General features: G+C 34.1%; 14 protein-coding genes and 1 pseudogene across 19 annotated transcripts; 7 read left to right on the top strand and 8 right to left on the bottom strand.

Moving 5' to 3' along the window:
* Positions 1-2,224: 2,224 nt before the first annotated feature.
* LOC108226440 (RING-H2 finger protein ATL46) lies at positions 2,225-8,336 on the top strand. Of its 2 annotated transcripts, none has more exons than XR_010284635.1 (2): positions 2,225-7,115; positions 8,198-8,336. XR_010284635.1 is itself a non-coding variant. In XM_017401402.2 (2 exons), the coding sequence occupies exon 2, from the start codon at positions 2,797-2,799 to the stop codon at positions 3,943-3,945; it is 1,149 nt and encodes a 382-aa protein (XP_017256891.2). In that variant the 5' UTR covers positions 2,225-2,559; positions 2,712-2,796; the 3' UTR covers positions 3,946-4,175. The 2 variants fall into 2 exon arrangements, 1 of the variants encoding a protein (XP_017256891.2); XM_017401402.2 differs by lacking the exon at positions 8,198-8,336 and having other exon boundaries at positions 2,225-2,559; positions 2,712-4,175.
* Positions 8,337-18,244: 9,908 nt separating this feature from the next.
* Positions 18,245-22,278, bottom strand: LOC108226437 (uncharacterized). 2 transcript variants are annotated; one of them, XM_064080352.1, is made up of 8 exons: positions 21,935-22,277; positions 21,741-21,821; positions 21,473-21,617; positions 21,189-21,220; positions 19,918-20,088; positions 19,550-19,762; positions 19,354-19,451; positions 18,245-19,076 (listed from the first exon to the last, which is right to left on the bottom strand). In XM_064080352.1, the coding sequence occupies exons 1-8, from the start codon at positions 22,017-22,019 to the stop codon at positions 18,354-18,356; spliced, it is 1,548 nt and encodes a 515-aa protein (XP_063936422.1). In that variant the 5' UTR covers positions 22,020-22,277; the 3' UTR covers positions 18,245-18,353. The 2 variants fall into 2 exon arrangements, with proteins under 2 accessions (XP_063936422.1, XP_017256888.1); XM_017401399.2 differs by lacking the exon at positions 21,189-21,220 and having other exon boundaries at positions 21,477-21,617; positions 21,935-22,278.
* A 3,519-nt stretch (positions 22,279-25,797) lies between these two features.
* LOC108226435 (cyclic nucleotide-gated ion channel 18) lies at positions 25,798-28,630 on the top strand. The gene is made up of 6 exons (XM_017401395.2): positions 25,798-26,464; positions 26,542-26,754; positions 26,877-27,184; positions 27,321-27,432; positions 27,540-27,776; positions 27,863-28,630. Exons 1-6 carry the CDS (start codon positions 25,997-25,999, stop codon positions 28,628-28,630), a joined length of 2,106 nt encoding a protein of 701 aa, XP_017256884.1. The 5' UTR covers positions 25,798-25,996.
* Positions 28,631-29,253: 623 nt separating this feature from the next.
* LOC108226444 (protein DSS1 HOMOLOG ON CHROMOSOME V) lies at positions 29,254-32,292 on the top strand. 2 transcript variants are annotated; one of them, XM_017401407.2, is made up of 3 exons: positions 29,254-29,381; positions 29,548-29,644; positions 31,983-32,292. In XM_017401407.2, the coding sequence occupies exons 2-3, from the start codon at positions 29,554-29,556 to the stop codon at positions 32,108-32,110; spliced, it is 219 nt and encodes a 72-aa protein (XP_017256896.1). In that variant the 5' UTR covers positions 29,254-29,381; positions 29,548-29,553; the 3' UTR covers positions 32,111-32,292. The 2 variants fall into 2 exon arrangements, with proteins under 2 accessions (XP_017256896.1, XP_063936358.1); XM_064080288.1 differs by having other exon boundaries at positions 29,323-29,381; positions 29,554-29,644.
* An 878-nt stretch (positions 32,293-33,170) lies between these two features.
* Positions 33,171-33,847, bottom strand: LOC108226445 (UDP-glycosyltransferase 90A1-like; annotated as a pseudogene).
* Positions 33,848-37,310: 3,463 nt separating this feature from the next.
* LOC108192720 (UDP-glycosyltransferase 90A1) lies at positions 37,311-39,350 on the bottom strand. Its single transcript, XM_017372684.2, has one exon. It carries the CDS (start codon positions 38,980-38,982, stop codon positions 37,558-37,560), a length of 1,425 nt encoding a protein of 474 aa, XP_017228173.1. The 5' UTR covers positions 38,983-39,350; the 3' UTR covers positions 37,311-37,557.
* A 1,257-nt stretch (positions 39,351-40,607) lies between these two features.
* On the top strand, positions 40,608-54,896 carry LOC108227337 (methyl-CpG-binding domain-containing protein 9). Its single transcript, XM_017402425.2, has 10 exons — positions 40,608-41,095; positions 43,153-43,864; positions 44,007-45,131; positions 45,236-45,886; positions 47,227-47,529; positions 49,600-49,929; positions 50,747-50,845; positions 51,162-51,563; positions 51,846-53,606; positions 54,193-54,896. The coding sequence occupies exons 1-10, from the start codon at positions 40,623-40,625 to the stop codon at positions 54,436-54,438; spliced, it is 6,102 nt and encodes a 2,033-aa protein (XP_017257914.2). The 5' UTR covers positions 40,608-40,622; the 3' UTR covers positions 54,439-54,896.
* A 721-nt stretch (positions 54,897-55,617) lies between these two features.
* Positions 55,618-59,978, bottom strand: LOC108224352 (serine/threonine-protein kinase STY13). The gene is made up of 6 exons (XM_017398930.2): positions 59,429-59,978; positions 58,433-58,554; positions 57,479-57,675; positions 57,155-57,329; positions 56,110-56,244; positions 55,618-56,027 (listed from the first exon to the last, which is right to left on the bottom strand). The coding sequence occupies exons 1-6, from the start codon at positions 59,754-59,756 to the stop codon at positions 55,821-55,823; spliced, it is 1,164 nt and encodes a 387-aa protein (XP_017254419.1). The 5' UTR covers positions 59,757-59,978; the 3' UTR covers positions 55,618-55,820.
* A 3,025-nt stretch (positions 59,979-63,003) lies between these two features.
* On the top strand, positions 63,004-68,708 carry LOC108227361 (photosystem I assembly factor PSA3, chloroplastic). The gene is made up of 3 exons (XM_017402463.2): positions 63,004-63,546; positions 64,386-64,550; positions 68,263-68,708. The coding sequence occupies exons 1-3, from the start codon at positions 63,118-63,120 to the stop codon at positions 68,578-68,580; spliced, it is 912 nt and encodes a 303-aa protein (XP_017257952.1). The 5' UTR covers positions 63,004-63,117; the 3' UTR covers positions 68,581-68,708.
* A 195-nt stretch (positions 68,709-68,903) lies between these two features.
* LOC108227360 (formate dehydrogenase, mitochondrial) lies at positions 68,904-72,145 on the bottom strand. Its single transcript, XM_017402462.2, has 6 exons — positions 71,798-72,145; positions 70,880-71,051; positions 69,804-70,344; positions 69,576-69,700; positions 69,288-69,400; positions 68,904-69,192 (listed from the first exon to the last, which is right to left on the bottom strand). Exons 1-6 carry the CDS (start codon positions 71,888-71,890, stop codon positions 69,079-69,081), a joined length of 1,158 nt encoding a protein of 385 aa, XP_017257951.1. The 5' UTR covers positions 71,891-72,145; the 3' UTR covers positions 68,904-69,078.
* Positions 72,146-73,147: 1,002 nt separating this feature from the next.
* Positions 73,148-80,183, bottom strand: LOC108224957 (uncharacterized). 2 transcript variants are annotated; one of them, XM_064080486.1, is made up of 10 exons: positions 79,969-80,183; positions 79,769-79,871; positions 77,920-78,009; positions 77,137-77,266; positions 75,967-76,083; positions 75,817-75,867; positions 74,926-74,972; positions 74,653-74,757; positions 73,753-73,807; positions 73,148-73,548 (listed from the first exon to the last, which is right to left on the bottom strand). In XM_064080486.1, exons 3-10 carry the CDS (start codon positions 78,007-78,009, stop codon positions 73,532-73,534), a joined length of 612 nt encoding a protein of 203 aa, XP_063936556.1. In that variant the 5' UTR covers positions 79,769-79,871; positions 79,969-80,183; the 3' UTR covers positions 73,148-73,531. The 2 variants fall into 2 exon arrangements, with proteins under 2 accessions (XP_063936556.1, XP_063936557.1); XM_064080487.1 differs by having other exon boundaries at positions 73,396-73,548; positions 79,769-79,864; positions 79,969-80,108.
* An 848-nt stretch (positions 80,184-81,031) lies between these two features.
* Positions 81,032-84,293, top strand: LOC108226428 (protein KINESIN LIGHT CHAIN-RELATED 2). Its single transcript, XM_017401385.2, has 3 exons — positions 81,032-81,351; positions 81,783-83,700; positions 83,818-84,293. Exons 2-3 carry the CDS (start codon positions 81,794-81,796, stop codon positions 84,023-84,025), a joined length of 2,115 nt encoding a protein of 704 aa, XP_017256874.1. The 5' UTR covers positions 81,032-81,351; positions 81,783-81,793; the 3' UTR covers positions 84,026-84,293.
* A 14,933-nt stretch (positions 84,294-99,226) lies between these two features.
* Positions 99,227-105,258, bottom strand: LOC108224835 (L-aspartate oxidase 2-a, chloroplastic). 2 transcript variants are annotated; one of them, XM_017399566.2, is made up of 8 exons: positions 105,093-105,258; positions 104,152-104,301; positions 103,359-103,713; positions 102,264-102,506; positions 102,094-102,150; positions 101,902-101,982; positions 100,965-101,026; positions 99,227-100,510 (listed from the first exon to the last, which is right to left on the bottom strand). In XM_017399566.2, the coding sequence occupies exons 2-8, from the start codon at positions 104,289-104,291 to the stop codon at positions 99,499-99,501; spliced, it is 1,950 nt and encodes a 649-aa protein (XP_017255055.1). In that variant the 5' UTR covers positions 104,292-104,301; positions 105,093-105,258; the 3' UTR covers positions 99,227-99,498. The 2 variants fall into 2 exon arrangements, with proteins under 2 accessions (XP_017255055.1, XP_063936495.1); XM_064080425.1 differs by lacking the exon at positions 105,093-105,258 and having other exon boundaries at positions 104,152-104,365.
* A 6,784-nt stretch (positions 105,259-112,042) lies between these two features.
* LOC108224251 (protease Do-like 1, chloroplastic) lies at positions 112,043-118,805 on the top strand. The gene is made up of 8 exons (XM_017398770.2): positions 112,043-112,512; positions 112,594-112,716; positions 115,144-115,315; positions 115,537-115,574; positions 116,985-117,183; positions 117,283-117,435; positions 117,599-117,733; positions 118,556-118,805. Exons 1-8 carry the CDS (start codon positions 112,136-112,138, stop codon positions 118,631-118,633), a joined length of 1,275 nt encoding a protein of 424 aa, XP_017254259.1. The 5' UTR covers positions 112,043-112,135; the 3' UTR covers positions 118,634-118,805.
* A 1,331-nt stretch (positions 118,806-120,136) lies between these two features.
* On the bottom strand, positions 120,137-122,842 carry LOC108192923 (carbonic anhydrase, chloroplastic). The gene is made up of 9 exons (XM_017359462.2): positions 122,595-122,842; positions 121,856-121,914; positions 121,605-121,748; positions 121,452-121,500; positions 121,259-121,375; positions 120,999-121,138; positions 120,800-120,905; positions 120,538-120,696; positions 120,137-120,332 (listed from the first exon to the last, which is right to left on the bottom strand). Exons 1-9 carry the CDS (start codon positions 122,799-122,801, stop codon positions 120,294-120,296), a joined length of 1,020 nt encoding a protein of 339 aa, XP_017214951.1. The 5' UTR covers positions 122,802-122,842; the 3' UTR covers positions 120,137-120,293.
* Between the last annotated feature and the right edge of the window lie 227 nt (positions 122,843-123,069).

Below are 123,069 nucleotides of genomic sequence, written 5' to 3'. Positions count from 1 at the left end.
AACTTAATAGTTTAAACGAGCATCGATACAATATTATAGAAATTTTAAGTCATGAATGTGAGAAATAAGCACAAAAACTGAGGTTTAAGCGAGCATCTTTGAAAGGAAAATTGATAGGCTTTCGAAATGGACTGTGTCATATTAATTTCTTTTTTTTATAAAAGGCGATTTATAAATAGATTACAATATTTTGGAGAACACGAAATAAGGGAACTAAAAGAATATTCCTATTTAGAATATTTTTTTTATTTAAAACTATGAATTCAGAATTTGATGTGTAAATCTTTTTAAAAAAAATTATAGATATAAGAATAGTGACAATACTTCAAATTTTGTGTCAGAAAATATATCTAAACGATGTCATTTTGATGATATATGTATTTGAAATACTGTAACTTGTGATATGAAGGTGAATTTAAAGAAATTCTATATTGTTAATCAAAAGTCAACAGAAAAATAAAAGGATAAGACACGTCAAAGGTGTCAGAAATTTTTGGGGTGCAATTATACGGTTAGTAGTTCAATTGATACTTTTATAATAAAATAAGGTATATGTTTTTTTACATACAACATATGTTATAATTTCTATTTATACAAAATGTGTGCAACATATGCTAAAAAGAATGTGTTGATGATTTGCTCCATCATGTATCACTTTAACAATTATGCAAACGTGCTCTCAAAAAAGAAGAAATAAATGTAAGGCAACGCGAACCACACATCTTCATTTAATCATGATTTAGGTTATCTTAATTCACATATGAAGAACAGGTTTTCATCAAAATCATGGTATATTAGTTGAAATAATTTAATAATTTCAACAATAAATTACAGATACTTTTAATGAGGTATAATATATTTAAAATCCAAAAGTTTCAGTATTAATTTCGAATATAATTTTGACCATATATAATTTGATAATGGTCTCTATATCCTAACGAATTTGAATATAGAAATATCAGTTCAAATGTAGTTTTTGATCCATATTTTTTTAAAAAAATATACTCCCTTCATCTCATTTTAAGTGACCTTATTTGACTTTCACGGAGATTAAGAAAAATGTAATAAAAAAAGAGTAAATTTAGTTGGAAAGTGGGTAAAGTGGTGGAACATATCAAAATTTAATAATAGATTTGAGATAGTGGAGGTAAGTCGTGAGTGTAATAGTGTTTATTAAATAAAAAAAGTATAAAATAGAAAAGTATTTGGTGTAATAGTGAAAAGTAATGTTTAAAAATAGTAAGTACAATAAGTTCATTATTTTAGAGATATCCCAAAAAGGAATAAGGGTCATATAAATTGGGGCAGATGGAATAGTACTTATTATTACTATTACTGCTATTAGGTTGCAAATATTACATTTTTCATATTTACATATTTTGTCAAAAAATAAAATGTAATAGTTACGCTCGAAACAATATGACGACACACGGATATTATTTAAAACATAATACAAACTCAAGTCTCTTAAGAGAACAATATGATGACACATGAATATTATTTAAAACATAATAAAAACTAGAGGTCCGTGCCTCGCACGGGCTTTTATGCTAGTTAAAAAAGATAGGTTAAGTGATGTTGCAAATATGTAAATGGGTAAGTATTTTAAATGCTAGTATGTAAATTTTGTCCATGATCGCGAAGAACCAACCAGATTGGCCCAGTGAAATAAATCAGAAAAAAAACAATTTAGACTAAAACAAATTAGAAATCAAAATTAATCAGTTGATTAATCAGAATTTTATCGGAGACTTTTTCGATAAATTAATTTTTTTAATTAAATTTGAATGAAATCAGTAAACAAATAATTAAGAATTAATCCGAAATATGTCAATAAAATTGAGATGTCCAGAATACTATGCAAAATGCATATAGGTCGTTAGGCCTTTTAACCCACATTTCTGAGTCTTTGATCGTATAGCTAAAATCATTATTTTCAAAATTTTGTTTTTCTAAATTATAATATTAATTATATAACTTTATCTGATTATTTTAAAATATAATATTTTCAATTATTAATCTAAAAATTTAAAATATCATGTCAATAAATCGAAGGAGTGATGCTTTTCTTATTGGGTTCTCCATTTAAAACCTTAATTAATTAAAGTGTGATAAAAAGAAAAAGAAAGAGTAAAGTTGCATGGTTAAACCGTGGAATCTCGCGGAGGCCCAAAGCTGAGAACCACACTCCACAGAGGGCGCGTCTAATAAAAATCATTGGCTCACTCATACTCATGGGTGAATACTTGGTTTGGCTTTTCATCACTAGAAAACAACAAAACGGGTGTCACTGCCCAGTCTTTGCCTTGCCCTTCTTCTTCAGACACAACACAAACACAAACATTTCTATCTCATCATATAATACCACCTGCAATACATATATGTAACTATATCTGTGTGTCACAATTGAAAGAGACACACAAAGTCTCAAAGTCAATATACTCAAGGCCAGTTTCTTGGGATTTTCAATCTTCATTTTTTCTTATAAGGCCTTGTGTTTAAGGGGTTTGCTGATGCAGCAAAGGTGTAACAGATCAAGAATCTATTGTTTCAAGACAGGTGAGTGAAAAAATCATTCCTTTTTATAAGTTCTTTCATTCATTCTTGCACAATCAGTGACTTGGGTCTTTGACTTGTCATAAAGATTCAGTTTAGACTACTCTTTTAATGGCTACATATATGATACTAGCAAATTTTGTGGCATGACTTAGGGCTATAATCAATGGAATATGCAAGTGTTTGTTGTTGGTAATCTTGATATATAAAGATTTGACCTTTGGGATTTCAAGCTGTGCAATGTCAGAGGTCAGATACCAAAGATGGCTTTTTGAGCATACCCACATGAAAGTTTCTTGGATTAAGTATTCAATTAAGCAGAAAGATGAAATCTTGACATACCCACCTCCAGTTTATCCTCTACCTTCATCTCCTTATGGTACTTCTATTGCTTTCCATAAACAACCACCTGCTTCACCTTCATCTTCCCCTAAAATTAATCCTGCTGTTCTTTTCATTATTGTGATTTTAGCTGTCTTGTTTTTTATATCTGGGCTTCTGCATTTGCTAGTTAGATTTTTGACAAAACACCAATCTTCGACATCGTCGCAGTCGGATAGAGTTGAGGTGTCTTCTAGATCAGATGCTCTTGAAAGACAGCTACAACAATTGTTCCATTTACATGACTCGGGTTTGGATCAAGCTTTTATTGATGCTTTGCCTGTGTTTATGTACAAGGAGGTTGTGGGTTCGAAAGAACCGTTTGATTGTGCTGTTTGTTTGTGTGAGTTTACTGATAAGGATAAATTGAGATTGCTTCCGACTTGTAGTCATGCGTTTCATATTAGTTGTATTGATACATGGCTGCTTTCAAACTCGACATGCCCTCTTTGTCGAGGGACACTTTTCAGTCCTGGATTCTCAGTTGAAAATCCAATGTTTGATTTTGATGATCCAAACGATGATGAGTGTCATGGTAATAGAAGATATGCATTATCTTCCAATCAGAAAACTGTTGAAATTGAGGAAATTGCAGTCGAATCTGGCGTTCTACCTGTTAGACTTGGTAAGTTTAGAAAGTTGGATGGGTCGGACAGCGCGGGAGGGGAGACTAGTAGTAGCAATTTAGATGCAAGAAGGTGCTACTCAATGGGTTCATATCAGTATGTGGTTGCTGATACAAGTCTTGAGGTAGCATTGAACAATGTAAGAGATGGTAGTGATGCGAAACTTGTAAAAAGTAAGGAATGCAGCCATAGTTCTTTTCCTGATGGGGACAACAACGGGAAAAAGATTAGTATTGGGACAAAAACCGACAGCTATTCTGTTTCAAAGATATGGCAATGGTCTAAGAAAGGCCAATTTTCAGGTTCTTCAAACACTCAATTGGATTATCCTTCCTCTCTTGATCACGAACTTCCATGGATGAGGAAAACTGAAGGTATATGAAAATTATAATATTTACTTTTTACTGATTAATGATCAGACAGATTATTTAACCAACTGAGCTTCCTGACATTTAAATTTAAATCGTATTTGTGTGTAGCTCACCGCTAGGTCAAACCTTTTATCCATAGTTTAAATAGAACTTACCAACCGGTCTGATTTGTAAAGGTACTTTCAAGTTTAAGTTTTGATATGGTTACATGACAAATATATAGAATGCAATCTTCTTGTTGAGAGAACCTTTAAATCATCATATTGGCTGGTTATATGTGTTAGGGTCCCCCAGATAACTTGAATAATGTGTTTGGGACATAGTCTTGTAGCTTCTGCTGTTGTTAAGTTACACCAACTGCAGAACATGACCTACCAAGAGAGAGCCGCAAGGCTTATATATAAGTGAGCTCAAGTAACAAAAAAAAATAAAACTGTCTCATAGTAGCTGACCAAAGATTCCAAATGTTGTTCTTCAACCGCAATTAGTTAGAGATATTTTTGGCAACAGTTTCTGATCAAACCTAAATAGACATCAAATTTTGAAAATCAAATTCCTCTCATAGATCTGAACCAAGAAATTCTCTTATGTTGTAAAACAAGATTCTTATCATGCGTAGTATTGGCATTAAATTCTTTTTTTGTATGATGGTCGATTGTAAAAAAATATGATATTCGCACTTGATCCGCTTGGGCGTCGAGGCCCTCGACCCTTGTTCCGAGAAGTGTATCCACTGTTTATGATGCTAAATTATATCACGTTAAGAATTCCATGTTGTTAAGTAGGATTAAAAGCTTTCGCAAATCTTGATCTCAAATGTCTAAATAAGCTTTAGGATGGTCAACAACTTCTTTTGCTTGCACATTTCTCCTCAATCTTAGCTTTGCTTTTCATTGTTGATCTCCTTTTTATCTTATTGTTGTTTGTGACCATGCCTTTTGTTATAGTCATATAGTGGGAGCCAAGCACCATGTTTGGCATCTTTTTTTATTGTGGGATCCATGATGACAGTGAGGAAATTTGACCATTTCTACTAATTTTAAATAGTTAGTGTTAGCTTTGATGTGCTCATGATGCCCTCTATCCCTTTTTTTTGACTATATATATACTGTCATGTGTAAATTCCAAGTTCATATAATGATTTTCAAGTTTAATGTGTGGATTTATACCTAGATCTCCACATTGGTTTCAACTTTTAGTAGGGTCAAGATTTACTTACCTAAAAAATATTAAATGATTTGAGATACAATATGTAAAGAATAAAAAAAGGGAAGTATAATAAACCAATTGGTTCCCTATTTCTGCAAGTACACATATGTAAAGCTTTGGGCTTCTGCTAGAACATCTCTGTCATGGCTATGGCTTATTTAAGCAACAGTTTCAATTATTAGTTGTTGGGGAGTTTATGTTATTTGTTTAATAATGTTTTTCTAAACTCAGAAAGATATTAGATTATGAGATGGTTAAATCAGTCTCATAAACATTTCCACAAAAAATGACTAATTGTTTGTTGATATTAGTTTTAGAACCTTAATGAAATTTGTGGTCTTGCTGCTTATGAGTTATATTTTACATTGGTACTTTGACATGCAACCAAGCAATTTAATAATAAAATATTATCAATCAAACACGACTACAATATACGGTTTCTGTATATTTGTATAAAAGTATTGTTTTGGTTCAGCTGAGTATTTTAAAACAGAGTACTAATCAGAGTTCAGCGATATATTCCCAGTTACTCGGATTTAGCTAGAATGGTCTGATATGGATATGTGTGTGGACTCAGTTAGAAATGTCTAAGTATCTATGTATCAGGCTCGGTAGTATTTTGAAAATTTTTATATATTTTTGGTCTAAAATAAATGTATATGTCCGACACAGATACTTTGAAGTAAAATTAAATGTATGAGTAACATAAATTCTAATTATAAAATATTATACGAGTAATAATCTAAAATAAGTGTATATGTCTGATACGGATACTTTGAGATAAAATTAAGAGTACGAGTAACATAGATTTCAATTATGAAATATTATACTGTATTAATAATCTGAATATATAATTTTCAATTAATACTTCATTTAAATAATGTCACTGAATATATGCCTAAAAATATAATTTCTATTCAAAGGGTCCACTATCAAACATGTAAAGGTGATCATCAAAAAAAAATGTTACGTTGGTATTAAAGATATCGGATTCGATGGAGCAGAAAATATTCGAAACTGTAGGTGATACTCGCAAATTTATAACAGAGAGTTCGCTCCCGTAAAATTAACGAACGTTACAAACTTATTCAAAAATATTGACGACTTGCCAGATGAACAAGGGGTACAAATGCTATAAGAGATCTTAAAGACACCTAATTAAACCGCCTCAAATAAAATTACACCTAATTAAAACAGGATCGAATAAAAACTGCGTAGATATTTTGAATTTGGTTTTGATTTCCGAAAATTTTAAAACAGGATACAAATCGAACCGACTGCAATAATATTTTTATTTATTTATTTTATATATTTAAATTATATCTATTATATATTATAATTATGTATATGACTATATATGCGTTCTGTCATTTTCTTATCATCAGTGTCACGTTTTTGAGGCAATAAAGACCGTAAATCTTGATTTTCAAGCATGGATATAGGAATACTGTAAATCATACTGTACAAAAGATGTTGCAAGAATCTGATGAAATTTTAAGTAAGCAATTTAGAACCGCAAGCATCATATTTTCATTAGTGATAACATATTTAGATCATGTTTGATGGGCTTAAAATAAATTACTTATGCTTTAAAGTTGGTTTATGTGGTTTTAAGTTAAATGTGAAAGTTTAGACTTTAAGTTACATGTGAGTGTTTGGGTATTTAAACTTAAAATTAATCATCCTCTCCCTCTCCCCCCTCTCTCCCTCTCCTCTCTCTCTCTCTCTCCCCAGTACAATTACCTCAGCACAAATCAATATCCGATTTTCAACCTATTGTTCTAAAACCCCGCAAGTGAGAAATCCTCTCTCCCTCCCTCCTCTCTCAATTTCTCTGATGAAAACTATGATATGTATAGTCATCAACGCATCACTAGAAATGGTGTCCGAGTCAACGGAGGTTATGAGTCCGAATGCTCACAGCTGTCAAAGCTCATATCTACAGAAATACAATTAAAAACAAGAAAAACAGGTGCGATCTTTCCAATATATAAAATTTCATGATTATGGTTGTGTGATTATTTATGAATTCACGGTATATATTATTATAGTTTGGCTCATCACTCATTTTTCATGATTAAGTATATTGATGTAATGTGCTTGAATCTTTTAGTGTATGTGTTGTTTTGTATCCTCTTTTGTCATTTTTTATTCTGTTTTGTCTGAATTGGAGGAGATTGGGTATATGTAACCATTTTTATATTATATGATTAGTTACTTTTTGATTCTCGATTCTTTTCGATTCTTAGTTTTCGCTAGTGTCCATGATGAATGTTTGTAGTTTTCCGGTTCTTGCACGGTGACGACGGAGGTGGTGTAGTGGCGACCTAATTAGCGGGTGTTTTGATATTAGATTATTCTGATTGACTTAGTTTGTTGCATTATTTTAGTTTAGATTTGAAAATTTGGCTTTATTTGATTTTAATAGTAGTAAATGTTAATCTTAATTTCAGTTTTGTAAATGGCAAGTTGACTCTTTTAATTTATTTGGTTTTGAAATTTGAATTTTCTCTTCATGCTTTAATTTCAACTTTTATGTATTCATTAGAAGATTAATTAAAATATTCGGATTTTGAATCTGGTAAATGAATGCATTTAAATCTATTTGCACCATTTATGGGTGATTTGAATTTTGAATCTTGTAAATGAATGCATTTAAATTTATGTACCATATATGGGTGGCCATGATTGATGGCGTAAATTCTTGGCCTAGTAGGGGCAATTTGGTGCCACTTTGTTGGCTTATTTATTATATTTAACTTGTTATCTAAAATTTAAATATCATTTTGAATATCAAAGTTATATTTTTATATTTATATTTTAGTTCTTATTAATTATTTAATTATATTCTTAGTAATTATTCAGCTTGTTATATATCTAGCCAAAGGGTCTCCCTTTGGTTAGATATATTTTGTTTTTATATTTATCTTCTATTTTTGACAGATTATTTTATATTTATTATTTCATCCAACTACTTTTTTTGACGAACTATACTATTTTAATAATTAATTTATAATTACTTTTCATGTTATTAATGGATTGTTTTTGTCTCAGGTAGCATGATCATACAAGATGGGACGTTTCTCTTTTCGGACATTAAGTATTATTGTCTAAACTTCCGGAGACATTTTCATGTCTTTCGGTTAGATAATAAGCTTTTTGAATGAAAGAAACTCCTCGGAGTATTGTTGTATCTCGTTGCGGGCAAGTGCATTTCAGTCAAAAAAAAAAAAAAAAAAAAACTTAAAATTAATCATAATTTACGGAAAGAATGAAAAAACAAAAAGCTAAAAAAAAGTAATACTTGTGGTTTTTGGGCCGTTTTGGACTTTACGTTAGGTTGTGTGCATAGCAACTTAAAACTCTCATAAGGTGGTTTTTGTTTTGGAAAATGTTAAGGACCCCAAATATTTATCCCAAATTTTTTTTCCAAATGACGTGGCGAAATTTCATTGGTTGCATTCATTCTCATAATAATGAGGCCCCCCTGCAGATTCATCAATCACCCAATCAAATTTCGCCACTTATTATCCACGTCATTTGGTAACAAATTTCGGGAAAAAAATTTGGGGTCTCTAGCATTGTCCTTTTGTTTTTGCCAAACATGCTCTTAGTTAGGCCCGTTCTGGCTAGCTTCCACAGTCCCAAGTATTTATAATATGTTTCTACTTATATTTCTTTTTGTAATAGTGGTAACTGGCTTATATATTTTGAAGTAATTTGTAGTTTACTCGCACAAAGTGTATCCACTGTCCACCACTGGTGTACCACGTCGCAGATATACATCGTAAACTTACCCTGACATTCGAGAGTTTATCGGACGTTTCACGGTTTGAAAACTGAACCGCACCACATCGAATTTTAAAATATTTTTTTTCATTCATGAAATCCGAAGGTATTTGATTGGGATGGTTTGAAATCTATTAAAATCTTGAGGTATTCAATTGAGATATTAAATTATGCTACAAAATCTGGTGGTATTCAATTGAGAATTTAAATTATGCTTTAAAATCTGATGGTATTCAATTGGGATTGTTTAAAATCCATTAAAATCTGATGGTATTCAAATGCTGATGTCAAATGCTGATGGATTTTTTGGATTTCATAAAATGATGGATTTTGTGGCATTTTTCAGTGTATTTTAAGTTTTTTGAAATCCCACCAAAATCAATGTGATTTTGAAGCATTGTGCTTAAATCTTATAAACTCTGCGACATTTTATCAAGAATCCTCACAAAATCAAAATCACATGCAATCCATTAAAATCCACAGACTAAAAACAATCCATTAAAATCCCAATCGAATACACCCCCGATAGTTATATCTATTTTTTTGTTTTAAAAATTCTTGTTTATAACACATATGAAATATTTCTAAATTGAAATGATATAATCTTCAAAATTGGCCTTTAAATAATGAATAGTAAATCACAGGGCCGACCTTAGAAATATGGGTGCCCTAGACGAATTTTGAAAATGATGCCCATATATTTCAAGATCGTAAATGAAAATTTTACGTACATTCAAATCAATATACAATGATATAATAAGAATATATTTTAAGATTAACAACACAATCAATTCAAATACATGTAAATATATAAATGCATCAACTTATCATTATATATTACATGTGTATGGATTTTTTTGGTGTCTCTAGGATAGCGGTGACCTAGACGTTCGCCTTGGTCGCTACCCAAGGATCGATCCTGGTAAATCACCTCGCGTGAAGCCCGCGAGAGTTGGATCAGCTGGTTAAAGAGGGGGCTTGTATCCTCTTGGTCACATGTTTGAATCCCGAAGAGAGGAGAATTTGTGGTTATGCTTCCTGAGAGCTTGTCGCTTAAGAGTAGTTTAATTGGTTCATGTAGTTTACAGACTATTGCGTGAGCTCGTGAGTTTATTTGGTGCGCTCCCGAAAGGTAGCGGCTAGGAGTCCTACGTTAATTAAAAAAAATCACCTTGTGTGAAATGTCGAACTGTATATTTAGTTCAGATTTTAATACCTATAAAGTAATACTAATATATAAATTTAATAGGTTGTAAATTATTTTGATTCTACGAAGAGTCTATTCAAATAAAATTTTGTAGAATTGACATAGAATATGTTGGATTTACACATAATTTCATTTAAATTTTATAAATTTTAAAGAGATTCTCAAAATCACAAAATACATTAGCAAATTCATTATAATCAATCATTTTATGAACTACAAACAAAAATCCGTCATAAAATTAGGTGGTTGTTTGGAATGAAGAAGCAACCACTTCTTTTAAGGATAAATGTGCTTCTGAAGTCTGAGGTTGGTTTGGCTAGAAAAGTTGGAGCGCTTTTTTCTCAATTCCAAAGCCAGAAGTGAGAAGCTTCAATTCTTTACTTCTCTGCTGTGCTTCTCACTTTTTTTCGTCAGAAAATCCGGACTCTCTCTCTCGTGGTTGTCTTCCTCCCCTTATACTGCCTCACTACATTATTTTAAATTCTGAAATAAATGAAAAAAATACTTTTCAATTTCATTTAGCTTGTTACCAAATTATTTTAATTACTTTGTATTTCGATTATTTTGCGTCAAAGTTTAATTATTTTGTATCAAGTTTTATTACTTTTAAAATATATTTCAATTATTTTGTATTTTAATTTGTAACCAAGTTTTATTTATTATCAATAACAATTTTTTAAAAAAATATATCTTATAATACCAAACACCGCACAAACTTATAAGTCAGATTATCCAAACACTCAAAAAACTTATAAGTTAAAGTTACCAAACACTTTAAAAACTTAAAAGTTTTACTCCTACTTCTCACTTCTACTCCACTTTTTTATTTTAAGCAAGAAGTCACTTCTTTTAAGCTTGTCCAAACAGACCCTAGATTTCAAAATATTTTATAAAATCCTAACTAAATACCCGGAGGATAATTCAAAATTTAGGCGATATATCTCAAAAGTTTAAAATATCTACAAGATTTCAGTGAATCTTTTAAAACCCAACACATCAATAACCAAGAAAAATAATGGGACTGTGTATTTAATTGTACCAATGACCATTATATATACATACACTAATTGTTACTATTATCACCCATATCTCCCCCAAGATTATTTGAAAAACCCATATCATTTATCTTTAATCCTAATGGCTTCCAGAAGCAATTTTTTTGCTATTGTAATATTGTTGTTGTTGAGTTTAAACTTGTTTTTTACCTTGTTGCAGGCAGACCCATAATGGATCAATTTTATAACAAATACTCCCCTTCCAGCAGCACTACTTTTGAGAAAATTAATACTTTGTGGACTAGAATTAAAAAATTTTCTCCAAGTCCGGGCATAGGACATCCTTATATGTGGGCTGGTAGTAAAAATTCTTCGTCAAGTACGGGGATTGGACATCCTTATTTGTGGGCTAGTATTAAAAATTCTTCACCAAATTCGGGGATTTGACATCCTTGTGGATCATTGACATCACTGATACATCATTTATACGAAATCGAGGAATACTTATTTACTTCATGAGTTTATGGATTTTAGACTTTTCATTGTTATGATCCTTTGTTTTCGAAATCTGTATCTTTTCTTATTACGTCATTAAATATAATAAGAAATTATGCACTTTTATTGTTCTAACAATTTTTTGTTGAATTTTTAATTTAATTAGCATAATTTTTGCCAGTTTTACATGAGATGAGGTTTGATGTATAATGAAACATGAAATAGATACACGAAAGTCTATATAAATTATACTAAGTAAGTGTAACAAAAATACAAAAACAATGTTATTCATATTCAATGGTTTTCTCCACTTTGTAGCCAGTACTCTATCAATTAAACCGACAAAACTAACCACCCATTTTGAGTTTTGACAAATCTTTCAAAAATTCATGCTAGCGAATACGGGAAAAACCAAAATTTTATAATAATTCAATTATGTTCGTCCTTAGCAATGACGAATAGTTTGAAAATTTTATTTTACGGTTCATTTGCCGTTCTCCCAACTGAAAATACTTATTAAAAAGTAATCATATTGTTCGCCTGTGACAAGGGCGTACACAATACATATACTTTTTCTTAAGAAATCTTTATATTTAAAAATTACATGTACAATTCAACGCTTATATTTTTTTTATATCGAATATAATTTCAACAGTTGTATATTTTTTATTTATACCACTATAATCATTTCATTTCTTCTTATGATTCGGAAAATAGAATAGTGCATTCTTTATACTTATATTTTGGACTTCACAACACTTGTGTACTTTAAAAATCTACGATTATAATAATGCTCTTCAAGATTCCCCTAATTTTGTATATTTCTATCAAATGTTGTTAACGGCTTTAGGTTTAAATACGAATAAACGATATCAATAATAGCATTATTGAAAGTACAATAGTGTAGTCTTGTAAAGTCCAAAGTGCAGTTACACAACGTGCACTTCAAATGTTATCTGTTTACATTTTAACCCAACGCTAGTGCTGAGCATTCGGTCGGTTCGGTTCAAAACCAAACCGAACCGAAAAAACCGAAAACCGAATTGAGTTTTTTCCTGAAACCGAACTGAACCGAATTACCATTCTAAACCGAACCGAACCAACCGAATTATTTCGGTTCGGTTTCGGTTTAGAAAACCGAAATTTCTAAACACCTTGTAAATGGCAATTTGTAATCAAAAATCACAATCAACCAAACTACACTTCATTCATACACCACTAAAAATAGCAAATTAAAGTCTAGACGTTTAAAGTTTATATTGAAACACACAAGACAAGTAGTTTCAATCTGCGGCTGCACCGAGAAATTTCTCCGGCCTTTGCACTTCTGCAGATGTGTGAACCAAATATTGGTTAGATGACATAGCATACCAAGATCAGATACGAAAACAAACACTTCTGTGGTAGCGTTGCTTGGTGGTGTTAGATTCGTGGTATTGGACTTCTGGTCAGGAGAGGCGCTGTGCGGCTTAAAAGAGTTCGGGTTACTCGGCAGGACACCTAAACGTAATGTATGTATATGAAATATATGTATTTTTTTATATTTAACAAAAGTTCGGTTATTTCGGTTTGAACCGATATTTAATATCAAAAACCGAATCGAACCGAAATTATTTTCGGTTTAAACCGAAAAACCGAATTAACCGAAATTTTGAAAAAAAATAAAATCGAACCGAACCGAAATTATACGGTTCGGTTTTTCGGGTTCGGTTCGGTTTTGCTCACCCCTACCCAACGCCATCACCAATACTTATGTAAACTAGATAAAATCTTGAAAAGAAGTATTGCAAGTGTAGATTTTTGAATTTCAATATTACAAGTGATGTAAAACCCCAAATATATGTACACAAAGTGTATTTTTCTCTTTGAAAAAATAAAATAATTATTGTCATCATCTGTCAATACAATTGGCGGTATATGGATATGAGGAGCAGGCTTGCAAATGATGTAGAGTCTGAAAACTTCTTAATGAGGAACCGGATGAGGGTGTATGAAAATGGAGTGGAGGTGTATAAAAAGAAAGAAAGTTCTGGAACTGGCAGCAAAAAAGGAGGATAAGAAGTTGAAGTTCGCGGCAAAGCTGCTACTGCTAAAGAACCGAGAAACAGGAAAGGATAAAGATTGGGTACTAACTAGAGATGGGTATCACACTGAACGTGATTATGGAGTGAATCAGCCTTTAAAAAGGTATTATTATGAGAAAGATATGAACATAAATCATGCTTATATTCAAAGAAAGATTATGGAAAAGCAGTGGTTGGTCATGTTGCTAGAAATTTTTTTACAATACGAGATGAAAGTGAAAAGTATTCAGAACCAGGATGATGTTGAATATGAAAAGCATCTCCAATGATTACATGCAAAAGAACTATGCATTGAAATGGAGGAAAATGCTAGTAAAGACCACAAAAATTAAAACACTGTTACAAAGAGGATGAAGAGTGAGACAAGGAGTCTCGAGCCGTCGACCTTACTCAGTTTCAATATGTTTGTTTATGTGTTTTAAGTAATATTATTTTTGCATTTATTTTGAACTTATTGTAACCTTTTATGTTGTATTTAAATAAAAGTATGTTTTATTTGGTTTATGATGCAACTGGCAATGAACCTATAATTAGAGCTGAACAAACAATAAAGTAAAAAAAGCTAGACAAATAGTATCCTTGCAATAATTCAAAGTTTGTAGTGTCACAACACTCATGAAAAAAAAATTCTCTCTTTCTCTTCCTCTCGTTTATAACAAAAAAAGTCTCATTTCTCTCTTTCATTTCAAAAGTATCCAGGAAGGGACTCTCTGAGAACATGTGAAATATGAAAAGTGGAAACTCATGGTTGTCTGTTTCCTATCTAACAGTAATAAAGTAGTGGTACGGTTATCATTTTCCATTTCATCTACCCGTTGTTGCATGCATTGTTATAATCAAGGATCATTTATTTTTGATGATCTGCAATACCAAAATACTATTACTGTCAATATTAGGATATAATATTTCCTGGATACAGTAAAAAAATTATCCACTGCTCACTCGGTTCCTCCACTTTCTCAAGGTTACTTTCACTTGTAAAATATTTATACTGAATTTCAATGAATGAGAGTAACTGCCAACACAATTCACCTCAGTAAAGAAGATGAGATGATACAACTTGACATTCCTGAAGACTTATAAACAAATATCGGGGGTTTCTAACTTCTTGTTATAATAGTAGTAGTCATTTGAGCGTCTCCAAAAACCTCCTATTAATTCTTAAATATAATATAAAATATATGACTCTTAAGAAGTTAGTACACATTTAAGAGAGATTAATAACAATATGAGTAACCCATATAATTTTACCGCGATCAGATATTCTGATTACTGCTCTTAGGATCTGCATGGTTGAGAGCCTTGATGATAATAGCTTCACGCCTCCCGTCGAGTTCTTGATGACATTTGGTTTCTTACATGGTGGGAGTCGGGGAACGAAAACATGGCTATAAGCCCATGTTTTAACCAAACCAAACCAAACCAAATATACCCAGTATATCCCGCTTAGAGCATGGTCTAGTGAGGGTAAAATGTCTGCAGACGATGCCCTTATTCTCAAAGAGTAAGGAGGCTATTTCCGTGAAGACCCCCGACTTAGTGCAAGATAAAATATTGTGTGACATCCGTGAAAATAGTACCTTCGCCCATGATTTTATTACATGAGACTTACATGTGTCGCGAAATCCTCCGCCAATTGAATGATTTGAACCCTTTTCCTCAAATCCAAAATTGACGTTAGCGCAGATCCTATTTTCTGGAGGATCGAAACAAGAATTTCAATTCACAAGATACCCACAATCATTATACAAAATCTTGGTCATCTTTCTCTGAATTTTACAGCATAACGAATGGAAATTAGTAGGGGTGTAGGTTTGACCGTGTCTCTAAAAATTCGACAAATGTAATCAAAGAGAATATCGATTTCATTGGAGCTGAGATTTTTATAAATGTCTATAATTTTTATTTTTATAGATTTTTATATATTTTGATTAAAAATTGTGTATGCTTTAAAATAGTCTCATTTATTCCTTTTTTTTAAGTGACAAAAATAAGCACGAAGAAAATCGACAAATTTTTGGAAAAATAGTTGCCCAATGGGCTTGGATTAAGGATTCTAGGGATTGGACATGCCAATGTTGATCACCAACAGGACGAAACATATGTGCATCCTTAACATAGAGTTGAGGGATACTTCGTTTATCTTTCATTATTCGATTACTGAATGTAATAAGAAACTTATATGCACTTCAGTTATTCTGATAAATTTTATCTGAATTTTTAATTTGCCTAGTAGTTTTATTTTACCAATATTGCATCAGACAAGTTTCGATACGAAAATGGACAATAGAAAACACAAGAATCAGATGTTGCTAGTATATGAAATTTGACACTCCAACTCTCTGAGAACATGGGGGACTATCAACAGATATGAAGCTGCTTCCTATTTGGCTCATGTCTGTCGACAGTAGTATAACACTCCCTCCGTTCAATTTATTTTTATATAATTATTTTCATTAGGGGTCATTTGACAGATCTGAATCTAAAATATCTTAATGGTTAATATATCTGAAACATATGAAAGAATAAGTTATCTGAAAGATGAATGAATAATATCATCTGATATATGCATATTTCGGAAATCTGAACAAATTTATATTTTATCCTCATAAATAAATAATAATTATAAAATATTAATATGTTTTATTTTAAATTTATGCAATAAAATAAAAAGTATTACCAAATAATGTGATTTTTATTTTTGTTTATGCAAAATCTTATTTAATTATTTGAATTAAAATTTTATGCAAAATAAAATTGAATAGAACACATGCTCAATCTAGCTATTTAAATATAAAAAAAATAATATAATGAAAATAAAAGGGATCTTTTCAAAAATACGCATCTGTAAAATTATTTTTTTAAAAATACTACCATCTTTTTCATTGTTTTTAAAAATACCTTTTCATAATTTTTTTTTTTCAAAAATACGATTTGCAACTTTTGCAACCTCATTTGCAACCTTGGGCGGCACAGCCGTAAAAGTTGCAAATGAGGTTGCAAATGAGTTTGCAAAAGTTGCAAATGAGGTTGCAAAAGTTGCAAATAAAAATGGAAAGTTGCAACTGTTGCAACTGCAATTGCAACTAGTTCAACTGAAAACTGTAAGTTGCAAAAGTTGCAAATGAGGTTGCAAAAGTTGCAAATGAGGTTGCAACTAAATGCAACTGAAAACTATATATAGTTGTAAATGAGGTTGCAAAAGTTGCAAATGAGGTTGCAACTGCAGTTGCAACTTTTGCAACTTCATTTGCAACCTCAGTTGCAACTAAATGCAACTGAAAACTGTAAGTAACAACAGATGTATGGTGTGCCCCTGGCGGGGCCATTAGATTACAATAGAATCAACTGAATGCAACCATATGCAACTGAATACAACCATATATGCAATTACAAATCCTGATTTCAAGTTCCAGTTTTCAAATGTCATTTTCGACCTCATTTTCGGAATCGATATATATATATATATATATGAAGTTGCATATGAAGTTGTAAAAGAGGTTGCAACACGGCTGGCGCCGCCTGCAGTTGCAAATGAGGTTGCAAAAGTTGCAAACAGTATTTTTGAAAAAAAATTTTATGAAAAAGTATTTTTAAAAATAATTCTGGAAGGTAGTATTTTTGAAAAACAATAAAAGAAAAGGTAGGTAGTTTTGTAGATTTCCCAAAATAAAAGTATTATAAATAGAGGCAAGACTGTGTAAAGTGGTAAAGGAAAGACAAGATACCTGCTCGCGTCTTTCCTAAATGGCTCAGCCAGAATTTTGAGCTGACCGATTCCGGTCGCGTATGAATCATTCTTAGAATTTAAAATATTTGTCAAACAGTCTGAAAGATCTGATACATTAAGATTACAGTCATTCAGCTTCATTAAGAAGTAAACAAATGACCCCTCGGACTTATATAAAATATAACATTATAACTTACTTTAAAAAGATTTTGTTTTATTAAAAAAAAAAAAGATTTTGTTTCCGAAGAAGAACGGGACATGGGTAATGGGATATCGTTTTTATCTCATCTGCGGCTCTGCCCATTGTTACCTGCATTGTTGTGACCAAGACCATTTATTCTCGATGACCGTGCCGCCCCAAATACTGAAAATATCAGGACAAAATTATCTGGCTTGAATACAGTACTAGGATAAGAGATTATCCATTGGCCATTCGGCCATTCCCTGTCGAGGCAACTTTCACTTGTAAAATGTTGACATTTCCAATGAGATGAGATTAACTGACAACATAATTTAATTCTGTGAAGACTGAAGATGAAATCATACAGCTTGACATTTTGTGAAGACTTTTTAAAAAGATCAACTCTAACAAGCAGCAGTAGTAGCCATTACTGTGATAAACATAAAGCAACTCTAACAAGCAGCAGTTGTTTTTTTATTATTTTTTATTTAGTATCTAGATTGGTTACAACTTCTTGAAGCCACTGGTTTTTTCTCAGGGGATTCCTCAGTCTGTGTTTATTATTTTATTTTATTTTTACATTCATTACTCAGCGAAAACTGCTTTGCTGAAGAAATATATAGGAGACTCTGCAAGGAGATAATTTTGCTACTAACTTAATGTTCTAAATTGGTTTCTTTATACCTAGTACAAGTTCATACTACATTTTGAAAGTAGATTCAAGAAAGATCAATAACCATACGAGTAACCCGTATAATTATACCGGGATCGAATATTACTGCTCTTAGGATCTGCATAGTCGAGAGCCTTGATGACAACAGCTTCATGCCTCCCATCATGTTCTTGGACTGCTCCAAATACGATCTCATTTGTCTCGCAGTTTTGCTCATAGTATGTCTGAGGACTAGATGACTGGTGTCTCTGATGGTGCTGTTGAATCTGTTTATGTTGCTGTTGCTGCAAATGTTGGTATAGCTGCTGCTGCTGCTGTTGCATATGCTGCTGGAACTGTTGTTGCTGACGAAAATCTCCATTCCACCCACCATAAAAAGACTGGTTTTGCTTATATTGCCGACTTTTCTCCATGTCCTTTGTAGTAGATTGGTAGGTTTTTCGTGGAGTTGGGTCTCTTCTTTCTAATGGAGGTGGTGCATCTCCATTTGGAATGACAAAGCTTTCTTGCACGGGCCAAGTGTTAGCATGTCTGCTCAATTGCTGGTAATATTGTTGTTGGACAGGATGCACTGGTTTTCTAAACCCTGAGAATAATCCTCCAAAGAGTTCAACTACAGACGAGCTGGTGTTTATTAAAAGCTTATGTAATGAACCAAAAAAGCCTTCTTCTCTCTCGGGTTCATGTTCATGTTCAGCTGGAATTAAGGGACGCCTAACTGATACAGGAGGCTTCTGATATGGTGCAGGAGGGAAACCCTTTAATGAATCTCTATGTTCCTGCAGGAAGAAATAAAGAAGAAGTTTAAGTGGGAATATGTATAAGCTCAACGTGTTACAAAGCATAGATACATAATAAAGGAAGCTAAATAAACTTATATCGATCCTAGATTTTGGAGTAGATGCGCTACTGGGATATCCTAATCCTCCTAACACCTCTCCTTTACACTTACAGATTTAACATCTAAATGGGATGGATGTAGAAATAAGCACATTGCCTAGCTAATGAAGTGTAGAAAACAGAACAGACAAGTACACCATGGCATTGGTTTCTTACATGGTAGGAGTCGGGGGACGAAAACATGGCTATAAGCCTACGTTGTAACAGAGCCATCATGTATCCGAAAAATCCTGCTGCAGCAAGAACTGCTATGCCTACAATCATCAATTTCATATATACATTATTCGAAATTTTACATTCAGTTTCATGTGAATGTTGTATAAAAGTATGTGAATATTTTTTTTATGTGTACCTAAATTAAGATCTCCATCATACTTTTGGGAACACTCATCATCATTGAGTTGAATCTCACGAATTGCTTGATTTCCCCTGTCAACAACCAAAAGAGAACAAGTGCTTCCAACATAAACCACATCAAAATCATTTGAGAATTTTGCATCTTCACTTGGACCATCAACATGACCTCCCCCTCGAGACAATGTCCCTCCTGCAATCGTCACAACCCCTGGATACATAGAAAAAAGACATCTGTTTTTAAATATAAACTTGCTTTGCTGATCTCCATATGATTGTATTTGTTTTGGCTGTATCATGGTAAGAAGACTTATAATGCAGGTGTTTCCAATCAGTAAATAAGTAAATTCTTAGTACTCAAGTCACCTGCATCACTGATCTTCCTAATTGCCATATTAGTGGTGTCTGCAACATAAATATTTCCTCTCTCATCAATGGTATGCCCTTTTGGGTGGTTCAATCTTGCTTCTCTTGGCTTTCCATCCACATGGCCAGAGTAACCTTCAGATGAGCCAGCTACAAGCTTTGGTCTGCTATCTGCAGAAAATTTATAGAAAATTTGAGTGGTGACGTAGCTCTGAAAAGAAAATGATTTTTCACAAAAACAACTTGCTCCTGTTAAAATAAATATTTCTGCAGCTACATAATGCAAATCAATAAGCGTTTCTTATACATTACAAAATCAAATTATCCGCCGGAGCAAAAGAAAGAGATCACAGACTGAAAATCAACAGTGTAAAAAGCTTAAGTATAATTATCCTCATATTAAGTACAAGTGATAGTTTTCATGGCAAGTGCAAACTAGCTTTCTGTGTTCACTAAAATCAACAAAGTTTAAAAAACCACATAGTTTCAAAGTTAACTAATTATGAAAAGCTGGCGGTAGTCGTTAACTAAAAGAGTTCTAAAATGAAAGTGATTAATGACTTTCATGTAGTATACCATTTGTTAGAATATAAGATCCTGGAAAGGGCCATTCTCTAAGACCTTGAGGTTTTAGAGTAACTGGTTCCTTAACATGGTATCAGAGCCAGGTTGGCAGAGGACTCGGGTTCGATCCCTGCCACCCCCAATATTCTCACAATTTATAGTGGCACGAATGGCAAATTAATGCTCCAAAGATGAGCGCCCGTGATCCACTCTTCGACCCATAAATGGGCTCTCGAGTGAGGGGGAATGTTAGAATATAAGATCCTGGAAAGGGCCATTCTCTAAGACCTTACGGAAAGGGCCACTTAATAATTAGCAACGTAATGTGGACTTGGTTTAATATCAATGAGCTGATTGAAGGTCGGGATGCAATCTTAACTAGAGCCTTAGAATAGAAAAACAACGGATGGACTTACTTTCCCCATAAACAAAAAGAGAGTAAAAGAAAAAATTGTAATGTTGTTATGAAATTTAATGTGCATAAACAGTCACCAACTTGCGACTGTAGCCCTAGTTCTTTCACATGGTCAATTCATCTAAACAATTACACACTACAGCTCAAACCAGAATTACTGAACACAATTACAATAGAATAAAAATAACAGACTTTCTCTTTAAAGAGTAATTGCTTTGCAAGCATATTATATGATCAATGGTTTTCATTGATAATCTAGTATACAACAAAGGGAATCAGCATATTAACTTACATCGGGACAACGGTGTTGAGATTTTATAGATACTCCCTCCGTTTCAATTTACATGTCCACTTTCAAGAAAATTTTTTGTTTCAAATTACTTGTCCACTTCAACTTTCAATGCAAAATCATATTTTCAAAGTCAATTCTACTCCACATATCTCTTATTCCTATTTCCTAGATCAATCTCACTCCACATATTTTGATCATTTAATGCAATTAATATGTGAATAACCACTTTTCTTAAACTGTGTGATTTTTTTAAAGTGGACATCTAATTTGAAACAGAGGGAGTATTACTATTTGCAGAATCCAACACCAGAAGGTCCCCTGATGGGGAAACCTCTACACTGTAAGGCTCAATTCCAAGTTTGCTTCCATCGAAAACAGTCTCTACAGTGTAACCACCTTCAAATTTCATCTTCGAGCGGCCAGAAAGAGCTGCAATTCTCACAACCCCATTAGTCACTTAACTCACCCCCAAACATATATACACATAAAAATTTCCAACATCAAGAAAAACAAAAACAGAGAAAACTTGAAACTGGAGTTTGTACAATGCACCTGTTGGTTTGTTAGATGTTAGTGACCAGAGCCATCTAAGTAGAAGTGAAACAACTTTTGAGACAACCCCACTAACAATTTCTACAAAACAGCAACAATCAAAACACAGATGTGAAATATGAATGAAATAATTAAAACAAAAAAATACACACATTTAGTACTAAAAAACAGTATGAAATTGATTATTTACTCACTTGCAGGAGGAGAGGATGAAGCTGAGGAGCACCCAACAAAGAAAACAACTAAAATCAGGAGTAAAATTAACCAATTTCTCCTCATTGTTGTTTCTTCTTCTCAGAGTACATCCAAAAAACGAGAATATTTATATATAAAGATGCAAACTTTGGCTTTAATTTAGAAAAGAAGAGTGACCCACAATCAATTTATTCTCACTTTGTGCAAATTAATTACAAGACCCAAATCTTGTTTGTGTTTCTTGCTTTTCTTGGAAGAGAGAGTGCAATTAAAAGGAAAAGAAGTGGGCTGTTGAGAGGGTTGTAGTGGTAGATAAAAGCAATGAAAGCTCTCTGCTCAATGCAAGAAGGTAAAGTTAATATTTATATGTGTTAAATAATGGAGCTGTCAGTTAGATGAAAAAAACTTAAGGTTCGAATCTAATAGTAAAAAAATTAGCATAAAATTATTTATTAATTAAACAGATTGTTATATTTAAAATTATATATTTTTAATAAATAAAAAAACAAATTCACTTGAACGAGCCGAGCACTTTATTTATGAACTACAATCTTCACTTAGTACTACGGCTGTAATTCGAGTCGGGTTGCTCGCCAGCTCGTCCGGCTCAAACTCGTTTAACTGGGTTCGGCTCGGCTCGACTCGTTAAACGAGCCGAATTCGGACAAAAATTCCGGCTCGTTTAATTTAACGAAGCGGCTCGATTTGACTCGTGAAAATAAACGAGCCGAGTTCAGGTAGAGGTTTAGGTTCGATTTAGTATAAAATTATGCGAGTTGGCTCACTTGACTCGTTAAAACCAGCTTGTTTAGCTAAACGATCCGGCTCGAGTTCGGGCAGAGATTTAAACTCGATTAGTTAAATAAGTCGGCTCGGCTCAGCTCGACTCGATTAAACTTGGCTCGAATTAAGTTCGGCTCGAAATTCGACTGACTCGACTCGAATTACAGCCCTGCTTGGTAACGAGACAAAGGTAGTTCACACTTATTACTAGAGTATAGGGGTGTGAACAGACAAAACGTCTGTAGTTTCTACTTTCTGGTTTTGAAAAAGGGCAAATTGTGAGTAGTATTAACTATTAACATAAATATGTTGAATATTAAATTAGGATAATATAATTTTAAGTGAAATTTCCTAATCCACTATCAAGATCAAACATAAGAGAAATTGGAAATTTATTCCAAATTTTCCACAATTTATCGTCAACAATCTTTGTATTTATACTTATATTTTGGATGCGTTTGGTGTGTTTATTTGCAGGCGCATGCGTCATGCATGTGTTTTCATTGTGAAACAGATCATAGATCTCTCCACCCGAATGTTTTCTTTTTTCTTGATGTTCCTCTTTATTTTAAACCGTTTTCTGACAAAAAGGTTTGTACTGTAAAAGGCTGTTTTTAATACTGTAGTAAAACAGGACATCTTGTGCAAAACTACCGTATCATTTTCTATAAACGAAACAGATAAGTACTCCCTCCGTCCCCCTGAGTTATATACATTGGGGGACGAGGACGCGGCACGGACTTTAATGCTCCCGTAAAATATAGTTCTATAACTTGTTTTTAAGATTTTTCTTCTCTGTATAAAAATTTGAATGTTATATTTTTATTCAGAAAAAGAAAATTTTAAAAATAAGTTGTAGAACTATGTTTTATAAGAGCATTGAAGTGCGTGTCGAGTAGTGAAAAAGAAACGTATAGAATTAAATGGGACGGAGGGAGTATCAATCAAGTACGATAAAATATGCAGGGACAGTTTGGCTTAAGACTTATAAATGATTGAAGTGTTTGAAAAAAATAGACGTCCAGAGACAAAAGTTAGCATTCTAAGTTTTTTATAAGTGTTTTTTCACTTTTTACATAAACGATACGAATAAATTTTTCTAACTTACAAACGCAGAAGTCAGGCTTTTAACAGTCACCAATAAATTGAAGAAAGGAACTCGCAAATTACAAGTGTTTACGGGTGAGTGGAGGATATTTATCATAATTGTTTAATTCTTAAAGAAAAGTTGAGAAGTTAGTTTTCAAAAACGACTTCCCTGAAATGTATTTCATAAGAATCGAATTTATAGCATATCAGTATGATTGTAAAAGTCGGAAATCAAAACTAATCTGGTGACTTGTCGATTCAGAATTTATGAGGGTTTTTTTGTACTAAGTTATTGGCCTCCTCTTTTTACTTTTGTCCTAGGATAATTACTGAATTGAAAAAATATATTTTTTAAACGAAAGATATTTAGAACACTACATATCGATTATGAATTTTTTAACAACCTAAGTCAACTAATATCCAACTATTGTAATCGAAATTATTGATTATGATTATTTCAAACTTTTATACAATGATCTTCGAAATTCGAAAAAAGGCCCTGAATAACCAGATTAACCAAGCTAATGCTCAAAATAACCATTTTTAAAAAGTTGGCCCTGAATAACAAGTAAAGACGTATGTGAAGTAGCGTTTTTAACTTGTAATAAAACGCTACTTCGTGTAACGTTTTATAATTTTGTAAAAGATGTAAACGCTACACGAAGTAGCGTTTTACATTTTTTAGGCCCAAGCCCAAGACTAGCTACTTTTGTTTCTTTTTGTTTTTTTAAAAATAATTTTGATCACCTTAGATAAAATAATAATTGGAACGTAAATTAACAGTTGTTAATATTTGAGGGTTCAGATTAGATTTTAGAATAATTTATTTATATTTAAAATTAAATTGACCGATAATTGGGGTTTATATTTGGGTTTTAGAATGATTAATTCATACTGTTTATTAAATTGACCGACGGTTAGGGTTTAGGATTGAGGGTGTAGGGCCGGTAGGCCCTACTCCCTCGAGCCTAAACCCTAATTAAGCGAGGCTGAAGGGCCGAAGGCCCTGAAGCCGAGACGCCGGCGGAATAAATAAATTTACAACCGTTAACATTTAGGGTTTAGGTTTGGCTTGCAGAATGATTAATTCATACTGTATATTAAATTGGCCGACGGATAGGGTTTAGGATTGAGGGTGTAGGGCCGGTAGGCCCTACTCCCTCGAGCCTAAACCCTAATTAAACGAGGTTGAAGGGCCGAAGGCCCTGAAGCCGAGACGTCGGTGTAATAAATTAATTTACAATCGTTAACATTTAGGGTTTAGGTTTGGGTTGCAGAATGATTAATTTATATTTTAAGTTAAATTGACTGACGGTTAGAGTTTAGGACTGGCCTTAGAATAATTAATATTTGAGAACAAGAAAACAAAACAAACGCCAAGAGAATTAGCGTTTTAATTTGTAACAAAAGAGAAACGCCACATGAGTTGACATTTGATTTTTAAAAGCCAAGCATTAAACGCTAGTATGAATAGCGTTTTTAGATGTAAAAGCCCAGCCCACTTCCAGGTGATCCACTAAAACCATAAACGCTAATTTGAGTAGCGTTTTTCTTTTTTATAAAAAAAATAAAAAACTTTAAACGCTACACGATGTAGCGTTTTTGTTTTAAAAACAAAAACGCTACACGAGAAGCGTCTCTACTGGTTAGTGAGGGCCATGTTTCGGGTATTTTGTTATTTTGGGCATTTTCACCCTAAATCTGGTTATTTGGGGCCAAAACCCTCGAAATTCTCCATGCCCCAAAACTAAAACATGTAATTTGCCCTTTAAATTTTGAATTTATATGACTTATAAGTGAGTTTGATTGTGATTGCTTTATACCAAAATTTTCGTTATTCATACGATGACAGATGAATCATGAATTACAGATACCACATAGTCTAAAAAATGAGAATACGCATTGACTAGACAATTTTGTCCCATAATTTACATGCAAAGATGCAATGCAGCGTACCTATTTTAAAGCATTGCCTTTCATTCCCTCCAAACTTGCACCTATGATCAATCCCCCTTGCCAAATTTCACCCTCTGCAACCCTCCTAGCTGCACTTCTCCATCCATCATTCTCACAAAATCCCCATCTTAATCACACAAAACTCGAAAAAAAAAACCCAAATAATCACATCAAGTCCATCCCTCCCTCTTGGCGGAATCCAGCAAACCCTCATTTGGGTTCCGCAATGACAGATGAATAGAATATTTTCGACGCCAGCATCCCAACTCCGCCAGCTCAGGCGACAAGCAGCCAATCCCCTGAAATCAAAAACCGAGCCAGCACTCGCCAGAGCTGCGCCATGGCTCTACCAAATTCTTGATCCTAGTAGCCCTATTGTTGCCAGATGGAACCGTTTTTTTCTGCTCACTTGTCTTTTCTCTCTTTTCATAGACCCTCTGTATTTTTTCCTGCCTTATGTTGGTGGACCTGCTTGTATGAGCACCGATGTTCCTGCCGCGATTACCATTACCTATTTCAGAACCATGGCTGATCTTTTTTTTGTTCTGCACATTGTGATGAAGTTTAGGATGGCCTTTGTTGCTCCAAGTTCTAGAGTTTTTGGTAGAGGGGAACTTGTTATGGATTCTCATCAAATTGCTATGCGATATTTGAAATCTGATTTTATTATTGATCTTGCAGCTTCTCTGCCTTTACCTCAGGCAAGCTGGACCAATTTAAAGATGTTTTCTTCATTTAAATTATGAATTAAATTTTTGATTTTTTTTTTCGGTTGCAGATTCTTAATTGGTATGTTGTTCCAGCAATGAAAAACAACAGTGCTGATCATGCTCACAACACTCTGGTTCTCATTCTTTTGATTCAGTATGTTCCAAGACTGTTTGTCATGTTTCCCCTGAATCAGAGGATAATTAAAACTACAGGCGTCGTTGCTAATACTGCTTGGGCTGGAGCTGCATACAATCTTGTGCTCTACATGTTAGCAAGTCATGTAATGATCTCCTCCTCGTCTTTCTCATCCTGTTATTCGCTCTTCCATTAGTAATTTGTAGATAAATCTAGCACTCGTGCACGAGACAAAACACGTTTGTTTATCATCTACTCTTGGTGCAGGTACTAGGAGCAGCCTGGTATCTGATGTCGATAGGCAGGCAGCATTCGTGCTGGAGAGACGAGTGTCTGGCGGAGCAGCACAGAGTTCCCCCTTGCAACTTTACTTTTCTGGACTGTAACAGTTTAGGACAAATCCAGCGGGCTTATTGGCTCAATTTCACCAAAGTGCTTTCTACTTGTGATGCTAATAATCTAGACTCAACATTTAAATTTGGAATGTTTTCGGATGCTTTTACTAGTGAAGTTGCTATGTCCCCCATGTATGAGAAGTATCTGTATAGCCTCTGGTGGGGTTTAAGAAATTTAAGGTGCACTTCTGCTTTATATCATATTTACATCTTCTTCCTCTTAGAAATCAAAGAGTAAACTGGTTTCTATCTTGTGAAATTCTCTCTCTGTATAGTCAGCAGAGCCTTTGATTGTGCATAATTTTTCCATTTGCAGCTCATATGGACAGAATTTGCAGACCAGCACTTACATTGGTGAGACTTTATTTTGCATTCTCCTATCCATTTCGGGTTTGATTCTGTTCGCGCAGTTAATAGGAAACATGCAGGTAACATCTTTTATCATCTGGGAGTATTTCCCTTGTCCTAGTATAGTCACTGATGTTTCAACTAAACTCTAACATTAAAATTTTAATCATTTTGATTTTTTATGAAGTCATATTTGCAATCCATGTCTGTGAGGCTTGAAGAGTGGCGAATCAAAAAGAGAGATACAGAGGAGTGGATGAGACACCGGCAATTACCTCCTGCCCTGCAAGAACGTGTTCGTCGATTTGTTCAGTATAGATGGGTTGCTACCAAAGGAGTTGATGAAGAAGCCATCTTAAAATCCTTGCCACAGGACCTGCGACGTGACATCCAACGACATCTCTGCCTAAAACTTGTCCAACGGGTATGCACTTCTTGTATTATGTTATTGCAATTATACAATTAGACATCATTCTGGTAAGGTACTTATTATAACATCCGTTGAAACAGGTTCCTTTTTTCTCACAAATGGATGTTCAGCTTCTAGATGCCATATGTGAAAGGCTTGTGTCATCCTTAAGTACCCAAGACAGCTACATTTTCCAAGAAGGTGATCCAGTAAACGAAATGCTGTTTATAATCAGGGGCCAATTGGAGAGCTCAACGACGAATGGTGGAAGGACAGGATTCTTCAACTCAATCACCCTCAGACCAGGAGATTTCTGTGGAGAAGAGCTCCTTACATGGGCCTTACTCCCCAACTCAAGCGTAAACCTCCCCACCTCAACGCGCACAGTCAGAACACTAACCGAAGTAGAAGCCTTCGCCCTTCGAGCAGAAGACCTCAAATTTGTCTCAAACCAATTCAGGCATCTCCACAGCAAGAAGCTGCAGCATGCCTTCAGGTACTACTCCTCCCAGTGGAGAACCTGGGGGGCTTGTTACATGCAAGCCGCGTGGCGAAGGTACAAGAGGAGGAAACTCTCCAAGGAGCTGGCTCTGCAGGAGAATCACTACTACATTGTGCCAGATGGGACTGGCAATGCTGTGGTCTATGACGACGGAAGCGGAGAGCATGTTTTGGTTGAGAGCTCGGATGGTACACAGCATCTTGGAGCCACCATCATGGCCTCAAAGTTTGCGGCTAATACGAGACGAGGGGTTGGGCACAAGGTTGTGCCAGTGCAAGTGGTTGGGGCTTCTTCTTCGAGCCTGAAGATGCCCAAGCTGTTTAAGCCTGATGAGCCTGATTTTTCTTTAGACAGGGAGGATGTTTAGGTAGTGCAGGAGTGGTGTGAGTTGTAGAATACGTGTGACATGTCGTGTAAATATCACTGGTAGCTTGTAGTGAGAAAATGAAATGTACAGAGTTGGGAATGTTAAGAGAAAAGCCCAATGGAACCTGTCAATTGTTTGACATGTTGTAGTTATACTAATCAGCAGACATTTTTAAAGAGGAACTAAGCATATATGGTTTGCCTAATATTGTTGTGATACAGCAGGAAGCTGGTTGCCTGGTAAGTTGAAGAGTTGAAGAATTTCTCTTGCTCGATTAATATAATTCACTTATGTAGTTAAAAAATAGGCTAAATAACCTTTGAGTCTCAAAATAGTTGGGTGCGAACCAATACGGCTTTTAACTCGGCCGATTCAACACTTCAAATATCTAATATATTAACCTACATACCAGTATAAAGTAAAAAATGGTATATAAAAAGTCAAGTATCGATTATCAAATATTTAATATCTAATCAGTTTTCTAAAATTAATTGAATATTAATTTAATCGACTTAATCATCGATAAAATCTAATTTAATCAGTTTGACGAGTTATGAAATCATTAATTATTAATTTTTAGAAAATAGGATATATATTTTATATAAAATTTTAAAGAAAAATGTCGCATTGGATTTCAGATAAAAAAGTAGGTCGTTAAAACTTAAAGCCACATTGAAGAAAAACTTAAGCAAGCGAGACTCACAGATCCAAAAAACTAAGAACCTGTGTTTGACTTGTGTTCATCCAAATCGTAAGTTCTCACTGCCCTTCATTCTTAAACCTTCCTATGTAAACACATGTATATTATCTATGTATTGATTTATATTATATTTAGTCAATTGCTGAATAGTGTATTAAGATCTAGGGTTTATGATAAATTCTTAGCTTTTTGATTTTGATTTTGTTTGAGTTATTAGATTAAGATGGACAAAGAAACTAAGGTAGCCACAGAAGAACCCAAGATTGATTTGTTCGAAGATGATGATGAGTTCGAGGAGTTCGAGATCGATGAAGGTCATTTCACTTTTTTATTTTGTGTTTTTCGTATTGCCAATTCATTTTAATTCAATGTTATTTCATGTTTTCTAGTAATTATTTTTGTTAACGTGCTGTTTTTTACATTGATGTTAAATGTTTATTGATTTCTTTCTAAATATACATGTCAATTTTCAGCTATCCTTCACTGACATTTTTTTTAGTGTCTTTGTGTGTTGTTTCAAATTATGATACATGCTAGGTTATATTTTATTTTTGAATATGATTGCTATGTGGGTATGTGGCACTTGTTCCAGTGTTCCCATGTGGTATATTTAGTTGATATGTAATCACGATTTATTGAATACATGAGCATGAGGATTTATTAAAGTTTCTAAACTTGTGATTGCATTAGGAGATGGAGGGTCAATAAATTTTTTCGTTGACAATAATAAGAACAACTTTGTGTCTAGATTCTGGTGTACTAACTACTATGTTATATTAAAACATCTTTTGCTGTTGGATGTGAAGAAATAGGATAAAAAGGTTAAGTATATGACCTGCTATGCTGCCATTGTAAATTTGGAGATTACTTTTTGTTTTGCATGTCATGAGAGGGGGTATATGGAAGTTGCGCCAAAATAAAGCATTTTCGTGGCATGCAAGTCTTGCAACTAATCCCGAGCTATGTGATTAATTCGCCAATTTCATAAAAGAATTCTTAAGTGCTAAGTTGTATAAGTAGGAACATTTTTTGGTGACCATGCTTATTCTAGTGCAAGGAGTTGGGGTTCGTAAAATTTGATCTGATACAATAAAAGTATTTTACCAACTTGGACAGTAATATTTGGCAGGTTTTATAAATGATCTTGAAATTTGGCAAGGATTTGGGTAAATAATCGCAAATTCGGGCAGGATTCTAGTAAAAGAAATTTTAAATTTTGGATGTTGAAAGAATCGGTAAGTATTAATATATAAATAGACTCGAGTGATATACAAAGAAGAGGGAGTTATGAGCTTATATATGCTTCAAAATTTATTGAATGTTCTTACATTTTTATGTGTGCGATGCGCTGAACTTGTAAATCCCCATCTTCATATAGAGAAACTGAATTGTAAAATACAAATAATTTCTGATCATGAGGTCTGAAAGTCGCACCTACTATAAGCCCACTATAAGCGGAGTTTTCAGGAATGACATATCAAAGGAGTTCAAACATTATATTGATGGGAAATAGTGTGTATATTTATGTGTTTTATAAGCGGGGATAGTAGTTTATTAAATACATAATCAATATGTTGTAAGCCCCTTTTTTTTTGGCCCTAGTCAATGAGGTTATATTACTAGAGTTCCCATTTCCTAAAATAAGTAATGAAATCCCCGCACACTACTAAATGACTTATTTGTTGATATATTATTTAGTATCTTAACGAGTTCCTTCATTTATGGGTTGTTATACATAAACATCGTCATCTCTTCCTTCTGTGGTTGAGATTTCCCGGGGTAGAGGTATAGATTTTGATCGTGTTGAATTATGAGATATAGATTTGTCATTATTTTTGTTCGCATCAGAAAATCTTTTTGAAAATAAAATTGACTATCGTCTTGTAACTGCTTTCTTCTAATAGTAATTTAGTTTCATAAACAGATTTATAAATTCTCAGGAAATTATTTTTAAAACAAAATATTTGCTTCAAAAAATTTCTTAAAGTTTGCTTTATTCTGCCAGATGCTTAGAGTATTAGTTGTTGGGCTTAACAACTCAGCCTTATCATTGTTTCTGGTATTGTGGGACACTTGCGAAAGTGTTGTTGTCAGAAGTTGAACTGCTAGAGGTTTAATGATCATTTGTATTGGAATCCATTAGAATTTTAAAGTCTTTCATATGACATCGGTATATATTGAGGTTATGTATTCAAGGAGTTGATTTTTGTTGCTCATTGAATAGTTTGTGTGGGATTAGGTGGTCAAGTATAGATTATAGTATTTTATTGAGATTAACTAATGAGGATTAAGAATGAATATGTAAGAGGTCTTTTGTTTTTATTAGTATGTAGTATGTTCTATATGTGGGGTTAGAAGTTACTCGTATTAAGTATGTATCTTATTTATAATAAGCCAAATTGTTTATATATTAGCAGTTCGTCCGACCAAGCTATCTTTTTAGTGCTTTTATATTTTTATTCATCTCTATCAGATCTTCTGCATTATTAATAGATAATGGTATTAATAGGTTAATAATATTAAGGTGGTCCTTTGTACTGGAGTGAATAATTTGCAAATCAAACTACAATTTTGGTACTTCTGGAGTACAAGAAATTACTGAGAAGTCCCTCCACTCCATTCATTTAATGTCCTATTTTATTATGTTTGCAGAGTGGGATGAGAAAGAGGGAAAAGAAGCAACACAACAATGGGAAGATGATTGGGATGATGATGACGTCAGTGATGACTTCTCCCTGCAATTGAGGAGGGAACTGGAGAGCAACAACGTGAAGACTTAAATTAAGTGAGCTTAAACTTTCATATGTCATAGCATTTCCCTTGAATGTTTGAGGACATATTCTAGAATTTTTATTTGCTCTTTGGCTATGTGACATCTTGTAATGGAACGTACAACTTTGGAAATCTTATGTGACAGTATGAACAAAAATAAATCAATGTCGTGAAGTTTCGCTTATATAAATGTAACATAATCAACTTCAGTGACAACATGCAAATAAATTATAAATAAATAGGAAAAATGTGCTATTTACTGGAGCTGAAATTGGACTGTTTCTGTTCGATTTGTTTGTCCATTTGCTCGTCATACAGATATGCTTTGATCGACTAATCCCTTGTCAAACAAATATTTATGATTGTCCATCTTTTGTGGACAACACATTAGATTTATGTTGCTCGGATCTCGGCACAGAGTGTCGGATAATGAAACTTGTCGATAGTGGCAGAGCCACCCGGTAACCTGAGTAAGCTAGTACTCCCTCCGTCCCCCTGAGTAGTATACATTGGGGGACGGGGACGCGGCACGGACTTTAATGCTCCTGTAAAGTGTAGTTGTGTAATTTATTTTTAAAATTTTCTTTTTCTGAATTAAAGTTTGGATGTTATATTTTTATTCAGAAAAAGAAAATTTTAAAAATAAGTTACGGAACCATATTTTATAAGAGCATTGAAATGCGTGTCGAGCAGTTGAAAAGAAACGTATACAATTAAATGGGACAGAGGGAGTAATATTTGGGCACATTAGTTATATTTAGTTCAGTAGTTATTGTCTTTTAGAACCCTGATACCAAAATTTCAAACTCATTTTCAACTTCTTTTCCATTTTTTCCCCACCACCCACAAAAAATTGACTCCTGATTTCTCCAGCCCAGTCTTAATTTCGTAGACCCAAACGCCACATAAAGGACTGAGCTTCTACCATTCTCTAATTTGTCATCGAGCCATTTCAAATATAGAGGCTTTTGGTCATAGTTTCTGGCTTTCATGATTTGAGTATCAATAGACTTCGGTTCCAGCTCATATAAACTGTTTACTATAAGGCCAGCTCATATAAACTGTTTACTATAAGGCCGTAGCTATTACTGGTCGCAGTGATAGTCTCCTACAGAACTCATAGCAAGGACCTTTTGATTCGCGATCTTTAATAGGCGAAAGAAAATCATTCTTGTTACTTTAATCCAAGGAAAATCTGGAACTTCAAACAATCCATCATCAGATTCGACCTCAAAGATTATTCTACTGACTGCTACAGATCGACTTTCTAGCACTAGAGAAACCGTTGAAACCATCAGTTGCCAGCCAGGGAATTCTGAACTTATTGGCTGAATCAAGTGTCCAGCCTAGGAAACTATCGCTGATCATAAAGTTACATTAGGTAAAGTCCCTAATGCTTCTTCAAAATGTGGTTTCATTAATTTGGTGGAAGTGGCAAATGTTACAAAGAGTGACATAGACGGGAGTTTGTCCGTGCTCTCCACCCCTTTGAGAACGCCATCTATATTCTTGGGGAATGGCAATGTAATGATTGAGGCAGCAGTTTTAGCTAGACGAGTGGAAACGAAAGGAACCATTGAGGCAGCAGTTTTAGCTAGACGAGTGGAAACGAAAGGACGGTTCGCTGGGGTGTTGAACATTGTAAAGGTAATGCCATGGGTGAGGATGAGGCGGGCTAGTTGAAGAAGAGGAATGTTATGGCCTTTTGACATAAACGGGGAAAGAACATGAGTTGTTGATGAGAACCAGAATCAAGAGCATACCCCGTTTTTCTGCTGTCTTAAGTAGTTGTGTTCCTCGTTCTCTCTACTACGATTCTTGATTATCTTTACTTAAACTACGTAGTTGGAAACAACTAGTAGCACAATATATCGTGTGGGTGTTCAGGATTCCCTTGCTTTTCTCGGCCTCATGTTTTGCTTCTCATATTTCTTCTCCCTAGCCATGTTTCTGCATTTAAAGTCCTGCCAGTTAATTAAGGCTTAAGATTAAACTTTTCCGCCAGTTACTTGAGACTTGCTGATTAAGTTTGCTGGAAGTTCTTTAAATGCTTTGCGCACCCATAGGGGTGATGAAACTACTGTTTTAAGACAGCTTGCATAAATCTCTGTTCCTAGAAAACACAGGGGGTGTTGGGCGTGGCCCAGCTTTTGGGCTTATAAGTTTTAAGCAGTTTATTAGCTTATAAGTTGAGATGAAAAGTATTTAACACCTGATTAACTTGTTAAGGTTACAAGTTAAAAATGTGAATCAAATGACCTGGCAGTTAGCTTTGCAGTTTGTATATTGCGAGATGTAACTTCCCAATCCCAGTTCATTCTTGCACCGACAGTCCGTCGAGCACAACTAACTTTCAGAATGTTACATTTCTGACGATTGTAGGCGCATTGTGCTTGCAGAATATTTCATGACCAAGACAAGAAAAAACCAGGAAGATCTAGAACCGTGTCACTCCTAGATCCCCCTCTGATAGCCGGTTGCAGTGGCTTCACAAAGTAAAAGAACAGTGTAAAACAGGACGTGCATAGTGTTTCTATGCACTTTTGTGTGTAGAGTTCCGTATTGTGTGTTTTTAGATGATGTCTAGTCACGACTCCAAGTCTTGTAAATTTTATCAAGTCATTATCAGTGGAGAAACAGAGCCATCAACTTTAAAAGAGTTGATTGTGTGAAAGAAAATATAGTCTACTTTGTTGTCCACTAGAAGAGCTCCTACACATGGGAAGATGCACATGTTTTATGTCTTTGTAAATTGTAAAGCATATGTTAAGAAATGATTCAACCATTTACGTCAAAGTTTTCATTGTTTGAGAGTGCTCGTAAAAAAAATGTTGTTGTGGAAATCATATAGTGTTTGGTAATTTTGTAAAATTTGCTTGTTTTGAATTATAATATAAATAAAATAATGTTTTTGGTGAGGATTGAATATGAAATTCGTAACAGCTTCTTGCAAAAGCGGACTTGCTTTTTCTAAAAACAGCTTTTTAGCTAAAAGCTGCTGCTCATAAAAGCTGTTTTTAGATTTATCAATCATAAAAGCTGTTTTTAGATTTATCAAACAGTTTTTCACCTGTTTTTCAATGAAAAGCTGATGACCCAAAACAGTATCTTAGTACATATCTGACCATTAAATAATTATTAAATTTTTAAAAAAAACAGCCTTTGAGCTAAAAACGGCTGTTTAGAAAAGGTGTTTTGAGATTTACCAAACACTTTTCAGCAAAAAGATGATGTTGACCCCAAACAGTACCTACCATTAAATAATTATTAAATTTTCTTATAATATACTCTAATTATAGTATATTATTGTACTTTATATTGTTTTAAACCTTTAAGCAGCTATAATAATTACTGCTACTTCAAATCTCTAAATAATTTAAAGAAATGTTTAAGAATTATGAGGGCATATTTTTATTATAAAATCATTATGTGCAAAAAAAAAATTATAGATCTTATTAAACATGAATTTAAAATATATTTAATTCAAACACATTTATAGATACATTTATGTAAACATATTTTAAAAGCCTAATTATTTAATAATATATTTTAATTCATACACGTTCTTTATATTTATATAGATATATTTTTAAAAAAATAGTATTATATAATAATGAAACTAAAATACTCAAATTAGTGTGCACCATATACAAGATGATGGTATTAAATCTCAACGATATTGTCTAAAATTATTGGTTAAATTAATAAAAATTGAGATTAAAACTAGCCGAATGAAATAGAAGCAAGTTTCCTATTTGAGTGGCTGCGAAGAGCAAAATGATTCAAATGAATATCACGTTACATGACCAAATAAAGTCGGGAGATTCACTGGTGTTGATTGAAGTAGAACCAAGTCTTATTACACGTTACAAAAAGGCAAGGACATTGAACATCTTACTTCTGTTTGTAGCACCCACCCACAAAGTTAGTTGTACGCATTCAACACACTTATTGGGAAACAGTTCCTACAAGAAAATGATCAAATGTATCCGCCTGATTACATTATTCTTTAAGACTAGCTACTATAATGTGGTGACTCTTACTTAACTTGCTATGAATGCTAACATATATAAACATAATATGAAAAAGATAGTGCTGGATCAATACATCATTTATTTATTATTATTATTAGGGAAAATAGATTTTTTTGCCACTCAACTTATAGCGTTTTTAGAAACTTACTACTCAACTAAAATATTTTTTCTTTTAGTCACTAATGTTAGGTTTGGTTTTATTTTTAGCCACCAACTTAGGTTTGGATTTAATTACTAGCATTATGATAATGTTTTGTAGCATCATTTATACATAGTGATAGTATGTAATATTTTGATGATGTGTCGTATGTTTATATATTTATATATAGCAATAATAATATAAAATGAGCCGATGAAAATTAAAATCAGGAAAAATCGTAATTAGATTCTAAAAATTCAATAAATCATGAATATGAAATTAATTACTTCAAACAATTCACCTCCTCTCATAAGATAAAGTGTAATTGAGTGATATGACGCATCATCTTTCGCTATTAAAGTTTTAATCAACTAGCTCAGTTTAAGATCTCTTTTAAACTTATCTTCAAAAATTTTAATAACTTTATCTTATTACAAATTTCAAAATAAATAAACAGATGTGAAAACTTAAATTTCGATGATTGTCCTCTATATATAATGCATCATTTTATATTATTATTACTCCCTCCGTACCTCTCATTAGTTTACAGTTTTTTCAACTGCTTAGCACGTATTTAAGACTCTTATAAAACATAGTTCCATAACTTATTTTTGTGGTTTTTTTGTGTGAATATTCAAACGCTGAATTTTCATTCGGAAGAAAAAAAATAAAGTTACATATGAAACTACATCTTTTAAATGCCATTAAATGCGTGTAAAATTCTTATCATCCAAGGTAAACGACCTTGGAGACATAAAAAGTACTATATATAAATATACAAATATATATCAAATCATCAAAATATTACAGACTACCACTATATTTTAATAATGCTACACATAATATGTAATGCTAATAATTAAATCCGAACCTAACTTCAGCGACAAAAAAAAGCTGAATCTAACACTAGTGAGTAAAATAAAAAAAAATTATAGTTGAGTGGTTGGATTCTAAAGACCCAATAAGTTTAGTGACAAAAAAAATATCATAATACTAGTAATCAAATCCGAACCTAAGTTGGTGGCTAAAAAAAAAACCAAACCTAACATTAGTGACTAAAAGAAAAAATAAATTAGTTGGGTGGTAAATTTCTAAAAACGCTATAAGTTGAGTGACAATAAAATCTATTTTCCCTTATTATTATTATTATTATTATTTTATTTTTTTTTGAAATTGAGAATAAATCAAGGCTTCCAAGATGATCCCCCTTTTTTTTTTTTTGAAATTGAGAATAGATCAATACATTAAAACAAGGCAAAGGAATTTTGTGGTTTTGAGAATTTTATTTGTTCTTTCTGAATGCATGAATGCCCTGGATAAGTTCACTCAAAGCCTTCCAAGATGATCCCCCTTGGTCAAGCACGGCCTTGGCCGCCGCATCACCTGTTAACTCCACATTTTTCCGCACCACCTTGCCCATCTCCCCCTCCATCAATTCCTTCACCGTCTTCTCCAACCCCTCCCACTTAACAAACCCTTTCACGGTTCCATCACACGTCTCCACCCTCAACCCGACCTTTATCTGCTCCACCACCATTCTCACATTCAGCGGCTGCTCCGCCATCATCGGCCACCCCAATATAGGCACCTTTGCACAAATACTCTCCAACACTGAGTTCCAGCCGCAGTGACTTAAAAAGCCTGTCACACTTTCATGTCTCAGTATCTCCATCTGATCAACCCAGTCTCTCACCACGAGTCCTCTGTCTTTTACTCTGGTTTCAAACTCATGATCCACTTCGTTTCCATTTTTCCCCACTGCCCACAAGAAATTCACCCCTGATTTCTCCAGCCCGGTCTTGATTTCGTGAAGCTGGTCTTTTGATATCTCTGCTTGCGACCCAAACGCCACGTAAAGGACTGACCTCCTACCATCCTCTAATTTATCATCTAGCCATTTCAAGTACACAGGCTTTTCGCTTGTGGCCATAGCTTTTGGTGGTTCAGCCAAACAGAGAGGTCCAATAGGCCATGCTTTCGGCTGGCTCTTATGATTCAAGTAGTCCAAAAACTCCGGCTCCAGCTCATAGAAACTGTTCACCAAAACGCCGTAGCTCTTACTGGTTGCCATGATCGACTCCTTATAAAACTCATAGCCAGGACCTTCTTTTACGCGATCCTTGATAGGCAAATCAAAATCATTTCTTGTCAATTTAATCCACGGAAAATCAGTGACTTGAAACAACTCATCATCAGACTCGGCCTCAAAGATTACTCCACTGGCTTCTACAGATTGAATTACAGCACAACTGAAAGCATTAAAACCATAACTCGCCAGCCGCGGGATCCCAAACTTATTAGCCGAATCAAGCGTCCAGCCTAGAAAACCGTCACTGATCACAAAACTCACATTACTCAACCTCCCTAACGCTTCTTCAAACCAAGGTTTCATCAATTTGGTGCACGTCACAAACGTCACAAAGAGTGACATAGACGGGAGCTTGTCCGTGCTCTCGACTCCTAATGGAAGGCCATCGACATTTTCAGGGAATGGCAAGGCCACGATGGAGGCCGCAGTGTCAGCTAGACGAGACGAAACAAAGGGGAGGTTTGCAGGGGTGGTGAAAATGGTAACGTCGATGCCTCGGGCGAGGATGAGGCGGGCTAGTTGGAGAAGAGGAATTGTATGGCCTTTTGACATGAAGGGGAACAGAACAACACGAGGAGTTGTTGAGGAGGATTCACCATCAAGAACCACATGCCCCATTGTTTTTGTTTGCTTTGCTCTCTCTGCTATGAATCTTGATTATTTAGTTAGAAACAACTTTTACTATGTGTAGCTAGTTATAAGTAGTTTCGCTGAGGTTGAGCACGATTAGATATTGTCTCGGACACTTGGTATATCCTCTGTTGTCCCGGGACAGCCAAACACTGACGCATTGGTGTAATTTGGTGTGCCCACCGTTTTTCAATAATGAGGCCTAACGCCTCATTCAATATCTTCTCATGCAAATGAGAAGAGCACGTTATCCTAAGGATTTCTAGGCCACATATATGGAAGTCGGTAATTATTTTTCATTGTTTTCCCCGGGGAAGCGCTTGTGTAAGTTGTCAGAATGAGACCCTGCTTTTGGTCTGAATCTATTGTCACAATTTTTACCCTTGTAGTGAAAAATTTTGCCTGGTAGGTACGTGTACGTGTATTGCAGTGTTGGCTCCGTTGATTCTTAGAGGCTGGTCAATTGTTAGTTGATTGATGAGGTTGGGGACTACGCACGTTGCTGAAGTTGGCTTGCAGGATTCATTGGATTCTTCAGGTCCTTTTTATGAATCTGTTCACGTTAAGTGAAGGGAGTCCGACTATTCCATATCTCGATTTATATGTCTTGTATATACTAGTTGTTCATGGTATTTTTTGAAAAAATATATCTGTTTTAATCATTCTTATGATATACAAATGTTATTAAAATATATCTCTATTAATATATATTATAATATTATATAATATATTTTTATTTGATTTACATATAAGTTATATTGCTAATATTTTATATACTAATTTATGTGCGATCAAAGTCCAGGTTTTCATTTCAGTAAAAATAAAAAGATTCAGTAATAATTTAACAATTATATTTTAATTAGAAAAATAATTACGCCTTTATAATAAATATTATATCAAATTTATTAAAACACCTTTTATTTGATTTTGAAAGTCATTTAATTATAGAACCTACTTCTATTTAATTTAGCTAACAATTCCTTCTATTATATTGGAAACATGAAAATAGCAAGAAAGACGTATTTTATTGATGAGAAATACAATTCAAAATCTAAGACCATCTCGGCCAAGGTTCCTTAAATATACAATTTCTTCAAAATTGAGATTCTATATTCATTGACAACTTTTTTGCTCCTATTATTATTATTATAACATTAAATTCAATTTTTTTAATAATAAAATAATAAAAAGATGTGGTGAAAAGTGTGCAAAAGAGAGAGTTAGAATATTCGGGCATTAAAAACAAATGAGGGATGCGTAAGAGATTAACTGAAGAATGAAAATGAACAGGGAATAAGTAGTACTCTCTAATTTGCCGAAAATGCTCCAATAATTGAAATTATTTTAAGCGCATAAAAAATTGCTCAAAAAATATTAATGTAATAAAAATCAATTTCCCAAAATTTTATATGAACCAGGCTTGCCTCGCAATGAATTATGAATGTATTAATTTGATTCTCAATGTGATCTCTCCTCTTGTTTATCTATCACTCACCTCGAGGTCAGTAGTTGTTTACACGTACACAATCACGTCCTGCATATAATACCAGTATAATATGTATATACACAATCCATGTCATATTATGTAGGGCAACACCCTTGACCTGGCAACTGTTTCAACTCGTTCAATGGACCACACTGATTCGACTCACTTAATTTCCCTACTAACTCGTCCTTTTCGCAACATTAATCTCAATGACTCTTCCGATTCTCCCTCTCGCGACTCGCTCTCCATCGTCCAATCATATCTCAGCAACTCATCCTCTTTTCCCGGCGCTCCGGCGACGCTTCCCGGCGGCGCGATCGACTGCGCGGCATGTCGATCGTTGATTATCGAAAGCGAAAGCGGAAGCGGAAAAGGAGGCCTTTTGGTGTGCGATGGGTGTGAGTTAGGGTTTCATGTTGATTGCGCTGGAATGCGAGGCCGTGAGGTCATGTTTGAGGAGTGGCTGTGTGGTCAGTGCAGTAGGAGAGGTGTGGTGAGGTGTGATGGATTGCGAACGAGAGCAAATAAGCGGTGTCGTCGGAATAAGCTGGTGGAGGGGAATGTGAGTGATTTGCCTCGCGGTGATGGTGAAGGTGAGGACTCTCGGTTTTCGAGGTACTTATTGTTGTCGATTTTTGGTTATTTAGGGTTATGATTGGTAGCATTGTGAATTTGATTGTTTAGGAAGTTAAATTGCTTAGTTTCGTAACCATGTTGTCTTTAGAAAGGAAAAGTAAAGGAAAAGTAATAAATTAATTCATTCTGTAGCATACTTATAAGAGTGAAATCAGTACAACTTGTTCCTAGGGATCCTTGGTAGTGGACGTGCTAAAGAGAAATAAACATGTTTGATGGAATTGTTAGCACAGTCGGCTTCTTTAGGTTCTAGTATATTTTCTCTATTATACATTGCTTTTTTTGAATTATATCTTCAAATTTATAAGCTCTGTTGAATTGAAAAGATGTTTGTTTCTTCAGGTGATTGTATATTTGTACTATTTGTGTTTGATATTAACATGTTTTCAAGATGCTCAAGTAGTCTGATTTAGCCTTTCAGAAAAAGGAAAGAAAGTTGTGTATTTATTTTTTGTGTGTTCAGGATATGGAGTGTTTAGCTGGTTCACTTTCCACTCTTCAGTGATGGGAATATATTGTGTCGCTGTTATATGATTTTGACATAACTTGTATAGTAAATCTACGTAAAAGCTCACTTGAACTGTTTTCTAGTATAAAATAACCTGTTATAATTGCTAGAATGTTTAAGTTTGGATTGCAAGTATGAGCCTGTGAGGACATCTACAGGAATAAGTATTGCTGTAGATGTATTGCTTGTGTAATTGTGTATTAAGATATATAGCAAAAATATATTATTATTTTTTTCTTTATGTATTACGTTGCTCCAGTATTAGCCTTGTCGAAATGTTTACTGTACAATTGTCGGCTTGTTTAAATACCGGAATCTTTTACTCACTATGGTCTGATTCTGAGATAAGTTTATAGAATTATTTGCATTTTTGGGATAGTACTGTACTACTGTTACATTGTGGTATGGCAAAATAAATAAATAAATATATATATATGTATATGTATATGTATATGTATATTTATGATTCACAGATGTGGTTTGTTAATCTTTTATCTATAGAATACTCGTGTCGTACTGTTTTATCAGATCAAGATTTAGAATGTTGTCATCTTAAAGTGTTTTTAGTCGCTTTCATTAATTCAAACTATATGTTTGACGTTTTGGGATTAATATTCTGTAATGTGAACTAATATCAAAAGGGCCTGGAGGTCAACAAATTATGATGACTGAACCAAAATAGAGGCTTAACAAATTAATCTGTTGGGCCAAACGATATACGCCGGTGAAAATTATATTTTAATACGTTATGATCATAATTTATTTTGAGGATCGAGTTTGTGTGTGCACTTATTGTCTAGTTTGGCCCAATAGATCAAATATGTTAGCTGTTTAATTCGGCTCAATAGATCAAATACATTAACGCTGTTTGGCCCAATAGATCAAATACATTAGCTGTTTAATTCGGCTCAATAGATCAAATACATTAACCCTGTTTGGCCCAATATATTAATTGCATTCTATTCTAAGCCCATTTTTAAGATTTAGGGTTCACAAGTATAACTGTTCTTAGGTTTCTCATTATCATTATATTGAACTGATTGTTGCTGCGCCTTTTTGTGCATCTAAGAACTTTTCAAGGTGAGGCAGTCATTGATTTTTTCATCATTTTCAAGAATTATACGTTTTTGCTTGATCCTAAGATTGATAGAATGAGATTGATTGTTTATTGTAATTTGTAAAGCAGGATTAGTGCTAGCACGACTTGATTATGTTGAATTGTTCTACTCTTTCTATGAATCTGTTGCAGAGGGGGCTTTTGCTATCTAACATTGTATAATTGCAAGTTTCGATAATTTAGTCTGCTACTTATGATACATTTTGATATATATCCAACAATCTTAAATTTATAGATTTGATAGCTATCTTGCAAAGCTGTGTTTCTAATCATAACGCTTTAATTAATTAGGTTGTTATTGATCTCGGGTCCTTGACTCAGATCTTAGTGCTCAGATTTTTATTATATTTTATTATTCCTTATGATTTGAGTGCCGTGTGGATAATTGATGACATATATCCTGTTTTTCAGGAAGAACAACCCGTGTGATAATACTTTTGGTGGCAATCCATTTGGTGTGCCAGTGCCATCTTCAAGATTGTTGCACTGCCGAAGCAGGTTTCGGTTTCAAGCATCCTCCCATCTTGTGCACCGATCTGTGAAAATGGGAAATGAAGAACTGAGTCAGCCCAAGGATCCTCAGATCCATAGTTTAGCAGAATTTGATTTGCGCCCTTCTTCAACTAGTTTAAAGGGTTCTTCAAATAAACGACCATTGCCTCGCATTAAAAAGAAGATGTGTTTGGAGTCACTTAGGGAATTTATATGTAAAAGTTGTGGTGGAGTTTTAGAAGAAGGTTGGAGTGTTGAGTTTAAGAATTCTAGGAGTAAAGATGAGTCGGATGTAGTATACTGTGCTCCAGATGGAAAAAAGTTTGAGTCAATGTTAGAAGTTGCTCGTTATATTGGGCTTACCCCAAATGCTGATACCACAGAATGTGAAATAAGAAGTCATGAACTTGATGTTTCACTGACAGGGTCTTCAGAGCGTAAAAAAAGAAAGACAGCTAGACTTGCACCAACCAATGGGGATACAAGAGTTAAAGATGTGATAAATGACTTCGATAAGGATGAAGTTTCTGGCATTGAGAATGTGGATATTGCTGGTAAATCGGTGAACTGCACAAAAGTCACGGATGCAAATTTCGAGAAAACTAGTGGATGGACATCTAAGGAGTATAATGTAAGATAACGCTGTATATTTTGTAAATTCTACTGTAATTGTCATTAAGCAACTTCCTTGGTTTCCATTTCATTTTCTGCTTGAAGTTGCATGATTTATTAAAATTTGAATTGTGAGTAATCAAGAATGTGCATTATTTCAGGATGGATATCCTGTTCAATATGAAGACTTTTTCATTATCTCAGCAGGAAAAATTGATTTCAGACCATCTTATCATAATGCCAATGAGATCTGGCCTATTGGCTATAAATCTTGTTGGCATGATAAGGTTACTGGCTCACTTTTTATATGCGAGGTATTGGATGGTGGTGATTCTGGGCCTGTTTTCAGCGTCAAAAGGTGTTCATGTTCTCAAGTACCAATTCCAGGAGGCTCAACTATCCTCTACAAGTCCAACCTGGCTCACCTTGCTGATCAGCATGAAGAAAATAACGATTCTGTATTTTCCCTCGAGGAGGAGTCGGATTTTAATTTTCTGATGATGATGCTCTCTGATCCTCCACCACAAGAACAAGACTTTCTGTTCCATCTTGGCAGTACTATCGACCTGAATGATCAGACATTAAAAGTCCCATCCGTTGAAACTAATGCAGGTGATGGTGAATCTGAAAATATTGTGTCTGACAAGACAGTGCTGCATGATGTAATTGGTGAAATTTCAGTTGAAGAGCGTTCATCATCTCTAGCATGGCTACGGGTTTGTGGAAAACTTATTGATGCTTGCCGAAATGCTTTTACCCAAACGGGGACTTTTGAGTACTTCTGCAGACATGCGGCTGGAGCAACATGCTCTTCTAAATGGGAAATTAAAAACCAAAACTTTGACTGGAATGCTGATCGTTTGATCAAATTCATTGGTTTGTTTGAATCAGTTGATGTTCCTTCTGTTATTCGGGATCATAAAGCTTTTGACGTTTCATCTGCATTGTTGTCGAAATGGCTTGGTGAGGACAGATTTGGACTGAATGTACAATTCGTGAAAGAACTGTTGGAACAGAATCTTGGTGCTATAGCTTGTCATGAGTATGTCAGTTTGAAAGAGAGAGAATCATATTCATCATCTTTAACAGTTGGTAGTGGCTTCTTACTAGCTAAGACGAAAGACGGAGTTGACCTCACGAGTGAGAAAGTAGATGATTTAACTGAGAGGTGCCAAACCTCTAATATCCCAGCGGCTAATGATCGTGTTATCGATGATATTATAATCCCTGAGGGAACGCCTGTTAGCTCAAGACTTCCTCCTTCGCTCTTAAGTGATGCACTTCAAGTATGTAAATTTTATTTCTATGTGTCATTTCAAGCTAAATGAATTAAAATATAGGATGGGGCGTTGCTGGAATACGTGGTCTCACTTTTTTTTTCTCTACCCAGGTGCAGGAGTTTCTTATTCGTTTCCATGGTGTTCTGGAGTTGAGGGATCTGTTTTCATTTGAAGAACTTGAAAAGGAACTTATCAGTCTGGGGCTTGATTGTTTCGACCATGAGATTATTCAAGGAGTATCGGAGAAATCCAAAGGTATCCCCTCGCATAGAACTGTGGACACTGAATCTGATCCAGCAGTGTCAGATAAAGATCCACATGCAAAAATAACACTTAAAATGAAGGAACATCAAGATCAACTACCGTCTATTGCTTTCAACAGGTGCAACGGCTTTGCTTTGACTAAGATCCACTGCTCATTAATAAGGGTGCTAATAGGTGAGCTGCAGTCAAAGGTGGCTGCAGTTATAGATCCAGAATTTGATATTAGTGAGTTGAAATCCAAGCGTGGCAGAAAGAAAGATGCAGACAGTTGGATATCTGAAATGAGAAACAAAATGAATATACCTCCTCTTAATGAATTAACCTGGCCAGAGTTGCTTCGGAGATATATTTTGTCTGTCTCTTCTTTGGGTGAAAAGCTTAATTCTGCAGATATTACAACCCTTGAAAGTAGAAATGTATTTCGCTGTTTACAAGGTGATGGCGGGGTGTTCTGTGGCTCACCTACTGGACCTGTAGGGATAAGAGCAGATGCAGCAGTAAGATTTATGCAACTCTACTTTCATGAGCTCACTGTATTACATATACGATTCTCTGCATTTTGAATTTGTGCTGGCTTTGAGTTTCCCTTATCTCTCAAAAAATAGAGATATTTAGAGATATAGAATACCATAAAATTGAAGTGAATTTCTTACTAGTCTGGTCATCATTTGGCTGTAGCATAAACTCTTGGTTATGCTTTAAATTAAGATAAAACATGCACACAAAGAAGCACCCAATAGTTTTCCTCACCATTGATCATAAGAGTCCAGGCCACATGTGAAAGTGTCCAAGAAAAGAGTTCTTATTTGTTGATAATACTCTTACTATGAACTTTATACTTGTCACAGTACCTGTTATCTACTAAACACTCTTCAATATACAGACACATATGGAAAAAGCTTTCCTTTACTCTGCAAATTCTTAAATGGAAAATGGCTTTTTTATTTTAAATCCTTAGGCCTGTCATTTGCCAGAAATTTTTGCTCTCAGGACCCCGAATAAAGTACAGTTAAGACGATGACTGAAATAGCAAAATATGTCCTCCTAAGCATGACTGCATGTGAAGTTTTATATTGAAGATATTGCTCATGTTGTAGACATCAACTACTGAAGAGGGATGTAAATGGTATTAACTTGGTTAGATATATGATTTCAGCTTTGAAAGGTGATGGTAGGTAACGAGCTTCTGACTGACTGCAACTCATGTCTAACAATTCTTAGTTCATCCAGCTTTGTTTAAATTACATTGCAGCTATTTGTATTATTCTTATTTTTACAAAAAAAAAAAAAAAAGAAGAAGCATATTGTTTTTCGGTTTATTGCTCTGCTATAAGCCATTTTAGAATGCATAAAAAGTTGCTCTGATTTGCATATTAATGATGCTAATTTAGTTCTAAAACACTTTTAGTTGACATTATATTTTAATGTTTTAACGCTTAATTCATTATTGCTGCTCTTTATTCTTGGTTTGCGAATTGTTTTCCTAGTTAACTATAAATTCAATTTTTTAAAAAAGTAAGCACTTATCTAAAATATTTGAAGATAATTTACTAATTATGATATTGAAATATGAAAAGTAAATATTAATTGAGGCACCCCCCCAACCCCCCAAAAGAAAAAAAAACATAAATCATATTCAGATTTCAGAGGTCCTCTATTGTGGTGCTGCTGTTATGTTTTTCTTTTACATGTCTTATATATCTTCCCTTGTCCTCTGTATGAGATTTTTACAATTTGTGCGTGTATATTGTATCTATAAGAAGTCTATTTTGTGTTCTCTTTTATAGGGACCACGTAGAGACGATTCTTGTTACTCACTAGTTTTGTCTCTCTACAGTTTCTTGCAGAAGCTATACAGAATATATATGGCTCTTACATTAGAGAGCATGATGTAATTGCTATAGACGATGTAAAATCCCAAGAGACAATTTTGGAAAGGGTAGATGTAGAGGATGCTGAACTTCCAGGGTGGGCCAAAGCTCTGGAACCCGTCAGGAAGCTGCCCACGAATGTGGGAGCCAGAATCAGAAGATGCATAAATGAGGCATTGGATAAAAGTCCACCTGAATGGGCAAAGAAAGTTTTGGAGCATTCAATCAGCAAGAGTGTTTACAGGGGCAATGCATCTGGGCCTACAAAGGTACGGTTTGGGCTAATCATTGTTATATACCTGAATCTTAAAAACATAATTAGACGTTCTAGTCTTTGAGAATTTGTTCTATTCTAATACTGCCATGCTGAAGGATTCTCTTATGTTTGTCGAATTGACATGGCCCGGACTCCCAGTAACCACATAAACAAACTAATGAAAGACAAGTAGACAACCTGATTTCAGCTTTACTTGCCCCGTTAATAAATGGTTTGAAAGGAAACAGCTGGGTGGAATATTTTGTATTGTTAATACTTTATGTGGATTCATTTAATATTAAGTTCTCCACATACAGCATTCCTGCAAAATTTTAAAGAGGACGTGTACCAAACTTCATATTTTATAGTTGTGTGCTGTTTTAATTATACAGAAATTACTTTTTCCACATTTCTTATAATAATTTTAACAGCTTGACATTTATCTTAAAGTAATCATGCATCAAATAATCAAATATCATTAGCACCTGCAAAAAAAACATTGGTGTTATTTCCTGTTTACTTGAAGTAAAGGGCAAAAAGTCATACTGCATGGCCGGAAATTTGTGGTCTCATTTTATGTGATGCAATTGTTCTGGTATTTCTTATATAGAGATAAATAAACTTAAATTCAGAGATGCCCTCAGATATAATTGGTTTTTACCGACTCCCAGTGACATTAGGTGCTCAATGGCAGAGGTGGATGTAATCAAAATGTCTTGTGTGATATCTTGTAATTGTTTCGGAGGATTAAGTATGTGATTTCCTTTAAATTATTAATTTCGTGTTTTCTGTAAATAGTCCAGGGGATTGATAAGGACAAGAAAATAGACTCTAGGTAGGGATTAATAATACTTGGTTTAGAGTCTATAGACCAAGTATTACGAGTGAAAAGTAGACCAAATATTATGAGTGATAACTTAACTTAGACAAAAATACCCTTGCATGTTGAACTTGGTGAAAAGGCGTATTACAGGACACCCTAGCTTGTCTAGGATTTTTGCCTAGGAACCTGCCGACTAGCTCTATGGCCAAGGCAGGTATGTAAATCGGACTAACCGGGCGATAAGACCCAGTGGGTTGGAACTCCCTGTGATATGCATGGTTTGGGACCCGATCCCCTTTGGTGAAATCTTCCCACTGTCTCTTCAACTCGGGGTGAGAGCCCGGGAGCTGGCGAGGTTCGATTATATGACCCTTGCATGTTGAACTTGATCCGTACTCGTTTGATTGAAGGAACTAGGAAGGATATCATTGTTCTTTAAATAATCCTGTGCAAGACAAATTTGGAACTGGACTTTTGAAAGACTAATAATCCAAGAATTTAGTGAGGGGACAACAATGCAAGGATTTTAAACCTTGGACTATAATGTTGCCAAACAAACATTGCCCAAGGTTTGACCATTATAAACGCAGCCCAAGGCTTGCTATTATCGACATAGCCCAAGGCTTGGTTATCATAAATCTTCCATAGACCTCCATGGCATATTATATGATACTTAAACCTGACTACCATGAAGACTTTTTTTTTTGGTTGCTTATTTTGTTGGTTGTTAGCTTCCACTATATAATTTCTTCTGTTTTCCCTTTGGAATCATCTGTGGAGTCATGTTGTAATTCTAATTGAAGGGAAGTTACTTGTTAGGCAAAATTTCATGGGGAGTGGGGTGTTCATTATTAAATTTCGTTCATTTACAATATTTGACATAATTGGTCTGTGGTAAAGTAGCAAATTGTGTAAAATAGAGAAACATTAGAGAAAATTTATGCCTTCTTTCAGAATTCTTAACTGATTGTTCAGCACCACTATGAAGTATGTGGGTCAGTTATGCTTCTGATCCTACACCATAGAATAGTTGGACTCAGTTCCCTTTTCTTTCCGGGGCACTTACTTTATAGATAAACTTAGAAAGCTTAGGACAACAGGATTGGAGGGTGTATTATTTCTAGTTTGTATAACTTATTTCTAGCTGCATTCTTGCTTGTTTAAGAAATATATTTCGCCAATGTACATAGATAAAATTAGTTACATAAAGACTGATTCTGATCCGAGTTTTTTTGGTATATTGTTGGTTAATGGAAACAGAAAGCTGTTATTTCCGTGCTGGAAGACTTGCAGAGTGGAGGCTTGCAGCAGAAATCTGGTAAAGAACAGAAGAAGAAGAAAAGGTACATATCAATATCCGACATCCTTACGAAACAATGTCGTAAAGTCTTACGCAGCTTGGCTGCTCATGATGATTCAAAAAATCTCCGCGACATGCTGGAAAAGGAATTCACGAATGGTGAAGATGAGGGGCTTCTTGGTTCTCTAGCTATTGTGTCACGCCCTTTCGATTTAAGGACTATTAATTTGAAATTGGCTGCTGGGGCCTATGGTGGTTCACACGAAGCATTTCTTGAGGATGTTAAAGAGGTCTGTCAACCTGACAACCTGAATATACTTTATATAACGGGAACCTAATTTATTTGTGCACAAGTATTTCTTACCGAATTACTATATGTGTTCTACATAGACTTGAATGAGATGTGCAGTTTGGGAGGTAGGCTTTAAAGAGTTTTATGCAGCTACTTTGTAAGCTTCATATTTTTATGTGAACACTTGTTTGTGCTGAAAATTGGATAGTGGTTTTAAACTGAATTGAACATTAGCATGAATATTGCAGCATAATGCTCCAGTCGTCGTACTAATAAAAAGTTACATTCTAGTTGTCCTGTGTCTATTTTTCATTGAATTTACAAAATGGAAACCATTTGTCTCTCTTTGATGATAATTTACAGGTGCTTTCTTTTTCACTTGCAACCAAATTGTTTCGCTCTTCATAAATTGATTTTAAAAGTTAAAGTGGAACATTTTATAGTTTGGGTCTTTTGCGTATCTTCTGCTGTGTTGTCACACTTGTAATGGGGATTTTGATGTATATTCATCTCTTTTTTCCATTTCCTTATATATTTTTCGAGGTATTATTTTTTTTTATCTTTTTCTGACATCCACAAGATTTTCACTTGTAATGCTATCTCTAGTCTCTACTGTAGTATGTTTCATTTATTTCTCTCCATTTATACACAATTGCCTCTTCATCACAAAAAGCTAACAAACTCTTATGTGGTTTCCCTTTATGGTTTAACCTTTCCAGTTTTTCGATTGGATGACATCTTGTTAATGAAACATCTCGTCTTGGCTTTTATTAATAACAAGGTGATGCTGATTTCTGTTGTTTTCTGATTGACAGTTTTGGGCCAATGTGCTTATTGTTTCCAAGGACAAGCCTGATCTCATTAGATTGGTTGAGATATTGTCCCAGACTTTTGATTCGCTGTATCAAAAAGAGGTATGTGGATTAGTATTGCGTATAATCTGGATTATAAGTGCATTGTGCACCTGCGTAAATTGTCCATGTGATGGTGATACATTTTCTTTAAAGTAATTAGCTCCTGTTTATAAGTGATTCTTGCAGCTAGTAGTCTTGTTTTCACGAATTTAGAGTTCTTTAATCTTAAGCATTGAATTGAAAATCGAGAAACTGATAAAGTTTTAGCTTTGGCTTAATATTCTAGAGTAAAGTTGCTACCCTACTCTTTTTAAAGATTATTCCACGTGGCAGTTTGATCTTCAATGTCTGCTGTTTTAAATTATTTGCAATGCAGGTTCTCACACAGTTTCAGAAATTAGAGAAGTGGAGACAATCAGGCCGCGTAAGTTTGGAGGCCCTAAGTGAGTTGGATGATAAAGCCCCATGGGAAGGAGGGGGGGCATGCAAAGTTTGTGGAATTGATGATGATGACGCGAACGTCCTCCTCTGTGATAAGTGTAATGCGGAGTATCATCAATACTGCCTTGATCCTCCACTTGCAAAAATTCCTGAAGAGAACTGGTATTGTCCTTCTTGTGTTGTTGGGACATCCACAACTCAAAGTGCGTCTGGCACTCGGTCGCAATTTCTACACTATAGGGAGTATCAGGGAGAAATTGGTTCACACTTTGAGTTCATCGCACATCTAGCATCTGATATGGAAGAGAGAGAGTATTGGGAATTGGAACTTTACCAGGTTTGTCTGCCTGTAACATCTTCTATACAAATTTATATCAGATTTTTGGTTATCCCTAATAATAAGAGTGTTGATCTTCATTTTCAATAAAGAAAATACATGCTAATATTTACTATTCTACCCATCTAGGTAAAGTAAAGTGATTTAAATTTTGTAAGTCCTTGTGAAAGAAATCATGATCAAAATAAGTGAGCAAATAATACCCAACTAGTCGGTAATGTTTATGGTCTTGGATTCCATATATTTTCTTTCTTTACCAAGTTTTCTTTAACATTAATGCAGAGATCCCACCTGCTGACATATCTGTGTGATGAATTGTTAAACTCCGCTCTTGTTCGGCAACACATTGACCAATGCACAGAAACGCTGACTAAATTAATGCAGAATCTGCGCTCTACTTCTGCAGAATTAAAAACCTTGAAACACAAAGAAGCGAGCTTCGAGGCCAAAGTGGCAGAGTGTGACAGAAGTGTTAAGGTTAGTACTCCTGATCTGGCATCTTTTGAAGATCTGCAAGGCCTTTCTTCCTCTCTTGCCACAGGGAGCGCCAATGTCAGTTCAGATGATCCCATTGTGCTCCTCAATAACTCCCAATCAGAAAACTCTGAGTTAGCATCAGTTAGGACCCGAATATTACAACTAAACAACTTAACTGCTGGTTTATATTCACAGTTTATGAAGTTGTCAACGCGCAGGAAATTTCTAGGTAGAGATTCTTCTGGCAGATCGTACTGGGTGTTGGCAGATTCAGGTACCCAACCTTCACCTATTTCCAGCAGTAATGGGGAAATGCAGTGGAGTGGACAAATTATATCTGCCAGTTTTTCAGAGACTGTTTCACCTCCTTTTCCATGTGAACTCGGTGATAATAAGGGTGGTCCTGAATGGGTTTCTTACAAATCTGATGCAGAAATTGAAAAGATTTTGCACCATTTACAGGATAATAATTCAAGAGAGAGAGATTTAAAAGAATCCATTTTGCAGTGGAAAAGTTTTATGACCCAAGGCAATCAAGTATCTGAGAGCGAAAATTTGAAGGGTCCTCAAATGACTTCAAGTTTGGGAGACTGTATATATGTTGCATCTTCCAACTCTCTTTGTACTAAGGCGACCAGTTTTCTAGAGGAAAAATATGCTCCATGCGTAGCACTGGAATCATCCGAGCTTTGTAGTAGAAGGATGAAAAAGGCAAATGGAATAGCCCAACACCAAATGGGCAGATGTGATTGTTTAGAGCCTATATGGCCATCTAGACTCCATTGCTTTACATGCCATAGAACCTTCTTGACAGATGTAGATTTAGATGGACATAATGATGGTAAATGCAGTAAAGCTCTACCAGCTTCTGATAAATTGGATTGTCATGAAAGTTCTAAGGGTAAAAGCATGATATCCGGGCTTGGACAGGTAGGGTACCGACATGAAATGCGCAATGTTTCTGCATTAAGAAGTGGGCTTTCCCAACCATCGCAAAATTATATCAGTCATCTGAATGACAAGTCAGTTTGTCCATTTGATTATGAAGATATTTGTTCCAAATTTGTGATGAATGAATCAAACAAGGAACTTGTGGAAAGCATAGGTCTTATCGGCTCGAATGGTACTCCAACGTTGCTTCCATCTACTTCTCATCTTAGTGATTCTGTGGCAATGCTAATTTCCCAAGAGGCTGTAGTTGGTGAAGCTCCTAAGCTTCCTGATGATGTGAAACTTACTTGTTTGCAAGACGAGAGGACATTTAATGCTAACACTAGCAATAATTTTCCTAATAATTCTCTGCAACATACTGTTAAGCATCAAGACAAAAAAGTATCATTGCACTGTGGTGCTCCCCTGTGCAAGGTGTTGGATTGCTGCATTGTCCCAGAACCCTCGTTAAGGCCATTGGTGGGCAGAGCTGGTTATATCCTACAACAACTCAAGATTAACCTACTGGATATGGATGCTGCACTTCCTGAAGAGGCAATAAAACCTTCAAGAAGTAAGCTGGAACGCAGATGGGCTTGGCGCAGCTTTGTTAAATCAGCAGAGAGAATATACGAGGTTAGATCATTCACTAGCACACAATATACTTTCTGTAGTTGATTATCAATTGAGAGTTTTCACTTTAGGTATAGTTGCATGTGTTATGTGCCAAGTAATATACGGCTCTAACCGAATAATGACTGATGTGGTGCACTAATGATATGGATACTTAAGTGCATATAACTGTAATATGAGGCCTGTATGCACACATGGATAGCCATGATATAGTCAAGTCATTTGTGATTAATTTCAGCATGTTTTATAAGAGGATATTTTTGAAATTGATCATGCATTCTAATAAGCTTTACATGGAACAAAGTTATAATACTAGTAGGAATTAGTTTATCTTCCATTGATTTAATTTTGTCCCGTATATGTGACACTGTTCTATATTAAAACCTTTTAGATAGCATGCCTGCTTGTTTTTTATGATATAATTCCCTTTGCTTTCTGGATGCCAAAGCTTAATTTTATTCACACAAGCTGCATTACATACCCTTGACTCCTAAGATGCTAAATTATATTTCTTGGTCAACATGATAGATCTGTCCCTTCACTTATTAGCAATAGATTCCCTATGAATAAGAGTTCTAATTTCTTCCAGATGGCGCAAGCAACAATAGCATTGGAGGATATGATCAAATCAGAGTACTTGAAAAAAACTTGGCGGTACTGGTCTTCACTTACCATGGCTGCCAAAATTTCAACGCTATCATCCCTTGCTCTGCGTATTTACTCCCTGGATGCAGCCATCAACTACAATAAATCTTCTTCTTCAGATGACTTCCAGAAAAGTCTCAAGCAAGAAAAGAAAGGAACAGGAGACTTAACATGTATTTCTCATGTTTAGAAAGGTGACATGCTAACCTCGATCTACATGGATAGGAAACAGACATTGATAAAATGCATGATAGTGCATCCAGTTGTGGCCTGATGATGGCTGGAACTTTCTATTTCTCCTGGAGGACTACACAGTATAACTAATAGATTTCACATGCACACAGAAGGGCCAGATGAGAACAATACCAAAGAGGGAGAGAGATCAAATTTGAAATTTCTTTTTTGTTCTCATATCCTTTCTTTTAGATGTCTTGAAATTCTAAGTATTGTTCAATGTTCTGAAAAGACGGTTTTCGATAGAAGTTGAGTCGTTTTTAGAGAGATAAATTGGATGTGTTGTGTAGGTTCATACTCTGTCTTTGTTTCTTCCCCTTTTACATGGATTCAACTAATGCTGTGGAGGTTAAGACTATTGTAGGATGTCGAATGTGTTTGGCATAGTTCAAGGATGCTCCATTTGGCTATTTACTACTTCTCTCGTAGTTCTGTTATTTTTTTCAAGTTACCATGCTGTGCCTAGTCAGTTATAACATGTATCTGTGCTTGCATATGATCGGAGTTACCTGGGTTCATTTCGTAGGAAAGCATTGTTCTTTACTTAAATGGTACGGAGAATTTTGCATGGGTTTCCGTATTAACGTAGCTAAATACTCCGTCTGTCCCATTTTCCGGTTTTTGAAATTTTTTACACGTATTTTAAGATTTTTAAAAATCAAATCTAAATATAACTCTTATTATTTTACACTTTTATATACCTGTGAATAAGTCAGTTAAAGGAGGGAGCTGAAGTTAATGTTTTACACTGACGGAGATTATTTCTATTTATCTTTAGTATGCGACTATATAACTTTCTTTATCTTGCACAAGAATTATAATTTCATATTTCATCAGCTTATGCATCAAAATAAAAGCTCGCAAGTTAATCATATCCTTGGCTTATGGATTGATAATTTTAATACCAAATGTTTTGTTAAGTTCCGGAAGTTTCGATTTCAAACTTTTTCCAATTAATTAGTTGGAAGTTGGGATGGACGTATGTTTCGTTATCCAACATCCAACAGTATATATGTAAAGAAAAACACTTATTGTTGTATGAAAATACAGTGTATATATGATTATTCTAAATCTCAAACTATAAACGAGCATCTTGATCTGTGAGTGTGGTGGTTAATCACTGTAGAATAAACTATTTAAAATAAAAATCTTAAAAACTGCATATTAAAGTTGACGAAGTAAACAAGCCACAGATAAACTTCTTAAGCTTTGAATTTCGAGGTTCTTAATTCCTGATTCTAGCTTTGAAATCATGTTTCAGAACACCAAATTTAATAAACTTTCTTGGTATTCAATATCACATGTAACAACCACTATTCGGGCTCAGTAATAATTTTCTTAAGGTCCTCGATACCTTCGGAAACATAAACAACCCTGGGGGTGATCATGTGGGAGCATACCTCCCCCTTTTGAAGTGTCGATGGCCTCCAGCATGGTCACCACTTCATCCATCTCAGGCCGCTTGTCGGGATTAGCATCCCAACATCGCTTCATTACATTTGCAAGAGAACTGGGGCAGCATCGAGGGATTTCTGGCCTTAAATTCTGTACTTCCAATAATTAGTTTGATGTCTTCATGTATAAAAAGAATTGGTAATGCTAAAATTGGAAGTAGTGTTGTTTATACCTGGCGGACAACAGCAGATGTCACTTCCGAGAAGCTGAGGTCAGGATATGGCATGTCACAGCAGTATATTTCCCATACACAGATTCCGTAACTATACACATCACACTTCCTGTTGTATGGATTACCATTAAGAACCTGATGCATCCGCCATATCAATTTAGACAGTTAGATAATATGGAGTCAGGCACTCACTTGAAACTTACAGCTTAAACAAGGGTTTGTTATCTAGCTGATACTGAATTAATGCAAAAATACAAAATAGGTCAATGGCCAAAAAAAGCGTCGAACAACTCATTCAACCCAGCTATTTGAACACTCTGCGTACTGTTCAACTTAATTAGATGGGAAGTAGACGAGTGGCTGCAGACCTTGGGCGACTGGTGACATGGCATCTACGTGGAAAAGCCCACAATTTTGTGGTCAATGTTACTACTTACTGCTCAAATCGCAAAGATGTGTACATGTTTGGTTGAATATGGAGTTGGAGACTTGGTAGACATGAGACTCTTATATATGTTGGTACACAAAATATATATCTAATGTATTAGTTTGTTCTTCTATGAATTATTGTAGGAGTTATTTAAGTACAACTGCAAAAAATCTAAAGTAAGAGAAAAGGGGGGAGTGAAGTTCATAACCCTTGAAAAGGTTATAAAAGAGGGAGAGGTTGGGGAGGTGCGGGAGGAGCCACCAGGCCATTGCTGAATCCTCAACACGAGGCTCAAGCGTTTTCACATTGAACTGCAGCACATACTAGGTTGGTAAGGAATTGAAAAGATTAATTTAAGTATGGGGTTAATTTAAGTATGTTGTGTTGTGTTACGCTGCCAAGATTAGAGTCAGCACAATTAATACTCACATGCTTAGTTAGTCCACTATATTGTTTAATTTAACAAGATAACTGAATATGTGTACAAGGGTGAGACTGTTTTTTTAAGCAGTGATCCACGTAATATACTTGCATGATCTCAGTGGCTAGTTAGATAAGTAACCTATCTAAACAATTCTATGTGTTAAACAAATCAGATAAGGCAAATTAGGTTACCTCCGGTGCCATATAACCAAGGGTACCAGTTTCACCAGTCATGTCATTTGGGTTTGAAGCCTCAACACGAGCAACCCCAAAATCGGCTATTTTTAATGTTCTTGTCTTGTCCAAAAGCATATTTTCCGTTTTCACATCCCTGTGAACAATCTTCTCAGAGTGAAGATAACTCAACCTAAAAGATTAAGGACTCAAACTGTTAAAAACAACTTCAATTGATTGCAAGTTACGGTTCATCTTCATTCATAACAAAGCAGAAGAATCTCACAGAAAATAAAAACTCTAATCGTGGACAATAGTTAAAAATGGAAATGAGAGTTTTACCCTCGAGCAAGATCTAGTGCTATTTGGTGAACAACCTTGAATGCCAACTTCCTTCTCCGATTTTTTATGAGGAAAGATTTTAGTGCTCCACCGGGAAGATATTCAACAACAACACAACAAACATTACGCGGCATGCCAACATGACCATTTTCTGTTTGAATGCTGATACCTGATGCTCCCATTGTAGCACCTATGAACTGCAAGAGAATCGGTAAAAAATAATCTAGTGAGCACCATTCGCTTGGAAAACATACCCCAGTGTTAGTTCACGAGTTGAAGGCTTGACCATTATAAACATATACATGTGTCTGAGTTCATTTAATTATAGTCAGGCAGGCACCTTCAAGTTTTGCACAAGAAAGAAATGAACACTATCATGAATTTTTATCATAGTCGCTAAGATACAGAGAAGAAGATACGAATAGGCTGAACGGAAGATTTTGTAGCAGCAGTCACTTTTATCAGTGCAAAAGATAATCTGAAGATGAGAGCGATTTTGTAGCAAAACATTATTTCAAAACTTATATACTACTAATAAAACAAATTCTCTCAATTTTTTACATGGTATTAATCGACGGCAGATAAGTTAACCATCAGCATCTTAATCCTAAGCTGTAAAGTCACTCAAACGAAGAACTCTTGAGATATGTGATGTCAGGTCAACACCTTAAATTTTTTAATTTTTTACAAATACGTGAACTTAAGGTTTAGCATACATCAGTTTACATCTCCATCAAGAGTACTGGTCATATTTGATTTTGCAAGTATTTACTGGTTCTCTTTCAATTTTATTATGTAATAGAAAAGGTATTTCCACAGACACTAATCACACACACACACAAATAATTCCAACATATAAAGGTCTATAAATCCTTGAAGGAGCAAATAACAAATAAAGAAAAGAATGAATTTAGGATGACCAAGAAAATTAGTCAGGGAAAAACGAAAGTATACTTTGGTTACATTAGGATGATCAAGCTTGTGCCACACAGCAACCTCCTGGGTGAAAGCTGCTCTTAGTGAAGCTACCTCAGCCTCTGTCCTGTGGCCCTCTTCCCCCCAGTCAAGAAGTTTAACTGAACATGTAAAAAGAACATATAGAAGAATTCACAAAATCTTTATTCTGCACCGTGTTAAGAAGCCATGAGAAAATGAATTGAAACGGGTAATGCAAATAGAAAAACAGATGAAACAAATGACTGAAACATAGTAACAGACTCAACTAAGAAATCAAACCGTGTCACAATATATGTTGTTACTTGTTAGACAGCAAAAAAAATAAAAATACTTTATTCCTTTTTGATAAAATCTGACATTTATTAGTTTAAAGATCCATAATTTTGTAGGATTTAATTGCGTATCTGTTCTGATTTTGACTATATTGCACACATGTATGACAGTAATAAGTGACCAGCTGAAAAGCTGAAGGGGCCATTAATAAAATAATGAAAAAGATAAAAAGAAGGGGGTATTATGCACCCACCTGTATATCAAAGAAAACCCGTGAGTTCACGGTTTTAGTTACACAAATCCAAAAGGGGCCATCTCAATGATTTTCATATGCATATACATAAAAGAAAATAATTCATTTATTAAAATAGAAACCATCTGTGAAATTTTGATGAATTGGTTTAGACTACATAGTAGATCTGTGAAGTAAACCATACTTAGTCCGAATTAGAGGAAGTTGAGAGTAAACATAATAACATCATCATAAATCAAGAAAAGCCTTTGTTCAATTCAAGAAGCAGTACAATATGTCGAAACAAAATCAAAGTTTGCAAATTGACCAAGATTCCACACAATGCAGGTGATAAAACAGAAGCAAAAGCCTAAAGCTTGACATCGAAAAACAGGAAAAACCAAAATGATTGAGTTCCAAAATGGGGTAAACATAAAAAACATGACAAGAAATAGATAAGATAGAGATAAATAAAAAGTGGGACTTGCCTGCAACATCAAGGCCATCATAAACACCACGATGAACAATCCCAAAAGTGCCACGAGCAATAACAGATTTGATAATGAGCTTGGAGGGGTCGATTTCCCATTCTTGCTTTGTAGCAGCTTGCTCTGTTTTCTTGAAATTATTGTTGTTATTATTAGTACTAGTAGTAGTAGTGGTAGTACCATTGCTGCTTGCATTATTAGCATTTTTTTCCATAGTCCAGGCTCTACTGAGATGCCTCTGAAGCTGCTCATCTAAACTCTTTAGATCTATTTGGTCTGCTCTCACAAACCCACCTTGCCCTCCTCCGTTCCCCCCTTCATCCGCCATCTCTCTCTCTCTCTCTCTGTCTCTGTCTCTCTCTCTCTCCCACTGTGAATATACTACTGGTATATATGGAGAGAGAGGGTGTTTTGTAGTTTAGTTTGTGTTGAGAAAGATGCAGATACTAATAGAAGAAGAAGAATGGTGTGTGAGTGTGACTGTGTGAAGGGGGTTAATATTATTTCGAATGAATAGTTAAATACACAAGTGTGTGTATATGTCAGCCATGTGTGCACTGGATCAAGATTCAGGCCTTTCTCGCCCGTTCTTTCGCCTTTTTCCCTCTTTCATTTTTGGACTTTTTTATATACATAACAAAGTTTAAAAGAGTTTTTTCAAAAATATTATCATTTTTTTAAATAAATTATAAAAATATTATATTATTGAAATTTTTTTCAAAAATACGCTAGTTGCATATGCAATTATATCGGGTTAAATAGCTAATTCATCATTAACCTGGCTGAAAACTTGCGACTGAGTCATGTTGTTGAAAAAAGGGATCTTTTTAAAAATACCCATCTGTAAAATTAGTTTTTTAAAAATACTACCATCTTTTTCATTGTTTTTAAAAATACCTTTTCATAAAAAAAATTTCAAAAATACGATTTGCAACTTTTGCAACCTCATTTGCAACCTTGGGCGGCGCAGCCGTAAAAGTTGCAAATGAGGTTGCAAAAGTTGCAAATGAGTTTGCAAAAGTTGCAAATGAGGTTGCAAAAGTTGCAAATAAAAATGGAAAGTTGCAAATGTTGCAACTGTTGCAACTGCAATTGCAACTAGTTCAATTGAAAACTGTAAGTTGCAAATGAGGTTGCAAAAGTTGCAAATGAGGTTGCAAAAGTTGCAAATGAGGTTGCAACTAAATGCAACTGAAAACTATATATAGTTGCAAATGAGGTTGCAAAAGTTGCAAATGAGGTTGCAAAAGTTGCAAATGAGGTTGCAACTGCAGTTGCAACTTTTGCAACCTCAGTTGCAACTAAATGCAATTGAAAACTGTAGGTAACAACAGATGTATGGTGTGCCCCTGGCGGGGCCATTAGATTACAATAGAATCAACTGAATGCAACCATATGCAACTGAATGCAACCATATGCAACTGAATACAACCATATGCAACCATATATGCAATTACAAATCCTGATTTCAAGTTCCAGTTTTCAAATGTCATTTTCGACCTCATTTTCGGAATCGATATATATATATATATATATATATATATATATATATATATATATATATATATATATATATATATATATATATATATCGATTCCGAAAATGATGTCGAAAATGACATTTGAAAACTGGAACTTGAAATCAGGTTGCAACACGGCTGACGCCGCCTGTAGTTGCAAATGAGGTTGCAAAAGTTGCAAACAGTATTTTTGAAAAAAAAATTTTATGAAAAGGTATTTTTAAAAATAATCCTGGAAGGTAGTATTTTTGAAAACAATAAAAGAAAAGGTAGGTAGTTTTGTAGATTTCCCTTGAAAAAACTTTCAAACGCATCACCAAATAATTAAAACTTTCAAAATCATCTTTCTCTGTCAGTTCCGTTAAGTAATTAACGGAAAGTTCAAAAAATAAATTAAAAAAAAATCAAAAAATTGGAAAAAAATCGTGAAAAATTCTGAAAAAATTCAACAAAATCTGATTATTTTTTTTGAAAAATGTGAATAAAATAAAAGAAAATCAAAAAATTAAAAAAATGGAAAACAAAAAGTTTCAAACCTTTTTTTTATTCTTTTCAATTCTTCTAAAATCCAAAAAAAAACTTGCCATCTAATTTTTTTTCAAATTTTTTCATATTCTTTTAAGATTTTTGAATTTTTTCTGAATATTTTTGAACTTTAGAATTTTTTTTCAGAATTTTTTGAATTTATTATAAATTTTTTGTTTTTTCTCCAAATTTTTCTGAATTTTTTTAGAGTTTTTCAGATATTTTTCATTTTTTTTATAAAATGTTTTTGAACTTTCCAATAATTACTTAACGGAACTGACGGAGAATGATAATTTTGAAAGTTTTTAATTATTTAGAGATGCGTTTGAAAGTTTTTTCAACAACATAACTCAGTTGTAAATTTCCAACCAGGTTAGTGATGAATTAGCTATTTAACCCCAATTATATCTATAACTGCATCCATATGCAACCAGAAATGCAATTTTGAAAAAAAAATATAAATTATATTTGTTTGCATAATGAGTTGCAACCGGTTGCAAGACAGAAAAATAACTTCGGGGCCGAACGTTATAACCTAAAAAGTAACTAAAACAACAACCTCGAAATCAACTCAAAATTTATCTAGCAACTCAAAACTAAAAACTAGATTCTTATAAACGCGTGGGTCCATTGGAAGCGGACGGACCTTGGAATGAAAACGGAGGCGTGTACAGTGCAGCCGTTCAAGCTTGAAGCGGAAGAAAAGTATAGGGTAGGGAATAAACTCCAATGAATGTGCGCTCGACGATCGAATTTCTAGTTTTCGATCTCAAATAAAAATCAGATCAAATTTGAGATATTGAAATGAAGAATGAGCAAAGAATCTCGAATTGCTTCAATTAATAGAAAAGGTAAATCTGAGTGTGAGAAAGGGGTGAGGTGAGAGAGGAGGAGAAATAAGTAATAAAAAATGAAAAGGTGAATTAGAGAAGGTGGTATTTTTGAAAATAAGATTCAGTATATTTGAAAGATTTTGGAGAGGTTAGTGTATTTGTAAATAAGATCGAAAAAATAGTATACATAGCAAATTCTCTTCATTTTATTTCTTTCTTTCAAAATAGAGAAAATTTTACAATAAATGTTAAAACCGTTTCCGATCTTAACTTTATGTTGATAAATTAGATGTTAGTTTCAGATACTCTTTCGGTGATTTAATTTTTTAAATATTTTTTCTAATAATAATTATTTACAAATCATAAATTATCCATCAATCATATTTTATTATTATCTTTTCTGATAAATATGATTTATAATCTTTACAAATGAGTATCTGCTCTTAAAAATTATCTGGGTGAACCCCGAGGATAAATTTTTAATCACTGAACTATCCAACCGTAATCACATATTTATTATTATATAACTCTAATAATAAATAAATTATTGATAAATCAAAATTATTTAAATAAATATTTTAAATTTTAAACTCGTCACATTGATCATAAATCATAATTTCAAGGCCAGCCCATTGCCCAACCGCCCGTTAGTAGGCCCGCGGGAAATGTAACTAGTAAATAAATACAAGTCCAGTACGTAAAATTGTCAAAAGCAGACAGGATAATCTATCCCATATTCAAGATTTCCGATATAAAGAGGAGAGGCCATTGTTAACTCAAAACACAACACTCAACATACCTCACCACAACAATGGTGGTGGTGACCTCAATCAACACCACTTGTACTCTATCTCCTTATAACAATACCACCCTTCATTCACCATCTGCAACCCCAAACTCAAACTTCTACACCTTCATCTGCAGACCCACTTCACCATCTCTCTTCTACTTGCAGCAGCTCTGTAAAAACAGAAACCCCACAAAGCCCAAAAGCTGTAGCTACTCTAATGGAATCTTGGTGGTTAAGGGCTACAGGGAAGACTCAACCACTGTTTCTGGTTTTGTTAATAAAGTTGTGGGAGCACTCCCTTTAGTTGGCCTTGTTGCTAGAATTTTCAGTGATGTGGGAGGTGTTGGTGGTGATATTGTCGATTTCGCAGAGTTTAGGAGGAGAGTGGGGAATAATTCTTCGGTTAATGATTCTAGAGCTTTTGTTGATTTTCAAGATCGGAGAGGAAAGGTTTTTTTTTCTTTTTTGTTTATTGGGTTTTTGTGTTTGTTGGATTTTTATGTATTTGCATTTGCTTGGTTTTATTGTGTGCTAATTAAGCGAAAGATAGGGGATTTATTGATCTCGTGGAGTTGATTTAGCGTGTAAAATGTAGGCAAATATTAGCTTTGATCACGTTTACTATATGGTAGAGAAGTAGTTCGCGTAGAAAAGATGACTATAGTGATGCTAAATTGGCGATAACCATTGCTATAGTTTGGCACCGGAAAGTGACATTTGTTCGTAAAATAGAGCTTGTGCCGTGGTGCTAATGCTGAAATGACTAGAGTTATTGTTATGTCCAAGTTAATATTCATCCACTAATGATATCCTCTTCCTTTACTTAAAGATGATGCGGCAAGAATGGCTATAGTTATCAACTTATCGTCATTTCTGATATAGAACCACTTATACATATATGAATATCTACATTCAACTATAACTATGCATTGGAGTGGTGTTTTTGCAGAACCTGATAAGTGATGCACTGGACTTGCCCGTAGTATCACTTTGATTTGATCTTGTATTAAAATGCCCGGCTGGATCTTGTATTGTAATTGTTCTATATTGTAGTTTTGTTGGTGTTTATTTTTTTAGCAAAATTAATTAGATATACCTAGCTCTCCGGAAACACTGTGTTACAAGGAGGACTTAGTGGAACGTATATTTATATTAAACAAATAACCACACACCCATGCCTACTATGAGGCTTGAAAGCTCAACTAATAACAGAGGGCATCTGCTCGGGTGAAATAACCGTGAATCATTTAATCTTGTAGTTACTTGAACATCTGCGTTGTTTTTTGTAGGCAGGAGATCCTATTTATGTGCTTGCATGCTGTTGGTTAGCAGCTGTTGGAGCTGGTCTACTCAAATCTGAGGAAATTTTGGAGGGGGTATCAAGGCTTAGACTTTCTAATGATATTGAATTTGAAGAAGAGACTTTTCTAGCATTAATGAAGGAAGCGAAAGAGGTTGGTTACTCTTTTGGCATTGAACCGATCTGTGTCTTTTACTTTGTGCATGCATGGTTTGTGACAGTTTTCATTGCGTCTGATATTGCAATACAATTTACAACCAATTAGTTAACTAAGTGGAAATGGGCCTTGTGCAGATGGTAATGCATTACAATCTAGAAGCAATAGCTATTAAGTGGAAAGTCCCTTTTTCCCGGTCATTTCTTGAATAATTAGCATAGAAATATAGCAGTATAGGAGGGAAAATTGAAAATATAATTGATTTAGCAGCATAGGAGGGTAAATTGAAAATATAATTGATTTTGAGAACCACTGTTATGCCAATTTTCCAAATTGCACCTACACCCGCATAGACTTCAAACCTCACAAAGGTATACCACAAAAATGCAGCGTATATAAATGTAACTTTAATGTTAAAAAAGAAGAAACACACATTGTCACTCACAAGGCATACTCCAGAAAACTGGAAGAGCTGAAGGGACTCAAACACATGAAAAATAGAAGGCACCTGCAGATGAAACAAAGTAGCTGTCGGAAAATGAATTTTAGCTCTGTATATATAATAATACATCAAACAAGCGAGCATAAGAACCTGAGAATTTTAAAAGTCATTTAATGGTTTTATATAAAAGTAGTTTATATTAGTTATAGACAAATACAGTTTATTTACTTGACACCCTCAACCTGCACAGCTCCAATTGTATCCTCTTTGGTACAAATTTAAACCTCAGCCATATTAAGCCCCATCAACATGATTGTCAAGCTCATGCCCGTAACTAGGGCTTCCAGATACGTTTTCAGCCCTTCCTACAGACCCATATCATTCTCACTTGTTGGGCTGTCATTGACAATCTTCTCTAAGGCCATGTTTGTTTGAAAGGATTATAATCCCGGATAACTACATTATTTTCTTTACATTTAAGGGATTATAAATTTATAATTCCATGGGAATGTATTGCAATCACTTCTTTAATTTATTTCTATGGAATCATAATACCTTCTCTCACATGGTATTATAATCTTATAGAAATGGAGTAAAACAATGATTGGGATATGAATTCATGGGATTATAATTCTTTACAATTGAGATCAGTAAGGTAATAATCCGGGGATTATAATCCCTCCAATCAAACATGGCCTTAGTTTCCCCAGAAAACACGGTGTTCAACCGAATTGAATCTAGAAATCTATTCTTCTTCAAATGACAAGCCTCACCAACACTTTTCAACCATCTCTTTGAGTATTTTGGATATAATGTGAACGAAAGTTTTTAGAGGGAAAAATGAGAGATGAATTTGTTAAGTGCTATTTATAATTTAAGGTGTTCTGTACATTCGACTGCAACAATTCCATTTGGAGCATCGTTTATAATCCTAAAGTAAGAGTGATGTCACTGAACAATTCGTGGTCCGGCACTATGACCAAGGTGAGACCACCGTCAATAGGAGAAGAATTGTGATTAGCAATGTAGAATGATGAGGTTGTGAAGCTCGTGGAATTCATCTATAATTATTCTACTCGATTGCTAAATTGATGATAATACATAATAAGAGAGCCTAAAGTGGGCTCTGAGGAGGGTAGGCTGTATGCAGCCTTACCAGATACTAGAGGGTATGCTAGCAGCCTTATCCTTGAGTAGGGAGGCTCTTCTCAGGAATTAAATGAGTTGGGTACTTGACCACTGGGCAGGGCCGACCCTTGGGTAAGGTGATCGAGACGAACGTCTAGGGCACCACTATCTTAGGGGCACCAAAAAATCTACACATATGTAGTATATAATATATACTGATAAATTTATGCATTTATATATTTACATGCATTTGAATTGATTGTCTTATTTATTTTAAAATAATGTTTTTGATTATGTTATTGTATAATTTGAATGTATGTAAAATTTCCTTTACGGTCTTGAAAAATAGCGACACCATTTTTAAAAGTCGTCTAGGGCACCCAAATCTCTAGGACCCTGCCACTGGGCCAACTCAACTCCTTTAAGAAAGAATATGTATAGTTTCAAATAAGCACTGCAGTCTTCACTTGGTTGATGTGATTACATTTAGTCCTTGCCTGTTGTTTCTATTTGTCAAAGTACCCTCAAGCTGTTAGATGCGAAACTGACTGTAAATACACTTTTCACACTTCTAAAAACTTATAATACACAAAATGCACAATCGAAACTCAAGGTACACGCAAAATTCAGATACACAATTTGCATTTTACTAAAAACAATAAATTATTTTCCATTTATCTTAAGTGTGGTTCTCAGGATAAGCAGTTTGTAGTTACTGATAAAAAATACTCAGTTATTTCAAGTGTGCTTATCAGGATAGAATTAGTTCTTATGTTAACCAAACTCCTGGACCTCCTGGTTTGATATATTATATAATTTGGTATATTTTAAAGAGTGCGGGGGTGCAGTGCATGTTTATATAATAAACTCTGAAACCACACTGCACTACATGTTCTGCAGAAAAAAATTCTCAAACACACCTAATTGCAACAAGAATGTATATTAGGAGAGCAAACCATTACAAATCGATAGATAATTTAAGCTGTCAGTACTATAGTTCTAGTTAAATGATATTCCGTCGGTTGAACTTATGGTTGAACTTGTGGAATGATTTGTCTTTTACAATAAATCTGTTTGATTCTATGTAAAATTATTATATTTAGCGAGCGTTTTCCTTCTCATCTCCTCAGCATAGAGTATGCTTGTTGTTCCCAGTGAAATGGTTGCCTATGGCTTATGAACTAGGTTCGAGGCTGCCGCTCGGCCCTCTAGATGGAATGCCAAGTACCTTATAAGAGGATTTCTTACAAAGAGCTTGGTGGTCTTTGCGATCAATGGCAGCCTGTTATTGCTATTTGCATGTAAATCCTAGTAATAGGGATAACCCTGCTTTAGGGAAAAGGTGGAGATAAGTGGTAAGGCGGATTTAAACATTTGATCCTGAACTAATTGTTAGATAGCTTAAACTTTCTTTGCAACCCTAGATGAAAATACTTGTGAATACTCATCGTTTGGAGCGAACTAGATGATCAGGCTGATGGCTATAATTCACCTTTTATATAATAAAATCATCAGTATGATAATGAGAATAGATGGAAGCAGAGGAGTCTCAGGGATGAAGGCTAGTAACTCCAGCAGCTTCCCTATTTCATGTGCTAAGTCTAATTATAAGGAATGTGACATAAAGTAGTTCTCCAGCAGTGTCTTAGAGGTGCCTTAAATCACTAGGATCCTCCTTCCATGCCTTATTAATGAGGCACCACTAGCCATGCCTTATTTGATTTCTTTAATAAAAAAATCATTTCTCTCTCTTATTGTAACTTATTTTCTCTCTCTTCCTTCCATCTTTTATCAATCTCTTTCCAAATTTATTATTATAATAATAATAAGGAATGAATTATAAGGATCATTGTTGGAGTTGAAATACAATATCTTGTCCTAAATCACTAGGATTCAATATTTTATAATATTTATAAGGAAGACACTAAGACACTGCTGGAGATGCTCTAAGGGGTCTCTACATTAACAACTTCATAGAACGCCGAACGGGTCAACATTCTACTATTTGCATGAATTTCATAATGCAGCTTGTGGTTTTCACATAGTACCACTTTTTCGGTCTCTCGATTATGACAATCATTAACTGCTAAAGATTCAACTTCTCCAGCTTACTTATAAAGTATGTTAATTTACCTGCAGAAACGATCAAAATCAAAAACTCCTGCTCCTAGCATCCCAATTGAAGCTCGAGCGGAGAAAGCTATGGAAGCAATATATATTTGTTGTTTTGGAAGGGACCCGATAGAAGAAGTGGATGAGCAGTTACTATGCATCATGCTTGCTGTTGTTTTCCCAACAGTTGGAAAATCAGAGATAAATAGGATTGTTAGCGACCAGGCAAAGAGAGTTGCCGAGGGAATCGAAGAAAAATATCCGGAGCCCAAACCGCTATCAAAAGAAGCTGTACAGCTGCAGATGAAGGACTTGCAATTTCTTAGACAAAATAGTGAAACTTAAAAGGCTTTTTCATCCATACTAATGATGTTCTGTTTGCTGTCAGAATTCTTAGCATATTTTATAAAAGAACTATTTTCTGCCTTCCCTTGTAATATACATAGTGAAAAGACAAAACAGTGGTTTTAGAAGACGAATTGTTTCTAAGTGCACAAAATATTGAACATGAGTCTTTGTAAGCCGACAGAATATAACATCTTTCTAGTATGTCCACAGGATGAAAGGAGCATAATGCATAGTAACCGCTCTAGAATATAACATCTTTCTAGTATGTCCATAGGATGAAAGGGTGGTGGTATGATAACTAACGGCAACACACATGATAATAACCAGAAAAGCTCGTTTGAGTTCCATAAAGAACACGTTTATTCGTTTCATCACAAAAGGGAACTAGTGAAAGAAACAGAAAGTTCCGATTACAGAGACAACTTATTGGTGCATAACATTTAGGCGAATGATATCTCAGTATACATCCATCAACGCAAACCGCAAAACAAGTCTCTACCGGTACTGGGGTGCTAATTCACCCTCCTTCACTATATAGTGTTGGGCAGGGAAATCTTCTCCCTTGAAGTACCTGTCCAGCATGTCCTTGACTCCAGCAGCATATCGCAACTGCACAGTTATACACATACACGTGTGTGAGCAAAATGTTGCAACATGAAAAAAATATACATAAATCTAACATTGATGGAACTGTATCTCAAGACCTGCGCATCAATGGTGGTGCCTGAAATATGAGGGGTCATAGCTTGGTTTGGCATGTAGCGCCATGGATGGTCCTTTGGAGCAGGTTGAGGGTACCAAACATCTCCACTGTAACCTACATTCGGTCCCAAGATAAAAACCATAATTAGAGGTTGATGCACAGTGGATAGTTCAAGCAGGGACATTTGTACATCAGCAAAGCAGATTCAGTAGAATACATACAATAGCTAAACAGAATTTGTCTACACTCTAAGGATTATAAGAATGTTATATAGCTCTTTGAAACTTGCCTGCAATATGCCCACTGTTACAAGCATCAACCACTGCTTGTGTATCCATAATAGCTCCTCGGGCATTGTTAACTATGAGAACGCCTTTCTTCAACTTGGATATTTTAGCTTTGTCAAACAGTCCCCTATGTTACAGATACCTTTATTAACAAATCACAATTTTCTTGCATTGTGTACGGACAAATATTCAAAACATCTTAAGTTCCAACATGGGCAAAAAATTCTTACTTGGTTTTCTCAGTTAAGGGAGTGTTGATGACTATTATGTCACATTTTGGAAGCATCTTATCAAGATCCTCCTCGAACTGTGCCCCTATTTGGTTCTCAATTTCTGGTTCCATTTTAAGTCGATCATGGTAGAGGAGATTGCAATTAAAAGGCTTCAACCTCTGGAGTAAAAGCCTCCCAATACGTCCTGCACCAACAGTCCCTACAGTTTTACCTTCAAGATCATAAGCTCTGTGCGCGATTTGTGCAACATTCCACTCCCCATTAATAACCTGATGGTATCCAGGCAAGAAGTTCCTAACAAGAATGAGGATTCTCATGAGCTCATCTTCCGCAACAGAAACAACATTGCTTCCAGTAACCTCTGCAACTGTCAACCCAGCTGCAGCAGCAGCATTTAGATCAATATGGTCAGATCCAATTCCAGCTGTGAGCAATAGCTGCAAATTTTTCGCCTTCTTAATCCTTTCAGCCGTAACATAGGCCGGGTGGAAGGGAGTACTTATGAGGACATGGAGATCAGGAATATGTTTCTCCAATTCTGAAATCAGGCAAAGCATATAATGGATATTTATTACAAATTAATCAGTGAACGACGTAAGCTGCACCTTGAGAAAAAGCACAAACAAAATGCAACACTTAATACATATTGCATATAGTCTGATTCATATGAAGGTCACTATGCAACAATTATATAAAATGATACGGAAGATTCTGAACAACAGGTATAACACCTAGAGATAGTGGCAATGATTGTAATATATTGAAATGAACATATAAAATGATACGGAAGATTCTGAACTACAGGTATGACACCATCAGCTTTAATGTAGAGGTATAACACTGTGCATCATTTTGATTCTCTGTCACAACATTATGACTAGATTTTTCTTTAATGTAGACAACATCTTTTAAATTGTTTGTTTTTTAAAGATATTGCACATCTGTGTATGTAAATGATGACTTTAGTAAACCAAAGTACCAAACACTTTCTGCATCATCCATAATATGACAACACCACCCAGGTTGTAGCTTATCTGAAAAAGTAGCTCAAGAATCGGATCAATATGTCTTACCACAATCAGGTCCTTCCTTATCATCAGTGACTATGTATTGGTGGCCTTTGGATTCTAGCCAATCACGAATGCCTAGAGCATTCTCAGCACAACCGAGAAAATTTGGATTGGCCGAAGCATATTCATTTGCCTTGTAGAAGACACCAACAATTTTCTTGCTGTCTGCGGAAGCCTGGTAATTGAGTAGAAAACAAAAATATCTCAGGGAAAAAAGAAGAATTATAACATTACTGAAAGGGAATGTGTACACATTTTTATATTGCTGAATATTATATTGAAGCAGGATGCATCAATGATACATTCATCGATATCCACAATTGAACCACACAATGAATGTAATCGTAGTATGGTTTTTGCTCATTACAAGTGATATACTAAAAATACTATAGTAGTTGTAAAAGGAGAAACATGTGAGAAATCATCAGGGTTTTAATAAAGAGTTATCTTTTTATATAAAAGTATATTTAGGATTCCACTGGTATTCACGAGAATCCCTTTTTACAAGTATTATATTATCAATTTTTTACATAGACATCTGGCAAAAGCACCCCAGCATCAAAAACAATAACACTTATAACATGTGCTTTTGCACAAATAAAATAAGTAGTCCGATCCCTTGTGGGCACTGCTCACTCGTCGAAATTGAACTATCTAAGATGTATCAACTATGTTTTGCAGTTTCCAATTACATAAAAATACCAAAATTGAATTTAAAATTTCCACTCAAGTGAATCAGCAATTCAGCATGATCTTTAGTTAAAAAAACCAGAATTCAAGCAGGCAAAACTAGAGAGGGAGAGAGAGATTTGCGCGTCAGTGTGTGAACTAAAGTATGATTTAGCACCTAAATTCATCAAAATCAAGCATTCACAAGTACTCATAAAACTAAAAGGAAGACATAAAAGAGAAGACACGTACATGAAAAAGTCTAGTGGTGATGGATGAAGAAGCAGAGTAACGCTGTGAAGCCAAGGCCCGAATTGCAGAAGCAGCACCACGTCTCATCGCCATCTCTATCTCTCCCGATCCTCGATCACAAAGCCCAAATACAAAATAAAAAGTGATGTGTTTGCGAGAGAGTGAGAGAATAAGGGTAGACACGGAACCTAATATATAGCACGAGATATCGAGCTGACTCACTCGTACATCCACTGAACCTATCTCTCTGTCTGTCTAGGACTCAGGATAGAATTGTCCTAAACAGTAAACAGAGATCGCTTTTGATTTTGTAACGTTTAGTCGCACACCTCTATTATTTACATGTACCTAATGCATGAATCCTACAATCCAATAATTATATCTGTCTATTGTTTTCTACGCCCGTCTCATTTTTTATTATTTATATTCGGTGTTATAAAATTTTAATATGCTAAAAAGATTTGATTAATTTTTAAAATTATATTATTGATTTACTGATTATATCCCGATTTAACTAAAATTCTTCGATAATGGAAAAAAGCTTTGATAAATCGTGTCAAGTCTCGGCTTGGGATCATGTCTTAGAAGGTTAACTGATTATTTCCGATTCACGAATTCGAACTATATTCATATTACGTTAATACAATAATAAATATTAAATAAATTAATTTATATAAAAGTAATACAATTAACAACAATTTATATGTTGAAAGAAAGTAAAACTGTGATTTTAATCAAAAAAAATAAAACCAGAGTAATATGTCGCAGTCTTATATTATTTTAATATTACATTTTATTAGATTAGATAAATTATCAGTAAACATTATATTCAAAATAACAATTTAAATCCAAATATCTGTATTGATTTAGCATGTTTTACAATTTCTTTGAAGACGGATATAAATTTAAGTGAACCGTTAAGAAAACGAGATTCTCGAGGTGCAACTAAATTAGTCCTGTGGCAATTAATGGGGAGACACATACAAGAAGTCTTGCAAGCAAATTGTATACATTTCATTTCATTTATAGGATCTGGCCGAAATTTTAATAAACATTCACGAACAAAAATCATTTTCATCCAAGCAAATGAGAGTCGAAGAAATTTCTATAAATAATTTTATTTTATCCCGATTAGAAGTCTGCAACAGTAATCCATAATATAGTTAACAATTGAGAAACGAAAACTTTTATACAACTCCTACCTTGATCCTCCAGACTTTTCTAGACACGTTTCAAATGTCAATTACCTGAAGTATATAATAAAAGTGAAAGCCAATAAAACGTTGGCTCACTCTGTCACGTACCATTCAAAATTTAAAATAATGAATAAAGTAACAAACCATAATAGAATGAAACAAACCGAGCCATGATAAAATAAATAAATAAATAAACCAAAAAGAATAGTAGCCTACCCCAGAAAATTACTTCAAAACTTGCACAAATAACTGAAACCTCAAGTCTACATCCTCAAATATAGGAGATTTGATAGTATATAAAAAAGGACCACTTCTATCACAGTTGACCATACCATAGGATAATTTTACCATATAATTCATAGGGTAAAAGGCAAATCGTAGTACACGTATGCTGATATTTCACAAGTCACTGAGGCGCCCCGTTGCCTCCATACTATATCGGGTCCTTCTAGTGACATTCTTTGCCACAACTAGTTATCGAGGAGGTAATAAAGGAAATTATGCACGAAGCTGAGATGTATATCCACACGAGCAATCTTCAAAAAAATGGCTCATCTGCACCAAACAAGGATGTGAAATCTATTTTCATGAACCAATTAATCCTCGAGTCACATTGATAAACTATTTCTAGTCTATTGAGCAAGTTACAGGTGTAAACATTTTCCAGTGAAAAAAAAATTATTTACAAGTTATCACACAAAAAATGTAATTCTTCGTATAGTAATAATAAAATAAGTAATTAAGGCCACAAGTCCATACCATTGTGATCATCAGCCATGTTAAAGTCGTCTTCATCATCATCAAAATCTATATTCTGCATATAAGTCATAATTTCACAAGTTGTTACTTTCAGGAAATAAAGGAGATACTTTTTGCAGTCAATTCATATAGAAAATTTACTCGTTTTCTGTGGGTGGAAAGAGAGTAAATTGTTATTCATTAAGCAAGCCTACAGGTGAAAGTCATTTTCAGTGGGCAAGAGCATGTGCATGCATACAAGAGAGAGGAATGCCACAGAGTTGCAACTTCCGAAAGTTCATAAATCATAATTAACCTTATTCACAGACCAATAACATGGTACCGACCCGACTCACAGCAAAAGAAAGTAGGAGAGAGAATGTGCACGCATACAAGAGAGACAAGAGAGAGGGATGCCACAAGGTTGCTACACCCACAGTTCATAATTAACCTCATATCACCCCGACTCACAGCAGAGGGGAGGAGGAGGGGGAGGGGGGAGAGGGAGGGTGGAGGAGAGCGAGAGAAAGGGGACTGGTTGACTGGTCATCTTCTCGCTCCTGTATCTGTGAATGGAAGTTAATACCAATATAGTCATGCTGATATGGTGTCCAGCTTTGCAGCCAACAAATTTTCACCTTGGTGTATTGGTTGCTTCAAGTAAATGTTGCTAATTTTTGTTTTCTTTTTTACTGCAACACCAATTAACTATTTAAAAAAATTGATTAAACATAAGATTCATCTAAACAATAAGTTCATCACTTTTGTCTAGCATATAGAATTTTATATATGCTTTCTGCCAAGCATAGTGGTGGTAGAAATTGGTCCACTTCTTGAATAATTAATTATGTACGAGCAGTTAATATACAATAACAATACTAGTAGAATTATATAAATTGCACTCAAACACTTTTCAGTTACCTGAGCATAATCACCTTCGTCGCTGAATTCTTCATCTTCCACTTCAACATCCTCCGCCTCTTCCTCCTCTTCTGCAGCATCACCTCCTTTCTTATCCTCTTCCGTCTTTATGCAAGTCATTTTAGTGATTAAAAGCATAAACAAGAAGTTAACCGACAGTTATCATATAATATATATAGAAACCTCCATCAATTAATGTTCTTAAATTTGAAGCTCAACATGCTGTAATAACTGAAATAATATAAAGGTTAGTGGTGGGGGAAAATTAGATACCTTGGACTTCTTTTCAAGATTCTCAAAGATATCTAACTTTTGCATATCTGTTACATGCAAACAAACTATCAATTAGTTCAACATAAAAGCCCCAGATTTGTTGTTTGCAACTAATATAGTGGAACTTATTAATCTCTTAAAAGCAGGAATTACGTTACTCGCAATCTTTTGCTATTACTAATTGCTGAGGATTGCGATTCCATAGACAACTAACGAAATTCATATACTATATACCACCATGGACGCCATAGAAGTTCCACCAGCACAAGCTGTACGAAATGAACTAAAGAACCCAACCATCAGCAAGAAGCTAACCACAGAATTCCCATTATATTTATGTCATTAAATTGTATCAATTTTATTTTATCTTTTAAACAATTGTATCACACAACTGGAGACTTATACACATTCTTCCTTTGTCTTATTTTATTTCATGTTTAGTTAAATTCTCTTTTTCTGCTTTAAGTCATTTTTTAGATTACGCTGTTAAATTAATATAGGCTTCTAAATTTTTGTAGGTTCTAAAATTAGTCATTTACTTCTTGCAAGCTCATCAGTTGACTATATGTTTTCGTTCATGATAAAAATTACAGGGATGTTGGATAAAGTGTAATAATGTGATAGGAAAAGAAACATGTCCTCCAGTGCAAAAAAAAAAACTTGATTGTTGTATCTTTTTTCATATAACTAAAGATTTACAGAAATACTGCTCCACGACATTCTATTAAATGATTTGCTATAGGATACTTTAATCTTCAAAGGACTGAGAGATTGAGACATTAACAGCATACAAAACCATAAAATTTACTTGGAAATTTAAGGTTAAAAAATAAGATGTACACATAAGCTGCAAACAGAAAAGGGTATTAGGGCATTTATTATTCATCTGACCTGACTCCTGATTCCATCGCACTCTCTTTCGACCACGTTGGTGCCTTACAGCTGTTGCAGTTGCTCGAGAAATTTAAAATTAAAAAAAAAACATATAGCCGATAAAAATCTGATTTCAAAAAAAATGTGAGTGGTGATAATTATCTTCACCTAGTTCTGCCGGAACATATTCATCAGTCATCTTTATGCAGTCTGAAAGTGTGGGCTTACGCCTGGTTTTTTTTGAATCTTTAGCAGAATACCTTTCAATATCTATGCTTTCACAGCCTATCAAAAACAATTGCGAAAAATACTTCTTTGAATGAATATGCAGACCTCCAAGAATAACAGAAAATTATTGGTTTACAGAATGAATCAACAACCATCCACATAAAGGAAATGATCAGATTAATTACCTGCATTATCATAATCTGATGAGGTACAAAGAGCTAAAGTATTATCAATTATTGTATACTATTTACTTCTTTTTTTTTTTGAAAATTTATAAAATATAATTGTTAAGAATACTCTAGAATTAGGATAATCATGTTAGTAGTTATCTTCTACTTGGAGTGAACAAGATTTAGCATTTTAGATTTGGGTAGTACTAGCTTAGGGACCACGAGAAAAAAATTGTAATCTTTACTAAAGTTCATTCGATTGTGAAATCATTACTTGACTAGTCTAATATTGTAAATTTACAGGATCTCGTCTTCATCTTCTCTTAAATATCTAAGACTCTTGACTAACAAAACATAGAAGCTTAAGCAATTACTTCAGAATTTTTAATTTATTAAAATTAAGGACGTCTATACCTCTTGGAGCAATAATAGCGGTATGTGTTTAGGCAAGCAGGCCTGTTCTAAGAAGAAGAAGGCATAGCTTACATTCAGCTTATATTAAGCTGAATTCCAAACAATACTAGGTGTTTTGGTTTAAAGTCTTAGAAGATTAAATACTAGTTGTTCACCAACAGTTTTATGTCTTACGAATTAAGAATCTCAATGTGTGCTTAGCAAAAAGAAGAAGAATCTCAATGTTTGCTTATATTTAGTCTTCCATTCATATTCTATGATTAGGTGTAATAAGCAATATTAATTTTCATTCTGTCCATCTATTTCCTGTTGTTTTTCATTTTGCAAGTTATATTCAAATTAAATTGTTTTTTGGCAGTAGAAAACTAAATATTTTCTTATAAAAAAGTTTACTATATGTACAGGAACGATACAAAAAATTATAGGATGATATTTTATACTTATGCTCTCATCTAATTTATGTATTTTTCATCTGTTCAGTATTAAACTGTATATCCAAAAAAATTAGTATTTTGTTCAAGCTTACCTTCAGCATCATTTCCCACACCCTTGTAATAATATGGAGAAAGTTTCCATGATACTTGCAACCGGTGACTCCAGAAAAATAGAACTCGTTCTTCTTTCACATTTTGGACATCTGGCAAATTATCGATTTCCTATCAAAATTAGAAAGCATAATGAGCTAAGAACTAAAATCTAAAATTAGGAGTTGATTAACTACACATCCATGCTGGTAAGTTATCTTGTTTGACTTGCTCCAGCTTCATAAACCAAAGCATATTGTAATTGTAGTCACCAATGTCTCATAATTTCTCCCAACACTTCACACCAGATCCTAATCAGAATTTCTATACACTAAAGTTCTAATAAAAAAATATTAACAAATGCCATGAAACGTTTAGCTAGTTAAAGTTTAATCAACACATTGATGGTAGTTCCTTTAGTAGTCACAGGATCCGCAGGATTCTGAATATTAAAGCTGAGGTAATTATAGATAACTAATGTAATAACTAATAGTCATGTTCGACCCAACCCTCATAATTACAAATCAACAGGGGATGATACGAAGGGTTTCACCAGGTTCATCTAACATTTAACATCAACCAGTAAATTCTTTTTTCAAGATCTTCTGTGCATATCCATATCAATCTAAGATTTACTGCTAGCAAATTCAGCTATATTTCATAAGTATAAATTTTGATCATTGTAAATTGCATAAATATTTATTTAATATCTTTTGAATGAGAAAACCGCACACTTAAATGAACAATAATTATACTAAGAGCACCAAAAGACAGTCAGTACCTACCGGAAAATGTTCAAATTTAATTTTCTCTGCATGACAGGGACCTCCACCGCCACCAAATCTACCACCACGTCCTCGTCCTCTAAAAGCCATCTATTAGAACAACACGGCTAAATATTGAGTTATTGTGCTTCGTTTACATATAGGTTCATACTACACAAGATGAATTAGTGAAATTCAAAACTGCAACCCTCTAATTTAAGATACAAAAACATGTAGCCCCTCCAACATCTTCTTTACTTCTTCATATCTGCTCTCTATGTATACTTTTATTACTTGAATATACACATATATGTGTGCGCGCGCGCAAAAACAACAGTACATTAGCATACTTGCAGCTGACAGAGGATATCGTATTTACTATTATAAATTTAAAATGAGGAGGCAGGTAACACTTCACATGTTTGAGGAAAAATTTGAAGCTCCTAAAGTTTCAGGCACTTTTGAGGGGCCTGATGGAGGTGATTTAAATTTCAAGTTCCTCAAAAAATTAGTAAATTAAGAGTTACTCCATTTTACTATCCATATATAATTCAAAAGTTACTTTTGTACTGAAAAGTTGCAGGTTTGTGAATGCAATCATGAGAGTGAGCATATCTGTATATACAAACAAAAAAGAGAAAGAAAATAGAACATTCAGACATAAAATAATAAGTCAAGCAAAAGAAGATCTGCTCTGAAGAAAATATTACTGAGGAAACTACAGAAGAAGATGTGACAGTGTGAATGACAAAGAAGTACCATGAATTTTATTGTTTTCTCATCTGTGCATATATGGCATACCCTGAGCTTCCGCCACTACTCACGCACACGTAACGAATAGTAGATGATAAAAATTGAAAAACATCTGATAGGGGTCCCAGAAACATCAACCAAAACCAAGTTAAGAAAGAATAATATTCAGCCAAAATTTATGGTAACAATGTCTGGAATCAGGATTAGAAATAGTAAATTGTTCGACAACAATATGAAATCAGTATATTCTAGCTCATTGACAATGTACTGGACAAAATTGCAGAATACACTAGTATACCTCATGTATTCAGACTATGCCAATATATAACGAACATATTTAACAAACTAAGACCAATACGACAATGTTGAAAATTTTCGAGATCAATAATATTGATACTAGTGCCCTGAATCAGCAAGTAGAGCAAATTGACTTGTGATAAATAGTGAGTTAACAGAGGCATTTTTGGAGATCAATATAGGGATGTGTAACTGACCATCCCTGAGGACATAAAAACAAGTATCTGAACTTGTAACTGCCAACAAAGTGTCATTGGGAAGCACACATAATAACTAATCCTTATGCAAAACCATTAGTAGTTTAGTACTAACAAAATACTCCACGATTTTCCGGAGATTTATTAACATATACTCCTCTGTCCCAAATTACATGTCCCTTTCGGTTTTCAAGAAGTCAAATTGACACATCTTTGACTATATATTATAAATATATTTATTTATTATTTAAGAAAATAGAAACTTATATTTTAAAATAGACTAAATATACTTTCAATGGTATATTTTTTCTTATTTTTTTCACTAAAAATTTGAGTGAAAATATAGTCAATTTAATTGGTCAAAAAATAAAAGCCACGTGTAATTTGGGACGGAGGGAGTATTAATTATTGGAACAGATATACTATAAGCTTATAAACCCCCCTCTTGAGATCTCAGAAGAGCCAAACACTTAGTGAGAAACATAAAAGATGAAATTCAAGTGGAATAAATACATGAAATAATAAATACATATGAATCGATATTGAGAGAGCTTTCATAAGATTAACGAATAATGGGTTGAACAAATCATCAAACAATATGTAGAAAACAAATGGGGGCATACCAGATGTTGTCTGTAATTTGTGAGGATTGATATACAATGGCTTTAAGGGAGTGGTAGTTTCTCCGCAGCAGGATGTGATGATGCACCTAGAGGATTCTGTTGTCTTACAGATACAGCAGGAGTATAATTATATACAAGACGAGATGAAGCATACACTCAAATATTCATACGTACAAAGAGAATGTGAGGGAGAGAGGTACCGAGATTCGGATATTGATTCTGCAATTTACAGCTCCGCCCAGCAATTCTCCGCAACGAACCCTAATCTGTTTATAAGGAATATTTCACATTAATTATATCATGAGACTATAGTAACAGGGCTCGTCTGGGTTTGGTTCGCCAGAGTGTGTTATCTGAGTAGAATCCGGGAGAAGGGTTATGGACTTATGGGTTCAGAGTTCAGACCATCGCTGTTTGAGGGCTGAAATTAATAGGTTTAATTTTAAATATATTAAAATTTTTATTTCTAGTAACAAATAATATTAAGAAAATTATTATTGTTATTATATATATTACATCATTGATTATTGTTGAATTAAATATTAATATTTAATTATTTAAAAAAAAAGTCAAAAATGAAATTGATTCTCATACTTTTATCTGATTACCACTTCTCTTCTGTATCAAAAACCAAATTAAAATATATAAACTAAAGAATACTTGATATAAACTCGTGAATTAATTTTTTGATTTCAAAATTAAAATAGTGTTGAAATAAAAATTTAGGGAAAAGGTATTAAATACTTCGATATTAAAACCGAACATTTGCAAAGTATGGTCCTCGCTTCATAAATGTATAGAAACTCAGTCTGAATTCCGGTCTCGTTTTTTAACCTTTCTGCAGTCTTTTTAATAAGTTGTAATAGTAAAGTCGTCTCATAAATACCTTGATATTATTTTGAACTCTAAATATCACTAAAGAACCAAAATTAATCTAAATTTATCTGTTTTTTAGTATGCTTGAATACATTAATAGTTAGAAAGTAATATAATTATATAATTATAAAATAATTAAGAAAATGCCAACCAAAAATCAAATTACCTGCACAAATGAATTTATAATTCTTTTTGTTAAGAGGAGAGGTGTCCGGGTCTAAGCTTTGCTTGAGGAAGCAGTCAGTTTAACGTCCTCGTCATATCGGGTCGAAATCCCGTTTTTCCCGCGCCAACTGTAACAACTAATACCTTGTCTATAACACCCCGAATAATATTAAAAATAATAATTTAATAATTAATCGAAATGACAGCGGAAATACAAAAACCAGGCAGTGTGGGTGGTGGGAGATGATAGGTCTCCTTCATTTGCTTCCACATTCCCATCATCACCGTCCTTTTCTCTTCTCTTCTCTTGTTTCTTTTTCTTCTGCATTCTCATCCTATGCTATGTAAGAAACAAACGGTTTCGTTTTAATTATTTTTCATTTCATTTCTTGTTTCCCATTTTGCCCTCTTAACCACCTTTCCCCCTGCATATAAGCTCCTATTTTTACAAATTATTGTACATTCATCTCTGTTTCACTTTCACTTTCGATATTCCAGAGACTCACAGACATTGGATCACTAGTTCTCCACGCGTTATTAAGGTACATGATTTATTGCATTGCATTAATTGGCTTCTCTTGTTTTGTTGTTGTTATGACTTCTCAAGTTTATGTTTGTACCATGATCATTTTACTTCTACATCCGCTTGCCTGTTTGTCAGATTCTATGTTCTGTTCTTCAAATTTCTTTAGATTTCGTGTAATTTACATTTTAATGTCTGTAAACTGCATTCTTTATGTGCGGTTAAGTCCAGTGAATTTAATTTTTATGATTTAAATGCGATTAAGAAAGAAAGCGAAACAGACTCTTATAATGCTGTGAAGGGAAACATATTGCTAGAGTTATATGGATGGAAGAACTAAGGATACATAAAATATAAATCTGAATTTTGCATAATTTCTTATTATAACATGATGAATAATTTCTGGTAGTTTAATTTGATATGTTAACTAACATTTATGTTGATGTTTAGAATTGAATTGTATGGCTACACTTGTGGATGGAACTCCAAGTGAACGCAGTGGACACTATCAATCTAATAAAGAAGGTTGTACTAATGCGTCGCCAAGAAGTCCTTTGAGTACACACAGTCCTGATAGTGACTCCATCGATTTATCCATTGATGGACCTGTTAATAATTCAATTGAGCAGCTTTATCACAATGTGTATGACATGCAGAGCTCAGATCAGTCGCCGTCACGGTATAGTTTGCTGTCGTATGGCCAGGAATCAAGAATTGATTCTGAACTGCGCTTTCTTGCTGGTGGAGATGTTTTTGATGAAAAGACGAAAGAAATTGTGATGGTGAATGACAAAGCACTGGAAAAGAATGATCTGGCCGAGCCAGAAATTGATCAGACAGATGAGAAATATAAAAACAAAACTAGATCTGCTGTTGCAAAATCTAAAAAATTAACACCTGTTACCAAGAATAGGTCTTCTCAGGATAAGCCGCCTTCTGGGAAACGAAATTTGAAGACATCAAGTAAAGGTTATGGCCTGAAAGGTGAAAAGAGTTCCCCTGTCGGAGCAGTGAAGTCGATGAATGGGGCTGAGGTTTCTTTTGATGAAGAATACCTTGGACCTTATTTACTTAAACAGACAAGGGATATGGTTTCATCTGGGGAAAATCCTAAAAAAGTTCTTGATGTTGGGCTACGAGCACTGAAATCATTTGAGACAAGTGAAGATGGGAAATTGAATTTGGATTATGTCATGTGTTTACATGTTGTATCTGCATTGTACTGCAGCATGGGCCAGTACAATGATGCAATTCCGCTTCTTGAGCGCTCCATTGAGATTCCAGGTATGGATGAAGGCGAAAAACATGCACTTGCTAAATTTACGGGGTGTATGCAATTAGGTGATACATATGCGATGCTGGGCCTGATTGAGAATTCAATACTGTGCTATACAGCAGGTTTGGAGATTCAAGAACAGGTGCTAGGGGAAAAGGACTTTCGTTTAGGTGAAACTTGCAGGTATGTGGCTGAAGCTCATGTTCAGATGTTGCAATTTGAAGAGGCTGAGAAGCTTTGTCAGAAAGCACTTGACATCCATCGTGAGAATGGCTCATCTGCCTCTTTAGAAGAAGCAGCAGATAGGAGACTTATGGGACTTATTTCTGATTCCAAGGGTGATCATGAAGCTGCTCTTGAGCATTACGTACTAGCAAGCATGTCTATGGCTGCTAATGGCCAAGAAGCCGATGTGGCTGCAATTGATTGCAACATAGGCGATGCTTATCTATCTTTAGCAAGGTACGATGAGGCTGTTTTTGCTTATCAGAAAGCACTCACTGTGTTCAAGTCTATGAAAGGAGAGAAGCATTCATCAGTTGCCTCGGTTTTCATTCGTCTGGCTAATTTGTACAACAAGATAGGGAAATTCAGGGAATCAAGGTCTTACTGTGAAAATGCACTTCGGTTTTATATGAAGCCCACCCCTGGTAGCCGTAAAGAAGAGATTGCTAATGGCTTGATTGAAGTTTCTGCTATATATGAATCTATGAATGAACTGGACCAAGCGCTCAACTTGCTCAAGAAGGCTCTTAAGGTATACGATGGCAAAGTAGGTGAACAAAGCACAGTGGCAGGAATTGAAGCCCAGATGGGGGTAATTTACTATATGATGGAAAAATATTCAGAGTCTTATAATTCTCTAAAAAGTGCTATTTCGAAGTTTAGAGCCATTGGAGAAAAGAAATCTTCTATGTTTGCTGTTGCTCTTAACCAAATGGGACTTGCCTGTGTGCAAGTATATTCGATCAACGAGGCTGCAGATTTGTTTGAAGAAGCCAGAACTATTATGGAGAATGAATATGGACCTTATCACCCAGACACACTTGGAGTCTACAGCAATCTAGCTGGTACTTATGATGCAATGGGCAGGTTACTACTATTTTTATACTTTCTGTAAATGATTATATGTTTACCTTATCATCTGCAGATTGAATGTGTATAAGGTTCGGTGTCTTAAATTTTTTTATTATGTTGAGGTGAATCCAGGTGGAGTGACGCGATAGAAATCTTGGAACATGTTGTCGCGATGAGAGAAGAGAAGCTAGGCACAGCACATCCTGATGTGGATGATGAAAAGAGGAGACTAGCCGCGTTATTAAAAGAGGCAGGGATGTCGAGGAATAGGAAATCAAGATCGTTAGAAGTGCTACTTGTTGCCAGCTCTTTCATTGTTCCAGAAGGAAAAACCAAGTAATCATGATTTATTTCCAAATTTCTGCTTAAACGCGAAGTCTGTGTGTTACGTATGTTTAGTATCTCTTAGGCTGGAAATGGCGATGACTGGCAATCTCCGAGGATGAGAAAGGAGATGTTGTAATCTCATTGTATGAGTTGATAAAATTTCTGTGTCAAAATGGTTATGGTATACGCATAATAAGTTGTAAACTTGTAGTTGTCAAATAAAAGGTGGAAAGTATTGATCAGGCAGCTTCTAATGGTGAAATTTCCTTTTCTTTTGTTGTTGTACCAGACTTTATACAACAACTGCGCATCTGTTCTTCAGTAATTTGTAACTGAATGTAGAATATGATGATATGAGCAGAGCGAGGAAACATACTTCTGTATTTCTCACCAAATTTAACAGTGATTTATGGAACCTGAATAATAGCTGACAATTTAACTATCTCTGCACAAAATTACGTGATGGTATTGTATCATGATTTTTAATGACTTTTACTGACTTCTAAAATTTAGGCGTATTCAATTAAGATTTTTAAATACTCTTTAAAGGCAAGGAGGTATTGTATCAGGATTTTTAAAAAGTATTTCAAAGTTTGATGTATTGAATTACAACTTTTAAAGAGTTATCAAAAGTCAGTTGTTATTTAATATATCAATGACTTTGGCGAAAAAATATACGTAATTGATAGACTTTTAATGACTTTTTATGGAAAATTGCATATATTTCTTTCAGAAAATTGTCACGTCATTATTGAAAATATTTGACATGACTTTATTTTCTACTTAATTAACCGATCGCTCCAACCTAAGGTTCATCCTCTGCGAAAAGTCTCTCCAATTCATCCTACGTGAAAAACGTTCATTTTCTTCTCTGTTATCATTCTATGATTTTACATATATATACAGATCTGGCTTTCTCGCTAGCTTCCTATGACTACCACCAATCGGCTAATAGTAATATGTATATGTTACTTATCAAAGAAGGGTAGTCGTTGATTTTGTGGTCGGGTAAAGAGGGATTAGGCCTCGAAGAGCAATCATTTCGTTAAATGGTGCCCGGAGATCGATGGACGCAGAAACTATGGTTACATTGTGCTCCCTCATTCTAGCAGCAAAAGTGCATGTGCCAACACTAAAATCTACTCCCTCCGTCCCAGTCAATAGTATACATTGGGGGACGGGGGCGCGGCACGGACTTTAATGCTTCAATATAGTATAGTTCTGTAAATTATTTTTAAGATTTTCTTTTTTTGTATAAAAGTATAACATTTATATTTTTATACAAAAAAAGAAAATCTTAAAAATAAGTTGTGGAACTATGTTTTATAAGAGCCTTAAAAAGCGTGTCGAGCAGTGAAAAAGAAACGTATACAATTGACTGGGACAGAGGGAGTATGCCGATTCTAATCTCTTCTGGATTTAAATCCAGCACTTTTGTTATAAGAAAATCTGCACACTTGAAGAACCCTTCGCGGGTTACATCGTTTGCTAGGCAACTGAAGTTCTTGCATAGATATTGACTCCAGCAAACATTTCTATTATTAGGAAGTTTCCACAATGACTCGCTTATTGGAAATGGCTTGGTATATCCGTAAAACTATGGTATCAAAAATGAATAAAAAATCTGATACAAGGTCACAATTAACATTATGTTTATCAGAGCAAGTCCAATAGGTTACCTATATGATATCCTAAACTCACGTTTAGGTAATGTGTCAAAAAAATGCACTCCAACACTATCCTAATGTTATCGCAAATCACTAGCACAACCTTAATTCTCCTAGCCATTACTTATTTATAAGTAACCCCTAGCCATTACCTATTTAATATTTATGAATAAAATAATCATCTCTCTCCTTCTTTCTTTCTCTATTCTCTCCTTTTCCCTCTCTCTCTCTCTCTCAAATTTATTATTAAAATAATTTTAGGAGAACAAATATAGGGATTACTATTGGAGTTGACAATAAAAATAGATTACCTAAATCACTAAGACATACTAACCCTCATTATTTTATATTATTTATAAGTAATAGGATAGGTAACCTATTGGACTTGCTCTAAATATGTTTCAGTAAAAACTACTGTAATATATACAACCTGTTTGGGAAGGAGAAGCAGAAGTGGCTTCTGCTTTTCTTGACCCGTTTGTGTAAAGAAGTAGAAGCACTTTTAAAAAGCTGAAAATGCTAGCTTCTCTCTCACAGCTTCTGCTTCTTTTCCAAACACTTTATTAACTTATTTACTTCTCACTTCTACCCCCACTTCTTTAATATAAGCAAGAAGTCACTTCTTTTAAGCTAACCCAAACGGCCCCATAATACAGCAATAATACCTTGTACTCGATTTTGTAGTCGCCAGATTTGAGAACACACATCTAACTTGGGTTATATTAGAAGATCGAGAGGGTATAACAAAAGATGATTTTAATAAAAAATCTATTAAAGTATATGGAAAGCCATGAATTTGTAATAAAGAGTTTGTTAAAATTTTTAAAAGTCAATTGTCTTAGGAGTCATGATTTTATTTTTTTTTAAATCTTAAGAAGTCAACAAGAGTCATTAAAAATCTATAAAATCCATTAAAGTCATCCTCCCAAAATTTGTCATTAAAAATCATGACACAATACTTTAGTTTTGTAAAAATTACTGTAAATAACAAAATTCAGAAGAACTGGAATCTAACTTACAAGAGGGGCTAAATTGAAGTAAACCACTGATGAATTATTTTCAAATTATAATATAACTAATTGAGAAGCCGCGCGTTGCGGCGGCCTATAAAAATTATACTAATCATTTAAAATTAGTATTTGTGAGATAAAATAAATGTGTGGTAGTCTATAAAAATCTACTTCTATATATTAAATGGCAACCAAGGGCAAAAAGAGCAAAGAAATTGGTGGTGAAATGTCCACTATACCCTTTTATTACATGCATGTTATTACAAAATTACCAAATGGTTCATTTATTACTATTAAAATATTAACTTATCAATAATTAATGTGATTACATAATAATTAGCCATTCTAATCACACCCATCATTTATTTATGATCACTCATTACAAGAAAATTAAAATATTAAATGCTAATGTAGTTAGTTAATTTACACAAAATAATTTTGTGTGAATTGAACTTGTGACATTTAATTAAATCTCATGTAAATTCAACAATCATAATACTAAACTAAAATCTCCCTGTTCCCATCTATTTTAAAATATATATAATTTTTTTACATGTGCGGATATTTCGAATTATTTTCATTTTTTTTTTTTTGCATATGCGGATACGTCGAATTAGAGATCTCCTTTTTTTAAACATGATTTCCAACTTTCAATTTTTTGATGTGTAATCCAAGTTGTCCCGATTTTGCCTCGAGTTATGTCGAGTTTTATTGGAGTTAGACTCAAAAGCGAGTTATATCCAACTAATATATTTAACTCGAAGTGCAGGTACTCGATTGAGTTACGAGTCAAGTCGGTCAAATTTAAAAATATATTCTAAAAAATTAACTATTAAACAAATAATCACATATAAATTATTAAAAAATTATATATCATCTGTATGTTAAATATAGATAAACTTCTATGATAATTTAAAAATAGAGCAGTAAACAATCTATTGATAACTGATAATCAATGTTTTATTAACCAATAATTGATGCATAATTTGTAAAGTACACTAATGAGCAAGATACATAAATACGGCGAGATTTACGAAAGAAAGATCGGGAGTGGGAAAAAAAGAGAGGGGGGCGGAGAGATAACAAGTATTATGTGCATCTTTACTATATGACTGACTCACGTAAATATGTTTTTATACGTGCATGTCTCTCGGTGTTTGATCTTATCTCTTTTTTATGATGGTAGCACATGAACATATTAATTCAACTTTAACCATCCTATCATTTCATCGGTTAACTATATAATTCACACGAATCATTCCTATAATATTTTATCATTTATAAACACATTCGACTATGTTTTGATTGAATAACACACTGAAAAACAGTTTTGTAGACATCTTTCACATGCAAAATCTATTGTGTCAGTCCCACTTATATGAAAATTTGTTTTGTATGCTGAATCAGTTATCATAGCCATTATTAGTTTATTTTAAAAGAAAATTTATATTTAAAAATTTAATAAAATTAATATACTTTAAAAATTCAAATTAAATTATTATTAAAAATAAATAATATAATTTATAATTTATAATTAATAGGCCCGTGCCTCGCACGGGCTTTTACGCTAGTTATATTAATGATTCAAAAGTAATATTCGTAGAATAAAATAAATTTTATATTGTAAACATCTCGATGCAATACCAATATTAATATATAAAATTACAAAATTGGACTATAATTCATGAGTGAAAAAAAATGTAAACAAATTTCTACATATAATTAACGATTTAAAGCATGACGAATCTCAATTTTAATTGTGTTTTTTTTAAGTAATCATGTTTTTCACTAACATTGTCATTAATTTCCAAACACTACTTCTTAGACATATACACCATGCCATATATGTAAAAAGCATATGGTTCTTTAACAGAATTAATTGATGACATCTAACAGAACTGATTCATGCAGGTGTATATAAGTGACTCCTTCCTCCAATTTGTTTGGATTGTTTGTCCGCAAAAACATCAATTTAAATTCATGAGATATCAGTCTACTTCCACACCCGACAAATTCTTACTATTGTCAATCAATCATCTCTATCGTCATTCAAAAAATCTATCACAGTGTAGCTCATTATTGTATGTGTAGAACGATAACTTCCCAATAAAACGGGTTATGATGTCATTACAAAGGAACGACACCACCACGATTAGGGTTGTGGTATTGAGAGAGAGAGAGAGTAGGTTGTGTTTAGATGATCCAAAACCCTACAACCTATAGGGGTATTTATAGGTGCGGAGAGACTTGTGTGTTACTCTTTTCCATAATTAAATAATCTGAAAAAAAATCAGATTAAAAAACTGCAAGCTACTATATTTCATAAATAATTTGAAACAGAATCAGATTAATTTATGTCAATATATATATATATACCATATCAATTAATCTGAAACAAAAAAATAGTTTTTATTTTTGATATTTTTCATCCGAAAATTCTAGAAAATTAGAAAAATAGAATGGAGTTATCTGAGAGGCGCCACCTACACGCCCCTCGCTTCTCCTTTATATAAATATATTGATGATTGATTGTTTCAACTATCTTTGGAAATCATTGTATATACTATTCATCAAGTGATAGCTAATTGATTATACCTGCACCCCTGATGTGAGCAAAGTCACCTTTGAGATAAATCATAATTTCTGACATGAGAGGATGACACTGGTAAATCCACTGCACCCTTGATGTGAACAAAGTCACCTTTGAGATAAATCATAATATCAGACATGGGAGGATGACACTAGTAAATCTAGAAGTAAAAGTTTACCGGCTAAAAGACTCAACTTAGTTTTGATAAAAAGTAATATGTGCATAATGCATATATTCGGTCCTTAACTCTCCTGTTAGAACTTAATTTTTTATAAAAAGTAATTTGTGCATACTGCATCTATTTACACATATCTGAACTGCATATACTTATACACATATTCGGTTTTTTGCTACTATCCATCACATTGCAATTTAATCAATACGTCAGGTTATAAATTGTATTCAAATTTCAAGTACAATTTTAGTATTGCTAACTCCTATGATTAACTGTACCATAATTTTTCTTTTAGAGTTGTGTTGGGTAAAATTGCAGTTTCATGCGGATATAATTGCTATGTTGTCGACTCCATGTGGTATACTATGTTTTGTGGCAAAGATAAATCCTACTCTGAAAAAGTTGTTCGTTGGATGCTTAGAGACGACAGATTTGAACAAAGATATATTTTTGTTCCAATTTAAAAATCGTGTTAAAAAAAGTATACATGTCTCTTTTTTGTTCACCACCATTTCTAATTAATGTTCTTAATTTCAAATTTTCAGTCAATGTTAAACAGTGTTAGGCTTGTATGGACATCTCATCAAGAATGGGAGCTATACTCTTTCACCATCCGCTCAAAGTAAGTTAAAACATAGTTATTTTCACAGGTCTTTCTTTAGTTAAATTATGAAAGTCTGTCTGAGAACTAATTTTTATTATTATAAATAAATTCAGGTCCAAAATATCCTGAATTTACAACTGATCTGCCTATCTACAAACATCTAGTCCTTGTATACATGGTTGATGAAAATTACGAAGGCAGGTGGGGGATTCATGGCATGTGGCCATCAAACAAAGTCCATGGCAGATTGGGTGGCCTGAAGAATGAAGGTTGGAATAAATGGGTCAATCAAGGGATGCAAGATTTAATTCGCAATATGGCATTGACTGATCGAGGATTTAATATTAGAAAAAAAATTCTGGATCCCTTTTGAGGGCGCACAACTAACTTTCTGGGAGCACGAATGCAAGAGCCATAACGTTTATATGGATTCGATATTATTTTGTTGTTATTTTGAGGATATTAGTCTAACTTCAGAAGTCTATCTTCGAGACGAAAGAGCCCACAGTCTTTCGGTTTTACTTGAGTATTACAAACAGACATTAGTTTCTTTACTTAAGATGTATAATCGTGTCCCAAGATGTGAGATCGTGTTGTGGTCAGTGACGGATCCAGCTCCGAAAGTAAGGGGGTCGTATCATTGAATTAGTTATATTGAAATAAACTCTAAAATCGTTTTTTATATATTAACTTTTTTTAATATTTTTCAATTAAATTAGTCCATTTTTCAAAGTTCGGTCTTCAATTATTTAATTTTTTTGCATACGACAGTCTGACGGATTACATTAAATGTTATATCCAGATTATCTTTTTTAATAAACAAGTCATGTCCACTTTGATTAGAAGGCTCAATACCAAAATGATAACACAAAAAACAAAATTTTAATATTCAGACTATGTAATTAATTCTTTACCGTTGCACGATATTTTTTTATCGTTTGCAATATTTTATTACCACTTCACAACATTATCTACAATACTATGGGTTATGTTCTTCCTCAAATCTAACAACTCTCCTGCCTAATCACTTTACCCTCCATGCATAGCCTATGAAAGTGAAACTTATTTGCTCTGATCTAAGAAAATTGTTCAAAGCCTTCCATGTATAAGAGCGCCAATTTATCGTATCAAGCACTTGATTTAAACAACCTGTCCATCAACAACGGGTTTTTGAAATATTCAAGGAACATCTAAATTTTTTTTTCACCTCTATAATTTGTTGGGTCCTTTTAATCTTAAAGAATTTTTAACCCTCAGTATTTGATGATCTGGGATACGGGTCGGGTTCATCATATGCAAAACAGACCCTTCTTTTTCGGTGCCGGAAAAATATGAAGGTCAGTCGGAGAATGTGAAGGTGGCGGTGCAGCAGAAGAATAAAAAGAAAAGCAGAGATAAGATGATGATGAAAGAAGAAGAAGAATAAGATGATGAAAACAAAGAAATGAAATGAAGACGATTAGATGAAGGAGAGAAGAAAGGGAGAAGATAAAACATAAGAAAAGAGCACTGCATGTACTTGGACATTGGGACATTGTGTTGTCCAAGTTCATTTGTGGTTAGGTGCACAGCTAATACAGTAGCACTATAGTACTATCATTTATTATTATATTTGTATATTTAAAATTGTGAAAATAGCCTCACATCATCGGTCAATGTATATTTTTTTTATTAAAAAAATTTATCATTTCATTTTTCCTTCCTGAAACAATAATTAAAATTAAAAAAATCAATTTAATAATATAAAATTAATTAATTAATTTAAATTATGTCGTGTCCCCGCACCCGTGTCTAAAATTCGGACGGTGTCCCCAATTTTCAGAGATCCCGAGTCCGACACTCGGATACGTGTCGTGTCCGACACTCCGTACCCGAGTCTGGGCGACTTTGTATTTGATGTCATCTTAATCCTCACGAGTTTGAAATAATTTGTCCATCCATTGTATACTGTTTTTTGGTATGAGAGCTAATGGAAATATATCGGATATTTGAAGGGTTGAATCGGTCGAGTTAAATTATTGAGACCGTATCATCACACACCCCAACACATTGAGGGTTAAAAGGGCATTAATTAATGTAAATGTAAGCTTTTATAGTCTGAGCACAATGTAATATATATATATAGGCTCATGATCAAATAGAAACCAATTTTAAAATAAAAACTAGAAACCAATACAAGTTAGTGATATTCTCAGTACAATTTAGTGATTATCTCTTTAGGATTTAGTGATCTGTGCTGCAGAATTTAGTGAAAACTCAAACTCCAGATATTAACCAGCTTAGAATCTCCAGATCTGTTCATGTTTTCGATTCAGATGGTGGTGATAGTGGTGGAGATGGTGGAGGTGAAGGTGGAGATGGAGGAAAGATGATTGTAGCGGAGGTTTGGGCGGCTTGAAGTAGGGGGTTGGAGCGTTGCCGGAATAGTGGCGGCTCCGCCTTTGAAGTTGAGTCGAGGTGGAGAAAGAAGTATGAACGAATCTGAAGGAGGTTAAAACGGCGATTAAGATGGGCCTGGTGAAGATGGAGGTGTGGAGGTTGTGTTGTTAAAGAAATAATGGAGGTGGAGGTGGAGATGGAGATGGAGGTGGTGGTTATGGAGGGGGTGGGCGGCATAGAGGTGGTAGTGGTTATGAAGGAGGCGACGACGGAGGTGGTGGTAGTGGAGGTGGGGTTGGTGAAGATGGAGGTGGGGTTGATGAAGATGGAGGTGGAGATGGGGTTGTTTAAAAATTTAGTGGTATTTGCTTTAGGATTTAGTGATATTTCAGTTTGGTTTTTAGTTTCTAGGATAAGGAGGTTTCTATTGGAGTAAAACTCTATATATATATATATATATATATATATATATATATATATATATATATATATATATATATATATATATATATATATATATATAGAGTAAGGTTCGAGAGAGAACCTCACTATCAAGAGAACCGAGAGAACTCTCCTTAGAGCCATTGATTTTTGGATAACATTTGTATACTGCCTTTTATTATTTCAATCAGAATATCTTAAAAAATCTATTGATCAAGGGCATTTTGGAACACAACAAAAATGTTATTATTTCGAAATCTTTTAAATATGGCATCTTGCATCTTTTTATCTGCCAATCAAATATTACCATTTATAGATTATTACAGAATCTGGAATCCAGATCTTATATTTTTAACATATATTCTTTTTTTGGCATTTCTCACAACTCAATCTATCAATAAAAACGTAAGATAATACACATTTCTCATATATATATTATATATGATCGACTAACGAAACATTTAATAACATTTTTAGTAGAATCTTAAAGTATTTATTATAAACTTAATCATATAATCAAAAAACTTATATTAAATTTTATATTGTTAACAGATACTTTATTACAATATCAATAAAATTATCAAAAAATCTCTGATACACATAAATTATATTAAAAATCTTTCATTATTTAGAAATTTTAATGCATCAATTTGTAGAATCTTCAGTAACATGTCACTTAGAATAGTAGAATCTTCATTATCATTAACATTTCTAAAAATATATTTAGAAATTAAAATCTTAAAAAATAATTAATATTAAAATAGTAGAATTATCAGTGAAACACTTAATAGAATCTCAATACTATCAATGTGACGCTTAGTAGAATATCAATAAAAATTTTAGAATCTTAATTTATTAGAATCTAATACACAATAAAAATATATCATAAATCTTGATTATCAATATAGAAACTTTAATACATCAATAAGTAGAATATTCATTAATGTATCTCTAAATGATTTTAATTTAAATAAAATTTTGAATAGATCACATAACAAAATTATATAATATATATGATCAAATAACGACTCATCTAATAAATTTTGTAGTAGAATCTTAATGTACCTTTTAAAATACATTTAATCACATAATTTAAAAAATGATAATGATTTCTGTATTGTTATTGGAATCCTTATTATAATTTTAATATTGTTATTAAAGAATAAGTATATAATGCATCAATTAGTAGAATCGTATATAGAAAATTAGTAAAGAATAAGAAAATTAGTAGAATATACCTTAATTAAGTATTCTATAATAAAGAATAAGTATTTTTAATGTATCAATTAGTAGAATCGTATATAGAAAATTTAATACATCAATTAGTTGAATCATAAGTAATGTATCACTAAATTAAATTTTATTAAATTAAAATGTACTTTAAAAAACACATAGGAAAATCATATTATATATAGATATACATAATATATTATATATAACCAGCTAAATGAAACACCTAATGAAATATATTTTATTATGGATAAAATGCTTATAAGAATCTTAGTAAAAGAATAAATAATGTAAAGATTTTACAAAACATCTCCGAATATTTTTTTACAAAATCTTCTAATATTTTTAATCTTGTACGAAATTTGGAAATAGTAATGAAGATATTTTACTAAGATTCCGTTAAGTGTTTTTTCATATTTTAATTAAAAGAAGAATATGAAAAATATGGAACATTATATATAACTTTCATATTTCAATTGAGAAAAAATACAGAAGATATAGAAGCATTAAATCAAAGATACGAAAGATATGAAAGCATTAAATAAAAAATCTCAATAAATACGAATAAAAAACTTAAAGAATCTTAGTAAAATAATAAATAATGAAAATATATTACAAAATATCTCCGAATATTTTTTACAAAGTCTCCTAATATTTTAAAGCTTTTATGGAATCTAGAAATAGTAAGTAATGGAAATATTTTACCAATGAATTCCAATAAGTATTTTTCCATATTTCATTTAAGAGAAGAATATGAAAAATATAGAGCATTATATATAACTTCCATATTTCAATTGAAAAAAAAGAAGAAGAAGATATAGAAGTATTAAATCAAAGATATGGAAGATATGAAAGCATTAAATAACAATCTCAATAAATATGATAATAAATTGTGATTTATTTCTTGTTTTTTGATGGTACAGAAATACCCTCAGTCTCACTAGATTTGATTGATATTATAAAGATATTATTTTTGAATAGTATTAAATTAAGATTTGTAATCAACGGTGGATGGAGGAGTTCTCTGGTTCTCTCGATTATTTGGGTTCTCTCAGGATCCCACCCCTATATATATATATATATATATATATATAGGGGAGGGTTCTGGTACAAACTTACAAACTTTTTTTGTTCAACGCATATATAACTTGATTTCAACATTTTTTCAACATTTTTTGTTGAACATTGACTAAAATAGTGGTGGAGAAATATATAAACCAATTTTTAAATGTAAGAACTAAGGTAAACATGTTATATAACTAATATTTATGTTTCTAGACCCTACCCAAACCCTAGAGGTATAGTTTAAACATATTTTTAGATATATTCAACACAATGATAATTAGTGTTCAGCACCCGATGTTGAACCCCAGTTATAAATGTGTTGAAAACGCGATTTATTTATGCGTTATTTTTAAAAATTGTGATGTTTTTTGAAAAATTTTCAACATGGATACTTTATATAACTAAGGATTAACACGATAGGAGAATAAAAAAAAGTTTGTAAGTTTGTAACTTAAAAAAGTTTTTATTTGATCCTATTTATACATATACATATACATATACATATATATATATATATATATATATATATATATCTTAAAGAATGCAGCAGCAAATGTTCGATTATTCGGACTCTATCTTTAGAGAAAGTTCAATAGGTTACTTAAAATGTGCTCATAAACTCACATTTAGGTAATGTATCAAAAATATGTTACTCTTACACTATCAACTATCCTAGTGATTACCTAAATCACCGGTATATCTTCAAATTTTCTAACCATTACCTATATTTAGGTAACCTCTCGTGATTACCTATTCAATTTTTATGAATAAAATATTCATTTTCCTTCTTACTCCCTCCGTCCCTATTTATCTGTCTACTTTTAACATTTTCACACATATTAAGAAAATTTAAGTTTGATAAGAAACTTCCAGCAATACCTTTATTTAATGCCTTAATTGTAGGAAAATACTTGTAGGATTACTCCATTATCCAATACAAATTTGATGAAGCAGTGAATAATAGTCATGATATCTATAGCTAGAAGAACAAAGCAAAGACTCTTCAGGTTTTTAGATGAATTATTGGCATTAAACTAACATGTTTATCAGTCACGTTGAAAACATAAATAAGGGTAAAAATGAATTTTTTTTGCTTTGGTTATATAAATGGACAGATAAATAGAGACAAGTTTTTACTTCCAAAGTGGACAGATAAATAGGGAATAGAGGGAGTATTTCTTTAACTTTTCCATCCTTTTTCACCTTCTTTCTCCCAACTTTATTGTTAAAATCAATATACTTATATAAAGGAGAAGCGAGGGGCATGTAGGTTGCGCTTATCAGATAGCTCTGTTCTATTTTTCTAATTTTCTGGAATTTTTGGATGAAAAATATCAAAAATAATTTTTTTTTTGTTTCAGATTAATTGATATGGTATATATCTTGGCAAAAATTAATCTGATTCTGTTTCAGATTATATATGAAATATAGTAGCTTGCAAGTTTTTTAATCTGATTCTGTTTCAGATTATTTAATTATGGAAAAGAGTAACAAACAAGTCTCTCTGCACCTACAAATACCTCTATAGATTTGTAGGGTTTTGGATCATGTAAACACAATTTACTCATTCTCTAACCACAACCCTACTCGCTGGTGGTGCCGTTCTTATTCAACGACATCATAACCCGTTTTATTCGTTCTACACATATGGTGAAGGGCGAATACGTTTTATAAACAATTTTTCTTTGCCTATTTATCTTCTCCATCTAATACAATAATGAGTTACACTATGATAGATGTTTTGAATAGCGATGGAGATGATTGATTGACAAAAGTAAGAGTTTGTCGGATGTGGAAGTATATTGTCATCTTATGAATTTAAATTAATGTTTTTCCGGACAACTAATCTAAAGAAATTGGAGAAAGGAGTCACTAATATACACCTGCATGGATTGGAATTTATACCTTGTAAATTATAAGTTCCGACATGATTAATGTTCGTATAACTAGAATATAATGTTTATCCCTGTTAAAACTGGGGATGGTTTCGTAGTCGCATCTCAATATCTTTTTGACTTTTAAGCACTTATGTTCTTGCAAGCTTACTGTCTATTTTATTGCTCAATCAATGTATATAGCTAGATGTCATCAATCAGTTCTGTTAAAGAATCGTATTTTTTTTACATGCAGGGCATGGTGTATATGTCTAAGAGGTAGTGTTTGAAAATTAATGAAGATGTCAGTGAAAAACATGATTACCTATAAAAAAAAATACATAACTAAAATTAAGATTCGTCATGTTTTAAATTGTTAATTATATGTAAAATTTTATTTTCATTTTTCACTCATGAATTATGGTCCAATTTTATAATTTTATATATTAATTAATATTGGTATTGCATCGAGATGTTTATAATAAATTTTTTATTTTATGCTACAAATATTAATTTTGAATCATTAATACAATTTTTATAGACTGTCACACATGTATTTTATCTTACAAATACTAATTTTAATTCATTAATATAACTTTTATAGGCCGCCGCAACGCGCGGCTTCTCAACTAGTTATAATAAGGAACGAAAAATAAAGATTGCTATTGGAGTCGACATTAAAACTAGGGGGTGTTTTGATAATTGGTGGGAATGAGAATGTGGAATGAGAATGGGGGTATGGGAATGGAGGGTATGGGAAATGGTAACCCAAGGAGTGTGGAGGTATTGATTTACCCTCCAAGAGGGAATGAGATCACTACTAGAAAAACAGGATTAGACATCACAGATTAGACATCGGTTAAAAAAACCACCGATGTTAAAACCCTTTTTTACATCGAAATTTTAAAAACCGATGTCTATTAAAAAACTGGACATCATCTCAGTGTAAAACCGATGTCTAAAACATGTTTTTAAAAAATTGGCCGCGCTTCCCCGCTGCTATTTCCCACTTAGCCAAAATTTTCACAAACAAAAACACCCCGCTTTTAAAACCCCCGCTTAGTTGATGTGTTGTCTGAACAAGACATCAACACCTGTCTTTAAACATAAAATTAAAAGGAAAAAGACATAAAACTAATTAAACTACCTAAATTAAATCATTTGTGCAAAATAGATTCTCTCTCCCCGTTCTTCCCCCTTTCTCAGCGAGCGAACCCTAGCTTCCAATTGGGCCGATTTCATCCTCAAATTTGTGCCCTAAAGGTTGATTTCATCCTCAAATTTGTTCTTCCCCCTTTGTATGTTCGATTACAATACTCATTTGTTCTTCCCCCTTTTTCAACAGATCGAGTTCAGTTCGAGTGTGGAGTGTGGAGTTCAGTTCGAGTGTGGAGTGTGGAGTTTGGAGTCTGTGTTTTCAATAGACATCGGTTTTTAGCCGATGTCTAAGCCCTTTTTTGTAGTAGTGGATTCCCGTTAACCGGGCTCATTAACCATCAACCAAACGCCCCCTAGATTATATAAATCATTAAGACTCACTCGGACTAATTATTTTATGTTATTAATAGGTAACCAGATAGGTAACATATTGCACTTGCCAATAGTTTATCCACTCTAACATTGGCAGCATCCGATAAGAACCTCATACACAGAGGAGGCTTTAAACCAGCCAAACCAAGATAGCTGCTGGAACACCCCAGAGTAAATCACCACAGATCATACCAGATGCCACAGCTGGTGCGTAAGCCCTGGCCTCTTTCTTGTCTTTCAATTTCCAGATGAAGAGGATAAAGCTTCCGACAAACATATCAATGGCAAAGTATGCTCCAAGGTAGAATGGGATTGCCATGCACATTGGACTAGGAACGAACCTATAGAGCCTGTACTTGGTTTCAAACTTCCTCGTCAACTCCACAGACCACAATGATATTCGTTATATGGCAGCTACGAAGAATATTTGGATTGTGTATCTGACTATTTTGGATTGGAATTGTATAAATATAAATGAAATAAAAAGATAAAAACTTTGATTTCTAGTACCCATGCTTGAAACCCGCCTGCCTAATTAGGTATGAAAAACTCATATATTACTAGTTTGATGTATGGATTTCATAATAAACTTTTCTTAATAAAAAATAACATATGAGTTTGGAATGAAGAAGACTTATACCTCAAGAGCTTGAAGCAAACGACCTCTAATGAATTATAATCAAATCATAATGCAACTGTTTCAACAATCTTGGGGTGGGGGTGCGCATTTTATCATTTGAAAGAATAATGGCTGGAGAACATCCCAATAAAGGAAGAAATCCATAAGCTACACCCAAGGATGTGCTCTACTTGCACCGAAGAAATATAAAAAATGGCAAATAATCATAAATAACTATATGACAAATGGCCCCCTCCCATATAAGCAACAACCAGGAGATGTAAATTAAGAGCTCCATTTTGCTAGCAAATCTGCTGCTTGTGGACTTGCCGTGAACTCCATGTATTGTTCAGTGGCGAACCAGGGAAGATGATTGTTGGAATCCTTTTGCTTTCTTCCAAGTCGGGGAAATCAGTTGTGTAGTGAAGGCCACGACTTTCATGCCTAGCAAGCGCACTACTTACTACTAGCTTGGCACAACAAAATAGGTTTCTCATTTCGCAAGCCTCGAGTCCCACCATTGTTGGTTCCCATCCTTGCTGAAATAAGTAAGCTTCCCATTCCAACTCCAGTTCCCCAATCCTCTGCTCCGCAGTTGTTAGCCTTGTAGTTGATCTAACGATGCCTACATAATCCCACATGATTGATTGCAATTCTTTCCGCACTTCACTTGTCCTTCTTATGATTTTATCCAATACATTATTACCTAGAGACTTGGGAACGGTAGGCCTCTCCCAATAATCAGCAGCATTGCCACCGTAGTGAGAACTTTTCATGTGATCAATAGAAGGCTGTACAGCTCTTCGGGCGAATACTAGCGCTTCAAGCAATGAGTTACTTGCAAGTCTGTTAGCACCATGCAAACCAGTGCATGCAACCTCACCAGCTACATAAAGACCCTCTACATTTGTTTCTCCTTGAAGACCAGCACGAACACCTCCACACATGTAATGTGCAGCAGGAACCACTGGAATCGGTTGGCTGGTAATATCTAGGCCATACTGGAGGCATTCTGCAGCTATATTAGGGAAGTGAGAGAGAATTTCCTCTCTAGGTTTATGACTTATATCAAGTAGCACGTATTTTTCATTACGTTTTTTGAGCTGATCATCTATACTTCTTGCTACCACGTCTCTAGGAGCAAGTTCTGCCCTCTCATCATAGAATGGCATAAACCTTTCCATGTTTAGATTGTAAAGGATGCCTCCATCACCCCTGACGGCTTCGGTAATTAAGAAGGCATTTTCTCGCATTGTTGATGGTCCTGATGGAAGGCCTTCGTCAGCCAAGGCAGTTGGGTGGAACTGCACAAATCTAACAAAAAAACAACAATGGAGTGGATTATTACTACAGATGAAATGAATTTAGTACCTACTATATAGTACCTTATCTATCGAATTCAGTATCCGATCTTCTAGCAGCATTCAAGAAGAAATTGCAAGCATAAACCCAATTGGATAAAATAGATTAAACAAAATATTGACTTTTTTATGATATATGACCACTAAGAAACTGAACAGGGAGAAAACATGCATTGAAGTTTCAATTCACGAAAATTACACTCTTTATATTCTTTGTGAAAAGAAATTCCCCACAAGCTATAGCGAAGTGCTAAAGGGCAAGCTCACGACATTGAATTTACTTCTACTTGCTGGTCTTATAACATTAAAACATAGTTTATTAGAATCTAGGTACACTATAATATCTGTCGTAAACTGAGTTAAAAAACAAGAAAAAAGATTCTATGCAAGCAGAGACGTTTACTTACTCCATGTTAGAAATTACAGCCTGAGCTCGATGTGCCATAGCAATTCCATCTCCCGTAGCTACCTGCAGTGGCAGAGACTAAGTTTCAAGGTATAAATATTAAGCTAACATATTACAAGGTAGATTCTAATTAAAATTGATCAGGACTCAGGAGCCACTTTCACATCATCTCACACCCCTTAATTTACTAAGAATCTCTCTCTCAAACTGAAGAAAATCCAATATTAGTTATTTCAAAAAAAATCCATTTACATGATAGAACCTCTAACTAATCAAGTGCTACTTCATTGAACAATTACAAAACTACAATAAAACAACACAAAGTAATTAACAGAAAACCCCCATTGACATACTTCTTATTTATTTAACCAAAATACCATACTAGGGGTGTTTTGATTTAAATTGCTTACTACTATCTCATGACTATGCTTGGTTCTATAGCTAAATGTTTAAAATGTAGAGCCAAATTTGCAAAAACTTCACTCCAATGCATATATGAATAATTGGTTTTATGGCTATATACTTCAGTGGATTAATTGATAATTGGTTGTAAAATTGGAGTGAACATTTTGTAAACTTAGTTAAATTTTGCGCCATCACCAGTAGTCAAAATGTCTTTAGTTCATCTAGAGCAAGTCAATTATAATTTAGAATCAAGCACTGGGACACAAGTCCTATTTTAGCACAAAACCACACTGTTTGGTTCCAAATAAGCATTAGACTTGCTCTCACAGGAGACTATACCAAAAAAGGTACGCAGTCCTCCCCACCCCACCCAAAACCAATCCCCAAGTCCTATCCTAGGTCCATAACTTACTGGAAGATCATGTTAAGAATCAATCAAGGTATGTCTACTCTAGGTCAGGGCTATGCATAATTTTCATCTTTGGAATCCATTGTATATACTATTTTATCAAGTGATAGCTAGTTGACTATACCGGTGGATTTGTTGTCGACGGATAGATATGCCCTGCACCCCCTGATGCGAGCAAAGTCACCTTTGAGATAAATCGTAATACCTGACATTAAAGGTGGATGATACTGATAAATCTAGAAATAACAGTTTACTGGGCTAAAAGACTCAACTTAATTTTGATAAGAAGCTATCTAAAAGTTGCAGATATACTCACCTCTTTTGTTGCAGTATTCAATATGTCTGCACCATGACAAACCGTGTTTGGACCATCCTACAACACCAAAAATACAATTCAATGTCGGTGAAGAGTTATAAATATTTTCCAAAGTCCTCTCTGATGCCAGCCTAAGTAGCATACAATATTAAAATAATAATTCATTGAACCTGGGAAGTCAGCAAATCTATTGCAAAGTGATGCTCAAACACAGAAATATTTGGATCGTTTACAACTGCATTCAGCAGTGCCCTCTCAATTTCTCTCCCTGTCATATCAGCAGCATGCACAATTCTGTGGTGTGAGTGGCCTCCTTCTCTAGCCAGGTGTAAATTTCCATCCTCCCCGTGATCAAAAGATGCACCCATCGCAATGAGTTCTCTAATTCTATCAGGCCCTTCTGTACAGACCACCTGAACATGTGTGACAAACTTTTATATACATACTGAGGATGAAGAATGGGAGCATATTACAGTCCAATAGCAGCTGTAAAATTCCTCAATTTTAATGCAGGAACAGATGCCCGAGAAAATCAATCTTCAATTCACATTCTTAAAGAGAATGTTATATAGACAATCAAACACTGATCTTTACAATAAAGACTAGCTAATATAAAAAAGTTGGCTTGAAGCCAGAACAGGCAGATGAAATGTAGGCAGTCCATGGACTATATAATTCTTACTATTGTGTGCAGATACTAGCTTTGATTCACTAGCATTTTAATTCAGACAACACATTTAATTCTTAAATTGTTCGTGACATCTAATATAAACCAGGTATAAGCGATAAGCACAACAGCAAGGTAGTCATTTTGAGTACAAGTTTCAGTCCTGAAAACAGCTGAGAATGGGTATAACTCATAAAAATATCTATATTGAGGGACAGGTCCCATTTTAACCTGCCAGATAGAAGTCACTAGGACACTCTTGGAGATGCTCTTACTTATAATATGAGCCATTCTCACACATTACCTAATCCTCGACATAACTAATTAATTGCCTGTAAACTAAGGGAGCCCTGAGAGAGTATCTCTAGGATAAAGCACTACAAAAATCACACAAGACTGCAAACATTTCAGTTCTTTTGGTTAAAGTATTACTTACATATTTGGTTACAAGCTGAAGCTTATACAGGAATTGTTTTTTAATTATTTTTTTTAATTAGTTCAAAGCAACACACAAGTAGACAATGTGTTAAATGTGCCTGATATATTGGAGACAACCAGAAGACTAATTTATACATAAGCCTTGCACTTTAAAACTTACTCTGACAGTCTCTTCGTCGCATAAATACGCCCCTGCTATGATTGTATCTTGCATGTGACTCTCTATAGAGTCTAAAGGGCACAACACAGCACTTACACCTCCCTGAGCATAATTTGTGTTGCTTTCATGAGGCTCAGCCTTGGTTATCACTGCAACAGTTCCATGTTTTGCAACCTCAAGGGCATAACGAAGGCCAGCAACTCCACTGCCAATAACTACGAAGTCAAAGTAATTTGGGGACCCATCTCTCAAGCATGCTGTGACCATGGTTTTATGATACTGCAACTTTTTTACGATCTGAGAATGAGAATAGCCAGATTTGTGGAACCGCAAGATTTTGGACACATTGCTTGAGCTGGGAAATACCATTGGAAGTTAACTTACAATTAAAAACATACAAAAAATCAAATAGGATGACAGATATGTGATATACACTCTTGTGGTAGATATTATAATATCTGCACTAAAAAGAATATCTGAGAAATAGGGCCCTCAGAATAAGAATGTACAAAAATCACAATAAGGCCAACTGGTCAGCTAATCTTTCCACTAATTATTTTGTGCTGATGTAGAAGCTGAAAAATATTTGCAGACAACTAGTCATCTAAATCACAAGTCTTGCAATTATGTTGACATATTATATTAAATATAGCAAGCGTATGTAGCGGCAGGGAGAGCAAGAAGCATATAGATGAAGTTCATCAGTTCATGTAGTTTTGTTAAAACATCTTGTACAAGCTCAACACACAGGGATTCGGATTTCAGTTGCAGTAAACAAGTAGAGAATACATACCTCGACAGATCCTTTGGCTTGCATCTCTTTAGTGATATACTTGAAATCCTGGATGTCTGTCCTCCACAAAGTTGTTGCCCACTGCAAGAAGACTCTCTAAATTGCAAATAACCAGTTCTGGCAGCTACACTGCTTGCCATTGCAACCCTTCTGCAAGCAACACTTATTTTATGTGAAACAGGGTACGCATATTTAAACGCACAGAAAAGTATTTGAATCAGCCAAATCTGTATATCCTCAGCATACATATACATGTATTTTCATAATTTTTCCTGCTCGTAGAGTCGTAGTTAATTATTGGAATTTGAATACTTACACACATGCATCCGATAAAACTTAACCATATACTTCTAAACAATAGAAGAAGGATATCAGAGGCCAAGGCTTTACATGTATATATATAAAATTATACTACAGACATACATAATTTCATGATTGGGTCCCACATTCTTGAAGAGACAGCTTGGTTATGAAATCTCGAGGCCAGAAATATAGCATAGGTATCAAACCAGCAATCACAAAAAAAAAAAAAAAAAAACTTTTTTAATTGTAAACATCCAACAAACAAAGAATAGGAACAAAATATAAGCAAATAATGGGAAAGCACATAAAAACAAGTACAGGTACTTGCAACTCCCAACAAACAAAGCCTCATTAGAAAGAACACATTAATACTAACAAATACAATCACCCCGAGAATTCTTTAGAATTTTTAAGTTGATAAATTTGACTGCAAAATAATATACCATAATTTTCCAGCGTATATGAATATATTGATACAATTAAAGCCTCCTCTTGAGATCTCAGAGGAGGCAAAAGCTTAAAGGGGACCATAAAAGATGAAATTCAAAGCAAAACAAATACACGAAAAATAATAAAGTCTAAGAAAAATGGGTGGAACAAATCATCAAACAATATGTAGAAAAGAAACGGGGACATACCAGATGTTTGTATGTAATTTGTAAGGATTGATGTAGAATGAAGATGATGAATAGGCACAAGGGCTTTAAGGGGAAGAAGCGTGAGGAGAATCTTAAAGGGAGTGGTAGTTTCTCCGCAGCCGCAGGATGTGATGATGCACCTAGACGATTCTGTTAAAAGAAAGATACGCTAATCATGAATCTTTGTCTTAGGAGTACTACTCCCTCCCTCCCCCTCAATTGTTTACATTGGAGGGAGACACGGAGACCAAGACAATGTATGAAAAATGAGTAAAGTTAGATGAAAAGTGGTTAAAGTGGTAGGACCTACCAATATTTAATAATAGATTTGAGATAGTGGAGGAAAGTAGTGGGTGTAATAGTAGTTTTTATTGTTAAATATGGGATAGTAGGGGAATATAGTGGGTGTAATGATGAGAAAAACTTACTATTTATAGTAACGTAAAGAAATGAGAGGGACATCCCAAAATAGTAACCGTAAAGAAATGAAAGGGACAGAGGGAGTATATGCAATTTAACAGTCGTACTTTAATTCGTTGAAATTACTGCTGTCCTAGGAAAATGTAATGAATGAAAAGCCTACAATCCCGAGGCGCCACACCTGATTTTCTCTCTCCTTCAACTTGGCGCCATTCCCTTCTTCGTATTAATCCTTGCTTTACCCTACTTACCCTGCTCTTTGCCGTTTTGCCCCCACCAGAATTTTTACAAAAAGAATTTAGCAGTAGAAAAGGAAAGAATTTAAAACAGAAAATGAAATATCGACAAGAAAGGAATATAATTACCCACAGGTATTGGAATTTTTTCATATTTTCTCTAATTTGCATCGTGTTTTATATTTTTAATTTGCATCGTGTTTCTTTTCTCAGGGTATTTAGAAAGAAGCTGGTACGTGACTTACTTTATGGCTATTCTTTTCTTATTCATTTGAACTTTATTATCTAAACGTCCGTAATTATGTTTGCATCATTTTCGATTAGATGATAAATTTCCTTGAAAAAAAGATATCACAATTGCGATTTATTGTATTTTGATACAATTCATCAACGAGTATGTAGACCTTGCAAAAAAAAGTATGATAAGCTGTGGTTTCAAAAAAAAAAGCATTTAAATAAGTATTTAACAAACCCGTGCAATTTGCATAGTACTACGATGTAGACTATAATATTATTAAATATACCTTTATGAGAACGAAACCGTTAAAATTTCTTTTCAAAGGACAAATTGCAAGCTTATGTTTTTTTTCTAAGCGTTTGTCCAGTGTGTACCCATGGGCACATTCTAAGCACAAAATTTTCTAGGTTTGAAATATTTTAATTGGTGTGGTTGTTGCATTTGCAGGGGGGTCCACCATTATTAAGAAACACCAACCAATCAAAATGAGTCAAACTTGTGGAATTTAGATATTGGCACACACTAGAAAACCGTTTTTCTAAATGCGTACTTGAGTAAAATAGAATATAAAACAAATTTAAGTATTATGATCAAATTTAATTAATCCAAAATAAATTTTTGAATATATATAATCTTTTATAAATGATATGTACGAAAAGATAAATGAAAGAGTATTGAACTTGTGGGAGCAAATTAACAAATTTCTTAAATTATGGTTATATTGGTTTATAAACAAAGGTCAAATCTCATCACAAAAACAGTAAAAATCAAAGTAGGAAAAATGATACAGAAATACGAGTGATGTGTGTTGTTTTGAAAAGGTAATGAAAAGAGCCATCACTTTCTATAGTATTTTCGTGGTCTATGCATTCCGGTGGACAAAAAGTTAACAGCAACATAAAAATCACCCAAAGCCACCAATATTGAAGAAAGATTGATGCTGAGAGTGTGGTGTTTGAATTTTATATTCTATATTTTCATAAGCCAATAAAATTTTCTGCATTTCACGATCACAATATACAATCAAATTTTCTATTTTATGTTATATGGATGACAATATAGAGATTAGTATTATTTTTAGAGAGTTTAGTTCTATGGAGACCATAAATCTTTGGAGTATTGGAGACCATAACATCCACCATTCATTTTGATAACATCCAATGGTCTGTTTTTTTTAGTTTTGTCTTATAATTAATACTCGTATTTTTATTCATATGTGTATGCATTCTTTATGTGCATAACCGACTCTCTTGGCAGTTACATGTATTAGCATTTAATAAGTTTTTATCTCTTGAACCCCAATTTATTTATACAAATTAGGATTAAGTTATCCTACAAATCTCAAGTTTTCAAGAATTAAATGGAAGCAAGTCAAATATTCAACTAGAAAATGTTGTACTTCAATTCAATCGCATATCATTTTCGTGACTCATTCTTCACTAGATCGCAGAACTGCAGGATAAAAAAAGCAGAACAATTAAATCTTAAAAGTAGGAGTATGCCTGCTGCATATTTGTTTAAATAATACACTAAAATTGATAACTAATCAAAAATGCACTACTAAGTATACTTTGCAGGACAATGGATAAACTTCTCACAATACTAGATCTACAGAGACAAATACAGAGAACACAGACTATATACAGGGGACAAAATGTTCTATACACTCCTTTCCATCCCCTTCGTTGCAGGATGAAAATATCTGAGAAACTTGTATGTTCTGCATCATCAAAATACTATTCCGCACATCGTTCATACAAACTATTGTGCATATTGTTCTGCATCATCTCTTTATGGCTCAACGTGATTGCATAGTATATTGTTTTCGTCATGATCAGTGGCGGACCTACAGTCAATGTAGTGGGGGCATGGCCCCCCAGTGAACTTCTGGCCCAAACTTATATTTGAGATAACTTAGCTACTGCCCTTGCAAGTTTATGCTAATGGATAACTGTATAAGCATGAATGAAAGAAAAGTAGCCAAGCTCTCTCGACTTTATAACTTGTTTTATGTCTACAACGTATATGCACATCTTTTACTCAAATTATTTCAAGCCATTTAATATATTTTTTATTTTATTATATCTTGTTTTAAAAAAAATTGTTGTGCCCCCAATGACATTTATTCCTGGGTCCGCCACTGGTCATGATACATAGTTGGTATAAGATACAAGTACAATCATTCTTTAATGTGATTTATTTTAGTTAAAAAGTAAAATAAGATGAACGGTTGGATCATAATTGAATGAATGGTGTAAGATGTGGTCTCCAAGTCTCCGATTAATTCAGGGTCTCCACTGAACTTTACTCTATTTTTAAAGAATAAAGTTCCATGTAATCCACATATTTACTATAGTACCGTAGACCACATATGTTCTGCAACTATAGAATGACATAAAAACATTGCAAAATGTGTTTTTTTGCAAATCATGTTCTATAAAAATCATTATTTTGTTAAAAGTTTTGACAATCCTAAACATTCTACAAGTTAAATAGTGAAAAACACATTATTCTGCAAAACATGTTAAGTTTGCAGAACATATTTACATATTACAGAACATATGTGTTCTACTTGTCGAACATAAATGATTTTCAATATTTTGCATGAAATAGTGATATTTATAAAACATACATTTTCACAATATACTATAAAATAGTGAAATAGTGATATTTCACAAAATGACAAGTTTCATATATTTTGCAATGTTTTTATGTTATTCTATAGTTGGCTAGTTGCAGAACATACGTGGTCTACGGTACTACAGTAAATATGTGGACTGTATGGAACTTAACTCTATTTTTAAAATATAAATAATTTAACTTCTTATATATTGAAGACATAATTTACTTTATGAATCGGTATATCCTATATGTAATTTAGAGTATTTGTTTTACACATATTTTTTTCTCGAAATTTCTTCTGGCTTCTGTATTTCAGCTAGGAAAACGAATATAAAATCATCAACCCCTTCTCTGGCTCCCCACTTGCCGATGTCGACTCCGCTTAATTCTTAAAAATCAGTGCAGCATGATATTTATTTGGAGAATTGTGATTTTAGTAACATCAAAAGCATCTTAAATGAGGCTAAGTTAATTTCAACACTATTATTTGTATTTATTCTCTATTTATAATTTATTATTATTTGAGGAAAATTTGGAAAGAGAATTAAAGAAGAGTGAATAGAAGGAAAGGGAAATGAATATAATATTCAATAAATATTCAAGAATAATAACTTAAAAGCATCTCCAATCCAAACAGATTTTTAAACTTCAAATTTAAAGAACATGTGGAAAAATAGTGCACCTAGTTGCTCTTTAAAAATTAGGAGCCATCATTTTCTTCTCAGCGCGCTCTTTATTTAAAACTATTTGAATACTCCCTCCGTTTCAAATTAGATGTCCACTTTCAAAAAATCACACAGTTTAAGAAAAGTGGTTGTTCACAAATTAATTGTATTAAATGAGCATAATATGAGGTGTGAGATTGATCTATGAAATATAAATAAGAGATATGTGGAGGATAATTGATTTAGAAAATATAATTTTGCATTGAAGGTTGAAGTGGACAAGTAATTTGAAACAAAAAAATTTCTTAAAAGTGGACATGTAAATTGAAACGGAGGGAGTATATGGTATTCACTTCCCTCCAATTCTATTCGTGGCTCTCTCCAACCATTCTTTCAAATAATAATAAAATATAAAAAGAGATCAAATTTAAAAAATAAAATTGGAGCTATCACTGTATTTAACCTATATTAATTTATTAGTAATCATATATTATATTATTTTTTAGAGAATGAACTCTGAGCACTGTCAAAAATGTCATCTAAATATTTAAAAAAGAAGACTCTTAACCACTAATAGGCCATTCAAGCACAAATTTTCGTGTTTTCTTTCAATTTAATTTTAAAAACTTGTTTGAAAAATTAGGGTCATGTTCCAGAGAGAACCATTAGAGAAAGAACCATAGAACCCTTACCTTATTAGGCAAGGGTTCAGCAGCAGAACTTAAGTATTAGTTGGGGTTCTGCAGCAGAACTTCACAAAAAAAATGTCAATATCTATGGATTATATTTTTAAATTATTTTTGAACACACACAACGATGAAAAAACATGAAAAAAACATGTATTTAGATTTAGATCCTAAAAATCTATTTAAAATTTAGGGTTCTGCAGCAGAACCCTAGTGGTTCTATGGTTCTATTTTAAGGAGCGGTTCTCTCTTGAGCGCGACCCTGAAAAATTAACGGGGGATGCTCTGACGGCGATGTCTCTTTTTTATCCTCATACTAAGTTCTCTCGCTTGACAAATTGTGGAAGCATGGTTAAGAATTACTAGTAAGCAATAGCTCAATAGCACATCACACAAAGTGGAAGAAGATTGCTCCCGAGTGTCACTTTCGAATAAAGGAAGTGCTTGAATGATTGTTAACAGATTTATCATTGGTGTTTTTCTTTTTGATAGGCAAATTCTCCACTCTTCTTGCTAATTGGATGTCTACAACTAAAAAAAATTCTTGCAGGACACGTGTTAGGATGGTGTTTGGCTACAGTTTTGAAACCTAAAGAGTTGAACAATGAAAATAGACGGCTAACTTTTGAATTTATAAATTAGAAATACTTATTCGTACTGTTTATATGAAAAGTCAAAAATTACTTATAAAAAGTTGAAAATCCTAATTTTTGTATCATGACTTCTATTTCTTCCACAAACACTTCAACCACTTAGAGCATTCCTATTGGGTTCCCCATAATTTCCCTATCCCTATAATTTAGAGACATTTTTAACTTTTAGTCTAAATTGTTGTTCCATCCGAAACCCTAAAATGGGTTTAGTTTTAGGGACAAAAACTAAAACCCCATATTTGGAGACTTACTATTCGTTCCCCATTCCATTCCTTTTCATTTCATTTTTTACTTTTGTTTATAACTATAATTGATTAGATAATAGATGGAAGAGAGAGAAAGAAGTAATATAAAATTGAATATAGGGATGGGGTAAGATAGGATGGGGGATGAGATGTAGAAGATTTTTAAATTCATCAATATAATTTTAGGGAATTACTAAATTTAGTAAGAAAATAGGGATAGGGATGGAGAAACCATTGTGAATGCTTATAAGTCTTAATTTGTTTTTAACTTTTATTCCACTTCTCTATTTTGGGCAAAAAAACACTTATTTTAAATTGACCCAAACGACCCCTATGTATGTGCGGATAATCTTTTTAAACACGACTTAAAATAATATGACACAAAATTTTAAAATATTACACTCTCTCTGTCTCCTAACAAAAATCGCTTTCACTTTTTACACGTAAATTGAGATGTAAAAAAAACACACCTCTACATATTATTTTTCAAAATTTCTTTTTCTGAATAAAAATATAAATATTAAAATTTTATCTAGAAAAAAAGAATTTGAAAAATAATATGTGAAGGTATGTCTTTTTTGTCATACGTCAAATTACATGTAAAGAGACTCTTATTATAGGACGAAGGGAGTATATATTTGTCCTTATTTTAAAATAACTTCTTACAATAAATTTTAATTAGTAAAATAATATATATAAATTAACATATTAAATAATAATTTATTGAGAAAAAAAATAATTGGATCCGTTCTGAAACAAAACGGTCCGACCTGATCGACACTGTTTAAATTATAAATAGTGATGCTCATTTAAATTGCGATGGAGGGAGTAATTTCTTAAGCAAGCCGAGTGGTAATTATGTTCATGGCCCAGAGGAGAACAAGTAGTAGCAAATCTGGCCACAGATTGAAATAAATGGGTATGGGCCGGAAGATGTGGGCATTAAATAAGTTTCAATAGGGGTTAATGTAGAAGAAACTAGAATCTTCATTATTAAATGAAAAAAAAATTTAAAATCGGAGCTTTTACACACATCAGTCCAGCCCATTAAACATGGCCCGCCTTCATCAACATTAACTATACATAACTGAACCTCCTTCTATTTTTTTCTTAAATAGTAAAAAAATTCGAAATTAACGTTAACTGTTGCTTAAAAGTAGAAAACTAGAAATGAATATGTGGATGACGCTGCATCGATCACACAATACATAGAAACAAAGTCAAATAAATGCATATAATATTACAGAACATGTTAACACTGTAAGAGAAGTAGCAGAAATGGCTGCTTCTGCACTTTCACTCACTTGCAATCTCTCATCCCAATCTCATCCCCTCACTAAAACATCATCGTACTCATGTTCTCTCCGCCGCCACTTTAAAAACCCTAATTATTCCACGAATCAGTCATTGATCTGCGCAGCTCTTGGTAATGATAATCAGCATCCTTGTAGAGTCCAGAAGAAGCTTCTAGAACATCTTCTCGTAGCGACAACTTCGGTGGCCTTGTCATTCACTCTGTTTCTGAGTGATGTGGACTCTGCTTCAGCTTTTGTTGTGACTACGCCTCGGAAATTGCAGACGGATGAGCTGGCTACTGTTCGGTTGTTCCAGGAGAACACTCCTTCTGTTGTCTACATTACTAATCTCGCTGTCAAGTACTGACCGTAATTATGTTTGTTTTTCGATGTTTCGAGATGTGCATTTTATGTATTTGATGTTTGTTTGTTGTGATTTAGGCAGGATGCGTTTACATTGGATGTGTTAGAGGTGCCTCAAGGCTCTGGCTCTGGATTCGTGTGGGATAAGAAGGGTCACATTGTTACTAATTATCATGTCATTCGTGGCGCTTCTGATCTCAGGTTTCCCTTTTTCTTTCACTTTCATATTTAGCTTCGGTTTTTAATACCTCTAGTGCTACACTGCTGTTTTAGCTTTTGTGAGTATCTCGGGTTTGGTTAGGTTTTGTCAATTGTTAGTTGCTATTATGAATTGTGTGATATGAATTGGACAGTTAGTATTATCATAGGTTCAAGCTACCGGAAGTGACAATGAATCATATAAAATCTTTTCCGTCGAGTCATTTCAGTACATTAACCGTTTGTTAGTTCTTTTAGTATGGATGTTAATAAATGTGATGGTCATCAACTAACCTAATTAGTTTTGTGAAATTGTTTAATATTTTGTGGTTAATAATCTTTTCAGACAATGGAAACTGTGAGTCTGGGACACTTTAATTATAGATTGCTTCGTACATTTTATTCTAGTGTTTTTTAGTTAATAAAAACAAGTTTTGAGGAAGTCATGGTCGAACTTTACATTATAATTTTGACCTTGCGCAATACCAAAAACATCTCTATTTCGTAAAATGCATTTCATACATCTCTCATATTACACCATTTTAGAAAAAGAAAAAAAGAAACTCCAACGTGGTCATTGCTGAAAATGCAGAAAATTTGGCTATAATTAAAGTGGTACCATTGTTATGATCTATAGTCCATAACCTGTATATTCAATAATGTTATTACCTATTATTAATATTAATGGGTTATCAAAAAAATTAGGAATTTTATTTTTTCGTTTGATCGCGGTTAATAATCGAAAAACTGAATTAGAAAATTCCGCTACAGAAAACCGAACTCAAATATATAATTCGGTTAACCGAACCAAATTATTGCGGCTATTCGATTCACTTTTTGTTAACCGAACCGAATGCTCAATCCTATATGTAATACCATATGTTCAATACATATGTTCAGTTGTCAAAGATCTAATGTCAAACCTTACACAATTCATGAAATTGTAGTCTACACCCTTGGTCCCGAATTGTGGGTTTACTTCATCCCTCGATGTGGAACACGATCAAATCTAACAATTATGGTGGTTTGAAAAAATGAAAGAAGGAAGAAAAATGGACGAGATAAAAAAAAATAAAGTCAATTTAAAGGACTAAATTTCCATATCTATGACTAACTTGAGATCAAAGGCAAACTAGGAAAATGTGTGAAAGTTCTAAAGAAGTAAGAAGAGGTCAAGAAGAAAAAATACCATAATTAATCATTGCAAAAACACACAAAATCACAAAGAAGCTCTTGGGCGCTAAAGTGCAAAGCGAAGTGCATGCTTTTTTCAAAGAAACACACTACACACACAAAGTTAATATATATTGACAAGATATTAGATGTTAGCATTATCCAAATCTATAAAGTTAGATCTCGTCTTTGTTGAAGATGAAGTGAAATGAAACTCTCATATTTTATGAAAGCCATGTTGGAATAGGCTATATTTTGATGTTTTCTATTCAAACCCATTTTTTATAGTACTCCAATCTATTTTTTGTTCTTTCGCACAAGCTTTATTCTCTGTCACTTTTTTGAGCATATTGATATTGATTTCGACTTCTTTTGCAAGCGTCCTTCTTTTAAATGCATTGGCCATTGGGCGTTTCTGAACAATAAATAAGATTGTGTTTTAGTTTGCATATCAATGTCCTAAACAAATATTGCTATAACCGTCTTACAGAACATGTACATAGCTTAGCAAAAGAAAAGAAAAATACACATATCATATCTTTATAAATAATAAGTACAGTATATGACTTTATAATTTAAATTATGACTTTTGACTTAAAATAGGTATATGAAAAATCGTTAATCTATAATATTAGAATGCTTAAAATCAAAATATCATATAAATGTTTAAAATCATATATTCTACATTCCAATTTGATTGTTTTATTTTTTTTTTGATCAAAATAATATGTTTTCATTTCGTGTTTGTTTGGAAATACAATGCTCCTTCCATCCCTCTCAAATTAGCTTAATTATGACTTTCCAACAATTTTCGTAAAGCATAACAACAATATAAAGCAATCGTTCTATAGTTTTGCAATTTTAAAATCTAGTGCTATTTGCTTATAATTGTTATCCAAACTCAGTTGGAACGCTGACTGGTCTCCTCCCTCCAGCATCTGGGGACTTTATTTGGCAGAATAGTCTTCTGTTTTGCTTTATTAAGAAGCTCATGTCGTACTCGTTTGTTAGTTGATACTAGATAATTATTTGTAGTGCATATAATTGAGAGTGTAATAATATTATTATGATAAAGAATAGGTTATTTCTGACTGATCAAGTTTTGGTTTTATATCTAGTATGAAGCGGGAAAAAAATGTTAGTTTTCCGTATGGAACTTTGTTCTTGTGCCTAGTGTCCCCTGTTCAGGGCTGTTCTTGTGTGATTCTTTTTTTCTGATAAGATTTCTATATCTGAATGGTTACTCATAATTACCAGAGTCACTCTTGCTGATCAGAGCACTTTTGATGCAAAAGTTGTTGGATTTGACCAAGATAAAGATGTTGCAGTCTTGAGTATTGATGCACCTAAAGACAAATTACGGCCCATACCAATTGGAGTGTCAGCTGACTTACTTGTTGGTCAAAAAGTGTTTGCCATCGGAAACCCTGTAAGTGTAAACTTATCTTTGTTGATTGCTGAAATTAAGCGCACACAATATTGTTTTTTCTACCCATGCAATAGCCAATAATTACAATCTTGCTCAATCAAGTACTGTGCCACTTATATGTTACATTAGGTTCATCCTGTGACAAATATATATAATAGAAACATCATTCTTTGCTTGATACTTGAATCTTTCTTGTTTTACTAATATTTGTGTTCTTGCAGTTTGGGCTTGATCATACACTAACAACTGGCGTCATCAGGTGTGAATTTTTGTTCTTTATAGTAAAACAATGGAGTATACAGGGTATGAAATATTGACTTGTAGCCTTGTAGGTGTGTGTTAATATACTACAACAGATTACGCAGGAGTGGCAATTTCGGGTAATGGGGCAGGGTTTTTACCCGGTCCTTTTTTTGGGTCAACCCGGACCCTAAATGGGTTAAAATTTCAGCCCGAACCCGACCTATTCAGTACCTGATTAACCCGAAAATGACCCGTTTTGATCCAAAATTTATTGAAAGTTAATTATTTTTATTATGTAATATATAAAGGATAGTTTAATGAGATTATATTATATGTGAATAAATTGTTTAAATAATATATATTACAAATGTTTGTAACTGTCTGATGTCAATTTTTATATTGTACACAATATGTCATTATATATAAAAAAGTGGGTTAGGTTCGGGTACCAACCTGAACCTGACCCGGGTTTTTCGGGTAAAAATTACCCTACCCGAACCCAACCCAAAATATAAATTTTTTTACCCTAGCTCGTATTTTTTCGAGTCGGTTTCACGTCAGGTTTCAGGTCGTGTTGGATTTTCCCACCCCCAAGTTTAGGAGCTACATATACTATTGAACTACTACAGATTATATGTGTACAATAGGACTGAAAACCTGTTTTGAACTGGTCTATGAAAAGGCCGGTCTTTCTGAGAAAGACTTAATGAGGATTGGCTGTTTGGACCGGTCAGGTCCCAATCTTTTTTCCATGGCCTTTGTTTTTTTTATTCTTTATGTTTTTTTCTTTATTCATTTTTTAGTTTTTTAAAAATAAATAGAGACCAATACACACATACACACACACACACAAATTTGAAAGAGGAGCGAAGTATATGCATGCATGATGCATGTTCTGTAGTTTTAATTTCAAAACAACACCTCGTTAGGAGATTCCACCTAAATGACACTATTAGTTTTTTTTTGAAGTGATGATAATATGTAGTCACCACTTCCACAACATTACTTCTTTTTTTGTCTGTAATTTACATCAAAGCAAGCTGAAAACTCCATTCCGGTTACATAAAGCTATGAGTTGGCTAGCTCATTATTTGGTACAAAATTATGTACAGTCGATATATGTTTATTGGTAAATATATATAACATAAAAAATATATAAAAAGGTTAGTATATTCATCAAAATACTATCAAATTAAATTACTAAGGGATTGGTTTTGTATTATTTTGGATGAATTGATGAATTTCCTCCATGTTAAAGTGAAATCTAGAGAATAAATGTGTGCATTTGGCGGGAATTTATTATATTGCAATTCAAGAGCATAACAGAAGCAAAGTCTGTAGGACACATTATTTTAGACATCTTATTGTATTCTATTCCAGATATCTCATTGCAATCTCTAAAAGTATTCTTCATATATATTTGTAGTGGGCTCCGAAGGGAAATCAGCTCCGCTGCTACTGGTCGTCCAATACAAGATGTAATTCAGACAGATGCTGCCATCAACCCTGGTAACAGTGGGGGGCCACTTCTTGATAGTGCAGGAAGTCTTATTGGGATAAATACTGCTATCTATTCTCCATCTGGTGCATCATCTGGTGTTGGGTTTTCGATTCCAGTTGACACAGTGGGTTACAACTTTGACTTTCTCACACATCTTCGATTATTATGGAGTTATATTACAGTTTCATTCTTTATTTTACCAGTGCATTCACTATATGTCCAGGTAGGCGGAATTGTTGATCAGTTGGTGCAATTTGGTAAAGTTACACGACCCATTTTAGGAATCAAATTCGCACCTGATCAATCTGTGGAGCAACTTGGAGTTACTGGGGTTCTTGTCTTAGATGCTCCTGCGAATGGTCCAGCTGGCAAAGCGGTATGTCTACTCATTCCTGTAAACTTCATATCCATGGCAGCATTTGGAAAATATTTGTATAGATATTGTTTTAAGCCAGAAATAATCGTTTCCTACTGTTAGAAGATTACTAAATGAATCCGATGTTCTTTCAATTAATTGGTAAAGCATCTCCGTTCCTCAGGGCCTGCTTTCAACTAAACGCGATGCCTATGGAAGACTTATACTGGGCGACATCATAACATCTGTAAATGGAAAAAAGGTTTCCAATGGAAGTGATTTGTACAGAATTCTTGACCAATGTAAAGTGGGTGATACGGTAAGCTTTAAATTTATATTCTTTACCCATGGGTTGCTTGAAGTAATATCATTTTGATATAGTACATGACATTCCTTAAGTTAGTTACTACTCCCCCTGTTCTATGAAATTGGTCACGCGTTTGTTTTTGCACACACTTTAAAGAGTTCTGTCACATGATTAGAATTATTATTTTTCACTTTTTCTTTTTAAATTTAATTAAATTTTCTGTTTACAAAAAGAATATTTAGAATAATAATTCTAAATACGTGGTCAAAGTTCTTCGAAATGTGTGGAAAAAGGTCAAGTTTACTATAAAAGTTCAGAGTAAAGCAGATAAATCTTCAAAATTGAGGATTAACGTTATTTGTCAGCTCCTAGAAATAAATAGTTTTATCTTTCTGGTAAACATAAATTGATTTCATTGGTGATACACGCTACTAGCGTGTTAATTGTTATATCAGTATAAAGCTATATGTGTTTTAGAATTTACATTATAAGGAGTTGCAGTTTGGGTACACTGTGTATTTCTTATGTTATATAATTAAAAGATAACTCAACAAGTAGCACTGGAAATTTGACATTAACTCTCCATAAGCACTCAGCATGTCATTTCATTGTTTCTTGGAAGCAGAAGAATCTTACAAAAATAGAATGTGCCCGAGTGAATTAAGAATGTATTAAATGAAATTGCTGTGAATATTTAGCAAAAAAGATAGAGAGAAAGAAATTTCTGTGGACCTGCTGCTATTATCATATGCTACAGTCACATAAGCAGAAGCTCATTTATTTTATGAGTTTGGTTCATGCAGATATAACTGACAGAGGATGTAACACGTGCAGGTCACAGTGGAGGTTCTGCGAGGTGATCATGTTGAGAAGATACCAGTAAACCTTGAACCAAAGCCTGATGAAACATGATGATACCTCTTTTGAGGTCAGCACATAATAATAATTCATGCATTACTAAGAAATTGCCTAGCATTGTGTAGTAAATGTATCATTGTCATGATATAGGATCTTGTACATAATTCATCTGTTGTAATAGCATCTTTACATCTTTATATTAATAAAAGTTTCCGCCTCTTATTCAGTACTGTTTAGCGACAAAAGGTTCCCTCTATAATACATAATATAGTTAGCTGTGAAAAATGTATTGTAATTTTGTAAAGTTAGAAGCCAGCTTGGTAATATATACTATAATACTAAATTTGGTTAAAGAAAACTGTTGATGCGCGAGGGTGTGAAGAACTTAATTTTGACCATCCTATCTTTGGTATGATGGAAAAAATGGTACAAAAGTTTGGAAGCATTTTCGAGACTTGATAAAGCTTAGAGAAACTCACTTGGGTATAGAAAAATGATTTTCTAGATGGGAATAGTCGCAACCACTAGAATTATACTATATAGCATACATAAGGTAATGCTATAGGTTAACTACAAATGTACATTTAATTAGGCTAATGCTTTGTGAACAAAGGATACCAGATGTTTTCTGATTGATTTAAATCAATATGAGAACCCATTATAAGAAGCTGCGGATGAATTCTCTAAACCTGAATGTATCTAAAGTCATGGTCAATTTCCACAATAAAATTTGATAAGACCCACTTGTATCTGGTTTGTATGATCGATGTTGGCTTCTGAAGTTGGCTGTAACAAGTTGACAAGAGTCTACTACTTAACTTGTACTGGCGTTGGAGCCCCCTATTCTTCTTTTTATGGCTATTACCCTGAAACCTCATGTGCTAGCAAGCTTCGCCAGTAAAGAACAGTGCTGGTAGCTCATGTGCTAACAAGCTTGGCCAGGAAGAACAATGCTGTTGGGCATGTAAAGACAACTAGCTTTACCAAAGAAACATAATACTGACGAATCAATACAAATAGGAATATCAAAAAGAGTGAACATTTCCTCTTATTAATGGATATCTCCAAATATGGCTATCCGGTTGTTATCAGAGGCGTTTAGAAGAAAGTAGTCAGCATATGAGCAGTTGGTGGTTCAAGAGAATAAAGAAAGAATTTGTTTACTGATTCATGCATTAAGATCGTTTAGTTACTCAGTCTTTTAGGCGAAAATTTATTAACTCTCAATTTTCTAAATTAATTTATTCTAAAGTTTTTCTCAGTTGGTTGTTACCATAAGATAAAAAGATGACCCCCCTGATGGAGTCCAATAGCAGAGATACCGAACTCAGCATATGAAACTAGTACAATTGCCATTGGAACAATTATGAACTGTTAAGTGTACAAGAGCCAGCATTTCCTGTTTTACTTTGTAAATTCTTCCCTGTGCAATGTTTCTGAGCTGTTTGCTTATTTGATTTCTGTAGTGACTGATATCTTTTTTTTTTTTTTTTTTTAAGAATATTTAATGACTGATATCTTATTAGAATTTATTATCTTGGCCCAAGTTGGTATAAATTCTGATCAAAATTAACCCTTAGAAAGAGCTAAGTGAGTGGCTTATATTTGAAATAGCAACATGATACACTTAGAAAGACTATGGTCTCAACAAGTTATTCGTTTCAGTCTGACCCAATAGAGTCCAAGGTATGATCTCTATTCTCTAAGCATGTCCTTAGAGCTTCCAGTGCAGTATTGTGGCGACATCTTTTACCTAGCAAAATCAAAATGCAGTAATGAACAATAGTAATGTAGAGAAAACTTCAGACAATAAGGAGCCTCGTATAATCTCCATCTTGTTTATTATAAATTATTGCTCTTTTAAGGCAAATACAACATACAAAAGGCGGAGGAGTTAATAGAGAATATAGTAATATAACAAAGCCGCGAGGTCACTGGCATGGGGTTGATGTTCATACGGAGGATGGGGGAGAGAGGCTGAAGTCGAGTCCCCATAGCTCGAAAGATCCATTCACGAAGTCGTAGTGAGCACCCTTTAGCGCCAAGGTTTTGTTCACCAAACCATCTCTCACAAATGGGTATGACAAGAGGTTGCTGAGTGATACATTCACAGCTTCCTGCATTCCATTAGTTTTTCCAAACACAGAGGATTAGATTAGAGATGATATATTAGCGATTAGTTGTTTAGATCTTGAATATTTACAGAAAAGGTTGCTGTACCTTCTCACAGCATGCACACTGATCTCCGAAAGGTTTGTCACCGTGCTCTGCTGTGACTTTGGCCTTGGCAGGCAGTCCGATCTTGACCCAGTCTTCAATGAAATCGCTGTCCATTAGAGTTGAAATTAGAAAGATAAGTTTGTGAGCTTGTCGGGTTTGAGTTCAGAATCTGCAAATTGGGAGAAGGAAGTATCCTTACGTAGATCTGGGTCCCTCAAATGTGAAGGACATGAGCCCCTTGATACCACCACAAGCGCTGTGTCCAATAACCACGATTTCGGAAACCTTGAGATGCAACACTGCATACTCAACAGCAGAGCCAACTCCTGTATGTTTCTCCTATTTCAGAGAAGATATAGAGTACATTAGAGCAGTCGGTGACTCGGTAAAATGTCTTTTAGGCGTCATTTGTCAATCAAAATATGCTAAATTTTCTGGTTATGACTACGACATGGTTACCTTGTCAAAGGGAGGGACCATGTTGGCTACGTTACGGACAACGAATGCTTCACCGGGCTGGAAATCCAGTACGTGCGAGGGGCACACACGGGAGTCGGAGCATGCAAATACCATAAACTGAAACACAGAAACGGTATGAGTAAGCTGTGCTTAACTTGCATCTCAAACTTGTACTGGTTAGTCTCTGTTGTACCTTGGGGCTCTGGCCTTTGGAGAGTTCTTCGTACAAAGCTGGGTTTGTCCTGGAGAGGAAAATAACAAATATACAAATCATTCCTACATAATCTAACAATCCACAACAATAAAAAGTTCTCGAGAGAATCAGAGGAGGGAACTGAGGAGTTACACGTATTTCTCCTTCTTGAACTTGATGAAACCAGTTTTGAGCCTCTCAACAGAATCAAACGCTTTGCCGCCATCAGGTGTCTTGAGCTCAGCTGTTATCTGACCAACCTTCGCTGCTGCAACCGGTCCAAGCTCTCCTTTCTCACTGCAAACCCCCACAGATTAACAATAAGCACGCGACAGAATCCCTCCCAAGGTCCTTCAGTAGATATCATATCTAGAAAGCACGAATATCACGCTTGTTCAACATACCTGATCAGCTTCTTGAGTCCAGCAATGGCCTCTTCATACTCTGTTCCCATTTCTTCTCTCTACAATTTATTAGCAATTGTGTAATCAGGATCGCAGCTTGAACAACTCTACCACTACTTTACTCCTACACCTAACAATACTATATACACAAGTCTCCCAATTTATAGAGGAATTATTTTTCCACTTGAATTAGTTTGGGGCCTGGTGGTGCATGCTTGTGAAAGCGAAACTAAAAGACCCTTTTCTCGGAAGATCATAAATATCGAAGATAATAACATCTCGCAATAAAGATTACGTAAAAATTAGCGAGTATACCAAATTCCGTAGAAATTGGTATATGTATGTATGAAATGCCACTTGTTTGAAACGGAAAGAACCCAAATTTTAAGGATGCCACCTACCAGCGGCGACGTGTGAGTGCTGTGTGATCCATTTCACGTGAATAGCTATTCAGATGAATTGTTATCACACACTTCCACATCATCTTTATGGCAAAATAGACAAATAATAAAAGAAGTGGGATGAAAATTAAATTTTTGCCACATGCAGTAGGGACCTGTTTGAAAAACAAAATACTACCCCAAACCGTTTGAATATTCAAGATTTTTTTAAATTCGGAGCCTCTCGGCTAGTGCTGTAAACGAACAGAGCCGTTTTAGGAGTCGTTTTAGGAGTGAGCGTTTTAAGCAAGTAGTCGCGTTATGGCATAATGCAATGTATAATGAGAGAGGGAGAGTACCAAGACGGGGGTGATGAGGGGAGCAGGGGCCGCGAAAACAGGCTCGTTCCTGATGAGGCTGGGGACGGAGTTGGAAGAAGAAGAGGAGGAGGAAGATAGTCTGGCGGAGACAGATGGGCGGAAATGCTGTTTAGTTGCTACGCTGGAAGAAGATTGAGCAGGGGAGACAGAGGTGAAGCACCAATTGTTAATTGTAATACTCGACATTGTGCAACTGATACTACGCTGCTCTCCTTTTATATATAAATTGCACCCTTATTAATATTATATACTCTCCCATGCCATTCCCGGATAATGAAAGCGATTGCTGGGCTAATCTTAGCTTCTTCCTTTCTCGATCAGTTTTTGACGATGGAGATTACACATGCACACTTCCCGTTTGGTTTCAGTTTTATTTCTTCTGGAATTAAATAGATAAGAATATTTATGGATTTTCTTGCCATAGGAGTTATCTATGAACTTTGTGTTCTCGTGA

Source organism: Daucus carota, chromosome 6 (genome assembly GCF_001625215.2).
Source record: "Daucus carota subsp. sativus chromosome 6, DH1 v3.0, whole genome shotgun sequence".
Classification (NCBI taxonomy): Eukaryota; Viridiplantae; Streptophyta; class Magnoliopsida; order Apiales; family Apiaceae; genus Daucus; species Daucus carota.
The sequence above is the reverse complement of the archived record's forward strand: the minus strand, read 5'-3'. Positions and strand labels throughout refer to the sequence as shown.

Bases quoted from the DNA above. Each gene is read 5' to 3' on its own strand.
- LOC108227337 (XM_017402425.2), top strand. From the start codon at position 40,623: ATGGACCACACTGATTCGACTCACTTAATTTCCCTACTAACTCGTCCT. The intron at 41,096-43,152 runs GTACTTATTGTT...CCTGTTTTTCAG, and splicing joins GAGGACTCTCGGTTTTCGAG to GAAGAACAACCCGTGTGATA. The intron at 43,865-44,006 runs GTAAGATAACGC...GCATTATTTCAG, and splicing joins GGACATCTAAGGAGTATAAT to GATGGATATCCTGTTCAATA.
- LOC108224352 (XM_017398930.2), bottom strand. From the start codon at position 59,756: ATGGCGGATGAAGGGGGGAACGGAGGAGGGCAAGGTGGGTTTGTGAGA. The intron at 57,330-57,478 runs GTAAAACTCTCA...TTAATCTTTTAG, and splicing joins GCACTAGATCTTGCTCGAGG to GTTGAGTTATCTTCACTCTG. The intron at 56,028-56,109 runs GTATAAACAACA...TTGGAAGTACAG, and splicing joins CATCTGCTGTTGTCCGCCAG to AATTTAAGGCCAGAAATCCC.
- LOC108227360 (XM_017402462.2), bottom strand. From the start codon at position 71,890: ATGGCGATGAGACGTGGTGCTGCTTCTGCAATTCGGGCCTTGGCTTCA. The intron at 69,401-69,575 runs GCAAGTTTCAAA...GACCGAATGTAG, and splicing joins TAACAGTGGGCATATTGCAG to GTTACAGTGGAGATGTTTGG. The intron at 69,193-69,287 runs GTCTTGAGATAC...ATAACTGTGCAG, and splicing joins GCACCACCATTGATGCGCAG to TTGCGATATGCTGCTGGAGT.
- LOC108227361 (XM_017402463.2), top strand. From the start codon at position 63,118: ATGGTGGTGGTGACCTCAATCAACACCACTTGTACTCTATCTCCTTAT. The intron at 63,547-64,385 runs GTTTTTTTTTCT...TGTTTTTTGTAG, and splicing joins TTCAAGATCGGAGAGGAAAG to GCAGGAGATCCTATTTATGT. The intron at 64,551-68,262 runs GTTGGTTACTCT...ATTTACCTGCAG, and splicing joins TAATGAAGGAAGCGAAAGAG to AAACGATCAAAATCAAAAAC.
- LOC108226428 (XM_017401385.2), top strand. From the start codon at position 81,794: ATGGCTACACTTGTGGATGGAACTCCAAGTGAACGCAGTGGACACTAT. The intron at 83,701-83,817 runs GTTACTACTATT...AGGTGAATCCAG, and splicing joins ACTTATGATGCAATGGGCAG to GTGGAGTGACGCGATAGAAA.
- LOC108192720 (XM_017372684.2), bottom strand. From the start codon at position 38,982: ATGGGGCATGTGGTTCTTGATGGTGAATCCTCCTCAACAACTCCTCGT.
- LOC108224957 (XM_064080486.1), bottom strand. From the start codon at position 78,009: ATGGCTTTTAGAGGACGAGGACGTGGTGGTAGATTTGGTGGCGGTGGA. The intron at 74,973-75,816 runs GTCAGATGAATA...TGCATGTAACAG, and splicing joins GCGATGGAATCAGGAGTCAG to ATATGCAAAAGTTAGATATC. The intron at 74,758-74,925 runs GTATCTAATTTT...ACTTGCATAAAG, and splicing joins ATCTTGAAAAGAAGTCCAAG to ACGGAAGAGGATAAGAAAGG.
- LOC108192923 (XM_017359462.2), bottom strand. From the start codon at position 122,801: ATGTCGAGTATTACAATTAACAATTGGTGCTTCACCTCTGTCTCCCCT. The intron at 120,906-120,998 runs GTAAGGATACTT...TCTAATGGACAG, and splicing joins TTTGAGGGACCCAGATCTAC to CGATTTCATTGAAGACTGGG. The intron at 120,697-120,799 runs GTACAGCAACCT...AATGGAATGCAG, and splicing joins AGTGTGCATGCTGTGAGAAG to GAAGCTGTGAATGTATCACT.
- LOC108226437 (XM_064080352.1), bottom strand. From the start codon at position 22,019: ATGAGGAGAAATTGGTTAATTTTACTCCTGATTTTAGTTGTTTTCTTT. The intron at 21,822-21,934 runs GTGAGTAAATAA...GCTGTTTTGTAG, and splicing joins TTCATCCTCTCCTCCTGCAA to AAATTGTTAGTGGGGTTGTC. The intron at 21,618-21,740 runs GTGCATTGTACA...TGAGAATTGCAG, and splicing joins AACATCTAACAAACCAACAG to CTCTTTCTGGCCGCTCGAAG.
- LOC108226444 (XM_017401407.2), top strand. From the start codon at position 29,554: ATGGACAAAGAAACTAAGGTAGCCACAGAAGAACCCAAGATTGATTTG. The intron at 29,645-31,982 runs GTCATTTCACTT...TTATGTTTGCAG, and splicing joins GGAGTTCGAGATCGATGAAG to AGTGGGATGAGAAAGAGGGA.
- LOC108226440 (XM_017401402.2), top strand. From the start codon at position 2,797: ATGTCAGAGGTCAGATACCAAAGATGGCTTTTTGAGCATACCCACATG.
- LOC108224251 (XM_017398770.2), top strand. From the start codon at position 112,136: ATGGCTGCTTCTGCACTTTCACTCACTTGCAATCTCTCATCCCAATCT. The intron at 115,575-116,984 runs GTGTGAATTTTT...ATATATTTGTAG, and splicing joins CTAACAACTGGCGTCATCAG to TGGGCTCCGAAGGGAAATCA. The intron at 117,184-117,282 runs GTGGGTTACAAC...CTATATGTCCAG, and splicing joins TTTCGATTCCAGTTGACACA to GTAGGCGGAATTGTTGATCA.
- LOC108224835 (XM_017399566.2), bottom strand. From the start codon at position 104,291: ATGGCAAGCAGTGTAGCTGCCAGAACTGGTTATTTGCAATTTAGAGAG. The intron at 102,507-103,358 runs GTAAGTTTTAAA...ACACATGTTCAG, and splicing joins GCGACGAAGAGACTGTCAGA to GTGGTCTGTACAGAAGGGCC. The intron at 102,151-102,263 runs GTTCAATGAATT...TTGGTGTTGTAG, and splicing joins TAGATTTGCTGACTTCCCAG to GATGGTCCAAACACGGTTTG.
- LOC108226435 (XM_017401395.2), top strand. From the start codon at position 25,997: ATGAATAGAATATTTTCGACGCCAGCATCCCAACTCCGCCAGCTCAGG. The intron at 26,465-26,541 runs GCAAGCTGGACC...TTTCGGTTGCAG, and splicing joins CTTCTCTGCCTTTACCTCAG to ATTCTTAATTGGTATGTTGT. The intron at 27,777-27,862 runs GTATGCACTTCT...CCGTTGAAACAG, and splicing joins GCCTAAAACTTGTCCAACGG to GTTCCTTTTTTCTCACAAAT.